Below are 131,532 nucleotides of genomic sequence, written 5' to 3' on the forward strand. Positions count from 1 at the left end.
GCCCTCCCCGCAGAAGGGCTGATGGCAGGAATTTCATCTGGACCTAAGAGACAGGTCCCAGTGCCCAGGGCACTTGGGGCCTGGAGGGAGGCAGCCGCCCACACTTGGGGAGGGAGCTCCGCCTTGCATGCAGATCCCACCTGTGCACAGGGCGGGCCCTGCTCTCACCTGCTTCAAGACTCAGCTTTCCTGCCCCACTGGGTGCAGCCCCGACCTGTACCCCTTACGAGGGGGTGGGGCTGGTGAGAGGGGCTGCAGGTGGGCTGCCCTACCCCTGTCAGAGTTTCCTGCGTTCCTTGTGAATGAGCCGCTTGGTGACCAAGTAGCAGGACTGGCCTGGCTGGGCTCGGCCGGGGCTGCAGCTCCCTGGGCCCAGCGAGGAAGGGAAGGGACCCAGAGAGAGAATTGCTCCCTGCAGGTGGGGTAGGCCGGAGTTCGGGGAGACTGAGGCTGCTCCCTCTGTGAGTGGCTCATTTTTCTCCCTATATGCGAGGGTGAGTCTGGCCTCTGCACAGGGAGTCTGGGGTCCAGTGAATTCCGCAGAGGTGGTTTGGTGCCTGCCGGAGCCAAGCGGCGGGACAGCCGGAGGCCAGGTCTGAGCCGGGTGGGGCGGTCCATTCCCAGGGAGGCCAGCAGAGGTCAGGCCGGCCCCTGCGGGGAACAGAGGCCTGGCGGTGGGTTCTGATGGCTCCTCCCAGCCTCAGTTTCCCAACTTGTGAACGGGACGGGCAAACCGAGTGGTGTCCAGCGTCTGGGCTGCACAAAGAAGACGCATCCTAAACTGAGTGGCAGATCTGGGGGCCGCGCCTCCCCACCCCGTCCCAGCTCCTTCCTCACGGTGCGAGGAGAAGCAGTCCCGGGAAGAGGGGCAGAGCACAATCCCCAACCGCTCCACCCTGCAGCCTGAGGACACTTCCTTCTCCTCGGCCAGTACCGGGGCTAGGGCAGGGCAGGAAGTCACCGGCGGGCCTTTCCCACAAGCCACTGCCAAGGGGGTGGGCAGCTTCCTGCCTCCACCTGCTGCCCACCCCACCTGGGGCAGGGGCGAATGCGCTCCTGGGGCCCTGTCAGTACCACCCAGAGGCTCACCGTCAGCCTCCCCTCCCCCCGCACAGCCTGCCACAAGGGCTCCCTTGGCTGCAGCAGTAACCTTGGTGCCTCCTCGATGCCCATGCTGCCGCCAGCCACCAGTCAGAGAGAACCCCACGTCAAAAACCAGACCTCGTCACACCTCAGACACCCTGCAGCCTGAGAATGAAATCCCAAGGCCTTCGAGATGGGGCACCTTCCCCCGCCCCAGCCGCATTTCTGTCCTTGGCCTCTGCTCTCCGCCCCTAGGCCTTTGGGGAGTCAGGGAAGCCTCTCTGCTGCGGTGCCATTCAGTGTGGCTGAAGCAAGCTGGGAGGACAGAGGTCTGGGATGGAGAGGGCGGGATCCGGCCAGGACAAAGACCCGTGTGGCCAGGGTGGCAGCGGGAAGCAGACTCGACGCGTGCCATGCCATCCGTGTCCTTTGTTTCTTTATTGATTGGTGTCCCCTCCCCCGAGGGGACTGACTGCAGGCTGCCAAAAGCCCAAGAAGTTGGTTGGCTGTCTCGGGTCCGGGCCACCCAGGTCTGTACGCGGGGCTCCAGCCTGCACATCCCGGACGAGGGGACTGTGGCTACAGAGGTCGGGGGCCCAGGTTTTGCCCCCACAGACCTCAGGAGGACAGCCTTGACCGGCCCAAGGTATGATCAAGGTGGGGAGGGAGGGCCTCTGTAGCCTGTCATCTCTGATGGGCCCCAGCGACGTGCACCCCCATTGCTCCCTCCCTGCTCACACCTCTGCCCCCAAATAGTGGCTCCAGTGCCCACCCGCCTCCGCCTCCGGGCAGCCTGCCAAGGCTACCCCTGCTTCCTGGCCTCCATCCCCAGCACCCAAGTCAGCCTGTGGGTTGCCCTTGGGGGTTGGTCGGATGCCGGTGGGTTGGATTTCAACACCCAGGCCTCCGCCCACGCCTCCGGCTCCCAGCCACCTTCCCCTGCCTCCTCCAGCCGGCAGAGTTCAGGTCTGGAACCAGCCCTCGAGGTCCTGGTAGGCCTGGCCACGGGGCAGGTGGGGGTAGCGGGCGCAGATGGCACAGAAGCGTTCCCGCCAGTCGCCGAACAGCCGCACTCGGAGCCGGTCTCGCCAGGCGAAGTAGCGCCGATAGCGGCTCTCGTTCATGCCAGCGAGGAAGGCGGCCAGCTCGTGGGCCGAACCGAAGTCGTCCACGTGCACAAAGGCATCAGGTGGGGCGAAGGCCTCGTAGGTGCCCCTCGAGGGGCCCAGGACCACGGGCACCGTGCCGGCCAGCAGCGCATTGCGCCAGAACTTCTCGGTGATGTAGTCCCGGTGCTGGGAGTTCTCGAAGGACAGGTAGAAGAGGTACCGGGCCACGGTGGGCAGCAGGCAGTCGGCGCACAGGGGCTGCTTGGTGGCACGGCCGAACACGTCCACCTGCAGGTGGGGCGCCAGCTGCCGGTACAGCTGCACGCGCCGCTGTCGCTCCTGGAAGTTGCTGACCACCCAGGCGGCCACCCTGCTCTTGGCCGGCAGCGGCGGCGCAGGCCCCTCACGGGGCTCCAGGCGGCCGTAGGGCACGAAGATGTCTGAGTCACGCCGGTAGCTCAGCACCCAGTTGAAGACCCCACGGAGGCGGCCGAGGCCGCGGGTGTGGCTGGGCGACTCCATGGAGGCCCACACCCAGGGCTGCCCTCGCGGCCGCTCGGCCAGGGGCAGGCGGGCCTGCCGGGTCTGCAGCTCTCGGTGGTGGAAGACCACGGCATTGGCGCTGGCCAGCAGGCTGCGGTTGGTGGTCAGGCGGCAGTGGGCCACACCGTAGCTGGCGCAGGTATTGCTGGGCAGCTCTGGGGGCTGGCTGGTGAAGGGCCACTGCCAGATGAGGATGGTGATTGTGGGCTGGGGCGCCGGAGCTCCCCCAGGGGCCGATCTGAGCAGCCACAGGAGCCAGAGGGCCGAGAGAAGAGCCGCTACCGCCAGGCCCCCCAAAGCCCGAAGCCTTGGAGCGGGGCTTACCCCTGCACAGGACACAGGAAGAGAGTCTGTCTCCTCGGGCTCACCCCAGGCCCCATCCTCCCAGCCCAAGCTTCCCCGAAGACCAGACACTCACCGGCATTATGCATTGGCAGCTCCCAGATTAATTACTCGAGAAGCCGGAGGTTCTCAAATCACAGCCGCGGCTGCACGGGGATGCCCTGAAATCACAGCTGCACCCCTGCACCCAGCCCCACCTGGAAACGCCGTCCTTTCATCTGCTCAGGAGGAGGGCAACCAGGGTACCTTCCCGCTCCTGTCCCGCCCTCGCCCCCGCCCCGAGGTGACCTTTGGCATCACTGCCATCCTCACCCCGCCTCCCCCTCTAGTCCTCTGGCTGCTGAGGGGAGGCGGCCACAGGAAGGGCGCCCAGCCAGGGTCCAGGACCGTGTCCCCAACCCCGGCTGGCCTCTGGAAAGGCCTGGAGGTGACGCACGGGGCAGGCACGGGAGGCAGGAGGAGGAGAGGGCCCGCGGGACCTCAGGGAAAGGGAGGCCATCCTGCGTGGAGGTGGCCCCCGCCCCAGAAGGGTGGCCCAGCCACTGAGCACCCAGCTATTGCCTGCTGCCCAGGCCTGGGGTGCCCGTGGACAGCAGGCACGCTTCCCTCGGAGGCCAGCCGAGCCCCGGCCAGCACCACCTCCCCCAGTGCTGTGTCATCACCCACTTCCCCTGCTCACCGCCCGCTCAGCTCCGCCGTAGGCTCCCAGACCCTCTTGCCGCAGATGCGCTGCACTCAGCTGTTTGCCAGGAGGCTGAGGTCTGTCCTGTTCTTTGCTTCTAATTGGGCCACTCCACCCCACCCCACCCCTGCTGCCTCTAGGACACCTTTGTCCCAGAACCCAGATTCCCAGAGAGGGGTTCCATCCGGGGGTCCTAGGAGTGTCTGCCCACACAAGGCCCCAGCACGTGCCCACGGTGGGCAGGTGCCAGGCTGGGCCTGGCCCCGGGGTGGGCTGTGGGGCTGCCAAGGAACCATGTCTGTGGAAGCCCCGGCGGCGGGGCCCAGGTTCTGGCCGGGCCGGGAAGAGCTGCAGGAACCTGGGGTGGGAGGCCTGCCCTTGGGGTCTCCAGGTCTCTTCTTCCAGGTCCCACAGCCCAGGGTGGGAGTAGGGGCAGGGAGGGGGCTTTCCAGGCTGGAAAGGGAAGGAGTCGCTCTGTCCCTGACGTGGGCAGGGGGCTGGCACCCGCTCCAGGAAAAGGAAGGCTGAAGTCCAGAGTCCCTCTCCTCCCCCGCCGTCCGGCCAGCCCTGGAGGCCCAGGCATGGAGGTCCAGTTCCTTCCCCTTTTGCTCTGGTTCCTCGGAGCTGGACGGCCCTGGCTCTGGCCTGCACCCCGCGCTCAGCCATCAGCTTCCTTCAACCTGGCTGGACGTGGCTGGGCAAGGCCCAGCCCTCATGCTAGTGTCCTAAAGGCCTCAGGCCAGTCCAGTTTTTGGAGGCTGCGGGCTGGGTGTCGTGGAAGGAACAGCAACCAGGAACCAGTGGTTGGATCTGCCGCCCACGCCATCCTGGGCGCCTCCCATCGCCCCGAAGTCCCTGTCCTGATCCATGCGGGCTCCCGGGGCTGCTGGCCTCCCCCAGCTCCCGCCCTCCAGTGAGGACCAGCCTGCCCTCAGGGCAGGAACCGGGGAGCTGGCGGCAGAGCCATGGAGGGGGACAGAGGCAAGTCCAGGAGAAGGGGGGCAATGTGGCCCCTCTGAGGCTCCCCACCCCCTGCATAACCTCTGAGCTGCGGTGAGGCCTTGTGCAACATCGGCGGGGGGGGGGGGGGGGGCAGAGCGGGGCCTGCGGGATCTGTCGGAAACCATCTGGTGGCCCAAGGTGTGGATGCAGCCGCCAGGCCTGGCTCCCACGGGCCAGCGTCAGGCCCTGACCGGAGCAGACAGCTACTGCCACCCCTGCCCTTCCGGCACCCGTCATTTAGAGAGAGGACCACAGTGGCACTGGGCCTTTGGTCCCACCCAGGCGTCCCTTCCCTGGCACGGGGGCCCCGGAGGAGACCACCCCCTCTCCCTGTGGCAGGCGCCCCTCGGGCGGTGGGGGAGAGCAGGAAGGAGCTGATCCCGCCACAGCCTGCCAGTGACCTGGCTCCTGGCTGCCAGAGCCTCTGCCCTTCCTGTTTGCACTGCCAGGCTGGCTGGGGCCCTGCCACCGGCCTCACCCACACCCGCAGCCCACTCCCTTCCTGGGTGGACTTGAAGGAACCTCCCCCACCCTTACGTGAGGTCTGCTGCTCCTAGGGGCCCCTGGCATGCCTGCCAGTCACTGGGGCCCCCCCGTTCGTGAGAACCTGCTGGCTGGGAAATGGGGCTCCAAGGTTGGCCCAGAGGTGGGTCAGAACGAGAGGTTCTCAGAGGAAAATGAAAAAGGTGAGAGAGTCTGAGTCAAAGGGAAAGTGGGGCCTCCTCCTGCCAGCTCAGCCCTGGGCCTCGGAGTCACTGGGATGCAGGCGGGCACCCACCTCCAGCTTAGCAGCCCGTGAGCATCTGGGACCCAGGAACACAGGGTCACTCCTGCAGCTGAGCGCAGGGCTGCTCCAGGGCCAGCCTCCTGGCAGGCACCAATCAGACGGCCCCCAGCCTGTCCCCAGGGTCCCTGCTTCCCACTGCCCAGGGCCCAAGGGAAGAGGATTCCCCTTCCGGCGGCCTCCGCAACGAGTTAGGGGCCAGCAGACCGGGTCAGGGAAGGGAGGGCAGGGTCTTGGGGTCCCCCAGGGAGGAGGGCCTCCCTCAGCCCACTCACCGGGCGCAAGGCCCCGAGCAGCTCCATGTCCGTCCCCATCTGGCTTTTTTGGCCCCCACTGGCCCCAGGCGAGCTCAGACAGAGCCGGCCCCTGCTTGGTCAAATCCTCAACCACCCTTCCTTTCACAGGCCCTGGGGTGCAGGGGGCTGCCCTGGGGCTGGAGCTGCTGCTCCTGTCCCCAGCCCAGGTGCCCTGCCCACGAGCACTTTTCCTGGCCACCACACCAGGAACCCTGAGCCCACCTGGGACTCTCACAGGCCCCATCTCTGGCAGTCCTCACCCCACCTCCACCCGGTTCTCACTAGAGGGCATGGGGGGTAGCGGGGCCGGTGATGCATGTGTGCCTCCGCTCCTTAGGAAGCTCCCCTGGCCTGCTGTCCTCCCGAGTGTAGGTGCCAGAGGGTGACACTGCCACAGCCCAGCATAGACCCTGGGGCTAAGATGGTGCTTGGCACAGACCGCGGGGTGGGGTGGCCCCCTAGCCAAGAGCCTAGGCAGTGGGAGCCTCCCCAGCTGCAGACCCCACGAGGAGATGTCCTCCCGCCGCTGCGCAGGTTGGTCCTCCTGCCAGCCTGGGTGGCTGAGATGCTCCGGGGTTCCGAGTCCCCACCCTGCACCCCCCCAGGGCCCTGGAGGAGCCCCCAGCAGGTCCTGGAGCTCCCCCTGGACAGGATGTGGCCATGCTCCACAGCCTGGGCAGGAAGGGAAGGAGGGCTGGAGGGGCTGGTGGCTTCCAGGTGGTCCACGGTGAGGCTGGAGGCTGCTGCCTGCTGTGGCTGCCCTCCGGCACTGCCCTCGTGCTGCTCCCTCAGCTGCACCCCCAACCTGGGGCGCCCACCTTCCCAAAGGCACTCCCTGAGCCCCTGCCTCACCCTCTCTCTGGGAGTAAAGGGTGTGCGGGCTCCCTCTGCCGCCTTCAGCCCGCTCCTGCAAGAGCCGGGGGCTGGGAGCATGGCCACCAGGGGGCCTTCTGGGCACGTGTCTGGACTTGGCTGTGCTCAGGGCCACCCCTGGGGCAGACAGCTGGGTAGCCAGGCTCTGGCCCTCTCTCCCTGAGGCGCCCCTCGGGATGGGGCTGCGTGCTCCCCACTCCTGCTGCCTAGGTGCTGTCGTCTGGAAGGTGACAGTGGTCAGCACGTAGGGTGGCCGCTCTCTGCCCAGGTCAGGCCAGCACGAGGTGGGAAAGGCAAGTGCCAGGAGCTCGGGGACTGACCCCAGGGCTCCAGGGGAACCGCCGGCCCCGGGTCTGCAGGGTCCAGCTGGCGAGACGGACTGGCCTGGCCGGATCAGCCTGGGTACCTTGCTCTTGAGTGAGAATTTAATCTCTCTGCCCCCCAGTTTTCTTCGTGGCTATTTCCCCTCACGATACAGATTAGATGACAGTGGACAGCGGTCCTCGTCGCCCTGCCTGCATCCCACCCTACCCTCATTCCCAGCTCCCTGTACCCGGCCCATTTCATCTCCCACACCAGTGCCTCAAAGGAAAACTGAGGCTTCCTGCTGAGGGCCAGCCCAAGGCCACGGCCCAGGAGTCAGGGGTGGGCTCTAGCCCCAGAAACATACCGCTTTAGGACAAGCCATTAGCTCTAAGCAGAGCCAACCCCATTTCCCCGGCCCAGCCCCACCTCAGGGACCTGACTGTCCCAAACTGGCTTTGTGCCCCCCATTCACGGCTGCCCCCATCCATCTAGGAGCCAGAGGTCCAGCATTCTCTAGACGCCCCACCCCTAGGAATCACTAAGGGGCTTCTGAACCCAACCCATCCCTCATTCCCAGCCTTGGTGAGGCAGACAGGTCTGATACCCACACCCTGTGTGCGCCAGGCCCCCGCTGCCCCTGGACCCCAGAAATCCCTCTGCCAGGCCCAGTCTTGGCACTTCTGACCACGAAGTTCGGCCACCACTCTGGGCCTTCAGCTGGAGGTCCCCTCCCCCTCCACTGGCCTCCTTGCTCCTTGGCGGGGGATTGGGGTGCACCAAGACCCAGCTCCTGACACTCAGGGCCCCTGCCACCTCTGTCCCCTAACCTGGCCCACCCACCTGTGTGCAGCCTGGGTCGCTCTGCCTGGCGTGCCCCCCGCACAGGCTGCAGGGGCCCACAGTCAATCCTGCATGCCGTCCCTCCCCGCCCTCCAGCCCATGTGGACACAGGGCAGGAACGGAGGCCTGGGGTGCCCGCTCCCAGCCCTTTTTATCACACAAGAGGATGGCGTCTTGAGGGAGGGGCACCAACTTCAGACTGGCCTGGCCCTGCGCCGCACTCCTCCCCTCCCCAGCTCTGGGGCACGAGTGTTGGTGGGGGGAGGCCTGGAGGAGAAAGAGGTTAGGGTGGTCCTCTGCCTAGGAAAAATAAAGCCTCCCTTCCCCAGCGGGCGGTGACAGGGTCTTCCCACGAAGGGCACAGAGATCCCATCTCTCTAGGGGAGTGGAAGGAAGCCTGAGGCCCCGTTCCAGGGTCCCTCCGCGGTGGCTCCCAGTGGCGGGGATGGGGGAGGTCAGTCTCCAGCACACCCAGCCAAAGTTTTGAAATGTACTTTAATTGGCTTGTCTCCCAGACTCCCAATCCATGCCTTGTCTCTCGGGTTGTCTTCCTCCCCTCGACTGGGGGTGTCCAGATGTGAGGGGGCAGGTGCAAGGAGCAGGGAAGGTCCCTGGCAGCAGGGGGAGTCTCCCTGGCAAGGGGTTCCCAGCCGCCCCGGGGCCCCAGCCGCAAGCACAGTGTCAGGACACAGTCTCTTTAATGGGAAAGGCTGGGGCCTGCCCCTCCCCACCCGTGGGCAGCGCATCCACGAGAGGGTGGGCATCAGCCTTCGGGTCACTGCAGCGGGGGCGCGGACAGCGAGGCGTGGTCGAACAGTGGGTTCCGCACCTCCATCTCTCCAGTCTGCGAACGCTGGCGTTAGGTGGGTCCAGGGCTGGGGCGGGACACCCACCGCCCACCCCCGCACTCACCGGGGCCAGGCCGGGGCACTCGTACACCGTGAAGTCGCCGTCTTCGTTCTCCTCGTCAGAGGAGGCGGAGTCCAACTCCTTGGGGGGCTCCTTATGCCTGGGTGGGGGCAGGATCGTCGGGTCCTCCCTCACCCTCCAGGTGCCAATGGCCCGGGATAGGGGCGGGAGCAGCGGGCCGGGGTAGGGGTGGCTGGCCCAGGGGTGGGGCGGGGTGGGTGGGGCTTCTCACCGCTCCAGGCACCGCATCTGCTGCCTCTGGTGCTGGTAGTGGTACATCTCCGCGCTGTGCGCCAGCCGCTGGTCCCCGGGCTGCTGCGGGAGTGGGGAGACAGGGTCAGGTCGAGGCGGGGCGGCGGGGCGGGGCGGGACGGGGCGGGGCGGGGCCGGGCGCGGCCACACACCGAGATCCTGGGCGTGGCTGGGGAGCTGGGCGCCTGCGGGGCCGCATAGTCGGCCTTTTGGGTCAGGCGAACGTCTCGCTGCAGCCTGCGAGGAGTGGAGACACCACACCTGTGACCCGCGGGGTCACCGCCCAGCCGCCCGGCCGCCCGCCCCCAGCCCGGCCCCAGGCTCACCGACACCAGCAGAGAACGGCCACGGCAAGGGCGGCCGCGCCGGCCACGGAGCACGCCACGATCAGCACTGCAGGGAGGGGGCGCAGTGAGGGCAGCCTTTCGGGCAGGACCCTGCCTCCCCGCCCGGCCAGACTTACGGAGGGCAAGGCCATCACCGCGCCCGCCCCGCGGCTCCAGCGGGGACATGTGCACAGGCCCAGATGACACAGTGGAGCGCAGGGAGGTGGTGCGGGGCGTGGGCGCTCCCCGCGTGGAGGGGAGGCCCAGGTTGGGGCCCCGGCCACGCTCTGAGAGCCCCAGGGTGGATGCTGCAGAGGGAGAGCAAGTTAAACGGCAAGACCAGGCCGGGGTCAAGGGCGGTGGGGAGTTGGACAGGGGAAGGGGGCGGGGTCTCACCAGCCTCCAGGAGCCGCAGTCGCCCTTCAGGCTGGGGTGGGGCCGTGAGCCTGGAGTGCCCCGCCTCCTGCCGGGCTAGCTCCTGGGCCAGGAAGTCGATCTCATCTTCCAGTCTGGGCTGGGGCAAGCCCTCCCCTGGGGAGGGTGAAGGGCCATCAGGTGGAGAGGCCCCCAGCCCCTCCCTGGCAACACCAGCTACCCGGAGCCTTCCGAGAGGGAGAGAGGGAGACGCCCATCTGGGAGCCAGCCCCAGGCCGAGGCCTCCTTCTCCCTGCAGGCTCCTCCCAGGCACCTGTGGCCAGAGGACCAGGTACCAGCCTACCTGCTCCTGGCCATCCCGGTTGCCATGGTGACAACTGAGGGAGCTCTGTGTGAGCACCAGCGTTCCCAGGAAAGCGGGCAGGGGGTGGAGGTGCTATGGGAACGTGCAGAGGCCAGGAGAAGGGCAGGGGTGCTGCCCCACACCCCACGCATTACCCACAAAGTGGTGGGAGGAGCACGGGGACAATGCGTCACCTGGCCCACTGCCTCCGCTGCCAAGACGAGCAGGACCCCCCAAGGAATGCGGAGAAGCCCCATTCTGTACCCCCGCCCCCACCAGGTCATCAGGAGGAAGGGAGGGCCGCTGCTGGGGCGGGGCCGTGGCTGGCTCCCCCTCGGCCCTGCCGTGGGCACCACAGTCCGGACAGAGGCTCCAAGTAGACGCCCCCGCTCAGCACCCAGAGCGCAGAGCATGCGCCTTCTGCAGCAGGCCCCCGCCCCGCTCGCTGCCAGGGACATGCTCCTCCAGAAAGCCCCTCCCAGCCCACCCGACTCTTCAGCCCCCAGAGCACCTTCTGCAATGCCCCATCACACCTGGAGTCACTCTGGCTGGCACCATCCCGACAGACTCTGGGCTCAGGCCGGCGGGCAGGGCACCGCCAGCGCAATCAAGCAGACAGGACAGGTGAGCAATGGAGAGAGAGGGGTCGCTGGGCAAGGAGCAGGGGTGGCCCAGCGGGTGGAGAAGTGGGTGCCTGAGGGGTTTGGGACCAACTCTGCGGAAACCCAAGCCTGGGGAACTCTGACCCCGCCTCTCCCAGAATCACCCCAGCACTTCACACTGGATACCTCTTGCCCTGGGAGGGGCTAACTGCCCCAGGCCTCAGCCCACCACCCAGCTCTGGGCTGGTGCTATCTGGAAAGGATCGCCAGGCCACTTGGAGGGTGACTTGAGAGTCCCTGGCACCCCACAAAGCGCAGGAGACCTGAGAGCTAAGGCTGGGGTCAAATGTACCAGATGGGGGAGGGAGGAAGCCATACCCTGGGGCTGGCGCAACCTGGGCACACACAGCCCCTGCGGGTCCTCCTGGAAGGGCTGAAGGCAGGGCCCACAGACACGTGCACCCGGGGGGCACCGCGCCCGCCTCTTCAGGGCACAGTCCAGGCTCCCAGGACAGACGGCTGCATCTGAGAAGAAAGCGGAGGCAGAACAGGGTCACGGCCAGCCTGACTCAGCCCCTGCACAGTAAGTAGGACTGTCCTGGCCACCCCAACCCCTCCCTACAGAGCCGGCCAAGCCTGGCTCCGGCCATTGTTCTGGGCAGGCCCTTCCTCCCCTGCACCAGGAATCAGAACCAGGAAGACAAACAGTCCTAACACTTATCGGAACTCTTGCCTCACTCCCTCCCCAGAGTCCACTTCCCTGACCTGAGCCAGCTCTCCGCACAGGAACTGTCCCCTACCATCCAGAGAACGTTAGGGCCTTGCAGCGCTCCAAGTCCCACCTCCAGTCTCAACCCGTCCTAGAGCGAGTCTCTCACCCCTGCCCAACCTGGGAGGCCCAGAGGGCGGGGCCCAGGTCACTCCCTCCCACCACCTCGGGGCTGTCTCCTATTTCAGGGCTGCCTCCCCACCCCACCCCACCGCAAACCTCATCATGACATCCTACAGCCCTAGAGGGCCAAGCTGGGAGACAGCACAGGTCGAATCACTGCCCCCACATCTAACCTCTGGCTTGTCCCCAGGGCACAGCCGAGCCGCTGGGGCTGGGGATACTTGCGATGGAGTCTGCCAGTCTCACTTGCTTCGGAAACACAAACCAGGCCGGGGTCACTCCTGCAGCCACCACTGCCAGGGACTGGGGAAGGCCTGGGACTACAGGCCAGGCCATTTCTAATTTGGGGCCCAGACCTCAGTGTCCTGTACACGTGACCAAGGCTCCCATTCTGATGCTGGGGGGTGGAGGGTGGTGGCCCTCTCTGCCTCAGTTTCCTCTCTGGATGCAGAAGGTGAGTTGCCTCAAAGCTGGGGAATGTCTCGGGCTCCCCTGGTGGCGCAGTGGTTGAGAGTCCGCCTGCCGATGCAGGGGACGCGGGTTCGTGCCCCGGTCCGGGAGGATCCCACATGCCGCGGAGCGGCTGGGCCTGTGAGCCATGGCCGCTGAGCCTGCGCATCCGGAGCCTGTGCTCCGCAACGGGAGAGGCCACAACAGTGAGAGGCCCGCATACCGCAAAAAAAAAAAAAAAAAAAAAGGTGGGGAATGTCTCAAGACCTGGGACACTAGCCCCATTCACGGGACAGCAGAGCCAGTGGAGCCAGGGGGAGACCCAGCAGAACCGTCAGTGGTGTTGGGGAGGTCGGGGTGGGCACATCTCGGAGAACCAGGACAGTCCCTGCTGCAGGAGGGTGACATGGGGCACCCGGGAATGCCCGCTCTGTCCTCCTCCAGACTTTGGCTGGCCTGGCTTGGTTTCCTTGATAACCTGACACCCACAGCCTCTTGGCTGTAGGCATCCCTTCAAGGAAGTTCCAGCAGCTCCTACAGCAGGTGGGCAAGCGGGCTGAGGTTGCCATCCCAGGGATCCCCGCTCCAGCACAACCTGAGTCGGCAGGCGCCCATATCAGTGAGTTGGGCCCAGGGCCTGGGCTAGTTAAACATTAAGCCTGTGCCATCTGGTCTGTCTGGACCCCACCCACCAGCTGGGCACCTGGGGAGCCAGGCAGCCGCGGGCCCTAGTGCAGAGAACCCAGAGTGCGCCAGAGCAAGGGTAGAGGCCTGAGTTCCAGAGCTGGCTCTGGGTTCCAGGTTCCGGGGCCTCCCTCCACTCCCAGTCCCCCAACCCGGGACGATGTGGCTGCTGCCCATTTAGCCCTGGGAAGGCCCCTGCTCCAGACTCAGGGTGAGGGACGAGGTCCCAGGAACAGCAGCAGCTGGAGAGTGCCTGGCACCCTGCCCCGCGGCACCTGCCCAGCCCAGAGGCTCAGTACTGGGACTATAATCCGTTTCCTCAGGAGGCCCCACCCTGTATGCCCTGGAGCCAGGCCGTCAGCAGGCAGCCTCCACCATCCGTGGCCAGCCATGATCTGGCCCTCAGGCCTCCTTGGGAGCCTACCCTGGTGGTGCCAGGCCTCTGTCCAGGGGTGCTGTGGCCAGGAGGAAGCCTGCCCTGCTCTGGCCTCTTGAGGCCACACATGCAGACCACACGCACTGCCCGGGTTAGCATCCCAGCGGCATCATACAGTGGTCACTTCTCTGTGCCTCAGTTTCCTCACCTGTAAAATGGGCTGAGAACAGCACTTCTCCTATGGGGCTGCCAGGAAAAATGAGTGAAGTCATGGGTACGAAGCCTCCCAATTCTGCCACCTGGCAGAGTGCATTTTGGGTTCTGCGTTCCTGCAGACCTTTGGAACCTCAGTGCCCACCTGGGGAGCCAGGAGCGTCTCCCAGGACCCTGGGCTCATCCCTCTCTGCCTCAGTCTACCTTGGGGGGTGCCCTCCAACCCCAAGCACAGAAGACAGAATGGAGGGGCCCTGCAGAGCAGAGGGTGAGTGTGGAAGCAGAGACTGTAAGCTCCTCCTGTCCCCACTGAGGCCAGAGCAAAACCCTAAGCCTGGGACAAGCTGTCAGATGCCCAAGGAAACTTCAGACCCCACCATGGCAGCAAAGCAAGGCGCATGTCCACCACCCGAGGCACAGGGACCGACCAGCACTGCGACTCCGACTCCAGGACGGACACCGGCAGTAAGGACGGCAGGCACCCAGGGCCGGGCCCGCATCCGCGATGCCCGAGACGCGCGCACACACAGAAACGCCCACGGGACAGACTCCAGGCTGCGGGGCCACGCAGAGAGAGCCCTCCTGAGACACCGACCCACCAGGCTCACGGACCCAGACAAAGACATGAAGCGAATCAACACCAGAAGCCGGCACAAGCGCCATCCAGAGGAGCCCCTCGGCAGCCCGGTGCCGCGCCCTCCCCGCCGGGCCTGTTTTCCCGACCCGCGAGAGGCGGGGCCGGCGCGGTGGCTCGCAGGCTGGGCCTGCGGAGCCCGCGGGGCCTGCGAGGCCTGCGGGCCCTGGCGAGGGCGGCGGCGGGGAGGATGACGGCGGCGCCGCGCGGCCGGACCCCCGCCCGGCGATCCCCGGCCCCGGGGCGCCCCGCGCGCGGCCTGCGCCCAGTGCACTCGCTCACCCGGGCGGCGGGCGGCCGCACCGCGCAAGGCCGCGCCGAGGACGAGGCCAGAGAGCAGCAGCCGCAGCAGCCGCAGGTGCCGCGGGGAGGGCGGAGGGACAGGCGTCGCCATCCTTCAGCGCCGCCGCCGGGGCAGCATGGCACCGCGCGGCCGGGGGCTGGGCACGGGCTCCGGGCGCCGCGTCGGGGGAGGCGGCGGAGGCGGAGGAGGAGGGGGCGGAGGAGGAAGACGAGGCAGAGGCCGAGGAGGCGGAGGATGAGGAAAAGAGGCGGCGGCGGCGCTGACGCTGCGGCAAACGATCCGGGACGGAGGCTAGGCAGCGAGAGGCGCGCGTGCCGGGAGTGCGCCTGCGCGCTCCACCTGCGGGGGCGGGACGACGCCGTGAGGCTGCGCCCCCTCTCCCTCCCTCCAATTCTGCTCCCCCTTCCACCCACCCATCCAGCCAGTCCTCCGGGTGCCTCAACCACTGCCGCCTGTGCTGCCGGGGATGTTCTCTAGGCTAGGGACTGGTTGGGGATGGGTTTCCCCGGGATGCGCTTCCCCCGGGCCCCGTCCCTCTCGGGCTGCTAACTCCCACCCCACCCCCACCCTCCTGGAGCGGAGGACCTGCCTGGACCTGGAAGGACACCAGGCACACACAGCTGGACAGGTGCACAGAGATGCCCAGGTGTGCGCAAAGGCCCACCAGGCATTCAGACACACTGTGAAGGCAAACACACACGCACAGAACGAGGTCGGTGCCGGTGGCCACGGTGGTTGCAGTGGGACGGCCGCTCTCAGTGAGGCCACCAGGGGGCAAGAGTGACCTGGAGCTACTGATGACAGCCAGCTGAGAGCTGTCCACGGTGCCCAGGTGACAGCCTTTTAGCTCCGGGGTGCCCCACGGCAGCAAGCACTGTGATGCCCCCTCTTACCCCCCACCGGCTGCCTCCTGAGAGTACCCGCACCCCATCCCACCTGGAAACCTCCCAGGCTCACGTTACTGAGAGAACAAGTGCGGGGGGGGGGCGGGGGGGGAGGGGGGCCCCAGCACGGTGCTTCCTTTCAGCCCTTTGTGTTTCAAAACTTCGAAGATGGGGCTGGCTGCCCTCAGGTTTGTGAAATGGCTCAGAAACCAGCAGAAGTGTACGTGGTACGTGCGTTGGGCAGGGGGGTGATGAGCGAACAAGGACTGCCATCCTCCCACACAAGGCATGACCAGACAGAAATAGTGTCTGAGCTCACTTCCCAGAAAGGGGGAGGTGGCGGGGAGATGCAGCCAAGACCACGCATTCCCACGCTGGAGAAAACAGTGCTTAGGGAAGGGGGGTTGCAGGAGCGGCAGGTGGGGGTGGCTGATGTCTCTTGAGGACGCGGAAAACAGCACCCAGGCAGCAGGGACGCGACGTCTGGTGTGACTGCACGGCTTGGCGCCAGATCCAGGCTCCTGGCAAGGGTCATCCTTCTGAGCAATGGGCCCTTCGTCCGTCTTGGCCCCCGATCTCCACATCCCCCGACACCACCTCCTGTTTAGGGTTTGCCCCTCACCCCCCCAAGGTCTTGAGCATTGCCTGCACCCTAGGCAGCTGCCTTGCCCACTCACTCTCCTGCCTGCCATTCGCACCTGCACCCCAGGCCAGCTCGAGGCCGGGGCCCAGACTCCAGTCTGGCCTAGGTCACTGCTGCAGATCTGCCATTGCTGCAGGGGCTCTGCTGGCCAGAGAAGACTCAAGGGACTCAGTGACTCTTTTAGGCCAACCAACTAGCAGCTACTCCAGGCCACAACCGTGGAGCAAGAGACCAGGGTCAGTCAACACCACCCCAGGTCTGGGCCCAGAGAGGAAGGAAGTAGAAACAACCGGGGTCCTCCCTCGGGACCAGGAGGGGGCCTGTGCACCCAACACAACTGCGGGGAGGGCTTCCCTGGTGGCTCAGTGGTTAAGAATCCGCCTGCCAATGCAGGGGACACGGGTTTGAGCCCTGGTCTGGGAAGATCCCACATGCCCTGGAGCAACTAGGCCCGTGAGCCACAACTACTGAAGCCCGCGCACCGCAACGAAGAGTAGCCCCCGCTCGCTGCAACTAGAGAAAGCCTGTGCGCAGCAACGAAGACCCAACGCAGCCAAAAAAAATTTTTTTTAACTGTGGCGAGGGAGGGCCGGCAACAGCAGAGACGCCCCACCCCACGGACATTCTCTCCACTGCTCTATGAAAAACTTTTTACTACAAAATTTTTACAAGTAGGCGCTGGGCTGGCTCCCAGCTTGTGGGCTCTGACCCTCCCCCTAAAACCCAAGACTGGGGGTGGGAGGGGACTCTCAGGACTCCATTCCCTGCGGACCCAACCCCGCATTCACAGGCTGAGGGCTGCGGGGTGTCTGAATCCCCACCCACAGTAAGAGGAGGAGGCACACTAGGCCCTGCGATGAAGCCAAGGCAGGAGTGGGCAGGAGGGCGCTGGAGCCGGTTGCCTTCGCCGATCCGGCCAAATGTGGGCGTGGTCGCCAGAGCCTTGCTCCCGGGCTTCATTAGGGACAGAGATGTTGAGAGTGGGGTGGGGTGAGGCATGGGGGACTTGGGGCTGGGGCAGCTGCCCCCAACCTGCCCCTAGATGGCGCTCGGCGACTTGGCAGAGCACGCCCGGTGCAGCAGAAGGACGAACGCAGCCAGGGGCATGGCGGCGAATAGCAGAAGGAGGACGACCCAAGAGCTGAAGTCCGTGCCCTTGCGCAGCTCAGGCGGGTCGGCGGGGATCAGGTTGGTCAGGTTCAGCATGTAGCCGAGCGCCCAGCCGACAGCGGTGTCCCCGGCCTACGGGCGGGAGGCGTGGCCTCAGCCTAGGCGCAGCCCGGGAGGCCCCGCCCCCCGCGCTCGGCCCCGCCCCCCTGCGCGCGGGCCCACCGGCTCCCACCTTCTTCTGGAAGGTCACGCCTCCGAAGGTGCGCTCGTCGAAGCCGTAGCCGCGGCACAGCAGCTGCTGCACGAACGTGGCCCCAGCGCAGTAGTCGGGCAGGCGGGCCCGCTCCCCTGGCGCCCGAGCCTGCAGCTGGAATGCAGGTGGGAGACCGTAGGGCCAGCGGCCACCGGGAGATCCCTGCCCCACCAGGCACAGAAAGGCAATGCAGGGCTGGAGACCTCCCCGCAGGTCCCAGAAAGAACGAGGCTGAGGGGGCCTCCCCCAGGCAGAGCTCTTTCCTCAGGGCAGAACAGCGCGACTTCCGGATGGCAGCAAGAACCCGTGCCTGGGAGGGGGACCTCCAGGGGACAGCAGGGGTGGCCACGCAGCGGGCAGAGCACTGCAGCAAACTTGGCAATGGTCGGGCTAACAGGAGAGGCTCTAGGCCCCCTGGGCTTGCCTCCCGATCCCCACTTTTCCAGCATCCCCAAGTCTGTCTGAGACTAGCCACGAAGAGGACAGGATGGGGCCTCCGTCACCACCGAGCCCCACTCCAGAGACACTCCAGTGCCTCTCCCGGAGTCACCTCTTCCTCTGCATGCCCGAACCCCTCCATCCTTCACCTGAGCCAGTGTCCAGTCCGTGGTGGCAGCCAGAAACCTGGGGGTTTCTCACTCCCCCACCCCCAATTCTATCTGCTAAGTCTCCCCTGAGTCCTCTGCTTCTCCCCTGCTTGGCTGTTCTCCCCCACACTCTCCCAGCTACACTCCTCCCCACCCTGTCCACTCCATGCTCCCTGCTGCCCCAGGGCCTTTGCACTGGCTGTTCCCTCTACCCTCCTGATCTTGGTTCTAGGGTCAGGCCTCAGGGAGGCTTCTGCAATCTCATCTGGCTCCCGGCCTCCTTGCCGTAGCCTGGCCACTTTTCAAGTCTGATTAACAGTGTATCCCCCACTGCAGTGGGCATTCCGAGAGGCCTAAGACCCCCTCTACTCGTAGAGCAAACGAATGATCAGGACGCGTGACACTGGCTGGCTGAGCCCCCTGAGCAGCCCTGGAGGAGGGGGGTGCAGGCCTCACCTCACTCCACGTCTGGTTGCAGATGGTGACCACGGCCGCCTCTAGTTGCTGCAGGGTTGCCACGGGCAGCCCCATCACAGTTCTCAGGAAGTCCACCGTGTAGAAGAAAGCAGAGAAGGCCTGTGAGGGGGGTACAGTCACACCGTGACCAGACCCCAAGCACTTCAGGGCACGCCCCCGGCCCCCCACCCCCAGTCCTCTGGACTCACAATGAACTTTCCAGCCAGAGGGGGCTGGAAGATGCCGTTGAAGGAGCATCTAGAGAAGCGGCAGGAGGAGAAGTTAAAGAGCTCAGAGATGAGGCCACGGCACAGGGCAGGGTCGCTGCTTCCCGACAGGCTGACCTTGGCGCTTCTGTTGAAGGTCTGGGGCCGCTGGGCTGCAGTGCATGGCGACTCATACACATCCTGGAGCAGCACATGAGTGGAATAGCCCTTCGGCCAGCAAGGGTGGAAGCCGTGAGTCTGGGCAGATGACAAGGGTGTGTGTGGCAACACCACCACTCCAAGCACTGCCCACCATCCCCACCCTAAGACCCTAGGAGGGCCTCCCCAGAGGACCAGCTGATAAATCTCCCACAAGTTCCACTTTGGCAACATCACCTCTGAGCTCAGGAGCAATCCATGGCTCCCCCTTCTTGCTGGACAAAAAGCAACCCCCTTAGGCAGGCAGTCCAGGTCCTCTGAGATGTGGCCCTGGCCCTCCTTCCTCCCCAGCCAGCCACTCACCAGGCTCACCTCCAGCCCCTGGGCCTTTGCCCATGCTGGATCCCTGCCCACCTGTCCTTACAGCTGATGAAAGCCCGACTTTGGTTCCTGGAGAAGCCCCCCTCAGTATGGCTGCTGTTCGGGCTCTGCTCTGGGCCCTTGGCCCCCACTCCCCCTGGCTCCCTACCTCCAGAAGGACTCAGTGGAAGGTACCTGGAGTGCACTGGCCAGCAGCCTCCAGAGGACCTGGTCACGGCCATAGCAGAGGAAGCTGTGGGTGTAGACGCGGTAGTGCTGGCCGTAGAGCTGCAGCTGGACCTCATTGGCCGGATCCTCAGCTGGGCTGGCTGTCTCGAAGGTGATCTGTGTGGAGGCGCCCCCCAGGTCCATGGCCCCCAGCGTCCCCTTCCTTGGCCGGAACCACTGGCCCACCCAGCCATACTGTGGGAAGTGGAGGTTGAGGTCAGCCAGTGGGTGGGTGCCCACACCCCTGGCTCATCGGGCTGGCCACCGGGCCCACCTTGATAAAGTTCTCCAGCAGGTAGTTGGCGGTCACCCAGCCAAACACCCCCTCATCCTGGGCTGAGAGGATGCGGGCACCACGGAAGTCAAAGGGATACTGGGTCAGCGTCTGCGTCGCGGCCGCGAGCACGTTGGCCGCAGCCTCTGGATTGGTTAGGCTATGACACAGGGAGGATTCTGAGGGGCATCTTCCCCAGATGGCCGTGATCCTGCTGCTGGGGTGCACAGCCAGCCGAGGGGGCCCCAGCCCGGGGTTGCTGCGGGGGACATGCAGGGCCCGCCCTGTGCTGAGGCCGTCGTGGTCCCCGGGGCCAGGAGGTCAGGGGATGGCACACTCACTTGAGCAGGCGCATGCCCGCTGTGGCTCCCAGGTAGAGGGGCGTGCCCGCGTGTCTCTCCTTGGGCACATCCCGAAGCGCCTGGTTCAGGCATTCCACAAGACTCTGCCCAGCCCCAGAAGGGTTGTCAGCGTAGCTAGAGATGCCCCCACCTAGAGGGAGGCAGCAAGATGGGCCTAAGCCTGGTGGGCAGCCTCTAGGTGGACCATAGGCCAGCAGGGCGGGGGCGGTGGGGGAGGGGCTTGTGCTCCTAAACCAGGTGGCAGCTGAGACCAGTTCAGAGACAAAAGGGCCCGTCCGTGTGCCACCCACAGTCTCTGAGCTGCCACCTGCCCAGTGGATGAGCACACAGGTGGCAGGACAAAGCGCTGGCTATTGTCAATCCAGCCTAGCCTGCCCAGGGGCCTGCCTGGGTGTGCCCACTGGCTCCTCGGAACCCCTCCTGCCCCACCTGGGATGTAGAGGCCAGTCTTGGGCCAGGGAGGGCCCAAACCTTCCAACTGTTTCCTGGGGCTTCTCTTCTAGGAAAAGAAGGGATGCAGCCTGTCTTTGGGGGAGCTCCTGCAGCTCCTGCCTGGATTGGGCCCCACCTGGCATCAAGCAGCGGGTTCTGATGGCTGGTGTCTGCACAGGCTAAAGCCGGAGAGAGCTCCTGAGGCCCTACAGTGAGTGGGTGTCCAGGCCAGGGGGCGCCTAGTGCACAGGGGACCCTTACCACGCACATCACAGGAGCTGTGCTGGCCAACGATGCCTGTGTCGTTCTCTTTGTCCGCTGGCCACTTGTAGATGAACATGGATGTGTGGGAAGAGCCGGCGTCCAGAACGATGCCATACTGGGGGTGGGGGGAAGGTCAGCCTCAGGGGGGGCGGGGGCCTGAAGCCATGCCCTTTGACTCTCTCAGCTCTCCAGCCCACCCCACCCCACCCTGTGTCGAGGGTGGAAGCTTCAGAATGAAGCTCTGAGGCTCAGAGAAGGCCAGGGACAGTCACTGTGCCACAGCTTGCTTGGGGGAAGAGTGGGAGTGGAGGTGGATGGCCCTCTGACTGCGGAAGCCTTCCTGGCAAGGGCAAACTGAGGGGCAGGATCAGAGTCAGGGGTCCCGGGACCACGCTTGGAACCTTGCCCGGGGGGGCATGAGGTCCCCAGGCTGCAGGAGAAAAGCTATAGCTTCAGGAAGCGCCCCTTCGGGCCTGCTCTTCCTTCCTCCCCTCTGTCCTTATCTCTCTGACCTCAGCCCAACCTGAGGATGTGGAAGCGAGGGGGAAAGCTGGGCTGAGGCTGCGCGTGGGCCTGCGATAAGCAGACACCCCCTCCCTGGGCCTCAAAGGCAGGGCCAGAGAGAGTTGCCCTGGCGCCACACGGGCCTTCCAGGCAGGTCGGGCGGGTGACGGTCAGCACCCAGGTTGCAAGGGCCACTTTCCAGCACCTGCCCCCAGGGGCCTGAATTCCAATAGGAGGACCCGGTCTGGAGAGCATGCCCTCCTAAGCCGGGAAGGGGGCCGCTCTGGTCCTCTCCCTGACACAGGGAACTCCAGCAGCAGCAGGCCAAGTGGCCCGCCCCACCGCACCCCTACCGGGTGGTCGCCCTTGGCTACAGGGCACCCACCCCAGCGATCTCCATCCTGGGCTCCTGGGCCTTAGAGCACCCACCATCCACCCACGCATCAAGCCGGCCCACAAGCCCAATAGAGGGTTAGGGAGGGCGGGCTCCTGGAGGCTGAGTCTGGCGGGGATGCGTGGGGGGATCAGGCCTAGCCCGCTCCGACCCCTTCAGGACCAGCCAGGGCTGCCCCCGCACTGTGGGAGCCACCGGAGAGGCTGGGGAGGAGTCCCTGGGCCCCAGCGCCTGTCGCACCCCATCTGGGCCAAACCCCGAGGCGATGCCTCCCTGGAGGCCGAACGTGTTGGGGGCGCGGGCCGGGCCGCGGCCTGGGGCGCCGCGGGGGTGCGGAGAGACACCCGTCGGCCGCGTCGCGAAAGGCTCCGCGGCGGGCGCGGCGAGCGGAGAGCTCCCGGGACTTCGGCCTCCCGCACCGCGTCCCCCGGAAGCGCCGCTGCCGCGCCCTGGACCGGGACCCGGAGCGCTGGTGAGGGGCCTGGGACCTCATCCCGCCGGGCCGGGAGCGGAGCGCGCGGGGTCCCGGCTGCCACGCGGGCGCAGCCTGGCCCTGCTCGGTCCGAGCCTCTCCGCCCGGCGCCCCGGCCCAGCCAGCAGCTCCCGGACTGCGCCGGGTTGCCAGGGCGCTCCAGCGTGCACCTTGAGGGCGGGCGGCTCCCGGATGTCGCGGGTGGGGACACACAGCAGCAAGAGGCCGGCGAGGCCCGCCGCGGCCAGCAGCAGCGGCGGCAGCAGCGACAGCGCCTTCCCGGCCATGGGGGCGCGGGGCGGACCAGGCGTTGACGGCGCGACGGCGGGGAGCCGGGAGGCCGAGGTCCCGGGACCGCGGGGTAGGCGCCTGGGGCGGGGCGCGGACCGGTCCACGGCTTCCACGCCCACTGACGGGCCGCCCCGCCCACCTCCCGCTTGGCTCCGGAGCACAGGTGAGAGACGCGGCGGCTGAGTCACCCGCGCTGCCCCTCCCGGCGCCCTGGTCTCAGCCCAGGCGCCCTGAGGCTATGTCCCACCTTCTTCCTGTCCGCTCAGCCCCAAAGACTCACCCCTTCTGACCTGTCCCCCTGACCTGTAAGTGCCTGCCGACCACGCTCTGCCTCTGGGCACTCCGCTCCAGCAGGACCTAGAGAACCCCCAGCCCCTCGGGCCTTAGGGCACGGCGGCAGAAGGCCTGGCCTGGGGGTGGGCTGGGCTGCCTCCCAGGCAGGCTTGTTCCAAGGGTCATGCCGCTGCAGAGCCGGCTTTCCCCTGGCCTGGTCGTGAAGGAAGGAGGCAACGCCAGCTACAGGAACCACGTGGGCTCCCGGCTGGGCCCCTGCCATGCCCTCCCGGCAAGAAAGGGCTGGCCAGCCTGCGATGCTGACCCAGTCCTGGGCTGCATGGCAGGGCATCGCCCTGGTCACCCCCCAGGACACTGAGCTGACCCAGGCTGAGCCTGCTCTGGAGGTGCTGAGACCTCAAAGCTGAATGCCAAGCAGGGTGAAGCCAGACCTACTTCACATAGTTCCAAGGTGACAGATGAGGGCACAGGCAGAGAGAGGGACAGGATGGCCACAGCCGCACCATGCCCAGAAACAAAAGAACCCACGCTCAGGCTGGCCCATCCCCCATCCCGGTGGCCCCCTTTTCCTGGGGGACCCAGAAGCCTGGGCTGGGGAGGCCAGAGGCTTCCCAAGGAGGGAGGAGGAGCCTCTGCGGATGAGGGAGAGGGTCCCCCAGGCCGGGCTTGTCAGCACCCAGGTCCCTGCACACTGGGCTAAGCGCTCAGCTGGCCGCAGGACCCAGCTCAGCTCTTCCACCCCATGAAATGCCTGGCCGCTATGCTTGGAATCCCCATGGGCCCTGTGTGCCACCCTGGCCAAGCATCACCCCTTTCTCTGGCCAGGGGCCACCCCCATTTTGTGCAAAATAGGAATTCCAGCAGCAGGGAGCCATGTGGCAAGACCACCCAGGAGAGCCAGCAGATGGGGGTGGGGTTAGGGGACCAAAAGGACAGCCTTTGATGGGCACAGGGTCTGGGCAATGGCCCGGCCGGGTGGAACCGGCAGGGACAATTGGAATCGCTGGGACGGCTGCCCAGGCTGAGGGTCTGTTGTCTCAGGCCCAGCAAAGGAGCCTTTCTTCCAGCTCAGGACCCCAGTGGGAAGGGTGGGAGACTCGGGACATTGCTGGGCCTCCCCAGCCCCGCCGGGCTGGGTCCCAGCAGAGGGACACTGGGTGCGGCAGGCCAGCACAGGGCTCCAGGCCCCGTTTTCCTGCCAGCTCTCCTCCCCCTCCCCCAGGCCCTTTCTTCCACCCCAGAAAGTTCAGAGGAGCCAGAGGCCTGCAGTTTAGGCTGAAATGTAAGAGACAAAGGCGGCCCAGAGAGAGGCCAGCACATGAAAGGGCTGGAGACACTGGTGCTGCCGGCCGGCCCCTGCCCCCTCCTCACCCCTCTAGGCCCAAGGGAGCCCCGCCAGACCTGAGAGGAGGGGTCCTGGAGAACAGAGAACTGGACCCTGCCCTGGTGCTCGTGGCAGGGGCCCAGACTAGCCTGGGGAGAGAAGAAGGGAAGAAGCCAGGGGACATGGAACAGCCACGGCGGAGACTGGGAGCGAGTTCTCTCCCAGGGAGACCAGGGCGGGAATCCCCTCTTGGCCCAGAGACTTCCTTCGATGGGACCCTGGAAACTGGGCTGGGGGACAGGCGGCAGAGAGGCCCTGGCAGGAGCCCACCGGCAGGAGGGGGCTCTGGCGGGGCAGCCCCAGGCCTTGGGCCTCCGGGAACCTCAGCAGGGGTGGGGCTCCAGATGTGCTGCACATGGCTTGGCCCTGGCTCCAAGCAGAGGCATGCGGCTGCAGAGAGGTGCCGGGAGAGGCCCTCAGCAGAGGGGTCCTCAGAACCGTCCTCCCCCCCGACAGGATCCAGACCTCCCAGAGGGGCCGGTTAAGGTCTTGGCTGTCCCTGGCTCAGTCTCTCCATCGGAAGCCACAGTGTCTTGTGGCTGAAACATCTCCTTCACTCACTGCGCCCTTTCTACATGTGCTCATCAAGTCATTCAACAGACGTTTGCCAAGCACCTCCTATGGGGCCAGAGGCATACCAGGCTCTGTGCATGCACAGTGAGCGAGGGATGCTCACGGACTCCATGGCATGTGGGGGGACCCACCACCGGTCGGTCCAGGGGAGAGCAGGCTTGTCAAAGGCTCCCTGGGTCAGGGGAGGCCCGTGCTGCCTCGTGAGATGCAGCAGACAGACAGGAGAGCAAGTGCGGCACACATGCCCTGTGGAAAGAATCACAGTGCAGGAACAGGCATATCAGAGAGCCTTCGGTTGTCCTGACCAGAGGTGTCTACTCTCTTGACTTTTGTACTTGCTACTCTCTTGCTTTTCTTTATAGTTTTCCATCTCTCTAAATAATATATTGTGCTGTTTCTCCTGGTTGTTTCTTTTTTTAGAATTTTATCTTTTATTTATTTTTGGCTGCGTTGGGTCTTTGTTGCTGCGTGAGGGCTTCCTCTAGTTGTGGTGAGCGGGGGCTACTCTTGGTTGTGGTGCGTGGGCTTCTCATTGCGGTGGCTTCTCTTGTTGCGGAGCATGGGCTCTAGGCGCGTAGGCTTCAGTAGTTGTGGCACACAGGCTCAGTAGTTGTGGCGTGCAGGCTCAGTAGCTTTGCGGTATGTGGGATCCTCCTGGACCAGGGCTCGAACCTGTGTCCCCTGCATTGGCAGGGGGATTCTTAACCACTGTGCCACCAGGGAAGTCCCTTTCTTTCTTTCTTTTTTTTTTTGTACTGGAATACTGTTCTGGAATTTGCTTCTTTCACTCCCATTGTATTTTTGAGATTCAGCACGCTGACTTGGGAAGCTGTAGATGGTCCGCCCTGTTGCTGCATTGTCTCTGCTGTGAGTGTTGCAAAGCTCACATTTCAGCAGTGAGTGTGTCGGGGGTCCTGGCTTCAGGCTGTTTTCACTAAGATTGCTCCTGTGCACATTTGCACACGGGCAAGCCTTTCCCTGGGGAATAGCCTAGGAGCTGGTGACCAGAGCGCACCTGTGTGTTCAGGTTCACCTGCAAATAACTGTACTGTTTTCAGGATGGTGGCGCCACCTGGCGATCTCAAGAGCACACACCACCATTTTGGTTGGTATTGTGCAACTCTTGGCTTTCTCTCGTTGCGGTGGGCAGGGGCTACTCTTCGCTGTAGTGCCCTGGCTTCTCATTGCAGTGGCTTCTCTTTTTGCAGAGCACGGGCTCTAGGGCATGGGGGCTTCAGTAGTTGTGGTTCGCGGGCTTCAGTAGTTGTGGCTCACGGGCTCTAGAGCGCAGGCTCAGTAGTTGTGGCGCACGGGCTTAGTTGCTCCGCGGCATGTGGGATCTTCCCGGACCAGGGCTCGAACTCATGTCCCCTGCATTGGCAGGCGGATTCTTAACCACTGCGCCACCAGGGACGTCCTCTCTTTGAGCTTTTAATGTCATTTCCTTGATTACTGAAGAAATAGAGTCTTTCCTGTCTTCCATGAGGCATCTTTTCAAATCTTTGTTCATTCTCTAGGGATTGTTTATCTTTTCCTTATAGATCTGCAGGAATTCTTTATGTATACTGGGGACATGAGTCCTTTGCAGTGAAATCATAGAAGTGCTTGATTAGTCCAGATGTATCCGTTTTCTGCTCTATCATTTGCTCCTTTTGGGTCCTGTACGCGTAATCTACCGTGAGGTATTTATCCACCGCTAATGGATTGGCATAATCTTGTTTAAAATATCCTGTTAGTGGGAATTCCCCAGTGGTCCAGTGGTTAGGACTCCACGCTTCCACTGCAGGGGGCACGGGTTCAGTCTCTGGTCGGGGAACTAAGATACTGCATACCGTGCAGCAGGGCAAAAAAAAAAAAAAAAATCCTGTTGACATCTGCTTAATTTTTGCAGCATATGTTGTTATTTTTTTTAATTGCTCACATCATTTTATTTCTGCCTTTTATCTCTTTTACTCTTCACTAATCCAGGCAGATGCTTCTGCACTTCGTTAGTTTCCTCAATCAAGTCTTTGCCTTCATGGATGTTTTCTATAAAGCGTGTTTGTTTTCTATTTCACTAATTTCTGCTCTAACCTTTATTATTCTTACTCAAATATAACTTTATGTGAGCAGGAGTTTTCGTGTCTCTTTTGTTTGGATGTTCCCCAGCATCAAGAAAAGTGTCAGGGAATTCCCTGGTGGTCCAGTGGTTAGGACTCCACGCTTTCACTGCCAAGGGCCAGCATTCAATCCCTGGTGGGGAAACTAGGATCCCACAAGCCACGCAGCGTGGCCAAAAAAAAAAATTTTTTTTAAAGTGTCAGGTACATATATATAGTCAATAAAAATATTTTAATATAATGTGTTATAATTTCTTTCTTCTATATTCTTTGTATTTATTTCTGTTATTTCTTTTTCCAACTTCTGAAGTTCAATGCTTAATTCACTTCTTACAAGGCTTTCTTCTTTCCTAATGTATCTAAGTGTCTATATAAATTTCCCTCTGGTCTCTGCTTTTGATGCACACTCTTTTTATTTTCATTTAGATAATTTGTTTTCATTTTCATTGTGATTTCTTATTTGATGTATGAATTGTTTAGATGTGGGTGTGGGTTTTTTCCTTTTTTTAATTTATTTTTTTCCTGTTTTTTGTTTTTTATTTTTTGTGTGTTTTTTCTTCCCCCCCCCTTTTTTTTTTGTTGTTTCTTTTGGTTTTGTTTTTTGTTTTTTGGGGGGAGGTGTGTGTGCTTTAATATCCAAAAGTCTGGGCTGTTTTCTAAGGTACCTGCGTCGTGGTTGCATCATGTAGTCTGCATGAGAGCAATCTTCCGATATTTGTTGCATTGCCTTTTGGGCCCAGCATGTGGTCATGAATAGTTATAGATGCTCTCCGTGTGCTTGAGAAGAATTCTCCAATTAGTGAGTGTCTCGGTCTGGATTTGTCCATTAGATCAACATTACCAATAATGTTCAAATCTACTATATCCTATCAATTATCAAGAAATATATGTTAAAATTTCTCACTGTGATGGTGAGTCTGTCAATTTTTCTTTATAGTTCTGATAAGTCTTGCCGTATATATAGATAGATAGATAGATTTTTTTAAACATATCGTACAACAGCAAAATCAAGAAATTGACATTGGTACAACCTAAGGAGCTTACTTCTCTTTCACTGGTTTTACTTGCACTCATTTGTGTGTGTAGCTCTCTGCAATTTTACCACACGTGTAGCCTTTTGGGACCACCACGACAACCAAGAAATTCAAATGAACCATCCCCACGAGACCCCTCACACCGCCCTTTAGCCAACCCACACCCTCCATCTCCATAATCATGTCATCTCCCAGTTGGTACATGAATGGGTCACACATAATGTATCCTTTTGAGATTGGCTCTCACCACCCAGCATAATTTCCCTGAGGTGCATCCATGTTGTTGTGTTATCGATAGTTCCTTCCTTTTCATTGCTGATTTGTATCCCGTGGTGTGGATGGACCATAGTTTGTTCAAACAGTCACCCATAGAAGGAAGGACATTTGAGCAGTGTCTAGTTGGGAGCTACTACCAGTGAAGTTGCTCTGAACAATCATGTACGTGTTCCTGCGTGAAAATAAGTCTTCGTTTCTCTGGGATAAATGCCCAAGGATGCAATCGCTGTGTGTATGATGTGTTAGGGTGCTCCAGAGAAAGGAAAGAGAACCGACAGGAATATATACATGGGGGTGGCAGGGAGGAGAGAGGGAGAGAAACAGATTTATTTTAAGGAATTGGCTCACGCGGTTGTAGGAGCTGGCAAGTCTGAAGTCTGCAAAGCAGGTCAGCAGGTTGGAACCCAGGGAAGACTGGATGTAGCAGCCTTGAGCGCAAAAGCAGTCTGCAAGCCGACTTCCATCCTTTCGGGGTATCTTAGTCTTTTCTCTTAAGGCCTTCAACTGAGTGGATGAGGCCTACCCACACTATGGGGAACAATCTACTTTACTCAAAGCCCACTGGTGTAAACGTCAATCATATCTAAAACATACCTTCACGGCAACTTCTGTGTTTGACCAAAGGACTGGGCACCATATCCTAGCCAAGCTGACACATGAAATTAACCATCATATGTGGTAAGTCAATTTTATTTTATTGGTTTTTAAAAAAAATTTATTTTTGGCTGCGTTGGGTCTTCATTACTGCTTGCGGGCTTTCTCTAGTTGCGGCGCGCGGGGGTTACTCTTCCTTGCGGTGCGCGGGCTTCTCATTGGGTGGCTTCTCTTATTGTGGAGCACGGGCTCTAGGCGCGCAGGCCTCAGTAGTTGTGACACTCGGGCTCAGTAGTTGTGGCACGCGGGCCCAGCTGCTCCGCGGCATGTGGGATATTCCCGGACCGGGGCACGAACCCGTGTCCCCTGCATCGGCAGGCGGACTCTCAACCACTGCGCCACCAGGGAAGCCCTCACTGTAGTTTTAATTTACATTTTTCTAATGGCTAATGACATTTAACATTTTTTCACATGCTTATACGCCATCTGTATGTCCTCCTTGGTGAAATGTCTGCATATCTTTGTGATTTATATTTTGGTATTGGGTGATTACAACTTTAGGGTTGCTATACCTTCCTGGTAAATTAAACATTTTATTATTAGCTAGTTACTCTCTTCAACACTACTAATGTTTCTTGCCTTAAAATCTATTTTGTTTTATATTAATGCAACTACTTGAGCTTTTCTTTTTTGTTTTTTGGTGTCATACTTCAGGCGTGTCTCTTAAAACAGCTTATATCTGAATTTCTAAAAATCCAATCTGATGACTCTTTCACTAGAGAGTTTAATCCATTCACATATATTGTGATTACTAACATATCCAATCTTATTATGTGTTTTCTTTTTTTAAAAATTTATTTATATTTATTTATTTTTGGCTGCGTTGGTTCCTCATTGCTGCGCACGGGCTTTCTCTAGTTGCGGCCAGCGGGGGCTACTCTTCCTTGCAGTGCACGGGCTTCTCATTGTGGTGGCTTCCCTTGTTGCAGAGCACAGGCTCTAGGAGGGTGGGCTTCAGTAGTTGCAGCACGCAGGCTCAGTAGTTGTGGCTCGTGGGCTCTACAGCTCAGGCTCAGCAGTTGTGGGGCACAGGCTTAGTTGTTCCGCGGCATGTGGGATCTTCCCGGACCAGGGCTCAAACCTGTGTCCCCTGCATTGGCAGGTGGATTCTTAACCACTGTGCCACCAGGGAAGTCCCTTATTATGTGTTTTCTGAGTTTTTAATTTTTTCTTGTAGAGTTGAACTTCTTTTCCCTTTTCTCCCCCATTTCGCTGTCCCTCCCTTCTTTGGAAGGTATACACCGAATAGCAGTTATTTTATCTGGTTCTCCCAGTTATTGTAACATACATATTTAATAAAATAAAATATAAAGTTAATATCTTTTCCCTCCTTATGATCAATTATACTTTATTATTTTAACACTTGATGAATTTTTAAAATTTACTATTAATTAATTAGGTTGCGCTGGGTCTTAGTTGTGGCAGGTGGGCTCCTTAGTTGCGGCATGCATGTGGGATCTAGCTCCCTGATCAGGAATCAAACCTGGGCGCCCTGCATTGGGAGCACAGGGTCTTAGCCACTAGACCACCAGGCAAGTCCCTGAACAATTATACTTTAGAATTGTTTATCTCCAATCACTCCTCCCCATTTTTATGACATTATTGACATTATTTAGGTCCTGTCCTGCTCTCCCACAAATCATCACCATCATCGTAATTATTGTTACAACGGAGACAAGAAACGGCGATGTTTTGCCGACAGCCGTGTGGATGTGCTGTCTTGGAAGTGGGTCCTGCCTGTCAGTCAGCATCAGGGGAGACTGCAGCCCCGGCAGATCATCTTCACCGCACCCTCACACGATTCCAGGCCAGAGCCACCCAGCTCGTAACCCACAGAAACGGCGAGAAAATGTGTTGCCTTAAGCCACTAAGTTTTAAGTGGCCTCGTTCTGCAGCCACAGATAACTAACTCACCCCGGTCTACGATTCCTTCTTGAATTTTACCTTCTCTCTGAAATCCTTCTCTGGAATTTCCTTTAGTCAAGTGCTGTTGGTGGTAAACTCTCAACTTTGTATGAACATGTTTTTATTTTGCCCTCACCCTCAAAAGACAGTTTCTCGGGACGTGGGCTTCTAGGTTAATAATTATGTATATAATCTCAGCCACTGAAGGCATTTCACTCTCTCTGGCCTCTGATGTCACTGTGGCAGCTCTTTTGTAGGAAATTGTTTTTCTGTTTCTGGATTCTTTAACAATTTTTTTAATGTTTATTTTTATTTTCTATTTTTTTCTATAACAAACATCTATAAGCTACATAAAACACACATATGCAACCCCCAGCTAAAATCCTTCCATAGCTCTCTAACAGAGCTCAGGAAAAAGTACAAACTCCATCCATAGCCCATCATGCCCTGGCTCTACGCCTCCTGAACTCTTCCTCTTCTAAACCTCTCCATTCCTGGAATGACCCATGTGCTCCCTTGCCTCTATCTTACTCATCAGAGGCTTGGTTCAGGTATCCATTCACTTTTCAACTTGTCCAGGAGAGGTTTTCCCTGAACTGTCTCTTCACCCCTCCCCCAATAACCACACCTGCCCCCAACCCCACAGTAAAGGTTAGAGATGTCTCCCTCAATGTCTTTAGCAATCTTTTAAGAGAAAATGTCATTTCTTTTTATTCATCCTGGCTGGGATCCACTGGGATTCCTGGATCTGAGAATCGATATTTTTAGCCAATTCTGGAAAAATTTAAGCCAGTTTAACTTCATATATTGTCCCTCCTTCCCTAGCCTCTCTTTCAGGAAATCCAATCAGACAAGCAGCCCTCTCCCTCTTATCTTTCAAGATCCTCCTCTCATCCATATTTCTCACCTCTGTCTCTCTGGGCCGTGTTCCGGACCATTTCCTAAGCTCTGTATTTCAATTCACCAAGTCTCCCTTCAGCTATGCTGAAATTTTCCATCTGAAGTCCATTTGAGTTTTAAATCTTTATATATATTTTAAATTCCTGGTTCTATTAGATTCTTTTTCATGTTATCGGTCACCTTTATAGAATAAAAGATTACACTTTTTTTTTAACAGAATAAGAAACTATAAAGACTATTCCTTGTTCGTATTTTCTAGGATCTCTTTTATTTCTTCAGGCATACAAAACATAGCCATTTTATGTTCTCCGATTATTGAATATCTGAATCGGTTGTTTCTGCTGGCTCTCGTGGTAGATTCTTTCCTTGTGGTGTTTATGAAAATTTTTTTAAGCTGGAGATGCTCATTTTCCTTGGAACTTGGTCTGTAGGAAATCCTTGAGGCCTGGTGGAGTTGCATTGCTCTAGAGCAGAGATGCTCAGCTAAGGGCAACTTTGCCCCCTGGGCACTGGCAATGTCCAGACATTTTGGTCATCACAACTGAGTGTGTGTGTGTGTTGCTGGCATCTAGTGGATAGAGGCCAGGGATGGTGCTAAACATCCTACGGTGCACAGACAGCTCCCCCAAGACTTAACGCGGCCCCAGACCTCCCCCCTGCATGGCTGAGAAACACTCGCTGTTCTAGCGAGGACGTTTGGCTTCCACCAGCCGCCTGGGCCCCGCCAACCTGGGGCCACTTACAATTCTCCCCTTGGGGTCTCTAGGGCCACACAGGCAGCCTGATTTCAGACTGCAAATGAATAGGACGCATTTTCCACCCTGCGTGGAAAGCCAGCGCCACGAGGCCTCTCCCTGAGTCACGGGTTTCTTCCACACTCACCCTGCGGCTGAAGGGTCCGCCTTCTGTGGGCAGTACCCCTGGGGCAGACACTGGCTTCTGGTCCTGCCTCCCAAGTTCCGTGAAGACCTCAGGGGGAAAGCAGATACCCTCAGGGCAAAGGCTACCCCCTTTGCCGTTTCAGCCTCTGCCGGTTCGTTCCCTCTATATCCGAGGTGCAGGGTTGGGCAGGAGCCAGTCAGGTGAAGCAGGAAGTGGGTGTTCCCAGGGACGGAACAGCATTTGCAAAGCCCAGAAACGGGAGAGCCCGGGCCGGCAGGGCTGGGGGCCGGGGATGTGGAGGCCAAACCCTGCTTGGGGCCTGGGTCTGCCCGTTTGTTTAGCATCTAAGGTCCGTGGGGAGGACCAAGCAGGCCAGCTTTGGCCCAGGCATGAATCCAGTGAATCCCCAACACCATGCCCTCGGGGCTCCCCTGGAACTGGACACAAGCAGAACCCCCTTCTTAGAGGCCACCCTCCATCTGCTCCTGACTGAGGGACAGCCGCCTAGTCTTGAGCGGGGCAAGACGCCCTTGGACCCCCGGGGCCAATCACCCGCTGGACCTGCAGGTGTCCCAGCCCGCCCCAGGTTCCCCTACTCCGGGCCCCATCTGAGACGCCACAGCGGGGCCTCCAAGGCCGCAGTCACCAGTGCATGTGGCGCCCTCTGCTGGCCACTCTTGGGAACGCAGCCTAGTGTGATCAGCGCCTTCCACCGGAGACCGCAGGTGGGAGGGGAGACACACCAGCTGCCAGGGCGGCCCAGATCTGGTGAACACGAGGGGGTGTCCCCCACTGTCCACTGACAGTGGCAGGAGCAGCTTCGGGCTGTGTGTTGGCATGATGGAGTCCCACCCCAGGTCAGGCCCCCAAGACCAAGATGGAGTCAACGTCTGGGGTCTCAGAACATCCTGGGGTTAGGGGAGCCCGGACTGGAAGGGAGGAAGGAGGGCAGTGCTCGGGCCCGCCAGGGCGCCTGCAGCCTCAGGGCTGAGTGCCAGGCCGCGAGGCCCCTCGTCCGTGCCTGGGGCCGGCTAGATGAAGGTGGAGTCCAGGGGCCCAGCGTCCTGCTGGCTGAGGGCACGGGCCTCAAACAGCTGCTTGATGAGGGCGGACTTCTCCTGCTCCAGCTGTGTGATACGCTCGCTCTTGTCGGTCACCTCCTGGGCGGGCAGGAGGGCAGTCAGGGCCTGCCCAGCCTCCGGCCCCGGGCGACGCATCCCGCCCGCAGCTCACCTGGGTGAGGAGCCGGTTCTGCTCCTTCAGCATGAGGACGGTCTGCTGCTGCCAGCTAGGGACCGCGGGCGAGGCGGGCGCCAGGGCGGGGCCCAGGGGCCCCGAGGAGGACGAGGGCAGAGCCTACAGGAGGGCACGGTCAGGCAGGCCTGGCAGCCCTGGCACAGCCCCTAGGACAAGGGTGAGGGCGGCACCGAGCTGGTCCGGCGAGCACTCACCCTTCCGGCACAGGCCGCGGCCAGCAGCTCCCCCAGGCATCGGGCCACCTCCTGCACCTTGGGCAGCAGCTGCCCCAGCAGGCGGGGGCTCCCCTCAGCCCCGAAGCCCTGGGAGGGGAGCGGGGGAGGGGTGGTCAGAGCGCAGGCCGGCCAGGGTCAGCCCCAATGCCTCGAGGGGGGGTCCCCACGGGCGGGGGGAAGTCACTGCTCTGAGCTGAGGGAGCCCAGGGGTGTCGCAGCAGGTGGGGAATATCACGGGGGGGGCGTGGCCCAGCATTCTGGGTGGAGGGACAGCCACTGTGCCCAGCTGGGGGTGCCCGGGTTTGGGTGGGCGATCACTGTGTGTGTTGGGCGAGGGCCACTCTGCCTGGGGCTGGGGGGCAGCCTAGCCCCGACAGCGGCACTCACGGCACTGGCCCTGCTTTGGCCCAGGCGGCGCTGGCGCTCCTGCACGCGCTGCAGCTGCTGCTGGTACCACTCGCGGCCCCGCGCCATCATCTCCAGGCCCTGCAGTAGCACCTCCTGCTCCTGTTCCAGCTCCTTCATCTGCTTCAGCTGCGACACACGGGCACGCGCCATGCCAACGGGCTAATAGCGGGTGCCGCCTGCACCGGTCTATGTCCGCAACTCACCCAGCCCGCACAGGAACGGGCCCGCCGGCCCGCGTGCGCACACCCGTACTCGCGTGAGCCCTCCTGCGCTGGGAAGCACAGCCCGCCTCCTCCTCCGGGGGGCCCTGGCCTTCCTCAGGCCCTCCACGCAGCCCTCCCCAGGGGAACCTTCCCCTCTCTTTACGGCGAGTGGTAGCCCCCGGCTGCTGGGCCGGCCTACCATAGCAGGGAAGCAGGCAGGGGCCAGCGCAGTGCTGAGGAGGGGGCCAAACGTTCCCCCTAAAGGACTTCCTGACCTGGCCGCGGGCCGGCCCGCAAGGGGATTCAAAGCAGGATGGGGAGAGAGGTTTAGAACTGCCGACGTTCCTGCCACAGAATCCCCCAGAGCCCGAAACCAGCTGTCCCCTCCCGGGCAGAGGGGTGGTCCAGCAGGCCACGTCTGGGGGCCAAGGCCAAACCCAGGCAAGATGGAGAGCCCCCCAGAGCCCCCCGGGCCCTTACTCACCAGGTCGCAGTCCACACCGTTGGTGATGGTGTGTCTCCGACGTTCCCCTCGGGCACGGGGGCCCCACCGGGCGTCCCCCACGCCCAGCTCCCGGGCCCTGCAGGCCACTGCATCTGCAGGAGAGGCGAGGGCCTGGCTCGCTTCCAGGCCTGCCAAGTCAAGCTTGCCTCCCCCAGCCCCGCAAAGACCCATCCCGGAGCCCCTGCCAACCAACCCCAGCCACGCAGAGCCAGGTGTGCCGGCCTGCGTGCCTCGGGATTCCTCAGCAATTCAGAACCTCCGCACCCTGCCGGTGCCAGGCTGGGGTCTGGGCCCCACTCGACCTACACAAGCTCCCCTCACACCTGCCTTGGGGACAGCCGTGTGGCCGCTGAGGCTGCATGTTTGCACACACACCCCCCACACGCCTCAGGCGTGAGCTCCCTGAGGGCAGGGGTTTCATCTGGCTCATCTGTGCACACCCAGGGCCCGCACCTCAGGGGCTCAAAGGCTGCTAGGTACGGAGCCAGCGAGGCGGCCTCTGGAGTCCACTCCTGTCTCCTTGTCCACCCAGGCCCTTTAAGGGTGACTGGAGTTCACGCAGGAGAAACGTGGGGCATGGGTGGCAGAGACCTGACTTCTCCCGGGAAGGTGACTGCAGCATAAAGGTAGTTCCCTGCGTGTGTGCACCAGCCGTGCCCTCAGCAGGCAACTCCTACAGCAAATGTGGCCAGCTGCAGTCGGCTGGGGGCCGGAAAGCCAGGTACTTCCCTGGGAGAGCCTCCTGGAGGGCCAGCAGGCTTTCCTGGGGGATGGGGGAGTATGTGCAGGGCTGCCCAGGAGGGCAGGAGTGGGGTGCAGGTGAGGAGGGCACCCTCCACTGGCTCCCTAGCCCTATGCCCCGCCCGGCACAGTGGTGGGCGGGTGGTGCAAGAAGGGGGCACAGGTATGCCTGCTAGGGACACGTCCAGAGGGCTGGCACCAGCTGGCCACGCAGGCCACCAGCCAGCCCTGGCAGACAGGCTCCAGGCAGGCCGAGTTCACGTTCCAACCTGCCGGGCTGCCCGGCAAGCAGAGAAGGCACAGCGGGGGAAGGGGGACAGGACAACCCGGAACACCTGGGCTAGTCTGCACTGTCAGCTCTGCAGGGCAGCCCCGGGACCCCCAGAGGACGGCACGCTGGACGCCCAGCGGCTGACCAGCAGGCAGGGGCATCAGCACCCGTGTCTGGGCCTGACAGAGCAGCTGGTACTTATGGAGCCCAGGCCGGCCTGGTGTGAGCTCTGAGCTCCGAGAGGGAACAGGAGGCAGGACCTGGACCTCTGAGAGGGCTTGGGAAGCTGTGCACATGGAGGCCTTTCTCTTCCTGGGGTGCTAGGGGGCTCTTGGAGCTCAAGGTTTGGCACCCAAAGAGTATGCCACACGCCCTGGCTGGGCCTCTGCCTGTAAAAGGTGACAGCGAGAGCCCTGGCCTGAAGCCTAGAGAGGGGCTGATGTGAACGCTGCCCCGTGGTGGGCAACAGCCATGTGCCCGACCCCGGACCTGGACCTCAGAGGGCTGCAGTGAGGGACCCCATGTCACACAGGGCACCAGGGCAAAGCTGGGCGGGACGACAGGACTGAGGCCTCCAAACCCCAAACCCATGGCTGATTTCCAACTGTGTGCAGCCACGTGGATTGCACCAGCCCTGAACTCAGGCCAAGCACACCCAGAAGCCCACTCCCCCTACACACATCTTGGGGACAGGGAGGTTGGGCAGCGAGGCGCCTGCGTGCGGGAACCCTCAGCCTCGGGTGGGCTGCTGGATTAGCTCACCAGGGAGGCTAGGGGGTCACCGCAGCTCCAACTGGCAGTCTTGGGCTGGGGAATATGTCCAAGCCTGGGCGGGGGGGTCCAGCGAAGCTGGCAGAGCGGTGGGCAGCACAGAAAGGGCTGGCAGCTGCCCGGGTGGAAGGCCTGCACCTGCACAGGCTGAATGGGCCGAGGGGCCCAGCCCCCGCCCACAGCCATAAAGCAGGTCTTGTTCCCAGGGCAGACTCTGGGGGACAAACAGGGGACCATTCAGCCATCTCCTGTCCCTGCCAAGTGGACCGGACGCCAGGCCATCCCCAGGGGCTGTGGTCGGTCCCTCCCAGGTGTCAGAGGTGCCACGGCTCCAGGCCTGGAAAACTGGGCTGGAGACCACCCACCCCTCTGCCTTTTCCTGGCAGCTACGCCAGGTCCTCCTGCACCACCTCTGGCAGCTCCTGCCTGCCCTGGCCTCAGAGCGGGGCAGCGGGCCCAGGCCCCTTGGCGGAGCTGTCAGACTGAGAGGGACTCAAGAAGGCAGCAAGGGCCCTTCACAGTCTGGGGGTCCTCGCTCTACACCAGCGAGAACTGCCTCTGCCTCAGTCACCAGGTGAGCCCAAGGGCCCAGGTGTCCCCAGGTGTGGGCAGTTACTGGAGGTGGAGAGCCCCCTCATACTGGACAGGTTCCCCGGTGCCCCGCTAGGATTTGGTACAGAGTGGGTTCCTGGTGGGGTTTGCTGAGTCACCCGCCAGCCCCTTGGCCCGGGTCCCTGAGCACACCGGCATGGGGACGAGGTCTCTTCCCCTCCGGGCCGCCAGGTGTGTACCAGGCTCAGAAGCCAACGAAGAGCTGTCCGCTCTTGTCCCCCCGCTGGGAGATGCTCGGGCAGCACCTCTTCGGTGCGCCGGCGAGGGGAGCTACGAGGCGGGGCCGGGGTCCGCCCCGCACTCACCAGCGTCCGTGTTCGGGCTCCGCTCCAGCGCCGCGCCCTGGGGCCGTTCGGGCTCCTCCGGGCCGGGCGCCGCCTCCGCCGGGCTGCACAGCCTCTCTAGGCTCCGGGCCGCGCCACCCGGGCCGGCCGGCGGGGGGCGCGCGCCCAGGGGCAGGGGCTTCCTCTCCAGGACCGTCCGCGGCTCGTCGGCCGGCGCGAACACCAGGCGCTGCGGCGGCGGCGGCTGCCCCCCGGGCCGCGCCGGGCAGCCTCCTCGGGCCGGGGCGCGCGCCGGGGCCCGCGTGCCGCCGTCGGCGCTCAGCAGTGAGGTGCGCAGGCCGGCCACGAAGCGCTCGAAGGTCAGGTAGCCGCTGGCCGGGGCCACCTGGCGCAGGCCCTCGAGCACGCCGCGTGGCAGCTCGCGAGCGTCGGCGCCCTGCCAGCGGGACTCGATCTCGCGCAGGTGCACGATGCCGCGCCTCCGGTCGTCCAGGATGTCGAAGAGGGTGCGCAGGCTCTGCAAGAAGGCGCGCGGCAGACCCTCCGTGCCGGGCGCGGGCGCGGAAGGCGGCCCGCGGCCGGGCTCGGCCATTGCGGCTCCGGCCATGGGCGCCCGCCGGCACGCCTCGGTCCTCGGCCTGCCCCGGGCTGGTCCCCGCGTGGCCCAGAGTCCGTCCCCGCGCGCCCCGACGGCGGGGACGGCGGCACGCAACCCGCCGTGACAATAGCTGCGACTTTTTGAATGGGCTTCCTCGCGTTGTCAGCGCTCATTAGCATTCGCGGCGGCCATTGGCCGAGGCTGACCCATCTCCTCTCCGATTGGCTGAGAGGCCGGCAGCCCGGTTTGATTTTCGAGCGGAGGGGTCGGAGCCTCGCGCGGAGGCCCCCGGCCAGTAGAGGGCTGGGTCCCCCAACTCTGCCTCCCTCCCGACCTCGCGGGTGGGGGAGGGGCCCCTGAGCGGCCCCCTTATACTTCCCAACCCCCACCACACCAGCCCTCCCGCCGCGGTTCCGCCCTTGCGGGGTTTGGCCGCCCAACCCACCTCCCAAGGGCGGGGCCAGGCGCCCTGCAGAAAACCTGTCCCCAGGTGGCCTCCTGGGATATGGATGGGGAGCACAGCCCTCCTGACACCCACCTCCCCCCTCTAGCTCCCCTGGGCGCTCTTCGCCGAGGGTCCCCCGGCGCAACCCTGGGGCTCCTTTCTCTTGCGCCAGGCGGGCCCCAAGAGGATTGTGGGCTCCAGCCAGCTGGGCGCTTCCCCTCACAGAGGCCTCTCTGTCCCCACGGCTGCTAGCTTCTCCTCTGGCCCCTGGGGATAGCCTGGCCTTTCCTGTCGGCTGCAGGACAAAGCCACGTTTCCCGTGTCCCCAGATTCCCGTCTGCTCGCAAGATCCTCTGCTCCAGCCCCTTACTCTGGCTGGTCACTTCCTCCAGCTGCTCCTAGGGCTCTCATGGCCTCCTCAGGCCAGCTAGGCAGCCGTGTGTACCGCCGCCACCACTGCCTCTGCTTCATTTCTAGCCAGGATGTGGTCACTCCATCTGGTCAGTCTGGGAGGGGACAGGGCTTAGCCGGCAGTCCAGCTCTGGGAGGCCATCTCAGGACCAACCGGTGGAACCCCTCCCCCAAACCAGGGAAGTACCCCCTGGGACCCCTGCCTTCACCACAGCCTGTCCTCAGACCCTGCCCTGCTCCCTCCCCTCCCCTGACAGTTTTCTACATGCAGCTGGCACCTTGCCACTGAACACTGCACATGTGTTACTGCTGCTTTAGAAGCAGACTGTCCACCTTCAGGGGTAAAACAGCAAAGAGTCGCCAAACACCTCCTCCAGACAGGCTGCTGGCACAGGGCTCGGCTCCACCCTCTGGCTGGCCTGCCTACCTGGGTCTCTGTGTCCTTGGGCCCCAGGCACTGGTCTGTGTCTCAGGCTGTAAGGGCAGCTGCCCTGGCCAGGGAGTGTCCTGGGTCCATTTCTCCCCTGGGGTTACCCCTCAAAGTGAGGACTCTTTTGTGGTAAGGAATCTGGGGGTTACCTAGAAAGCTGTGAGCCTGGAGTCACCCCATGGAAACTGGTCCGTCCCTGTCTTCCCAAAGTGTCAGGACCAGCCAAAGTCCCAGGGGGCATTCAAGCCATTTGTCCTACAGTTCATCTCCCCCCTCCTTCTCTGCTTCCAGCAACACCCCCCCCCCACTCCCCTATCCTTAGGGTACCGGCATTCCCTCACCTCTGGGCCTTGGCACTTGGTGGCTTTCCTACCAGGAACACCCTTCGTGTTTGCTCCTGGCTGAGCCCTGTGCTCTCTGGAAGCAGGGCCTGGTCCTCAGTGGTGCTCCGTGGAAACCACCCTGGAGGTCGCAGCAGAAAGAGCATCTTTGTGTGGGATGCCAAGCCAGGGCGAGGCCTGTGCGAGGGGGAGGCCTGGGGACAGCTCTATGGGGGTCAGTGTGGGTGTGGAGGCCGGCGGCCGGCGGCCAGAGGCCAGCGAGTGGTACTGCTGCCTCTCAGGGCCACGTGACCAGCGGGACCCAGGCGAGACTAGGGCCCTTGTGAGCCTGCGCCCACTGTGTTGAGGAAGCAAAGGCCTCTCAGGGCATCTAGGGCTGTGGGGAAGGTGGCCCCCGCTGGCCCTTGGTCTGTGGGCTTTCTGTGGCCCCGGGCTAGGCACTGGAGGAAGCCATGGAGGCAATTGGAATCAGTGGCAGCTCTGGGCGTGGGACTAAGGCATGGCCCCCGTGTCCTTCTTATCCTGAAGTCTGATCATTTCCTCCTTCCAAGCTGCTTTCCAGCCTGGCCCACTTTCCCAGCGGCAGCTTTCAGATTTGCTGTCACCTGGGGCAGTTTCCCAGAGCCCCAGGCAAGGCAGGTGCTCTGCGGCCCTTAAACTTTTTGAGGTAGCCACCTCAGTTGTACCTTTCACTGTGCCAGCCTGGAGCTCCCTGGAGTGGGCAGGGGCCCTGGGCCCCTCTGTCCCCACCCAGCACAGGGTGTGGGAGGAGGGACAGGCACCTGCCTCCAGTCCGGAGCGGACCCCAGGGCTCTCTGGCCTCCACTCCCACAGTGACAACCAGGAACCCTTGTTGGCCTTGGGGTCCTGCTCCCCCGAACCCTTTGGACTAGGCCCTAGTCCAAAGGAAAGGTGGCTTCACGGCCACAAGCGTGCCCTTGGCAGGGGTCCGGGAAGCTGTCGCCCGCCCCTGCCTCCTTGCTTCTCCCACGTGTTTGCGCCCCGGCTGCCCAGGTGGGTCAGCTCCCGCGCTCTTGGCCCTGCAGCGACCTCTGGCTCCCCAGCCCCGATCGCCCCAACCCTGCTGGTATCACTTTCACCCATCCCTTGAGGTGGGATTTAGGGGTTACCCTGACCAAGATGGACCCCAAGTTGAGGTTCTGACACCTGCCTTCCAGGGCACGTGTGCAGAGGCAGTAAGAGCTGGGTGGACTCTGGCCTGGGGTGTGGAGCCTGCTCTGCTCCCTGCTTCCCTGCCTTTCACGTCCAGCTCCAGCATCTGCCCCGGGCCGCCCTTCTCTGCCACAGGCTACAGGAGCAGGCCATCCACTCATTCAGCACGCGCTCTCGACCAGTTGTGTGGCCCAGTCACTGTGCTAGGCTCGGGGTCCAACACGTTCGTTCCGTTAACAAACACTGACTGAGTGTCCACTGTGTGCTGGGCGTGGATCTAAAGTGAGGGACAGGGCTTCCCTGGTGGCTCAGTGGTTGAGAGTCCGCCTGCCGATGCAGGGGACGCGGGTTCATGCCCCGGTCCAGGAGGATCCCACATGCCACGGAGCGGCTGGGCCCGTGAGCCATGGCCGCTGAACCTGCGCATCCGGAGCCTGTGCTCCACGATGGGAGAGGACACAACGGTGAGAGGCCCGCGTACCGCAAAAAAAAAAAATTAAAGTGAGGGACAGAGCAGTGAACCAGACAGCATCCAGCTCTCATGGGGTTTACTTCTCATGGGGAAGTCAGGCAGGGGAGAATGTAGAAAGGCACGAAGGAACAGAAGAGGATGGGAAGGTCTCTCCTACTGTGACTTGTGAGACGAGATCTGGCAAAGTGGGGCAGAAAGTCACGTGACTTTCTGAGGAAGAGCCATTCAGGTGCAAAGGCCCTGAGGCAGGCTGACTTCTTTCAGGTCCAGGAGAAGGTACAGTGGGCCCCCAGGAGGCTGTGAAGCGCCACCTCCTAACCCAGAAAGGGTAGTGGAAGGGGTGGGGCTCTATGGACAGAACCTGCCTGCCAGGAGAGGCAAGGGCCTTAACAGAGGTTCCCTGGGACAGGCTGGGGGAGATCTTACTTTTCATTTTGGGTCCTAAAGCACCATTTGAACTTGTCTTAACCATGGGCATGTATTACTTTCAGATTTAATAAAACTCATTTCTAAAAGAAAGTTTTGTCTTCAAGTGGCTGAAGCTACTCTTTCATATTTTTCACAAGGGAGTTTGTAAACAGCAAGATGTTTAAAACCAGATAGCTAAGTAACAAGGCAGGGTGAGGGGCAGCTCCTGCGCGGTTCTGGTCACGTGGCAAGGGGAAGGAGGGAGGATGTGAAGAAGGGAGCCCCCAAGGAGGCAGGGTGGCCTTCTGGGGGACCTTGGTGACAACCAGACACCCAGCCCTGCTGGTGATCTGGCTCTGTCCTCCCCAGCCCAGCCGTGAGTCGGCTGGCCTCTTCACTGAGCTCCCGCGCCAGGCGTCTTGGTAAATGCAAACAGGTCCACGGGCAGGGACAGACCCTAGCCTCTCCCTCGGGTGCCCCGCCCCCCAGGGCTGTGGGCAGGTTGGTGAATTAAAACTGAGGTCAGTCCTCCAGCGCCTCAGTGGGCAGGGGCGGGGCTCGGCGTGGCCTCCGCGGCCGAAGAGAGGCGGGGCGGATCGGGGGCGGGACCGGGGCGGGATCGGGGCCGAAAAGAGGCGGGGCGGGCGGGGGTCCGCGACCCGGCCGGGCTGGGCCTGGGCGGGGTCAAGGCGGGGCGCCCCGGGCCCGCCCAGCTGGGGTCGGCACCGCCCGCCGAGTCCCGTGACGCTGGTCCGAGAGCGCGGGTCACGAGTGCCAGCGCGGCCGACGGCGGCGGCGGCGGCGACATGGCCTCGGAGCTGGACGTGCGCGCCCGGCTGCAGCGCGCCGGCCAGGAGCACCTCCTGCGCTTCTGCGCCGAGCTGGCGCCGGGCCCGCGTGCCGCGCTGCTGGCCCAGTTGGAGCCCCTGGAGCCCGAGGCGCTGCGCGAGCACTGCCGGCGCGCGGCCGCCGCCTGCGCGCGCCCTCCGGCCCCCGCGCCTGACCTGGCCGCGCGCCTGCGGCCCCTGCCTCCCGAGCGCGTAGGCAGCGCGAGCGGGGTCGCGCCCCAAACGCGGCGGCTCTGGGAGGAGGAAGGTAGGCGGGGCGGAGGTCCAGGCGGCGGGCGCCCCAGCCTCCGCAAGGCGGCCTCGCCCACAGAGCGGGGCGACAGGGGAGGGGGTACTTGGAGTTCAGTTTGCCTCCTTCGTGAAATCGACGCTCTCACACGCACCAGCTCGGGGCTGGGGTTTGGAGCCCCCGAACGCTGCCATGCTGGCAGCCGCCCCTAGGCCGCACTCCCTGGGGAGCGTGCTTTGTGCTGGGCACGCCTGGATGGCCAGCTGCCCAGCCCACGTATTGACAGCAGGGGACCCGTTAGACACTTGCACACGCTCCTTTTCACACCAGCGCCGGCGCAGCTGCGCCCTTTGCCTGTTGGCCTGGAGGTGAGGCAGTCGCTCCTGCAGGGGAGCCTGCACAAGACCCCTGCTGGACAACTCGGCCAGGCCCACCTGGTGTTTCCTCTGGAGGACCTAGGTTGGGAGTGAACCCAGGAGGATATGGTCAGTGCCTCGGCGGGGCCGGGGCAGGGTTAGGTTTGGGTGAGGCCCAGGCCCAAATCAGAATGTTATGTGGATCGTTCTGTTCTGCGGCTATCAGACGTCTCACCGTCCTAGGCACAAGTTTGGTTTGCTCTAAAACGAAAGGGTGGTTGTGTGACGGGTTCCAGGCATCCCCTCATGGCGCCCCATGCCCCCAGGTTTCCACCAGATCGCCCTGAACAAGGTGGCTGTGCTGCTGCTGGCTGGTGGGCAGGGCACTCGCCTGGGCGTGACCTACCCCAAGGGCATGTATCAGGTGGGGCTGCCCAGCCAGAAGACCCTGTATCAGCTGCAGGCAGAACGGATTCGGCGGGTGGAGCAGCTGGCTGGCGAGCGCTATGGGACCCACTGCACCGTGCCCTGGTGTGCCCTCCTGCGTTACCCTGGCCCCAGAGTGATCCGCCCCGTGTAGCCCTAGCCCTCTTCTACACCAAGACTTGAACCCCAACCCCAGCACAGCCCCGGACAGAGCCCAGCACCCACCCAGGCGGAGGCCTGACCGCTGCCCTAAGGCTGCACCCTGATGTCAGCCCGTCTACCGGAGGGGCCAGGCCCTCCGAAAGCCTGGCTCAGGCTTGCCTCCCCTTGCAGGTACATCATGACCAGTGAGTTCACTCTGGGGCCCACAGCCAAGTTCTTCAAGGAGCATGACTTCTTCCACTTGGACCCCAACAACGTGGTCATGTTTGAACAGCGCATGCTGCCTGCTGTGACCTTCGATGGCAGGGCCATCCTGGAGCAGAAAGACAAGGTTGCCATGGCGCCAGGTACACCCCCCCCATCCCTGAGGCAGGGAGGGTCCGCCAGGCCTACAATGTGGAGCTAGCTGGGGGTCAGGAGGCCTGGGACAGAGGCCGCATGGTCCTGAGCCAGTGGCCTTCCCTCTCTGGGCCTTGATTCCCACCTGTCACGTGGAACAGCCACAGGGCTACTTGGATGGCGACAGACAGCGGCCTCAGGCACAAGGCCCCGCCCTGGGGGCCCTCACCTGCCTCTAGCGCGCCCTCAACTAGCTGGCTGAGGCCGGCAGGAGCCCTTCCAAGACCCTTTGCTTTCTCCCTCTGCAGATGGCAACGGGGGCCTGTACTGCGCGCTGGCGGACCACCAGGTCTTAGAGGACATGGAGCGGCGCGGAGTAGAGTTTGTGCACGTGTACTGTGTGGACAACATCCTGGTGCGACTGGCCGACCCGGTCTTCATCGGCTTCTGCGTGCTGCGGGGTGCCGACTGTGGAGCCAAGGTGAGCCTGCCGCCCCCTCGCGTCGCCCTCGCCTCTCCTTTCGGCCCGCCCTCCACGCCCCGCCCTGCCCTCCACGCCCCGCCCTGCCCTCCACGCCCCGCCCTCCTCCCAGGCCCTGGCCCCGCCCCTTCCTCCCCGCATGCCGGGCCCGACCCAGTCAGCCGTCCCCGCCCGTCCGGTCGTGGCCGCAGGTGGTGGAAAAGGCGTCCCCCGAGGAGCCGGTGGGCGTGGTGTGCCAGGTAGACGGCGTCCCGCAGGTGGTGGAGTACAGCGAGATCAGCCCCGAGACGGCCCGGCTGCGTGCGCCCGGAGGGGGCCTGCTCTACAACGCGGGCAACATCTGCAACCATTTCTTCACGCGAGACTTCCTCCAGATGGCCACCAGGTGTGCAGGGCGGCCAGCCGGGCCACAGGGACTGGGGGCAGACCTGAGCTGGGTGGGGCTGTGGGGTGCGGTACGGAAAGGGTCTTGCGCTCAAACAAGCTGGAGGCAGCAGAGCGCTCCAGTATCTGGTACAAGGCTCTGTGGCCGAGTGGGCGTGGCCCTGCTGCCGGGTGGGGGCCGTTGCCCGTAGGCACCACGTCCACCCCGTGGCTTGCCAGTCACCACTGGGCTTGGGCAGGGATGTGGCCGATGGTGCCCAGCTCTCAGGCCGGGGTGCATGAGGATGCCTGGCCCTCCAGAGACAGGGCTCAGCCCCCACCGCCCTGTGCCTGCTGTGTCCATCTGTCCACCTGCCCCGGCTGGCCAGGCATGGGGGAGGTGGGCTGGGGCTCCAAGATGTCCTGTCTGAACTGTGTCTTTCCTCCCCTTGGCCTCCTGTCCCCCAGGGAGTTCGAGCCCTTGCTGAAGCCACACGTGGCTGTGAAGAAGGTCCCCTACGTGGATGAGCAGGGGAATCCAGTAAAGCCACTCGAGCCCAACGGGATAAAGATGGAGAAGTTCGTGTTTGATGTGCTCCCGTTTGCCAAGTTAGTGGAGAAGTCATTCATTTTTTCCTCCTTCCCTTCCCTGACTTGGTGGTGGTTCTGAGGCCCAGCCAGGCAGGGAAGTGGAGGCTGGGGGCTTCACAGTGGGAGTGCCCTTTTGCAGGGGGGAGCTGGGGGGCTGCAGGCGGGTCTCAGGGCAAGAAGGCCAGAAGAAGCAGCCCCTGGGGTGGGAGCACAGGGAGCGTCTGGGGCAGTTGGAGCCCTTGGGGTTGTGGACTTTGGGGGGCACCCATGTTCTCTCCTGAGCCCTCCACCTGCCCCTGGCCGGGAGCTAGGAAGCTGTTTCCAGGCGAGGTTGCTGGGGACTCCCAGGGTATGTGGCCCTCACCCTGGGGTCCCAGGTTCTGGGGTGGGGTTGGTGGGAAGGGGAGGGAAGGGAGGACTAAGGGCAGCTCCGGGATCTCAGGAACAAAGACTCACGCGGTGCCTGCGGGGCCCTCCCCAGCCTGCTGCCTGCAGACCAGACCCCCACGTAGTCCTTGTCGCCCGGCCTGGCCTTCGCCTGCCCAGGACCAGGGCGTCTGGGCTGGGAGGTTGGGTCCCTAGCTGTCGTCCCCGCCCCCCCAGGAACTTCGTGGCCTTCCAAGTGCTGCGGGGGGAGGAGTTCTCCCCTCTGAAGAACGCTGACTCGGCTGAGAGAGACAACCCCTCCACGGCGCGGCGGGCCCTGCTCGCTCAGCACCACCGGTGGGCCCTGCAGGCGGGAGCCCACTTCCTGGACGCACACGGGGCCCGGCTCCCCGAGCAGCCCAGGTGAGCGTGGGCTGCAGGGTGCGACCCGAAGGATGGGATGTCAGGGTGTCGCGGCCCAAGCCCCAGCCCCAGGGCCCTGCTGGCTGTGCTGTGGTCTGAGCTGGGGTGGGCACTTCCGCCCCGGCCCCACACGGAAGGCAGACGGCCGTGTGCCCGGCCCTCAAGCTCTGCTTATAGCCCCAGGGGACATGGGGGTCACGCCTTCCCTTCTCATCAGAAGCTCTGAAGCCAAGACCCAGGCGTGACATCCAGAAAGCGGCAGGCAGGTCATTTTTCAGGGTGCGGAAAGAATAAGACCTTAGGTGTCTCCTTCTGTGATTGTCAGTGGCCGCCCCCTAAGTCTGGTTGCCTGGGCTCTGTGTGAGATGCCTGCGAGGGGCGAGGAGGGTTTTCCAGCCTAAGTCAGAGCCTGCTGCTCGGGTGGGGTCGGTGCCCGGGGCCCAGCTGTCTGCGAGGAGGGCGGCAGGTGTGGTGGACAGCCCAGCTGTGGGGGGACTGGGCCAGCCAGCGTGGGAGGGCAGGGGAGGGCCCTGGGGTACGCACCCCTGAGTAGATGCTGACAAGTGCACCCCCCAGCCCACCCGGCAGTGGAGAGCCTCCGGCCATCTGCGAGATCTCGCCCTTGGTGTCATACTCCGGAGAGGTGAGAGCCGCCAGGCCCATCTGGGGCTCTTCTGGGGTCGGGCTTGTGTGGTCAGAGGACGGGGGCAAGTTGGGAGCTTGGTGGGAAGTCACAGCTCTGCCTCAGTCGACGAGCGGGGTAAGCGGCCCCTTAGTTGCAGAGGACTTTCCGAGACGTGGGCTGCGGTGAGGTGTCGAGAGGCCTCGGGGGGTCAGGGAGGACAAGCCAGGTTCATCGGAGCCTGGGGTTTGGGCCAGTGGGAACGTCGCTGGGGCAGGAGACCTGGCTCCCCTTTCTCTGGAAAGTTCTGGCCTGCACTGAGGTCTCAGGACATCCAAGCCTTGTTTCTAGAAGCCTCTTTCCCCTGCCCTTCGCTGACTCCAGGCTGACTTGGCATCTCACCCGGAGCCCAGGGACTGGATACCTGGGCTTCATGACCTGCTTGTTTCCAGGGACTGGAGGTGTACCTGCGAGGCCGGGAGTTCGGGTCCCCACTCATCCTGGACGTGGACACGGCCAGGACACTGCAGGCCTGACTCCCTCCTAGACCTGCCGGCCCCGGGGTCCCCAAGGCTGAGGAAGCAGCCCCGGCCTGGGCTCCAAGGAGGAAAGCAGGCTGCTCTGAGTTTCTGACTGAGAACATGGACCACAGAAGGAAGCATGCTGGCTCACTCCACGAGGGTGGGAACTGTCCCGCCACCCGCTCCCCTGGACCCAAGTGACCCCAGGCCCGCTGTGGGCCCACCCGGCCTCTCTGGCTTTGCTTCTGCTGTGGGGTCCAGGCCGCAGGCAGAGGGACTCAGGACCTTGCGCAGTGGGGCTCAGAGGAGGCTGATGGGGCCCGAGGGAGTGTGGCATCATCGGCTGAGAGCCGCTCGGGCCTGAGCTGAGACCTGATGGGACAGGACGGGGCAGGACGGCACGGTGGCTCCCCGGCCCCAGGCGAAGCCGCACGGTGAGAAGCAGCAACCGCCCCGCGCTTCTCTGCAGAGATGAGGACAGTGTCCTCCCCTCACAGGGTGACAAGTTGGAAGCGGCTGCCCCTCCCTCCCTGGCAGCTGACCTGGGGACCGCGGCCCAGCCCCCTTCCCCGCCCAGCTGAGACCGACAGCAGGTCGGGATGGCTCTGCGGAAGCTTGGCCTGCACGCCTGGCGCTGAGTTCTCTCGAGTTCCGCCCGAGGCCTCAGCCCGCAGGAACCGGTGGGACCGACGCCGGTGCTGGGGGCTCCCGTGGTGGCTGATGAGTCTGGAGTGTCACCAGGAGGGGACGCCGTCCCCGCCCAGCCTGCCGGCAGCTTCTGATGGATCCCGGGGTTCCCGCTCCGCCCCTGCTCTCTGGGGCCGCGGCCCCCTTGCTGCACCCCGGCAGCCTGGCCGAGGCAGGGAGAAACCAGCTGGCTCTGGTCTCTTGCCCCTGGTGTGGCTGCTCTGGGTCCCAGTGCCCGATTTCCCATCTGGAGAGCAACAGGCGGCACCGGCCTCTTCCTGCCGACGTGAAGCGCATCATGAAATGCAGCCTGCTGCTCAGCGGAGGCCGCCGCCCCCTCGCCGCTCTGCAGTCCACGTGCAGCCGTGCTTTTCCCGGGAAGGATGCTGTCCGGCGGTGGGTTCAGAGGCGGTGATCCCTCTAGCGACTTGGAGTGGACGGTGGCTGCGTCCACGCCTCCCGACCTGGGTGTGCCGGCGGGGTCAGGGCCACGCCCAAGGCCCACAGGACGACTTTGCATCCATCCAGGCTCTGTCACGCTTTTCAAGCCTCAGAATGGAACCTTGTGCCTTAGTTTCCTTCTCCCGCTGCTCCACAGGCGAGCAGAGGGCCTGGGGCAGCGGGGGGTCGCCAAGGGGGAGGCCGAGGTTGAGGCTCCCGCCGCGACCCAGGGGCTCCTGACTGCCACACCGGGACACCCGGCAACCTTTTTTCTACACAAGTACAGTTAGTGGGGTAAATTGTTGAAGCAGCTTGCTTTTGAAAAACCTTTTTATTTCCACGTGAAGTTTCACACATAGCACAGAGGGGTCCGGGGTACCCTGCACTGGGTTTCCTGCAATGTTTGCATCTTCCGTGATGCTAGGACACTGTGACCAGGAGACCCTGCTTGTGCTGAGCCCTTTCTCACAGGTGAGGCTCCCCTGTGCCCGCCTTGCACTCGGGGGCAGCACGGTCGGTGGGTCCCTTCGCCACAAGGGCCTCCCTCCTGCTCCCTTGAGGGCCACACGCCCCCACCATCTCTAACCCAGACGGCTGCTAGTGAAGCAATTGAGTTGAAAGACGGCAGACCCTCGATTTTCCACAGAATGTGGGGATTTCCAATAAACACGAGGCGCTGTGATGCCGCCCGGCCTGTTGACAGCAGTTTCTGACCAACACGTGTGGGAGCAACACTGACTGTTCCCAGGGCCGCGTCCATCCAGGGGCTGCAGCCGGCTGGGCCCTGAGGGGACAAGAGCCCACAGGCTGTGCTGACCCTGCTCTGGACCACCCAGGGATCTGCCCCATGCTCCATCTAGCTCTTTCCCAGGGTCTCAGGGGAGCCCGAGGTGACCTAGTGGGGCTGGCACCCTGGGGGCGGGCCCAGAACATGCCCTTTGAACCAGGTCTCGGGGGGGGGGGCTCCTGCGCCCTCAGGTTTGACAGCCTGTGACTCGCCCTCCTGCACATGCATCCTCCAGATGCTACCGTTTCCCTAGTAACTCACTGCAGGGAGGGGTGCGTGAGGACATCGCCGGAACTGCCAGCAGAGCTGTGTGTGGGAGAAGACCCGAGGAGACCCCAGGGATGACCCCTAGAAGGGAAGGGGCAGGAGGGGAGGAAGATCTTTCTGGAGCGGGTTCAGACAAGCCTAGTGCTGAGCAGTAGGTGCACGTGCTGGGGAGCCCTCCTGAGGCCCAGAAATGTCAGAGCTGAGACGGCAGGAAGCAGTGGGCTCCCCACGGAGGGAGTGGGCAGCCGGGCCTGGAAAACACTAGGGAGGGGCCCTGAGCTGAGGGGGGCCTGAAGGGGGAGCTTGCTTGCCCCTGGGCCCCCCACTCATCCCTGGACAAGAGGAAGGCGACAGCCCAGCCAAGGAGACTTGTCACCACCCTGAACTCTGTTTCCTCCCATGGACTTTCCCACAAGTGAAACGTCCCCTTTTCCTCCGCAAAGTAATGGTCCTGTGCTTTCTTCTCCGCACTTGCCTGTGGTTAGCCGTAGTTTGTACGTCCTGAATTCTAGTTCCTCTGCTATTCCCAGATAAACTCATCTTGCTGGTAAAATAGCTAATAGCTGCTTTACTTGTAAAGTGGACATGACTTGGTGTCCAGAAGTGGGGTCTGAAGGAGAAGCCTGGGGGCTGACGGCCCTGCCGCCCGATGCCCTTGGCCAGTCTCTGGTATTCAGGCCCTCCTGGTTGAGCTCTCTGGCTTTATCTGGGATCCATCTGTTCTGTTTTTTGGCTTTTGGGGAAGGCTCTGTCCTTTTGCCGAATACTTGTTTGTTCTCCTTATTGGAAAACAAGGAGACACGAGGTGTGTCCGCCCAGCCTGTGCTGGAATTTTCGTAACACTCCTTTGGGGTCACGTCATTTAGGATTTTCTCTTTTGCTCTCGGGAAATCCTCTGAGAGATGCGATCCCAGTCATCTCGATGCCCTAAGTGCGGCCCCTCTTCAGGAACCTCAGCTGGTTTCATGTTTAAAAACTATGGTCCCGGGCTTCCCTGGTGGCACAGTGGTTGAGAGTCCGCCTGCCCACACAGGGGACACGGGTTCGTGCCCCGGTCCGGGAAGATCCCACATGCCGCGGAGCGGCTGGGCCTGTGAGCCATGGCCGCTGAGCCTGTGCATCCGGAGCCTGTGCTCCGCAACGGGAGAGGCCACAACAGTGAGAGGCCCGCGTACCGCAAGAAAAAAAAAAACAACTATGGTCCCTTAACCAGAAATAATTCAGAACACTAGTGGCCATTGTGGGGAACTTTGGTTTTCCCCAAACTTGTTTGTCTCAGAATCAACTCAGAAAGCCATGGCTCTGAAACTAAACAGACTGAGTGGGATTTTTTTTTTTTTTTCCAGCCTGTGGGATCTTAGTTCCTCAGCCCAGGGATTGAACCCGTGACCCCTGCAGTGGAAGCACAGAGCCCTAACCACTGGATTGCCAGGGAATTTCTGGGATGCTTATTTTAATTTGTACCTTGAGGCTTCCAAACATATCCAGGACTCTAAAATTGCCTCTTTACAAAATACTACTTCTAAACTAACTAATGGAGGCGAGCAAACACTTGAAAGAACATGAAATGGCTTCTGAGGCCTTTCCCCTCCCCTCCCTGTGCCCCCATCCCCGCCTTCCCTTCACCCCCTGCCATCCCCACCTCCTCTGGGCCTCCCACCCCCTCCTCTTAACCCTCCTGCTGAGACTCCTCTTTTTCTCAAAACCTCTGCCCACTTCCCCCTCCCCTGAACTTAATAAAGTTAAACCTTCTGGGGGTCCAAACGCTAAATCCCTAGTGTTTTATGTTCCCCAAACTAAGTAAAGTTGAATTGTTAGCCATCCATAGATGGCTAACAATTGGATTCAGAAAATCCAAAGATTTTCTGAAAGTAACTGAGAAACCCATAGGTTTGCTGAAGAATTTAACATTAGTGATTCAAACTTGTCAGCCTGGCTTCTCAGATATGTATCAATTAGTCCACAGCCTTATTAGTGAAGGTCAGGCCCCATACTGAATGAAACCAAGTGGCAATCTGGAAGGGATTTGGAAAAACAGACCCTGACTGTTGACAGGCATGGGGACTTGCTGGAGATCTTTACTGAACATTTCAAAAGCTTTTCCTAAGCTTGTTGATGGGAACAAAATTCAGGCTGGCAGGCAACGATCTGACAAACGTGTTCACAGCTATTATAGTCGACTTCAGGTTGTCCTTAAAGAAAATTCTGGTCTTCCTCTGGAGACTGAATCTGTACACGAGCAGGACACTATGGAGCCTTCCCAGAACAGCCCCTCCCCCCCACCATGTCCTCCACCTGCCTCTTGTCTGTAGAAAACCTTTAGTCTCCCAGGCCTTCCCCGAGTTCCAAGAGTACATTTAATCAGGGAAGTGAGAAAATGCAGAAGAAAGAAAAACAAACAATACCAAAAAACAATAGTTTAGCCATTAAACAAAGCCAAGGACCTTTAGTTCCTCCTCAAGGGCTAAAGATAATATTCTGAGCCATGTTCTTGAGCTGTGTTGCAGATACTGAAAACCCCACCAGGTGGAAGAAGCTAACTGTGTTCTGTCGCTCCAGCATGGAGACCCCAGACCGGTTGGAACCAGAAGGTTGACGATGCTGACTCCCAATAACCTCACCACCAACCCATCAGAAGAGTGTGCAAACTTCCCTCATGGCGCAGTGGTTAAGAATCCTCCTGCTGATGCAGGGGACATGGGTTCGAGCCCTGGTCCGGGAAGATCCCACGTGCCACGGAGCATCTAAGCCCGTGTGCCACAACTACTGAGCCCGTGCGCCACAACTACTGAGCCCACGTGCCTACAGCCCATGCTCCGCAACAAAGATGAGCCACTGCAATGAGAAGCCCGAGCACTGCATCAAAGAGTAGCCCCCGCTCGCCGCAACTAGAAGGAAGACCGCACGCAGCAATGAAGACCCAACGTGGCCAAAAATAAATATTTTTTACAAAATCAGTAAAGTTATTAAAAGAAAAAAATGTCCACGAGCTGATCACACACCCCACAACCCTTCTCCCTCACCCTGTCTTTAAAAACCTTTACTTGGGGCTTCCCTGGTGGCGCAGTGCTTGAGAGTCCACCTGTCGATGCAGGGGACACGGGTTCATGCCCCGGTCTGGGAAGATCCCACGTGCCGCGGAGCGGCTGGGCCCATGAGCCGTGGCCGCTGAGCCTGTGCATCCGGAGCCTGTACTCTGCAACGGGAGAGGCCACAGCAGTGAGAGGCCCGTGTACCGCAAAAAACAAACAAACAAAAAAACAACAACAACCTTTACCTGGAAGAGTTAAGGTAGTTTGGGTCTTTTGAGCACTAGCTGCGTGGACTCCTTGCTTAGCGCCTGCAATGAACACTGCCCTTTCCTTCCTCACACACTGGTGTCAGGAGATTGGCTTTACTGCATGGACGATCAGACCCAAGTTTGCTTTGGTAACAAATCCACTCAGGTAGCCTTTAACTCTGTGTTCATTAACAGGCGTAACTGGGATCCTTCCCTTCTAGATAAAAGAACCAGGGTTGAACCGGAAACCGTGTCCACTCCGGATTTAGCTAATTTAGCCACCAACTCATCTGCACTCTAGACTATTCAACTGAAAGGAAGTCCACTCAAACCCTTAACCTTCAACTCCAGCAAATGAAGGTCCCTAGACAAAACCCAAACCCTCCTAGTTCCTGCTATTATCGCAAAAAGCCAGGACTTTGGGGAAAAGATTGTCACAAGTGTAAGTGCTTCAAGTGCCTTCAGCCCTCTAACCAGCCTTTCCAACGCCCTCCTGACCACCACCAACGGGCCTCTGAGGAACCACAGGGGTTCTTCCCAACCCTCCCTCTTCACCAGCTCAGAAAAACAACTCTCCAGATTGGGAATCAATCTCTTCTGGCACCAGAGCCACACTCTCAGTTCAACTGCGGTAAAGCAGCCCCTGCCTCGGAGCACGAAAGTGATCCAAATAGTGGGGGTCTCTGATGAACCTCAACAGGGTCCTGTCTCTGAACCTGTTCCTTTTCGTTTAGGCCCCTGAGAGATACCCACAATTCCCTCCTTAGTCTCTCCGCCCCTATTCATTTATTGGGCCAAGACAGCTCAGCAAATATGCTGGAATTTCTTTCTCCCAAAAGGGGAAATAATTCTAGAATTTCACAGTAACAGTCAAAATAGCCAACCAGGTGAATTAAGTGACCTTTCACTGGCTTGGCTTTGCTTTGTCTCTGACGGTCCTGGAGCTGATTCGGGAGACGCTGATCATTTGTCCCTACTGAGTCAGCTACCATCCTCCTTATGGGCAAAACGTCTCCAACTGATATTGGCAAAATCCCCAGTGCTCTTCCCATTGACACTCAAATAGGTCCCTCGAAACCTCTCCCCAGAACTAATCAATACCCTAGGAGGAAAGAAGCCCTTCAAGGTATAAAGCCCGTAAGAGGATTCCAAGGCTCAGAGCCTCACTACCCCTTGTGCTAGTAATACTATTAAATATAACCTGTGAGAAAGCCCAATGGCTGAGGATGGAGGTCTGTCCAGGACCTGCAGGCAATAATCAACGTTGCTGCCCCTCGACACCCTGTTGTTCTTAACCTCCATACTCTACTAGCATCCATTCCTACTGAAAGCACGTTTTTTCACTGTTATTAATCTGTGCCGCGCATGCTTTGGTACAGGCACACCTCAGAGATATTGCGGGTTTGGTTCTAGACCATTACAAAAAAGCGAGTATCACAATAAAGCAAGTCACGTGGATACTTTGGTCCCAGTGCATATAAAAATTATGTTCATACTCTAATGCAGTTTATTAAATGTGCAATAGCATTGTGTCTATAAAACGATATACGCACCTTAATGTAAAAATACTTTATTCCAAGAAATGCTAACCATCACGAGCCTTCAGCAAGTTCTAACATTTCGCAATCGTAACATCCAAGATCACTGACCACAGGTCACCATAACACATATAACAGTAATGAAAATGTTCGAAAAATTCCAAGAATTACCAAAATGTGGCACAGAGACAAGAAGTGAACAAATGCTGTTGGAAAAATGGCGCCCACAGACTTGCTGGATGTAGGGTTGCCACAAACCTTAAATTTGAAAAAAACACAAGATCTGCAAAGTGCAATAAACCAAAGTACAATAAAACGAGGTGTGCCTGAATTCCAGCTGATAAGGCTAGCTGAGACCTTCTCAGCCTTCACTTGGGAAGGACAATACATCTGGACATTAATGCCCCAAGGTTTCACTGAAATTCCTTCCTACTTTTCCCAGGCTTAAAGGCTGATGTGGATGCTGTTTCCTGCAGGCTCTACTTTATTACAGAATGTGGATGATTATCTGCTCTGCTCGCCTCCTCAAACCTCTTCACAGGAAGACATCATCCAACTGCTAAAACTTCTGGTTTCAAAGGAGCATTAAAGCCTCCAAGGAAAAACTGCAGTTGCTCAAACTCAGGATCGCTATTTAGGTCACCGGATCTCGGAACAAGGACGCATTCGGATCCAGGTAGGCTTCATGGCATTCTGAACTTCCCCAAACCTAACACTAAGCCCCACCTCCAATGGACTTTCATACAAACCAGCCCTCCCCAACTTCCCTTTTTTCTCTGTAAAGTACTATTGCTTTCCCTGGTCTCTGGACATGGCTATTACAGGCTATATTTGCACACCCTTAACGGCGATTCCTCTGCCATTCCTGAATAAACTCATTTTGCTGATGAAATAGCCAGCTATTTTTAAGGTTGATAGGTCCATGGATGAAAACTCCCAGAGCCTCTTACTGTGCAACGGGCCCCCCGTCCTCTCGCTGACCCCGGCCCCGCCAGGCCCCAGCCTCTCGAGGCTCTGGGGCAGGCACCCGGATCAAATCCACCTGGTGGGGGAGGGCGGGGTCGAGACCTGGGGTCTGGGGCGCAGAGGCACCCCGCCGACATGGCGGAGCGGTGTCACACCTGCCCGGTGTCAGCGCCAGCCCGAGAAGGCCCGGCCCATCCCACGGCCCACAGGCCCTGGGGAAGCCGCGCGGGGCCGCAATGACAGGGAAATCCCGGGAACCGGCTCGAGCGAAAACCCCGCCGGCTGCGCAGCCACACCAGCGAGATGTGCGCAGGAGCGAGCAGGGTGGGCGTGACGTCACCGCGCACGCACGGAGGCGCGCCGTGGGATGTAAGCCCGCACGCAGGGGCAGCGACGGCGGGCGCAGGCGCAATGGGACTCCGAGGGCGCGGCAAAGGCGCATTGGCTCAGAGCGATGGGCGGGGAGTCGAGGGCGCCGCGATGGCCGCCTACCGGCGTCGGACCTGCCGGCCTCCCTGCCCAGCTCGGAGCCGGGCCTCCTGACGACGCCGGAGGGCGAGGCTCCCCGGCCCGCTGCCGCTGTCATGTATCCGCCGCCGCCGCTGCCGCCGCGTAGGGACTTCATCTCGGTGACGCTGAGCCCCGGCCGGAGCTACGACGGCGGCCAGGGCCTGAGGCGGCGCTCGTTCTGGCGGGTGAGGGGCGGCCTGGGGGCCTCCCCGGGGCGAGCGCACGAACGCGGCTCCCGGGGTCTCGGGCTGCAGGGCCGAGGCGAGGCCGGCGGAGCCTGAGCCAGCACACGCGGGCTGCCGGTCTTTCCCCGCTGTCCCCGTGTCAGCCAGAAACGGCCTCCGCGTGGGTTTGCATTCTCCTCGAACGCGGGCCCGTGCGGTGTGTCGTCTGCAGCAGGATCATCCCAGCCTGCGGCCGCTGCCGAGAGGCAGCTTCCTCCGGTTCAAAAGCAGCAGAGCCCACGCTGGGCTCCGGAATTCCTCGTCGCCCCCACGGAGTGTGTCACAGTGGGAGCGATTTCCAGCTGTGCTCTTTTCAGTAAAAAGTGTCATTGTCTGTCTCTCCCTCTCAGAAATGGAAGCAGCTGTCGAGGTTACAGCGGAACGTGGTCCTCTTCCTGCTGGCGTTCCTGATGCTCTGCGGCCTCCTGTCCTACATCAGTGTGGCCGACGAGTGGAAAGGTACCAGCTCCACGATTCCGCTGTGATCCGTGGGGGTTCCTGAGGGCGGACGAAGCGGCAGCAGCGCGCTCTCGCAGCTGCAGGAGGCATAGACGTCGACACATTGGCAGGAAGTCGAAACACAGAGAAGCGTAGAGTGTTCCCAAGCCTCGGCTAGGAGGTGGCTGTTAATTTGAGGTTGTGTGACTGTTCCCCAAATGTCTGCTGTGAGGACCAGCATCTCACTCTCTCTGTCTCACAGTGAGATTCAGGTCCTGAGTCTGAACGCGTCGCGTGGATTCCTCACACGCGCCACCGGGAGCTGGGAAGGGCCGGGCAGGGTGCCAGTGAGGAGGTGCAGGGTCCCTTCTGAATTGCTCTAGGGTGGCTTCTTTGAGGAGGAAGGCTACAGAGCTGCTGTAGGTTTGCTCCAGTAAATGGCCCGTGTGCCACCTTGTGCCCTTCCCGAAACGGAAATCATAAAGGCAGAGCAACGGGGATGTGGGTGGGGATAAGGACAGAAACGGCCAGGGGCTTTGGAAAAGGTTTGATTCCCTTTGGCCATTCTTGAATTGCTTGAACTGCCCTCTTCGGAGGTCCCACCGCGTCCTTTTACACGGAGTCATAGCTGTGTGGATGCTGTCTCGAGTGCACGTTGAATGTTCTCCAGGCTTTGTGGCGAATTTGAGATAAAGTAGATTCTCTCGTTTAGCCGTGGGCAGCAGGTCGGCAGAAGGGCCGAAGATGAGACCCGCAAATCCACCCGTCTTGCCAGCTCCTCAGAGAGCAGCTGAGAACCTGGAAACCTTCGCGGGGGTGTCACCTCAGGTACTTTGAATAAACTGTACGTGGAGTTGTAACCCGGGCCCGTGCCAGAAGCATTTCGAAACAGTACATGCTGTTTCAGACAGTCTGGGAAGGGTTCTGTTTCTTACCATTTGTTTGAGGTTTTAACATCACACTTCTTGCTCTGGGCTGGTTGGATGAAGGAGACAGGGGGAAAGGAAGAGGGCCATTCTGTCCCTCGTCTTCTTTGTGCATCTGCTGTGCCGGATCCTTGGTAGGTGCGAGACCCACCTACCCAGAGCTCTCTGGGAGCTACTGGCGGGGGACACTCAGGTGGGCACTCCGCTCTGGACCTGCCCAGACCGAGTTGCTGGGGGCCCGAGCGTCAGTCGGGGCCTGGGAGAGAGGTTTGGGAGTACGCAGGTGCGTGGTGCCTGCTGTCCAGAAAGGGGGAGGTAGGGGCGAGGCCTAGCCCTGGGGCGCCTTCCGGTGGGGGGGAGGTGGGGCGGGGGGAGGACGTGGAGACTAGAGGGCAGTCTGGGCAGCCAGAGAGCCAGGGAAAGTCCCCTGCAAAGGGCAGTGGCTCCGGGGGGGGATGGCCTTGGAGAACCCGGGGCGCTCTGCACCTGGGGACACCCTCCACTGCGGGTGTGCCGAGGGCCCCCTAGGGAGAGGATCCTGGGACGGGTGCTGGCCTCACACCCCTGCAGGGCTGCCCCGGGGAGACACAGGCGGCCGTTCTCCCCGTGTCTCACTGGAGGGTCTGTGGGTAGAAAAGAGAATTTCTCCTCTGGAGCCACGACCATTCTTTCTGCCGCTTCTGTGGCTGCTCTTCTGCCTACTGACCTTCACAGTCCTGTGAAAGCAAAATGCGGCACATTTCCCCACTTCAGCGTCCACGACCCCGTCTCTGGTGTCTAGGAGGGGCTGGACGTGAGGGGCTGAACACCCGTGTCTCCCCTGGCACAAGTCCTGGGGCCGCTCGGACCTTCTCTCCCGCTCAGACGCCAGCCCTCGTCCCCAGGACCTGTTTGAGCAACGATGCATCCTTGTTTCGGCCACACCCGTGCTCTTGACCAGGGGGGCCCAGCTTGGTGGGGTTTGAATCCTTGGAAGGAGAATGCTTTCCGGGATCCACCAGCAAGATTTCCAGAGACTTTTCCATTCACAACTCAGCGTCTTCACGTCCTGGAGGAGTTGCCATCACGCGCACTGGTCAGGGCTGGCTGGGAGCCAGGAGGGGCGCTGCCCTCCCCGCAGCGCTCTGTCACTGACCGGCCACCTCTGCCACGCCTTTCCGAGGATGAAGCTGGGGAGTCCGGGCGCGGGCCTGCGACGGTGTCTGCAGCTCCATCCATGGGGCCGTGCTGGCTCTCACCCTGCCGGCCCTGCTAGCCTCAGGGTCTGACACCCGGAAACGTCCCTGCCAGGGGCTTAACCCGCTGTCCAGGGTGGCACTCGCCCGTTGGCAGAGCCTCCAGCCGGGTAGTCAGGGCCAGGAGCTGGCGAGTAAGGGGCTCCTCCCAGAGCTGCCCGTCGTATGAAAAATGAAAACAGTTTCCTCTGGGAAACTGCAGCTGCTCTGCCAGTCCACAGTGCTCCCTGCACGGGGCCGGGTCAGTCGGGGGCAGCGTCCCAGATGGACGATTGAATCATTTCACGAGTGACTCTTGTCTCTGCTCGTGTCTGTCCAGAAGCCTCCAAGGCATTTCCGACGGAGACCACCCAACCTGCAGATTAGAGCCCCCGATGGAGCCGCCAAGGACAGGAGGCAGGATGAGGCCCAGAGGAGGGCAGAGGCAGCCGGCGAGGCTCGCTGGGAAGACGACGCGCAGGGAAGCCGCGTCAGGTACAGCAGAGATGGACTGAATGAGGACGCACAGGCCGTCAGGCGGTCTCTGTGGTGTTTCTTTTCCTGGAAAACAAGAGAACCAGCCTGACGCATAATGCACCTTCTGGTTCCTTTTCCTCGAAGACAGTGTGTGCCCCGTGGGGGGTGGGAGGGCGTGGAGGCCCAGTCTGAGCCCAGCTCGGCTGCGACCTCGACCTCGGGGCCTCAGCACCTCTGCCCCTGCCCTGAGTGCTCTCTCTACTCCCGCTGCAGCTGGAGGGGCACAGGGACCGAACCGGAGCAGGGCCCCCAGCTCCCTCCGAGAAAGGCAGAGGCCGCCCCCAGGCCTTCCCCGCAGGCCCTCAGGATGAGGAACAGTCCAGGTAAGGTCCCACCTGCGCCCTCTCGGGCCTCCCCCGGGCACTCTGAGGGAGGGGGCGTGCGGACACGCACAAGAGGGGTGGGGCGGCGGGGGGCTCCTGCCGTCCCAACAAGCGCTTCTCAGCCTTGGACACCCAGGTGCAAGGACGCACGGGTCTCAGCGTCTGGCACCCCTTAGAGCTTTGCTGACTACGTGGGGCTCCTTGGCGGCTGTTGTCCCGTGTCTGGCGCTGCAGCCGCACAGGAACATGTGTGTGCGGGCAGCCAGGGGCCTTGGGTGCTGCGGTCCTCATGTCGCCCCTTGAGGGGTCAGTCTGTCCTGTTCCCATTCCACGGACAGGAGAACTGAGTCCGGGTCCCCGCCGGGACCCTCTGCTCTCAGTGCTGGAGCCCCCAGGGAGGACAGGAGAGCCCGGAGTGGGGACTCGTGGCCACGCACGTGGGGACACGGGGCGACCGTGTGGGGTCAGAAATGGATGGCAGAGCCGTGGGTGTCGACACTGACGGGACGTGTGGTGAAGCTGTGGACACACGTGTTCCCCTGCACGGTAGCCCCGTGTGTGCACGTGGTCCCCCCGCGTGTGGCGGGAAGCAGCCTCTGGACGCGCCCCGAGGGCGCCCTGGGGAGTGTCGGAGCGGCCTTGGTGGTGTCTGCTCCCCGTTTTGTCCCCGTTGGAAGTGCCCGCAGCTGATCGGGCAGGACGTGGCACCGCCAGATGAGGTATTTTTGTCCGGGTCACCAGCACCTGTCACGTTTGATGTCCCCAAACCAGACTGCACATCGCAGCCGTAGTGGTCCCGTGGCCTCCGATCCTTTGCTCTGCAAGTGTTCACTGCCCCCCGGAGGGTGGTCCCCGCCGGGCTCTGGTGGAGGCGGATGGGCCCGGGCCAGGCAGCGGGTCCTGCTCAGACCTTCACTGCAGCCCACGGTGCCCCCCGTCTGCCTCCCTCGCCGAGGGGCTGCAGGACAGCTCTGTCCGGGTGCCCATGCCCCGCTTCCCTCCTCGCAGCCTCGCAGAACGAGCGCCAGAAGGCTGTGGTCGCCGCTTTCCGCCACGCGTGGGCCGGATACCGCAAGTTCGCCTGGGGCCACGACGAGCTGAAGCCCGTGTCCAAGTCCTTCAGCGAGTGGTTCGGCCTCGGCCTCACGCTGATCGACGCCCTGGACACCATGTGGATTTTGGGTCTGAAGAAAGGTATCTGCTCATCCCTAGCATGGGGGGCCGAGCTCTCGTGCGTGACCCTCGGGCCCGAGCGAGCCTGACCTGGAAGGTGTCCACGCGCCGTGTCCCACTGGGCTGCGCCTCCCCTTGTCCTGGGTGCCAGGGTGGCCGTGCCGGCCGTGGGCAGTTCCTTTGTCCCCTCACGTCCAGGCGGCCTGGGGATGCTCAGGACAAGCGTCCCCTGCGCCCCCTGCCCAGAGCTGAGTGAGGCTGTAGGTGGGCTTCCAGGGGCGTTCCCAGCCCGTGTTTCTGTTGCAGTCAGGCGGGGCCCGGTGGTGGGAGGTGACACGTGATCTGATGGAGCCGCCAGCGCCCCGAATCTCTCCCTAATGTCCTCGTGTGCCGCGCAGATGGGGCTAAGTTGGGATGGTGTGTCTCTAGGTGTTTCTAAACTGGCATTTTAAACACCTGCTTTAAGTTTTCTGATTGGGTTGAAGACTGCCTGCCACTCACTCACCCTCGTGGTCCTTTGTAGCGTGGCTGTGATTGTCGAGCGCTTGACCTCGTGCTGCATGGCCTTCCCCCAGCTGCACACTGGCTCGATTTTTTTTGCGGGATTGGAAGCCTTCAGGGTCCCCTCTTGCACTAGGAAGTGATGTTGAAACCCTGCAGGGGATGCATGTGGCCCCAGAGGGAGCAGTCAGGGAAACGCTTGGACTGTTAATTTGTTCCTGTATCTCTGCTGTTTCATGTGATAGAATTTGAAGAAGCCAGGAAGTGGGTGTCCCAGAAGTTATTATTTCAGAAAAATGTGGACGTCAACCTGTTTGAGAGTACCATCCGTATCCTGGGGGGTCTCCTGAGCGCCTTCCACTTGTCCGGGGATGTCCTCTTTCTGGAAAAGGCCGTGAGTGTCCCGGCACCAGGTCGGCTCATGTCCTGGGGGCCCTGGGGTCTCGAGTGCTGCACAGTCGGTCCTTTTCTCGTGAGATCAGGGCGGGGAGGCATTGTTTGCAGTCTGCGCTCCCCTCCACGTGCTCGAGTCTGTTTCCGTGCACGTGCGTGGCTGAAGTGGCCCCGCTGCCCGCAGGCGTGGTCATTCAGAGCTGGTTGAGTCCAGCTCGGTTTCTGCAGCTCTTCAGGGGTGGGGCCACATGAAGCCAGCAAACTCATCTCTCCACTGGATTAGATGGAAACGGGTGACAGGTTAGCGTCATGCCATGGAGGCAGGCCGCTCTGGGACAGGAATCACTGACTCGTCGCTGTGTTGCGTATCAGGAGGACTTTGGAGATCGGTTAATGCCTGCGTTCCAGACACCCTCGAAGATCCCGTACTCCGACGTAAACATCGGTACTGGAGTTGCCCACCCACCGCGTTGGACCTCTGACAGCACGGTGGCCGAAGTGACAAGCATTCAGCTGGAGTTCCGAGAGCTCTCCCGTCTCACGGGAGTTAAGAAATTTCAGGTACGGAGGGGCTGTGCTTCCAGCTGGAGCGGGTTTGCAGCGGGGCCGTCTCTGCTTCAGTGGGGCAGGTGCAGGTCTGTGTGGTCATTGATCCTGGGGCCAGAGACCAGTGAGTTTTTGGTTTTGTCCCACGTTTTTCCTGGTGAATCCCATTATCTCGTGATATCAGAGGTGCAGGCATGAAAGGCATTGACTGGAGGGTGAGTCCTCTGCCCGGCCCGACCCCCGTGCAGTCCTCTGTCCTGAGGGTCCTGGCAGTGGACGTCTTGTTGTGTGGTGCTCTGCGTGGCCCCGGGTCCACCTACTGTTGTCCGGGACTCTTCTGAGCCAGCGAGGGCGGCCGGCTCTGTCGTGGCTGCTGCCGTGGGATGTGTGGAGTCACCGGGTTTTGTAGCCAGTTCAGTGCAGATGACACCGTGGTTGTCCCAGCTGTGGCACCTGGACTGTGCCCACACACATGTCTGTCCTGGGCGGGCGGCTGGAGCGGTGTTGCTGGCATGGCTCCTGCTGTGTGGTGGGACCAGCAGGTGCACGTGGAACGGAGGGCTGACTTGTGGGTTTTGTTCTTGGCTCTCTGTGTGTTGTTGCCTCTAGCAGTGTCTGCTCGCCCGCCTTAGGCGGGGCCCCTCCTGTGGACGATGTCTCTGCCTGTGGGCCTTCCTCTAAGGTTGCCTCTATTCCTTCAGCTTTTTTCCTCCCCCTCCTTTTTTTTTTAAAAGATGGCATTTTATTTGTTTTATTTTTTTAAATTAATTAATTACTTATTTTTGGTTGCGTTGGGTCTTCGTAGCAGTGCATGGGCTTCTTATTGTGGTGGCTTCTCCTGTTGCAGAGCATGGGTTCTAGGCATGCAGGCTTCAGTAGTTGTGGCTGCAGGGCTCAGCAGTTGTGGCTGCAGGGCTCTAGAGCACAGACTCAGTAGGTGTGGCACACGGGCTTAGTTGCTCCGCCGCCATGTGGGATTTCCCAGACCAGGGCTCGAACCCGTGTCCCCTGCATTGGCAGGTGGATTCTTTTTTTCTTTTTTTTTTTCGTGGTACGCGGGCCTCTCACTGTTGTGGCCTCTCCCGTTGCAGAGCGCAGGCTCGGCAGCCATGGCTCACGGGCCCAGCCGCTCTGCTTCATGTGGGATCTTCCCGGACCGGGGCATGAACCCGTGTCCCCCGCATCGGCAGGTGGACTCTCAGCCACTGCGCCACCAGGGAAGCCCAGCAGGCGGATTCTTAACCACTGCACCACCAGGGATGCCTTCCCTTTTGCTTTTAATTGAGATTTAGTTTATATATCGAGAAATCCTGTTTTCTGTGTACATTGCGTGTACTCACATGTCTGTGACCGTCATCGTTATGTAATTCCAGAACAATTCCCTCACCCAGATTGAACCCAGCACTGTTTGCCGACCCCCCTTGGCAGCCGCACAGGGCTGGGCTCTGGCACGGGCCCCATTCTGGTCAGTTCGTGTCCCTCCTGCAGTGACTGCAGTCTGGGCGCTGAGTGAGCATGGTGTCCTCAAGGTTGCAGGACTGGTCAGAATCCTTCCTTTCCAACGCAGACAGGCTTCATCGTGTGGGTTGACCGCGTGTCTGGACGGTCACCTGCTGAGCTTTGGCCTGTGTCCCACTGGGGATCTGGACAACACGGCTCCTGCCGGGTCCCGTCCTGCACAGACGTCGTGTGCTGTCCAGCCATACTTGTACCTCTTAGCGGGTGTGTGATTGTGTCTCGCTGGGTCGACTTTTCTGACAGTCAGTGGTTCGTCTTCTGAGTTTGCGTGTTGGGCTGCTGCGTATCTTTGTGTATAAGTGCGTCATCAGGTCCCTTGCCTGTCGGTGGACTGAAGAGGTCGTGTGCACGTTGTCAGGACGCATACACGCGCTACGGTGGCCACTTGCTCCTAAGATGTCCCCCAAGGGTGGGGGCTGAGAACCGTGGCGAGGGCGGGTTCAGCCCTGTGGTCAGGCCCGTCGGGGCGACAGCATCCAGGGAGCGCAGCCCTCTGTGCAGCCCGCCCTGCTCACTGCGCTGCCCTCCTGTGCCCCAGGAGGCCGTGGAGGAGGTGACCAGGCGCGTGCACTCCCTGCGCGGGAAGAAGGATGGGCTGGTGCCCATGTTCATCAACACCAACAGCGGGCTCTTCACCCACCTGGGCGTGTTCACCCTGGGCGCCAGGGCCGACAGCTACTACGAGTACCTGCTGAAGCAGTGGATCCAGGGTGGGAAGAAGGAGACACAGTGAGGCCCGTTTCTCAGCTCTCAGGGTGGTGGGAACTGGCAGCCACGCCAGCCGGGGCCGGGCCCCTCTGCAGGGCGGGGTTCTCACAGCCTGTGTGCAGAGCCAGGGCCCGGCCGGCCGCTGGGGTCCATGGCTCGTCAGTGCCGGGCAGCCGGGGTCTTCCTCGGGCCTGTGGCCGCCCCTCTGGCGTCCGCTCCTGCGGCAGGCGACCGGGGCCACCTGGGCCTCCTCGAGCTTAGTGCCCTGACCCTGAAAATGCACGCTTTCCCGGGGAGCAGCCATAGCTCCTTGTCAAGGTTGGAAAATAGAGATTAACCCTCAAGTCTCAGGCCCAGGGGTGACAGTGACCCAGAATCAGGGGCAGGGGCAGCTCCAAGCCGTCACCCACGGGTGAGACGAGGGTGTCACCAACTGGGGAGCCCGCGGGCTGGTTCAGAGAACCGGGGTGAGCGCGTCGGGGCCAGGGGCTCGGCAGAGACTGGTCTCTGGTGGCCCCTTGGGGCTGGTTGGGAGGCACGGGCCCTGGTGAGGGGCAGGGGCAGAAGCCCACGGGGCTGACGCGGGCCTCCACGCGGAGACTGGCGGGGCACCACCCCAGACAGGGTAGCTGCGAGAATGGGGACGGGTGCTCAGGGTCGTGCCCTTTCCCGGAACACGGGGGCTGTGCGCCCGCCTGGCCTGCGCACACGGGCCCTGCTGGTCTGCACAGGCTACTGGAAGACTACCTCGAAGCCGTGGAGGGAATCAGAAAGCACCTGCTGCACAGATCTGAACCCGGCAAGCTGACCTTCGTGGGGGAACTCGCCCACGGCCGCTTCAGCGCCAAGATGGTGAGCCTGGTCTGACGCGGCCGAGTGGGGTCTTGGGGCTCCGCCCTTTGTCCTTGACATCGGATGGCTCTGAGACTCTGGACGTCGGAGGGAACCATGCGATTCTGGCCACGGAGTGTGAGCCGTCCCGAGTGGACGTGGGCTGCGCAGCCTGGGCTGTCCCGTGACGGGGAGCTGAGGTCTGTGTGGTGCCAGGGCCCCTCCCCTGCTCCAAGCCCCGCCTCCCATGCTCCGGGGGACCCCTGCCCCCAGCCCCCCTTCCCCCGCCCTCCTGCAGCTGGTGTTCCATCGGCCGTTTGGGGCAAGAGGTGAGGGAGACCCGGGTCAGCATCTGCTCCCCGGGAGGTGGTGGTCCTTCTAGCAGCTTCTGCCCTGTGCACGTGGGGCCCCGGTGTGTGGCCTGCAGTTCAGTCCCCTGTTGGAGCCCTGCCGGCACTCAGGCCTGTTGGCTCCTGGGAACACGGGAGGCCTGATAACGCTGGACCCGTGTGGAACCCGTGAGGCCGCAGGTCCATGGTGGTGAGGTGACTCTCTGATTCCAGGACCACCTGGTGTGCTTCCTGCCAGGGACGCTAGCTCTGGGCGCCCACCACGGCCTGCCCGCCGACCACATGGAGCTGGCCCAGGCGCTCATGGACACCTGCTACCAGATGAACCGTCAGATGGAGACGGGGCTGAGCCCCGAAATCGTGCATTTCAACCTGCATCCCCAGAAGTCCCATAAGGACGTGCAGGTCAAGGTGAGCCACGCTGGGGCCGGTGTGGCTCAGGGGCGCCAGGGCAGGGGTGTGGCGAGGCTAATCCTGAGCCCGCGTTCCTCCCCAGGCCGCCGACAGACACAACCTACTGCGGCCCGAGACGGTGGAGAGCCTGTTCTACCTGTACCGCCTCACGGGCCACCGCAAGTACCAGGACTGGGGCTGGGAGATCCTGCGCAGCTTCAACGCGTACGCGAGGGTGAGGGCCCGCCTGCCGCCTGGGTCTCATCCCCAGCTCCTCGCCGTCGCCTGCCGCGTGGACTGGGTGGGGGAGGCCCCGCCCCGGCCGCGAGGGCCCAGCTGCCCAGCACTGCCCTCAAGGTGTACATGACCAGGGGGCCAGGGCATCCCTCCTTCCTGTCTCGGGGCGGGTCCCTGCAGCGGCCCGAGGTGCACAGAGCGTGTCCCTCCTGGGTCGTCTGTGGCCTGGGCGGCACTTGCCCACCCGGAGGTGACTTCTCGGCCGCTGCTCCCCAGGACGGGTGCTGTGACCGCCACCACCCCCGCTGTGCTCAGGCCCAGCCACCCATCATACAGCCGGGGCCATGGCTCAGAGAAGGTCTCGCCCTGCACAGGGCCCAGTGCCCAGCCCAGCAGAGCTGAGACTTGGTCTTTGCCCCGTGGCACGTGAGGTGCTGGGTTGTACACCCCTCGGGTGACCTCCGGGCTTTTGCAAGACCTGTACAGGTTCTGGAGGTCGCACTTTCCATCTGGTCACTTGCAGGCTGCTGGCATCCCCCAGGGGGTCCCTGGAGGAACCACGGCTGACCTCCGGGGCGGCCAGTCCCCTTGTGGGCCTTGGTGTCCTCACCGCCCCAGACCCTGCCCTGGGGGGCCTCTAGCCCGCAGCCCTTGGAAGGGGCTGCGCCTGCGTCGTGACGCTGCGGCCTTGGCTCTCGTGCAGGTCCCCTCGGGTGGCTACTCTTCCATCAGCAACGTCCAGGACCCCCGCAATCCCCAGCCCAGGGACAAGATGGAGAGCTTCTTCCTGGGGGAGACGCTCAAGTACCTGTATCTGCTCTTCTCCGACGACCCAGACCTGCTCAGCCTGGACACTTACGTGTTCAACACGGAGGCTCACCCCCTGCCCATCTGGGCCCCCTCCTAGGGCGGGACGGCTCCCGAGTGGGCGCTGCCCGGGGGACTCATGAGTCCTGTCATGGAGGGTGCCTGTGGGCATGACCCTGGCCCTGACCTTGGCTGTGCAGTGTCCGCCCAGCCGGCTGGAAGTGCTCCAGGCCGGGCTGATGACAGAGGCCAGCGGCAGCTGGGCCAGGACGTTTCGGGGCCTCATAGCTGCTTGGGGTGGCCGCTGGGCTTCTGGTGCTCTGCCACGGGTTCTGGGCTCCTTGCCTGGTTCTCGTCGGGACACCGTTAGGAACGAGTAGGAATAAATCAGTGCTGTGATTTAGGGAGGTCCTGTCCACCCGGGGAGCCTCTTCCTTCTTCCTGAGAAAATCAAATCGTGACTACATTCCTGAAACCCGAATGCCCTCCTGCTGGCCGTGCAGGGCTTCCTAGGGGTCCTGGGCCCTCTGGTCACCCTGGGCCACACTGGGTCCCCAGAGCCCATGATGAGATCAGAGACAGGTGCTGCGGGGACAGCCTGGGTACAGCTCAGCCTCGGGGCCTCACAGCCTGTGAACACGCCCCAACCCGGGGGTCTCAGGGGGCATCCGTGACCTCATGGGGATCTGGGCCCCTGGCTGGCTGTGGTGTTTACACGTTGGACTCAGGGATCCTCCCCTTGCCCTTGCAGGGGCTGGGCGGGGCTGGGCCGGCAAGTTCACTGGCTCCCAGGCCAGCCCTGATTGATGGACTTTTCCGTGGAGATAAAAGTACATTTGTTCTAACTGGCACCTGCTGTGTCTTTGTTTCCGGAATCGCAACTGTGAAACGGGGAGGGGCGGCAGGGGCAGTGTTTGGGTCAGGTCTGACGTGTCCAGAGGTCAGCTTTGCCCCTGCCCCCGGGGGGGGGGGAGATTTGGGAGTGTCAGCTTCCCGGGGCAGGTGCTGGCCACAGTGGCACCCAGGGTGAGAATATGCCTGTTACGGTTGCCGGCGCCAGTGAGCATGGTGGGCCCTACCTGCTCTGCCCGCTTCCCTGGCGTGTGGGGTGTCTGCGCCTGGGGCTCCTTCTCAGGGTGCCTGGTCAACCTATTTCATTCCTTCTTTTAAAAAATAAATTTATTTTATTTAATTTTGGCTGCATTGGGTCTTCGTTGTGGTGCGCGGGCTTCTTCTCATTGCGGTGGCTTCTCTTGTTGCGGAGCATGGGCTCTAGGTGCGCGGGCTTCAGTAGTTGCGGCACGCAGGCTCTGTAGTTGTGGCTCACGGGCTCTAGAGTGCAGGCTCAGTAGTTGTGGTGCACGGGCTTAGTTGCTCTGCGGCATGTGGGATCTTCCCGGACCAGGGCTCGAACCCGTGTCCCCTGCATTGGCAGGCAAATTCCTAACCACCGCACCATCACGGAAGCCCTCACTCCTTTTCTTTAGCCGGCTGCACCCATGCCTTAGGACTGACCCCGGGGTAGCTTTCCAGAGAGAAGCCAGGATCCTGGGCCTCGAGTGGCCCTAGCTCCCAGGCCCTGGTGACCCTGTAGGACAGGCCAGCCCCTTCTCTGTGTTAAATGTGAGGAGACTTCGTTCTTACCCCTAGAAGCCTCTACACAGGTACCGGACCCGGGGTCAGGCAGGGCCTGGCCTGTTGCTGTGGCCCCTCCTCCGCTCGCACCTTGTGCGCTCACCCTCAGGCAGGGCTGCCGCCCTCCACTTGCCCACGGGCCCTGCAGGCTCCGTGCCCGGCAGGTGCCCGGCAGGTGTGCGGGGCCCGTGTCTCAGTCGGCCTCTTGCCCTGCCTCTCACGGCTGTGGCTGCCTGCCTGGCACGACCTCCCCAGCTGGGGGGCGCGTGATGCTCCCTGTCGCGACCCCCGCCCCCCATACCCCAGCGCAGGAGCCTCTTGGGCAGCAGTGGGTGTGGGACTCGGGACAGCAGGCTTCCCACACGGTGGGGCCTGAGTCCGCTGAGTGAGGCAGACTGCCCCCCGGCCCCGCCCAGGCCTGGCCCCAAGCAGGGGGACTTGGGGGCTGCAGGGCTCCCCAGACGGACACTGCAGTGGTTGGGGACGAAGAGGATGAAGAGGACAGCTGAGAAGGGAGGTGGACAATCACTGGGGTGGCCTCTCGTGGTGGTGTGGATTGGCCGCCGCAGGAAAGGCCGGCATCCCCCGTCACCCAAGACACAGATGGGAGCTGAGGACTCTTTTATTTATCAGCGGAGTTTAGGAGGTGGTGTAAGTGTGTTCACTGTGTCCAGGGCCTCAAGACAGGACAGGACGTGGGACAGGACATGCCTGACAGGCCACCAGTGTTTGTCCGGCCTCTCCCTCGGGCAAGACCCTGCCCACCCTGGCCGAGCTCCAGGTTCAGGAGGTTGGGCCGGGGCTCCTCCCCCGCTTACTCGCCTCAGGCTCCCAGCAAGTCCTCCCTGGTCCTGCTGGGGGAGCACCCCTCAGCCTCGGAGCCCCTGTGCTGTGCCAGCCGCAGCCACTGCTCATGCCTCGCTGCCTCGACCCACTTGCCGATGAGGGTGGCCTCTAGCCTGCGCGCCTCCACGACAGATGCGGGGTCTTCTGGGTGGGACGCTCTGAGGAGCAGGCGTGGGGGACACTCAGCAGGGCTGGCAGGCCCCGAGCCTCACACCACCCTAGCCCACGTCCACCCATCGGCCCAGGCCAGGTACTACACCCCCTCCCCAGGCAGGACCGCACCTGAGGTCCAGGTGATGCGCTCCCCCGTGGATGGTGACGGCGAGGACTGACATGCTCAGGTTGCTCTGAATCTGTATCATTGAAGGAGCCTCCGTGTCAGGGGTGCAGACTGTGCTCTGGGCCTCAGCCTCACAGCACAACCTGCTGGGAGGCTGCATGTCCCAGCCTGTGGGGTGCAGTTAAAGCAGTAGTTCGAGGTGACTGCATAGACCTGAACGGTCCCATTAGAAATGAAACGTGAAGATGAATGAGCCAGAAGTCAGGAAAAGAACCAACAAAGGGAGAGGAGGGAACAAGGGAGACTGGAACAAAAACCAAGGAGGTGCAGGGCCACGAGTGCTGGGACCCACACGGGGCGGGGACTTCCTGGCCTGACTCACCCCTCCCCCGGCCCAGGGGTCCAGGTCACCGTTGGAGAAGATGATGTTGCTGGCAGCTGTGAGGTCTGAAACGGACAGAGCAAGCAGTGGTGGGTACCGGGTGGGGCCCCCCCAGATCTGTGACCCAGGGGGACTAGGGAGTGTGGGAAACAGAGGCAGCTCAGTGCAGGGGGAAGGATGCCGCCCCCAACCCTGTCTTGAGCCTCACCGCCTCCCCCAAAGCTGGTCTGCAGCCAGTCCTGCCGGGGCCACACGCCCCACGTGTCCAGGCAGTACTGCTGGCGCAGGGCTTCAGTGAAGGGCAGGTCAGGGAAGATGTCCGACACATTGTTGCTGGAAAACGTCAGGTTGATCTCAGTGCAGGCCTGCGGGACACCCGCACCACCATCAGGCCAGGGAGCCAGGACACCACATGTAGCACCCCATACCTGGCAGTCCCAGGCCCCCAGCTCCCACATACCTGGTAGTCCCAGGCCTTGGCATCAGGGCCCAAGCCGCAGCCCGTGGGGTCGGCACAGACCTGGTACTGCAGGTAGATGTCATAGCAGGGCTCCGTGCCCGAGGAGTTGTACACCAGGCCTGGGGGAGAGGGGTACTGGGGCTGGGTGCCTGGACACCCACCCTGCCCCCTTAGATGGGTCCAGCAGGTGTCAGGGGCTCTGGGGTCCTATGGGCCCAGTGAGGAGTGGAGTGGCTGGGACCTGTACTATCAGCTCCTGGCCTGGCTGCTGAGGGCAGCTGGGCAGCCCACCTTGATGTTCTCCCTCCCAGCACGGTGGGCTGAGGTGGGGTGTGCTGCCCTTTGCACTGGGGACCTCCCAGAAGGCCCTTGGGTTCGCGCTCTCCAGGCTGGGCCGTGACGGGGATGGCCATTTCCTGCCCCAGGGACCAAGTGGAGGCTTCTGCGCTCCCCGGCCCCGTACGGCCCTCATTGCTGCCCGCCCACTCCTCAGCCCACCCGCTCCCCTGCCAACACTGGGCCCCTCACGCTTGACACCAGCCCAGGCAGGTGGGCAGACGCACCGGCCAATGATCGGAGCCCCTTGATCCTCTGGCTCTCACTCAGCAGCCGGTCGCAGCCAACCTGTGGGTGCCAGCAAAGCCCCTCAGCCGGCCACCCCCCTCGAGACCTTCCCTAGTCCCAGGTCCCAGAGTGGGTGCAAGGTCCTGGGGCTGGCCAGCTCTGACCACCCCAGGGCAGCCGGGCCCTTCCCTATCCACAGGACACTGCCCTCCCCGGGTTCCCGCCAGCCAGGGGTGGGTGCCTCGCCTTGACGGGGTTGGCAGGAAGGTGTCCCACGAAGTCGGTAGGGTACGGGTAGTCCATCATGGCCAGCAGGGTGAAGGCATTCCGGGCAAACCCGAAGAGTTGGGTCAGGTCCCCTGGGCCAGAGAGTGGCCAGCAGGTGCCGAACTCCTGGCTGACCGTGTCATAGGCTGCCAGGAGGAGCAGGACAAGGGCCTTTGGAGTCTTCAGGCACACGTGGGGGAGGGGGAATGGGGGGCAGGGAGGCAGGGGGCGGCCTCCTCACCTCCCTGTAGGAACAAGTCCTTGATCTGCCGGAAGGCGTCCCGCACGGCCTGGGCACACTTGGGACTCTGGCCCTCAAAATCCTGGAGGAAGGAAGGGTGTGGCTGCACCCGCAGCCTGGGCTGCTTGGGGGAGGGGTCGGGGGCCGGAGGCTTCACTTACTGCTGAGACGTCCCGAAAGAACTGGTAGGGGTCACCGAGGCCTGCCACCGAGACGACAGGTGCGCTGGCTGCCAGCGCCCCCGCCACGAGGTGGGGGTACTTTATCCTCATGTAGGCGCTGAGCATCCCCCCATAGCTGGGCAGGGGGGCAGGGTTAGCCGGATGGCTCCCCACGCCACCCCTGCAGCACCCCGCTCCCGCCGGCCCCAGTGCGCCTCCGCGACGACACCTGCCTCCTCTCTCCTTTCTCAGAGACCCCCACCCCATGCCTCCAAAGGACCCCAAACTTCTAGGACCCACAGAAATTCTGGCCGGGGCCAGGCTTGCATTTGTTCCGGGAGAGAAAGGAGACAAGGACGCACCTCCCGCCAAAGGCGATGGCGGGGGCGTCCTGGGCCCCAAGTTCCTGCCGAAGCGCCCGGAGCAGCCCCGCGTAGTCGGCCAGGGCCTGCTCCACCGTCAGCAGCTCCGTGTACCCGCGGCACCTGGACCGCTCACCGAACGGGAGAGACTTTCCGTAGTACCGCTGTGGGCAGGAGACCAGGGGTCACTGACCCCGCGCCCCGGTCTGGCCCCCAGTCCCACCCCCAGCCCCAGCCGGTACCCACGTGCTCGGCAAAGACGACCAGGGCCCCCTGCTGCGCCGCCAGCTCCAGGATGAACCCCGAGTTGTTGGCGAAGGACCACACGTCCCCCTCGTTGCCCGTGTAGAAGAATATTGGCCCCTCGCCCCTCTTCCAGAACTTCTCTGTCGGATGGAGGCAAGGGGGCGGGTGAGGCGTGGGGTGCCGGTCCTCATCCGACAGCAGGAACTGTCCCCAGGGCGACCTCACCTGACAGCAGGAACCGCTGGCGGAAGGTCTTGTTCCCAAACCTCTCGAAGTTGAAATGGTCCAGGAGCTGCTCGAAGTAGGCCTCCTGAAACTCAGGGTCCGTGGCTCTGTGGGCTGGAGGGCACAGAGCTCAGCGGGGGGGACCTGGGGGTGCCGGGTGGGGGGCCCGCGGGCCGGCACTCACCCCCGGCCTCCAGGCTGCGCAGCTGCAGGGCCAGCACCAGGGCCAGGGCCCACGTCGGGGCCGCCTGGGGCGGGGAGCTCATGTTCACTTTGCCCGCCAGCTTCGGGTCAGGTGGGCGGGGTCACGTGACCGGCAGGAAGCCCTCACGTGACGGCCTGGGCGGGGCTGTGAGCAGCTCTGCCGTGTCCTGCCGGCGGCCAGCTTCCGGGTCCTCAAGCTTCTGGCGCTCCTGTGTCACCATGAAGATGGTCGCTATGGGGGCACAGGAAGTGGGCTGAGGGCTCGAGGGCCCGGTGCTGGGGCGGGGGACGTGCCTGGCCAGTCACCCGTCCTCTAGCGGCCACTGCTGAGGGCCGGGCGCCGTGCCACACACGCACCGGGCGGGAAGTGCCTGCCCCGCTGCCCAGCCGCCTCCTGGCCGCACGGCGTTGTCCTGGGTCGGGCCCCCCAGTGGGCAGCCCCAGGGGAGGGTCACTGTCAAGGGCAGGGTTGGGGAAGGCCGCCTCCTGAGCAGCTGCTCAGAACGAGCCCTGAGAGGGAGGGAGGGAGCCTTAGGAGGATGGGGGTGGGGGCTCCGTCGAAGAGGGTCGGCCGCCGTGGAAGAAGAGCCTGTCCTGTCCGAGCAACAGTGAGGGCCCGTGTGGCTGGGCAGGGTCCGGGCGAGCGGGGGCCTCGGAGCCCAGGCAGGAGTTTGGGCAGCTGGTGGGGGTGGAGAAGGCTAGGAGGCCAAGCCTGGGATCTGGGACCCCCTCCCCTCCCCATCAGGCCAGCCCCCTCACTGGCTCCGCAGTACCCAGAGGACGGAAGGGCCACCTCTCCCCCGGTGCCAGTCCAGGGCCCGGTGAGGGGCCAGACAGGCCAAGCTGGGCGGCCCGCTCAGCACAGGTGGGGCCGTGCTGACCACAGTCCTGCTGGGGACGTGGGCAGTGAGCCAGGCCCAGAGCAGGTGGGGAAGGTGGCCCCGCCCCAGGCAGCAGAGGGAAGGGGAGCCACCCGTTCAGACTCCCAAGACTGTCCCCGGCCAGCTCGACCCCCAGACTCTGCCCAGGCCTGGACTGTCTGGTGCTGGGACGGCCCAGGCTGGGCTGGGGTCCTGGGCTCTGGCCACAGCCGGGAAACCGGGCCAGCTGGCCCATTGGCTTCCCCTCACACAGTCCCAGGACTGTTGCTGTGGCAGTCAGCATGGTGACAATGACTGTCCATCACATGACACCACCCTATGGGTGTAGTCACCCTGAGGTCACCCAGTGCCACACCACAATCATCCCACAGCCCCTGTCCCCATCCCCATGTCCCTATCCCTGTGTCCCTGTGTTCCTCACTTTCCCATGTCCCCACCCCCGTGTCTCCGTCCCCGTGTTCCCATGTCCCTATGTCCCCGTCCCTGTGGCACCATCCCTGTGACTCCATGTCCCCCATGGCCCCGTATCCCCATCCCTGTGTGCCCACCCCCATGCCCCCTTTTCCGTGTCCCTGTGTGCCCAGATTCCCATGTTCCCGTGTCCCTGTTCCTGGGTCCCCATCCCCGCACCTAGGGATTCCTGTCCTGTGTTGAGAGAGCTACACTTGAAGGCCCCCAACGGCCTCTTCAGGGTGGGGGCCAGGACAAGGACTCACAGCCCCTTCCCCTGGATGGCAGCCCCTCCCCAGGCTGCTCCCACTTGCATCTCTTCCTCTATCAGCTCAGGGGCCTGATCCCAACACCCCCACCACAGACCCACCACGTTCCCCACTCCCAACCCTCCAGGCAGCTCCTCCATGCCTGGGGTGGAACTGAAAAGGCCCAGAGAGGTGCATTCTGATTCCCTCTGAGACTGTCCTGCCACACCTGGTGACCCTGAACACTCGGGTATGTCTGGGGGTCCAGGGCCCTTCCCCCAACTGCCCGGGGCCACTGACTTTGGGGACAAAGCTGGGGCCTGATGCCCCCTCCACAGCCCACAGATTTGGGGAGCCAGGCCCAGTCCCTCATCACAACCTACTCTGCCCTTTTCAGACCTCAAAGCTGCCAGGAACCAAGGGTGGGGAGGGGGGATGGATGGGAGGTACCAAAGTAGGTCCCAGGGCTCTCAGCTCTGGCCCATGCAGCACCTGCAGTTATGGCCATATTCGTGTGTGTGTGTATGTGTGTGTGTGTGTTAAATTATACACTTTCAACCACGTTTAAATGCATTGGCTTTCCCCCCCCCCAAACACAAATATTCTTTTATTTACTTACTTATTTATTTATTTGGCTGCGCTGGGTCTTAGTTGCAGCCTATGGGATCTTTAGTTGCGGCATGTGGGATCTAGTTCTCTGACTAGGGATAGAATCTGGGCCCCCTGCATTGGGAGCGCAGAGTCTTAACCACTGAACCACTAGGGAAAGTCCCTAAATGCATTGGCTTTAATGCATCATCATTATTTCTAAAACTAGTTCATTTTTCCAAACAGAAACCATTCACTCATTAAACAACAACTCCCAATTCCCCCTCCCCCAGCCTGGGGTGACCTCTATTGTCCAGTCCCTATGAATTTGCCTATTCTAGATACCTCATGTAAGTGGAATCATACAGAATTTATCTTTTTGTGTCTGGCTTATTTCACTGAGCATAACATCTTCAAGGCTTATCTATGTCACAGCTTGTGTCAGGATTTCCTTCCTTTTTAACGGTAAATAATATTTCATTGTATGGATGGACCACATTATGCATATCCATTCATCCATCAGTGGACACCTGGGTTGTTTCCAACTCTTGGCTATTGTTTAAAATGCTGCTGTGAACCTGGGTATACAAATATCTCTTCAAGACCTTGCTTTCAGTGTTTTGGGGGGTATACCCAGAAGTGGGATTGCAGGATCATATAGTAATTTTATGTTTCATTTCTTGAGGAACCTCCATATGTTTTCCATAGCATCTGCATCATTTTACATTTCAACCAGCAGCGCACAAAGGTTCCAATTTCTCCACATCCTTGCCAACACTTGTTTTCTGTTTCATAGTAGCATCCCATGAGTGTAAGTGGTCTGTCATTCAGATTTTGATTTGCATTTTCATGATTAGTGACATTGAGTATCTTTTCATGTACTTATTGAACATTTATAAATCTTCTTTGGAGAAATGTCTTGAATGGGCAAGGGGTGTCCCCAAGCAGGTCCCAGTGCTCTCAGCTCTGACCCACGCGGCACCTGCAGTTATGCCCACGTTCATGTGTGTGTGTGTGTGTGTGTTAAATTATACATAACATATAATGTACCCTTTTGACATTATAAAAGGTGTTTTCATTCTTCATTTTGTTGAGTTTTAGTTTTTTGTTAATTTGGGGTTTTTTTTGAGGTTTTGTTGTTGAGTTTCAAGAGTTTTTGGTTTTGTTGTTGAGTTTTAGAAGTTTTAAAAAGTATATTCTGGTTATTAAACCCTTATCAGATTTGTAGTTTGAAAATATTTTCTCCCATTCTGTGGGCTGCCTTTGTACTCTTGATAGTGTCCTTTGGTGCACAAAAATTTTTACTTTGATGACGTCCAACATGTGTCTGTTGTTGCTTGTGCTTTTGGAGTTTTATCTAAGAATCCATTGTCAAACCCAAGGTTATGAAGATTAACCTGTATGTTTTTTTCTAGGGGTTTTGTGGTTTTAGCTCTTATATTTAGGTCATTGATTCACTTTGAGTTAACTTTTTGCATATGGTGTGACGTAGGGGTCCAACTTCGTGTGGAAATCTAATTTTCTCAGAATCACTTGCTGAAGACAAATTATTTCCCGCATTAAATAGACTTACTGCCCTTGCAGAAATCAATTGGCCATAGATATGAGTTTATTTCTAGAGCCTTACTTGTGTTCCATTGGTCTATGTCTATCCTTATGACAACACCACACTGTTTTGAACACTGTGCGTTTGTAGGAAGTTTTGAAATTGGGAAATGTGCGTCATCTAACGTTGTCCTTTTCCAAGATTATTTTGGCTATTCAGAGCCCCCCTTGCAATTCCATATGAATTTGAGGATTGACATAAAATTTCTGCAAAAAAAAAAAAAGAAAAAAGAAACACTGTTGGAATTTTGATAGGGATTGCACTGAACCTGTACATCACTTTGCGTAGTACTGACATCTTAGAATTAAGTCTTCCTGGGACTTTTCTGGTGGTCCAGTGGTTAGGACTCGGTGCTTTCACTGCTGGGGCTGTAGTTCAATCCCTGGTCAGGGAACTAAGTATAAGCCGCATGGTGCAGCCAGAAAAAAAAAAAAAATCTTTCTACCCATGAACAAAGGACATCTTTCCAATTATTTAGGTTTTCTTTAATTTATGTCAACAATGTTTTATGGTTTTCAGTGTACAATTAAATCACCCCCTTGGTTAAATTTATTTCTAATTATTTTATTCTTTTAGATGCTATTTTAAATGGAATTGCTTTCTTAATTTCCTTTTGAATTGTTCATTGCAGGTGCGTAGAAACATAACTGATTTTGTTTGTTGATCTAGTACCCTGCAACTTTCCTGAATTTATTATCTCTAGTAGCTTCCTTGTGGATTTTTTTGTGTATATCTTCTAGATATTTTCTTTGCTTACCAGGGAGATTGCACTTAACATCCTAAATTTATAACAGCGTACTTGAGGTGGACAACTTCACTCAATCACATAAACTATGCTTCTAAACAGTTCCATCTGCTTTATGTTGTCATTGCAAATTACATGTTTGTACACTGTGTGCACAATTACATGAATTTGTAATTGTTGTTTATGCATTTGTTTTCCAAATCATGTAGTAAATAAAAAGTGGAGTCATAACCCAAAATACAGTAATACTGGTTCTTATACTTGCCCATGGTTTTGCTTTTACCACAGATCTTTATTTCTCCCTATGGCTTTGAGGTACTAACATCCTTTCATTTAAATCTGAAGGGCTACCTTGAGCATTTCCCGTAGGCCAGGTCTGGTGGCGATGAACTCCCTCAGCTATTGTTTATCTGTGAATGCCTTAAATTCTCCCACATTTTTGAAGGTCAGTTTTGCTGGATATAGAATTCTTGGTTGACAATTTTTCCATCACTTTATTTTTTAAATTATTTATTTATTTTTGGCCGTGTTGGGTCTTTGTTGCTGCGCGTGGGCTTTCTCTAGTTGCGGCGAGCGGGAGCTACTCTTCGTTGCGGTCCGCAGGCTTCTCTTGTTGTGGAGCACGGGCTCTAGGCGCACAGGTTTCAGTAGTTGTGGCTCGCAGGCTCTACAGCACAGACTCAGTAGTTGGGGTGCATGGGCTTAGTTGCTCCGCGGCATGTGGGATCTTCCTGGACCAGGGCTTGAACCCGTGTCCCCTGCAGTGGCAGGCAGATTCTTAACCACTGAGCCACCAGGGAAACCCCCAGCAGGCACATTTATTGAAGTGAGGTCAAGTTCAATGTTCACAACTTAAGCTCGGGAGCAGAGATGTGAAAGAAACTTAAGAACCAGAAGGGACCTCTTGCAGGGTCTGTCTGGGGAAAACGTGTAAGAGTTTTGTTTTTCCTTAATTTTTATGAGACCATGAGAGAAATTACAGAATGAAGGTAAGGAAGATCATATTAATTGTTTTGTTTTGTTTTTTCCTCCTTTGGTCTCCTATCAGTGGCTGGACAAAAACCTCCTGATTCTAGGCAGAAGTAAGACAAAAGCAGCATTTGGGACACATACACCCGAATCAGAGGAAGAAGTCCTTATAAAGTTTTAAATGGTGACGGGGCAGTTTATCCAAAGGAAATGGGTTTGAGAAGGAACCTTCTGAATGTCTTAGCTCAAGAGGTCGGCTTGAGGAAGGACAGACGACTGAAGACATGAGAAAGCAGACAGGCAGACAAAGCATTAGGAAGCAGATGTCAGCGGCCAGGAGAAAAAATTCCACCTAATTAAAATACAAATCTAATCAGATAACCAAAACCCCACTGACGGAGTTATTCCTAGAAACACACACACACACTCAATGCTGAGGGTGTCAATGAAATACCAGAGTTCAGCGTGAACTTACTTCCCATTCAAGGACAGGTGGCTCCTCGGACAGACAGAGGCACAGGGGCCTCAGATGGGCCCACCGTTACCGAGCCCAGGCTCCCAGTCCGGGGTCCTTGTGCCAAAGGCCACCACAGACAACTGTGGTTAACAAGGTGCGGTCATTACTCCAGGCACCGCGGGGACTTGGGGGCGGGGGGTCTCGGGAGGAGGATGCCAGGAAGAAACCGTTCGGGGAGCGGAGCTCTGGTCCGGGGTCTGGGGAGGGGCTTGCTCTAGACCAGACGCCGGCGGAGGGCGGCGGCGAGCCTGACTGGGGTCCTGCGCGGGGCCAGAGCGGCCTCTGCGCTCAGCGGGAGTGGGAGCGCCCCGCCTCGTCTCTCCTCACGGTCTCAGATGCCCGTGTCCGAGGCTGGGTCCCGGGCGTCCCGTCCCGGGGAGGCTGTCGCGGCCCGGCTGTCCCACGCCAAGACTCGGGCCCGGCGCCGCCGGACGCTCACCCGCCAGCACCTGCGGTGCCGCCAGCAGCCGCCGTCCGGGCTCCGGCCCGGGCTCAGAGTCAGCGCCCAGGCGCCCCCAGGCGGGGCGGGCCGCGGACACGTGAAAGCGAGCGGGCGCTGGCGGCGTCAGGAGGCCGGGCTCCCGGAGACGCAGAGCGCTCGGCGGGCCTGACGCCCCCACGCGTCTTTCGCGCGGCAGTCAACGACCAGCCTTCGCGGGCGCAGCGCGCGTGCGCAGAAACGGGACCTGCAGCGGTTGGCGGCGGCGCCATTCTGCGCATGCGCCGACCGCTTCCTAGCTGTGCGGTGGCCAAGGTAACAGGAGGAGCTGGCTTCCGGTCGAGCCTGTCTCCCCGGGATCCGCGGTTTTGCGTCCTGTTGCGACCCGGTCCGGCTCTCCCAAGGCCTGTGAGCAAGCAGTGGGGATCGCCCAGGCCTTCTCGGTTGGCTCTAACCCTGAGCAGGTGTCCCACCTCTCCGCCACGTCGGCGGGGAGCTCCTGTGCCCCGAACCCCAGGTCTCGACCCAGGGGCCTGCCCGGGGGCCTGGAGGGGCTGGGGCCTGGGGGGCCCGCCGTAGGGTCAGCGGCAGGCGGGCTCTTGGGGTCTTCATCCATTGGACCTGTGAAAAGTAATAAAGGGAACCCTCACTAAACTGCAGCCAGGAGGCCAGAAGGGGGAGCTCTCACACCCCATCGCGCAGCCTTAATTGCAGACCCAACAGGAAGGTTACTACTTACTCCCAGCAGGAGGAAGGAAGATTTTGCTCCCAGCAACAGCCCAGCCAATGAGAGACCATCACAGTGCAGCCAATGAAAAGCCACCACACTTCCAACTCCCAGTTTCTGCCAATGGATTCTTTGATTAGAACAGCCCCTCGCAACTCCCCCTTCTCCTCTATAAAAGAGTCTCCTCACCTTTGTTCTCTGCACGTGCTTGTGCTTCACCTAGATTGCTTGTTCTGGTTTCCAGTTCTTTACTGTTCCTGAATAAACCCATGTTGCTGCTAAAATAATTGGCTGTTATCTTGCTTCAGGTCAACAGTCAATTACGAACTACAACAGAAGAATCATAACAGGGAAGAATCGTCTATCACAGGCCCCAACAGGAAAAGATGTACATTGCATCTTGTACAAGAAATCAACTACCTCACAACTTAGCCAATGAGAAACCATCCTCACCCTGAACTCTCACTTTTTTCCAAAGGGCTTTCATAAAAAACAAACAAACCAAAAAACAACAACAGCAACAAAAAGCAAAACCCACACAAACCTCTCAACTTCCTCATTTTTCTCTGTAAAATAACCATTCCTCTCCTTTGTTTGTTGGACTTACCTATGGCTTTTGCTATAGCTTGCTTGTCCCAAATCGCAATTCCTCTGATGTTCCCAAATAAATCCACTTTTGCTCATTCTTAAGGTCAACAGACTTGATAGTCTTCAGGATGTACTAGAGATCACTGCACTGGGACTTCCCTGGGGGTCCAGTGGTTAAGACTCCTCGCTCCCAACGCAGGGGACCGGGTTCAATCCCTGGTCAGGGAACTAGATCCTCCACGCATGCTGCAACTAACAGCCCACGTGCCACAACTAAAAGATCCTGAAAGCTGCTAAGAAGATCCCATGTGCAGCAACTAAGACCTGGCACAGCCAAATAAATAAATAAGAAGAAAAGACTTTAAGAAAATAAAGATCACTGCACGTTGCTGCGAGCATACTTCCCCTCAATAAACAAGGCAAAGCAGTTCTGTGCTGCCCAGGATTGCTCAGCTCACGGCCCTACCCAGCGGTCTCTGCTGGTGAACCTCAAACTTGGCCCCTCCCTGGTGCTTTCCAGGCCCCGGCTGCCCACTCCCTCCGCGGGGAGCCCACTGCTTCCTGCCGTCTCAGCTCTGACATTTCTGGGCCTCAGGAGGGCTCCCCAGCACGTGCACCTACTGCTCAGCACCTAGGCTTGTCTGAACCCGCTCCAGAAAGATCTTCCTCCCCTCCTGCCCCTTCCCTTCTAGGGGTCGTCCCTGGGGTCTCCTCGGGTCTTCTCCCACACACAGCTCTGCTGGCAGTTCCGGCGATGTCCTCACGCACCCCTCCCTGCAGTGAGTTACCAGGGAAACGGTGGCATCTGGAGGATGCATGTGCAGGAGGGCGAGTCACAGGCTGTCAAACCTGAGGGCGCAGGAGCCCCCCCCCCGAGACCTGGTTCAAAGGGCATGTTCTGGGCCCGCCCCAAGGGTGCCAGCCCCACTAGGTCACCTCGGGCTCCCCTGAGACCCTGGGAAAGAGCTAGATGGAGCATGGGGCAGATCCCTGGGTGGTCCAGAGCGGGCTCAGCACAGCCTGTGGGCTCTTGTCCCCTCAGGGCCCAGCCGGCTGCAGCTCCTGGATGGACGTGGCCCTGGGAACAGTCGGTGTTGCTCCCACACGTGTTGGTCAGAAACTGCAGTCAACAGGCCGGGCGGCATCACAGCGCCTCGTGTTTATTGGGAATCCCCACATTCTGTGGAAAATCGAGGGTCTGCCGTCTTTCAACTCAATTGCTTTACTAGCGGCCGTCTGGGTTAGAGATGGTGGGGGCGTGTGGCCCTCAAGGGAGCAGGAAGGAGGCCCTTGTGGCGAAGGGACCCACCGACCGTGCTGCCCCCGAGTGCAAAGCGGGCACAGGGGAGCCTCACCTGTGATAAAGGACTCAGCACGACTAGGGTCTCCTGGTCACAGCGTCCTAGCATCACAGAAGATGCAAACATTGCGGGGAAACTCAGTGAAGATGAGGCAAGAGACAGATGGGCCCCCAGGGCAAATGATTTGAGTTCATTCCTTGTGGACCGATACTCCAAGATGGGAATAACAGGACAATTGAGGGAGGAGGCTGGGCCCTGCCCAGATAGAAGATAAGAAACAATATATTCCTCGTTCTTGAAGTCAGGAGAGTTCCCCAACGACACAGTGCAGAAAGCCTTCTTGGAAATGAAAAGGGGAGCGATGCCAAGTGGCCAAACCTACCCATAGGCTTCTTCGGTAGAATCCATCTTGGCTAAGAGATGCGCGCAGACACAGGGGAGGACCCTGAGATATACCAAATACAGACTCAGAACCAGGAAAATCAAAATGGTTTGCCAAAGGAAACCCGGAAGAATTGCCCCATAAAAGTGATTCAGACTGTCATGAGGGTGCTCTCTCTGAGCCTACCTGTGTGTCTCTCCACACGTACTGTACTTCCTTTTTCTCCTAATAAATACTTTCCTTGTTTCTCTGCTTTCCGTCTTTGTGGGAATTCTTTTTCTGCACAGCCTTAGGGTCAGGGCCTTTCACTGACCGCTGGTCTAGTGGCTAGGATTCGGTGCTCTCACCGCCGCAACCCGACCTCAGTCACTGGCCAGGAACTGAAACCCACTGCAGGCCGAGGCCACCTGAGATCAAAGAGTACCCCAGACCTCTCTGTGCTATATGTGAAACTTCATGTGAAGGTATAATTATTTGAAAATAAAGAGTTCCCTGGTGACCTAGTGGTTAGGATTCTGGGGTTTCACTGCCGTGGTCCCGGGTTCGATCCCTGGTCGGGGAACTGAGATCCCGCAAGCCGTGTGGCCAAAACAAACAAAAAAAAATTACATCTGGGAATTCCCTATTGCTCCAGTGATTAGGACTCTGCGCTTTCACTACCGAAGGCCTGTGTTCAGTTCCTAGTCAGGGAGCTAAGATCCCACAAGCCACATGGCGTGGCCGAAAAAGAAAACAAGAAAAGAAAAAGTGAGCTGCTTCAACAGTTTACCCCACTAACTGTACTTGTGTAGAAAAAAGGTTGCCGGGTGTCCCGGTGTGGCAGTCAGGAGCCCCTGGGCCGCGGCAGGAGCCTCAACCTCGGCCTCCCCCTTGGCGACCCCCCACTGCCCCAGGCCCTCTGCTCGCCTGTGGAGCAGCGGGAGAAGGAAACTAAGGCACAAGGTTCCATTCTGAGGCTTGAAAAGCGTGGCAGAGCCTGGATGGATGCAAAGTCGTCCTGTGGGCCTCGGGCGTGGCCCTGACCCCGCCGGCACACCCAGGTCGGGAGGCGTGGACGCAGCCACCGTCCACTCCAAGTCGCTAGAGGGATCACCGCCTCTGAACCCACCGCCGGACAGCATCCTTCCCGGGAAAAGCACGGCTGCACGTGGACTGCGGAGCGGCGAGGGGGCGGCGGCCTCGGCTGAGCAGCAGGCTGCATTTCATGATGCGCTTCACGTCGGCAGGAAGAGGCCGGTGCCGCCTGTTGCTCTCCAGATGGGAAATCGGGCACTGGGACCCAGAGCAGCCACGCCAGGGGCAAGAGACCAGAGCCAGCTGGTTTCTCCCTGCCTCGGCCAGGCTGCCGGGGTGCAGCAAGGGGGCCGCGGCCCCAGAGAGCAGGGGCGGAGCGGGAACCCCGGGATCCATCAGAAGCTGCCGGCAGGCTGGGCGGGGACGGCGTCCCCTCCTGGTGACACTCCAGACTCATCAGCCACCACGGGAGCCCCCAGCACCGGCGTCGGTCCCACCGGTTCCTGCGGGCTGAGGCCTCGGGCGGAACTCGAGAGAACTCAGCGCCAGGCATGCAGGCCAAGCTTCCGCAGAGCCATCCCGACCTGCTGTCGGTCTCAGCTGGGCGGGGAAGGGGGCTGGGCCGCGGTCCCCAGGTCAGCTGCCAGGGAGGGAGGGGCAGCCGCTTCCAACTTGTCACCCTGTGAGGGGAGGACACTGTCCTCATCTCTGCAGAGAAGCGCGGGGCGGTTGCTGCTTCTCACCGTGCGGCTTCGCCTGGGGCCGGGGAGCCACCGTGCCGTCCTGCCCCGTCCTGTCCCATCAGGTCTCAGCTCAGGCCCGAGCGGCTCTCAGCCGATGATGCCACACTCCCTCGGGCCCCATCAGCCTCCTCTGAGCCCCACTGCGCAAGGTCCTGAGTCCCTCTGCCTGCGGCCTGGACCCCACAGCAGAAGCAAAGCCAGAGAGGCCGGGTGGGCCCACAGCGGGCCTGGGGTCACTTGGGTCCAGGGGAGCGGGTGGCGGGACAGTTCCCACCCTCGTGGAGTGAGCCAGCATGCTTCCTTCTGTGGTCCATGTTCTCAGTCAGAAACTCAGAGCAGCCTGCTTTCCTCCTTGGAGCCCAGGCCGGGGCTGCTTCCTCAGCCTTGGGGACCCCGGGGCCGGCAGGTCTAGGAGGGAGTCAGGCCTGCAGTGTCCTGGCCGTGTCCACGTCCAGGATGAGCGGGGGCCTGAACCCTTGCCGTCTGGTGGCAGCCACACCAGTGCCCATGGAGTAGTGTGACCTGGTGGACAGTCATTGTTACTATGCTGCTTGCCACAGTGACAGTCCTGGGACAGTGTGAGGGCCTCCGGAAGGCTTCCCAAATGGTTAGCCTTCCCCACTCCACCCTAGCCTGGCCTGGGACCTTGGGTTTCCGGTCTGCAGCCAGAGTCCAGGACGCTCATCCAGCCTGGGCCATCCCAGCACCAGAGAGGCCAGGCCTGGGCAGACACTGGGGGTCTTGCTCACAAGGGACAGTCTTTTTCTTTTTTTAAAGCCAGGACTAGGTTTTGGTTTTTTGTTGTTTTTTAAATAAATTTGTTTGTTTATTTTTTCTGTGTTGGGTCGTCGTTGGTGTGCGCAGGCTTTCTCTAGGTGCAGTGAGTGGGGGCTACTCTTCACTGCGGTGTGCAAGGCTTCTCATTGCGGTGGCTTCTCTTGTTGTAGAGCACGGGCTCTAGGTGCGCGGGCTCATTAGCTGTGGCTCACGGGCTCAGTAGTTGTGGCGCACGGGCTTAGTTGCTCTGTGGCATGTGGGATCTCCCCGGACCAGAGATCACACCCGCGTCCCCTGTGTTGACAGGCGGATTCTTAGCCACTGCGCCACCAGGACAGTCCCAAGACTGCAGTTGTCTTAATAATTGATCTATGAATTCATTGCAATCTCTATCAAATCTTAGCAGAAATTGACAAGTTGATCCTAAGATGTATATGTAATTACAAAGGACCCAGAAGAGCCAAAACAATATTGAAAAAGGACGAAGTTGGAGGAGTCACACTAGTTGATTTCAAAACTTAATGCAAAGCTACAGTAACCAGGACAGTGTGGTCCTGGCATAACAACAGACATACAGATCAATGGAACAGAATCCAGATTCTATAAACAAACCCTTACGCTTATGGTCAACTGATGTTCTACAAAGGTAGCAAGAAAATTCAATGGGAAAGGAAAGCTCTTTTTCAAAAAATGGCGCTGGGTCAATTGGATACCTAGATACAAATGAATGAATTTACGCCTTGCCTCATACCATATAAAAAATTAACTCAGAATGGATCATAGACCTAAATGCGAGAACCAAAACTACAAAACTCTTGGAAGAAAACATAAAATAAAACCTTTGCGGCTTTGGGTTAGGCAAAGATGTTTTAGATATGCCAGAGCACGATCAACAACAAAAAATCTGATAATTGGACTTCATCAAAATTTAAAACTCCTGCACTTTAAAAACAACCTTAAGAAAATGAAAAAACATGTCACAGACTTGGAGAAAATATTTGCAAAACATATATCTGATAATATGGTTAATATGGGCAACAGATTTGAATAGACATTTCTCCAAAGAAAGTATACAAAAGGCCAATAAGCACATGAAAAGATGTTAAACCTAATCATTCGTTCAGGGAAATGCTCATTAAAACCACAATGAGAGGGGCTTCTCTGGTGGCTCAGTGGTTAAGAATCCGCAGGGGACACAGGTTCCAGCCCTGGTCCGGGAAGATCCCACATACCGCGAAGCAACTAAGCCCGTGCGCCGCAACTACTGAGCCTGCGCTCTAGAGCCCGCGAGCCACAACTACCGAAGCCTACACACCTAGAGCCCGTGCTCCACAACAAGAGAAGCCACAGCAATGAGAGGCCTGCGCACCACAACGAAGAGTAGCCCTCGCTCGCCACAACCAGAGAAAGCCCGCGTGCAGCAACGAAGACCCAACACAGCCAAAAATATATAAAATAATTAATTAATTTTAAAAAACCACAATGAGAAACATTTACATTTATTAAAACACTGCATCCAAAACAGAAAAATACACAATTTCCTCTAGTGCTCATAGAATACTCACCAAGAAAAACCGTATTATGGACCATAAAATAAGTCTCAGTGTATTTAAGATCATACAACATATGTTCTCTGGCCATATTGAAGTTAAAGTAAAAATCGATAGCAGAAATACATGCAGAAAATCTCCAAATATTTGAAAATTAAACAACAGGCTTCTAAATAACCCATAAATCAGAGAAGAAATTACAAGGAAAATTAGAAAAAATATGTAACTGAACAAAAACAAAAACACAACGTATCAAAATTTGCAGGATTAAAAGCTTAGTGGGAGCTTTATAAGAAAATAAAAGTTTTGATTCCTTGACTCCTCCTGGACCCCACCTTTCCATTCTCAGTGGAAGTACTACCATTCTCTCAGTTGCTCTGGGGTTATTTGTGACCCCTCACTTTCTTGTCCCACGTCTTGTCACCTCTACACCTCCTGCCTGGCACACGAATTATCCCAGTAACCTCCTGGCTGGTCACACCGCTCCTCCCTTGTTACCCACATAGCAGTTGGGTGGTCCTTTCTAAAAGGTCAATTGAGCAGTGTCACTCTCCTGGTCTCATCCCTCCAATCCCATTAGAATAAAGCTGGGGCCCTCTACACAGCCAGCCCCATCCCACAGGACCTGGCCCACGGCCCCTCTGGCCTCCTTCCTGTCTCCCCCACCTCCCTCTGCTCCATGCCCTTGCACCCCCCTCCCTGGAACACCCTTTCCTCAGATATTTGCAGGGCTTGCTCTCTCATTTCATTCAGAAAAAAAGCAACCTGAATTGATTACTTAGTTATCTATTGATTCACACAGCCGTAAACATTCATTATCTCTCACAGTTTCCACGTCAGGAGTTTGGAGCAGCTTGACAGGGTGGCTCAGGCTTGGGGTCTCTCATGAGGTGACAGTCAGGACATCAGCCAGGGCTGTCATCCCTTGAAGGCTTGAAGGGGGCTGGAGGGCCCCTGGAGTTTCCAAGGTGGTTCACTCCCATAGCTGGCAAGTTGATGCTGGCCACCGGCATGGGGCCATTGACGGAGAGTTCCTCTCCACACTGGCCTCCCCCAGAGCAGGTGACTCAGGAAGGACAGTGCCAGAGGGAAGCCGTTCCTTCTAGACCTCACCTCAGAAGTCACACACTGCCACGTTCCACTCAGTAGGAGAGTCATTCGGTCCATTCACATTCAAGGAGAGAGGAACCGGGCTCCCCTTTGAAGGGATGCATGTCAAAGAACGTGCAGACATGTGGAAGCCACCACACGGTCCCATCGAGCTCTATCCTTGTATTTTGCTTTCCTTTTCCTTGGGGTACATAACGCGGCATGAAATGGTCTAAGGTGCTTATCTGTCTTCCACATGTTCAGTCGACGATCTAACTTTTCCACTGCTGTACCCCAATAATTTAGAGGAGTGCCTGCCACACAGTGGGAGCTCAGTAAATGTCTATGAGTGAATTAAATGTCAAAGTCCAGCCTTGCATATGGTGGGATCTGTGGGGAGTTTGTGACGTTGGGAAGATGGGCTTCCAGGAAAGGTGGGATTTGGAAAGTCAGAGAATGTGGGGACAGGGAGAGGAGGGATCGTGTGGAGAGGCAGGTAGTAGAACCATGTGGATGATGGTGTGCGAGTGCAAATCAACTTGAGGGCAAGCAAGACGGCACCACAGGTGTCTGCAGCTGTGGTCTGTGAGGGTCCTTGGGCTCCCCCAGATCAAGGATAGAGTCCTGGTGGCCAGGCCTGCTGACAGCCAGCCCCATCTCCCCAGTCCTGGTCTGGAGGCGGGCCCTTGCAGTGGGTGGACACCAGGCAAAGGCCCATCCTCTGCCCACTTGGCCGGCCACAGGCAAGATGTCTGCACAGAGAGTTTGCATAATGGCTCCTCCCTGCCTGTCGGCTTCCTCCTGAGAGAAATGTGTCCACAGGTGGCTCAATTCTCAGAGATTCACCTCCAGAGAAGATGCAGAGATGGGTTCTTGTCACAGTTTCTGATCTAGCCAAAATCTTAGGGAAAAACCCTGAGTGGTCTGCTTGGGTCATGTGACTACCTCTCGGCCAATAGACCAAGGCCAAGGAGGGGCTGTAGCTATGATTGACAGCCCTTGCTAGAGCCCCTGGGTTGGAGTCGGGGAGGAGGTGAAGCAGTTCCCTCCACATGGGGCTGCAGTTCCCAGAGGAAGGAACGGGTTGGGAAGAATGAGTGAGCACTGAAGCAGCCCCTCCACATGGGGCAGACAGGGCCTCGCTCCCACCGAGGCCAGACGCAGCAACACAGGTCTCCTTGGTCCTCACCACAGAGTGTGATACACCAGGATTCAGAGGGGTCCAAGTCCCGGCGATATCTTTGTGTGTGTGTGTGTCTCACAGGTACGTTTATTCATGCATGCATTTATTCACTGCTGCAAGTCAACACGATGTCCCACGTTCCCACAACACAGCCAGACTGACGTCCCATCTGGTTAATGAAGACCATGAGAAGGTGCAGGACTGGAAGCTTTCAAGGCTTTATTTCTTTGATCGGCACTCCTGATTTTATAAACGATGAAGCCCATCACCCCCATTCCTACCCAAATCTCCTGGTATTCTTGGCTTAGGGCTTCACGGGGATCCAAACGTTCTTAATAAGGTTTCAAGAATCTCAGCGCAGGACCGGAGCCTCAGGCAGCTGCGACCCACAGCGTGTCTTTCACAGCAAGACAAAGCAAGGTCGAGGCCTTCTGCAACCGCACCCCCCCTTGCTGGGGGCGTGGAGGAAGCCTACAAGGTGAAAGGGAGTGCAGAGCCCAGGAGAGATTCAAGCACGGGAGGGGCTGAGGCCTGGGACACTCAAGGGCCTCAGGACAGAAACTTGAGCGCCTCCAGCCTGGGGGAGGCGGTGGTGTGCTGGTAAACTGGCCTCTAAAGGGAGAAAAGGGGCCTGATTCGCAGAGCTTGGCAATTTCCGTGGCCTAAGTACCCCGACCGTGACCAAGTTCAAGCTCCCAGCTGTGGAACAGCCAGCCCTCAGGTTTCTGGCTATTTCGAAGTTCTTTTTCCAGGACCAGTAGGAGCTTCTCCAGCACCCCCGACTGGGGGATTGGGGTGGGTGGAAGGGGCCTGAACCTCTGGCGGCAGCCCCCTGCTGAATCCCTCCCTCCCCGCAATGTGCTGGAGCTGTCTGGGCCACACCAGAGCCAGCAGCTGGTGGCTGCCCATTCCCAGGCACGCAGGCAGCCTCCAAGCTCTGAGCTACCAGAGGCCACAGACCCTGTGGAGATAGGGCCCACTCTGGGCCCCTGAGCACACCCCACATGCTCTCCTGAGACTCCACAGGAGGAGTTGTGTCCCCAGGGCTGGTGTTGCTTCCACTATAGACCTCGATCCCACAACAGAGAGAGTTGTGGGGCTGCAGCCGGATGCAGGGAGACTCGCCTCCAAGCAATGATTTTCTTGCATCGGGAGAGAAGGGGACAAGAAAGGGAGCAGGCCAAGCACTGCAGCCCCTGCCTCAGAGCCAGGGAGTCCCGCGGGGTCTGCTTTGGGCTGGGTGTGGGGAGGTAAGCCTAGTGGTGAGAGCTGCAGGGGGTGTGACCCTGTTGGGAGGGACATGGCTCCTCCCCTCTCCACTGCTTCGGACATCGCTTAGGTGTGGGGACAACCCTGCTTTGTCCCCATTGGGGGCTTTTGCTGTCGGGTCTGCAGAATCCTCAGTTGCTATTGGAAACGGTGATGTCACTGGCAGCAGGCGGAGCTTCAGCCATCCTTTGAATTAGGGAGAAGGAAGCACACTGGGTGGGGGGGACGGTGAGGACAAAGAATTGGGATCACAAGCACCAGAGGACAGGGAGCTTCTGGAAAGGGGCAGGAGGGGGTGCTGGGAGTGAGTTAGGAGAGGGGCTGCCAAGGGGAGGAGCGTGGAAACGGGGGTATGTATGGGATGTCTATCCCGGCATCAGCAAGCGCTTCCTGACGTCTTACCTTAGTCCTGTCTGCTGCAGAGACGACTCCCTCTGGCCGTGGTCTCTCCACAGCCGGTTTGGTTCAGACCCTCAGACTCTCCTGGAAGATCCAGCTCAACAAGGGGCGGCCACTGTCACCCCTTCTATTCTTTTTAACCCTCTGCGGGGAGTCCAAGTCACATGGCCAGGCAGATGAGGCCTCTCCCCTATTTTTGAGCCTTCTGGAGAAGAGGTCGCCCCCGTCCCTCTCCCAGAGGCACGGTTTAGGGCCTCTCCACACGCCTTGGTTTCCAGCCGGCAGAGTCAGGCCCCGAAGTATCACTGACTGTGGGTGAGGACTCGTGCACGCGCGTGTGCGCACACACACAAACTGGCACGACACATTCGGTCATGTTAAAGGACACGCAAGGCTGCACGCAGTGACGCGAACCCCTCTAACCTCTCCAAACTCGGCTCCTTGCAGGTTCGAGACAGCCCAGGGCACTGTCTCAGCGACCCCTGCACACACGCGCGCACACACAGGCGTCCCCCGCTCGCGCGCGCTCTGAAAAATGCTGGCACGAACGCAGGCGCACACTCTGGCGCGGGAGGCGCCCCCGCTCCGGCTCCGTGTTGGGAAGCGGGGGCGGCGGGAGGGGTAGGAGACGTTGGTCCCGCTCGGCGCTCCGCAGTCGCCGCAGCCGCCGCAGCGTCGGGACCGGGACAAGCGAAGCCCGCAGAGGAACTGCCGCCGCCGGGTCCTTTCCGCGCGGGGCACCCGGAGCGGCGCCGAGACCCGCTTCAGCACCGCGGACAGCGCCAGCCGCCTGGAACAGAGCGCCCGGAACCCACGCGCACCCGGGTCCGCCCGGCCGGCCGAAGGCTCGGTGCCACCTGCTCGGTGCAGACGTCCCAGGACTAAGGCTCCGGGGGAAGACGTGGCGCCCTCAGCCCGCGGGATCGGGCGCGCGCAGGACGGCCGGGGCGTCCCTCTGGGGATGCGCCGAGGGCCCCGCGTTCGCGCTGCCCAGAGCCAGGGCGCCGCCCGGAGCCCATGAGCACCATGCGCCTGCTGACACTCGCCCTGCTTTTCTCCTGCTCCTTCGCCCGTGCCGCCTGCGACCCCAAGATCGTCAACATCGGCGCGGTGCTGAGCACGCGGAAGCACGAGCAGATGTTCCGCGAGGCTGTGAACCAGGCCAACAAGCGGCATGGCTCCTGGAAGATCCAGCTCAACGCTACCTCCGTCACCCACAAGCCCAACGCCATCCAGATGGCCTTGTCGGTGTGCGAAGACCTCATCTCCAGCCAGGTGCCAGCACCCCCAGGGCTCACGCTGTACCAGCTCCTGCCCCTCCCCCACCGCCTCGCCACCATCCTCCCTCCTTCACTCGCCATCCCTCCCCCTGTCCCGGTTTCATTCCATCCTTTCCTAGCCCTCTCCCTCCCCTTGAGAGGACCCAGGGGGCTGGTCTCACTAAGAGCTAAACACCAGTGCTGGCCGGTTCCCCATCTTAGCCCCAGGTCAATCCCCGGCCAGCGGGGCTTGTCCTCACAGGGTTTCCAGGTGTCGAGGTCCAGGCTGGTGTGTGCAGACATGTGGCCGTTTGCTTGGTCACTGTGTGTCAGGGTCGGGGCGGGCATTCCGGGCCTGCCTGAGAGGTGCCTGTCCCAGCCACATGCAGGACTGCAGGGCTTTAAACTGGATGGGGTCTGGGGCCATCTTTGTTCCTGCTTGGAGATCTCCTTCCCTTCCTCCCTCCCCTTCCCCCATCCACAGGTCTGCCTGAGATGGGAAATGGCCCAGGTGTTGAAGCCGGGTGTTCTCCAGGGTGGGAACGGGGAGAGGTATCAGGCCAGAGCGTGGCAGCCACTGGCAGCCAGCGCTGCGGGGGAGGACACGACTCAAGGATTTTGCCTGTCAGAGCTGTCCGCCCCCGGGCTGCGCTGCCTGCTGAATCCCAATGAGGCCTCGGGATCACTGCAATGCAGCCTTTTATGTAACAGGCGGGACCGACACCGGTCCAAGTGCTGCTTACACACTCACCGGACAGGCACGCCACATCCATGTACACACACGCTCACATGCGCACACACATTCATCCACGTTTGTGCACAGAGATACGTAGACTTAAACTAGCACCCCTTCATGCACATCAGAATTGCACACGCTTATTCACACACAGACGGACCCCCATGCCTATCCATGAGCACACACATTCCTGTACCACACATGCAAACACGCGTGCTCACACAAGCTCAATCATACATACACATGCACATACACATATGTTGGGGCATGCAGTATACACACACATGCCCAGCACACACTTGTGAGCACCTGCGTGGTCACACGCATGCACACATACGCTCAGGCCAACACTGACCAGGCCCCTCTGGGTGCAGACTGTGCGGGGCAAAGGAGGGAGAACAAGTATGGCCCTTTCTGGGAATCCCTCCTCCAACTTAGTTTTGCTGTCTGTGGGCACTGTTCTCCCAGGGAATAGCCAGTGCTAGGAGCAAAGGTGACAGCTGCAGCTGTCACTCACTGTCACACGCTGTGAGCCAGGTGCCGGCACGGCAGCCATCGTCCCCACCACGTGGGCCAGCGCACCCCCCGCCCCGTTTGCAAAAGCAGGTGGTCCTGTAGCTCAGAGATGGGAAGGCAGAATTGGGACTGACAGGTCTTTCTAATGTGAGGGCGGCACGGAACTGCCAAGCCATCTGCCCCATCTCCCTGCCTCGGGGGCTGAGCCACTGGTCCAGGCAGGAAGGCCAGGTTTCCTTGAGGATGTGGTCAGTGCCCAAGTCAGCACTGGGTCTTGTTCAAACCGAGCGGGTCTCAGCCTGCCCCTGGAAGACACCAGCAGGGGGGCCCGGGCCTCTAGGCGGCTCCTTGCCCAGCTTCTCCCACTAATAGTCTGCGATGTTCGACGCACCTTCCGGAGCTGCCCTCCGTCTCTGGAGTGCTGGCCTCCGTCCACCTCTGACCCAGGATGCGGGTCAGCGTGGGGCTTGGTGTGGTTCTCCCCAGCCCACGCTGGGGCAGCATGTGCGGCCCCAGGACATGCCAAGGACTGGCCTTCGTCCTCCCTCTCAGGGTCTCACCACACAGCTCAGGGCAGCCCCCCAGGGTGAGGGGCGAGAGGGGAGGCCCTGGACAGGGGTGGGGGGAGGGGTCTGTCATCTCCCTGTGTGTCTTCTTGGTCCCAGGAGTCTTGTCTGCCTCTGCCTCACCCCTATGATTCACTTACACACAGAAGGTGGGACTGGGGTCTGGTCCCCCTGCTGGGTGGCCTGCACTCCTGGGGCTGTGTGAGCACAGGTGGTGTCCCCCCGCCACTACCCACCCCCCGCTTCTGTGTTCAGCCTCTGCTGTTGCTGGACAGCCAGCTCCAGGGCAGTGTCCCCCACTCCCCACTAGAGCTGACCCTGTCCCCTGTGTCCACAGGTCTACGCCATCCTAGTTAGCCACCCACCTACCCCCAACGACCACTTCACTCCCACCCCCGTCTCCTACACAGCTGGCTTCTACCGCATCCCCGTCCTGGGGCTGACCACCCGCATGTCCATCTACTCAGACAAGGTAAGCCTGACCGCTGCACGGGGACCCAGACAGCTCTGCTCCCGTGTTCAGACCCGGTGGCTCGCTCCTGCAGCCCGGAGCCGCCAGCAGCTCCTGGGGGAGAGAGTGGGGGGCAGGTGCTTTGCCAGGATGGGGGGGCACAGGCAGAGGGGCTCAAACCATGGGCTCTGGGCTCCAGGTGCAACAGGGTGATACACTGAGGCACGCTCACAACTCATACCGGTACACACGGTCTCACAGAGACATGCAAACTCACCCACACACAGGCACACCAGTACACACTCACAGCACACAAACTCACAGTCACACAGACTCACAGATACTAACAAATCCATACACTCACACCTACACACACACAGTCACACACATTCACAGGGACACTCACGTGCTCTTACGCACACGCTGACGTTCACACGCATACTCACACCATCACCCACTCAAACATTCATGCTCACGTGCACACTCCCATAAGTAACGTGTTCACTCCCCCACACTCACGCTCCATCATACACTCAGACAGGCCCACGCTCACACGCTGACACACATGCCCACGCACAGTCGGGCACACGGCCCACTGACAGGTGACAGGCGCCAATAGCAAGCCCTGGGAAGCAGCAGAGGCCGTCGTGGGCCAGAAGAAGGGACAGACAGGGCAGCTTCCTGGACAGCGGGACGGGGCACTTTGGAGGAAGGGGCGCCAGGAGGAGGAAAATCCTAGAAGTGGCTGGGACACCAGGTGGCAGTGAGGGTGTAGTTACCGGCACCTCCCGCTAGAGGGCACAGCTGGAAGAGGATTCCAGGTGAACAGAGGAGGCAGCCTGTGGCTGGGGGCGCTGGCCTGGGGGTTTCGGGCCTCGGGGCTGTATCGTGGCCCATGGGCTGGGGGTCTGGCTGGAGTCGCCCAGTCGTGGAGCAGCAGCTGGGAGAGTCTAGAGGTCACCAAGTCGGTTTGGCAGGAAACTCACCCCCATAGCAGCCGGCACCTTGCACTAGTTTGCCCAGCCCTCCCGCAGTGTCTGCCCACGGCTCTGGGAGGACTGGTCAGCTGGGGAGGCAAACTGGCCACTGAGAGGCTGGGGGGTGGGCAGCCTCCTCCACATCTCCCTCCAGGCCTGGTGTCACCTGCAGACAGGCCCGGAGGGGCTGCTCGGCAGGGGACTCCAGCTTGGTGCCTTAGCTGAGGGGCCAGAGGGCTGGGCTGTTGGGGGCTTCCCTGCTCTCCCCATCTTCTCCAAATCCATCCTGCCGGGAGCCCAGGGTCCTGGATAACGCTGCCTAAGGCACGGAAGTCACCTCAGCTGGGGAGGTCAGGGAGGGGTCCTCCTGGAGGCGATAGGAAAGCGAGGCCAGAGTGAGGGGTCCTCTGGCATGGCCCACAAGGGAGGAGGCCAGTGGAGGCCAGGACGACCACCCGTTCCTGAGGCTCTGGAAACCCCAGCACACAGCAGAGGCACCCAAGCTGCTCAGAGGCACTTAACCCTCAACTGTGAGAAGTGGAGGGCTCCCCCTAGGCCTTCCATCCTCCTTCACCTCTCTGGGCACCAGGCCCCTCACATGCAAATGGGAGAACAATGCCTCTACAGAGGAGAGCAGGCGGTGGGGCACAGGAGAGGCTGGGCTGGGGGGAGCCCTCTCCCAGAACAGGACACCAGCCCATCACGTGCCCCCGCCCCAGATCCAGACTGAGGCCCAGCATGAGGGCAAACCTGAGACCAAATCTTAGAGCTCCACCTTGACCCCACTCCTGGTACAACCCACAGACCGTCTGTGCCCAACACGTGGACCAGAAGGGCCTGGGTCAGAGCCAGTCCAGGACCCCAACCACAGCCCCCTTGCCGCCATGTCACCTGCTGGATGACAGACAGAGGCAAAAGGGCATTCTTGCACCCTGATTCCAAGGCACAAAGAGGGAGCCGGTGAAAGAAGGATCTGGAGGGCTCAGAGGGCCCCAGGATCAGTGTGGGTCCCCAGGAACACTGCTCCCTGGGCAGACTCAAAGGCCCTGTGCTGAGGCGGGAGGGTCCTGCTCCGTCCCCTGCCTGGCAGCCAGTGCACTCAGAGAAGCAAGGCGGGGTCAGCAGGCAGCAATCCCTGGGCTTGGTGAAGGGATGAAGTATTTCGCCCCAAGAGTGAAGACTTGCTCTAAATACCAGTTATGTGAATTTGGGAAGGACCCAGGGGGGATCTTTGAGATGCTGCACGCGCCAGCAAGAAGTTTCTGATCTCAAGTAGCTCAGCCAGCGGGTGGCTGCAGGGGAGGAGGGGAACGACCCCAGGAACAATTCCACAGACCCCCACCCCCACCCGTCTCAGTCAGGGTGCTGCTGGACAAACCGAGCCTCCGGTTCTCAGATTAGATGATGTGGGGTGGGGAGAGAAGCCAGCGGTGGGAAGGGAGAAGTGAGGGAAGCGGGGTCCCCGGGCTCCGGGGTCTGGAAGCAGCGAGGGGGAGCGTCTGGCCCGCGCGCGCGCGCGCGTGCGCTCCCTGGCCCGCGTCCTCAGCCACCCCGTGTCCCGCAGAGCATCCACCTTAGCTTCCTGCGCACCGTGCCGCCCTACTCCCACCAGTCGAGCGTCTGGTTCGAGATGATGCGCGTCTATAGCTGGAACCACATCATCCTCCTGGTCAGCGACGACCACGAGGGCCGGGCGGCGCAGAAGCGCCTGGAGACACTGCTGGAGGAGCGCGAGTCCAAGGTGAGGCCCGGGCGGGGGTGTCCCGAGCAGGAGTCGGAGCCGGCGAGCCGCCGCTGTGTCTGTGGCCCGTGTGAACACCCTTCTCTTTCCATCGTGCATGGTCAGCACCACTGCGTCTGGCGAGCGCCCGCCCCAGCCTGTCCTCGGCTCATTTCACTCGCTTTTGCCATTAGTCGAAATCTCCTTCGTGTCAGTCCCTGCGGGGCGAGGGCAGGACCACCTGGAGCTCCGCAAACACCCCGCCCCGCCCCGCTCCCCTCCCCCGTCCCCTCCCCCACCTCCCCGCAGCGCGCTTCCCAACCCACACAGGCCCTAGGCTCAAAATTCCCTAGGGGCGCCGCCTCTGCCCCCCACACCGCTCCCTCCCAGCGGCCTCCCCTAGGGTGCCCCCTCAGTGCGGTGGCACCACTCACCGTGTCCCCTCCACAAAGGACCCGGTTCCTTCTCTGCTGTGACCCGTGCCCTGTCCTCGTGCCGGCCTCACCCCCGCCGTAGCCCCTCACCTCACAGCTGCCCATCACCCTCCCCAAAGCCCCACCCACGGACATCTGCCGCCCCCAAGCCCGGTCTGGGCCCTGCCCCACTTCGTCCCCCGCCGCTCTCCCCACGGAACCCCACGCCCTTCCTCTCCTCACCTCCCCACCGTGGGGACTGGGGCTCTGGACTCCTGGGGATCCAGTAGACACCTGGCTCCAACTGCCCGTTCTACCCCAGCCCGGCGCCCACGTGTGGGCTGTGGAGAGACCAGAGTGGCGTTTCTGGGGGTCCAGGCGACCCCCACCCCACCCATCCCCACTGCCAGACTGAGGAGAAGCTGGTGCTCACCAGAGGAGGCCCGGGGTCCCGCCTTCACCCAGCCTGGAGCCCTGGGCGCTCAGCACCTGGGCCAAGGCCCCCCGGGGTTGGGTGGAGGCCAAGCTGGGCAGAGAGGGAGGGACGCCCAGGCTGGGGAGGGCCCCGGGAGGCCAGACCAAGGGGCGGCGGGGAGCATGTGCTGTCTGCGAAGTCAGAGTTGGCTTCAGTAAGCTGAGTGCCAACCCGGGTCCCCCAGGGTGCCATAGGCCCCGAAGGGAAGAGAGGGCACCAGCTGGGGGTGAACCAGAGGGCAGACCCAGAGGGTCCTGGGGGTGCTGCTGGGGGGGACTGGCTGAGTCTGGGAGGGAGGGCTGGCTACCAGGACCGCAGGCCCCACCCCCCTGAGACAGCACGCAGCACCAGGCAGGCAGGTCAGCTCCTGGCGTGCCCACCTGTGGCTGCACGCAGGCCCGGTGCACACTCACGCATCCCCTGCACGCCCAGCCACACGTGTTCGCTCTCACAGGCACACGCGGCCTTTCCCGAGACAATTCACTCACGCTCTACTACACCTGCCACAGGCCCTGCCATGGCCCGGGGGCTCGCACGCGCGCGCACACACGTACGCTCAGACGGCACCGGCCCTCACCCCCACCCACCGCAGACTAACGCAGGCTGATGCTGCCACGCAGACGCCCACAGACGCACACGTGCTCACGAACTCCTGTCACAGCTGCTCTCCAGCGCACACGTGGGCTGACAGGCACGCGCATCACACACCAGTCAGTGAGGGCAGAGCAGCTGGACCTCTAAGAGAGGCAGAAGGGAGTGCTGGGAGGGGTGGGGAATAGGGGCCGGGGCTGGGGGAGGGGACATCACCCATTCAGGACTGACGGGGCTGGGGTGGGCGCTGCTGGCACCACATAGCAGGTGCCTGGCGGGGGGCGGGCGGATGGGACCCCAAAGGGAGGCGTTTGGCTTGGACGCAGACAGGGCCTCCCTTTCTCCCGAACGTGAGCGTTTCCAAGAGCGCAGCTCCGTGGCAGGGAGCCTCGGTGGCCCCCACGCCCCCTCATCCCCCAGCACCTCCCCGGCCCCCAGCCCCACCCCGGGCCTAGGTGTTTGCGAGCTCCAGGTACGTGCCCCTCTGCAGACGTGCCGAGGAGGTGGTGTGATTGCTTTAGCGCCGTCATTTTCAACCGTTTATAATCTTCTTCTGTGTCTGCATATTTTCTCTGTGCACATTATTCATCAGAGTAAAAAAAGGAACTATGAAAACCTCGACCAACTGTCCTATGACAACAAGCGCGGACCCAAGGTATATATGCATGGACGTGCACGCCACCCACCGACTAGGGAGCCCCGGCCTCCGGCGCCTCGGCCGCTAGGGCTACCGTGGGCCCAGCCGCGCCGCGCCGCAGGCCCGAGCAATGAAGAGAGAGCGAGGTCGAGAGCAGGCAGCGTAGGCAGGAGAGGGCAGGTGCTGGCCGCCCAGGGCCCCGCAGCCCACCGGCCGGGCCAAGGGGCAGGCACGGCCGCAGGAGGAGCTGCTCTCTGGGAAGTGCATGCGAATCTCCGGGCACCCCAGGGTTTCCTCGTGGAGCCCAGGAGGGAGCCCGCCTGCCCGCCTGACCTGCCTGCAGTCCGGGCTGCTCCTGCGGGGCCTGTGGACCAGGCCCCAGACGACCTCCCGTGGTTTTGGAAAAGGCGGCCTAGTCTCCGCTCCCGATTGCATTCCAAAACTCTTTTCTGTTTCCTGTCCGCTGCACGCCTCTTTCTGAGTCTCGGTCCACTTCAGCTTGCATGCTCAGTGCAAAAGTGAGGCCAGGAGTGAGAGGTGGAGAGAGACGCGCAGAGCAGAGAGCGAGGACAGGAGAGCCAGCAGGCTGAAGAAAGGACGAGCGAGGCCAGCCCGGCCGGCCGGCCGAGGAGCCTGGAAGGCAGGTGGCAGTGCAGGTGGCCGGCGCAGGCCGAGGCGGCCCTAGTGGAGCTGCCTCGGGGTTCCTAGCGGCTGCGGCTCGACTCTGGCCCCTGAGGCGCTGCATCCCCCGCCCCGGCCACCCGCTAACGCACCCGCTCACACCGCAGGCTGAGAAGGTGCTGCAGTTCGACCCGGGGACCAAGAACGTGACGGCCCTGCTGATGGAGGCGCGGGAGCTGGAGGCTCGGGTCATCGTCCTCTCCGCCAGGTGCGGCCAGGCTGGACTTGGGCTTTGGCGTCCTTGCCAAGGACGGTCCCCTCGCACGTGTACCCTGGGCCTCGGGGATGGGGGCGGGATAAGGCCCTGCCCTTAGGAAGGCAAATGCGGCCCAGGTGATAGACGGGGGGACACGGGGCTCTGGGAGCTGGGTCAGGGAGGGGGCCTGGGGCAGTGACGTGGGGTCTGCATGTGAGCCTGCGGGGGGAGGCCCACAGCAGGGACAGGGCCGGAGTCCCAGGGCTGAAGGGGTGGGGCAGTCGGACTAGGCAGCGTGAGAGGGGAACTGCGTAGGGGGAACCCAAAGCCAGGCTCTGCTGGACGGGCCTGGTCCCCACCGTAACCTTGCGGCTGAGCCCCCAGTAAAAATCTCCCTTTTTGCAAATGGCTGTGTCCTCCTGGGGAGGGAAAGGCAAGGCCACCAGGAATAGGAAAAGGAAGAGCCCTGCCTCATGGGACATACATGGGAGAGCCTGGGGAGACCGGCCCACTGTCTGCCTGTCCCAGAAGCTCTGCAGGCTCCAGCAGAGTGGAGAAAAACAGCAGGGGTCGCCCTGCAGGCGGCCAGCGGGAGCCAGCAGTGCCCTGAGTAGCAGGGCAGGTGTCCGTTTGCACATTCAGGCCACAAACCTTTGGCACAGAGCCAGGTGCACCCCGTCCTTGGGCAGAGGGCAGGATGGGACCAGCAGGGGCTCCTCGGGCTGGAAGGCAGTTAGCGGGCACTAACGCCCACCGCCCTCCGCTCACGCACACCAGCACAGGCACTCACACGCATACACACGAACACGCATCACCCGCATACTGTCTACACGTGCACACGCCGTACACACACGTGCACACAACATGCTTCCACGCCCTCCTGTACACATGCATGTGCCGTATACACACCACACACACGTGCGCGCAGGACACACATATGCGCGCACTCGGGCACGCTGCTACATGTAACACACACAGACATACGCTCACCCAGATACATGTGCAGGCACACCACACGTATACACGCTCCGCACCGACACACACAGGGCACGGTGCTCTCGTGCATAGGTGCATACGCCACAGACACACCACGTGCTACATACATGCACAAACCCCACACGTGTGGCAATACTTACTGTTCACAAAGGCACAGCACTTGTCAACCACATGCCCACCTCTTGAATCCACGCAAGGCCTGTGGATTGTCAGGCGGGAAGAGACCCCTCCCTTCACACCCGGGGCTCCTCGGACAAGAGAGGCCAGAGTCCCACCACAGAGGGGGACCCGCCTGCCCAGCGCACCCAGCTCCCAGAGCCCGGGGAAGCCGGTGGTCCCCTGGGCAGGGCAGACGCAGGTCTTCTTCACCCTGGCGCCCCAGCCTGACACATTCTGGCTCCCCTCACGAGGGCTGTTGAGAGCGTTTTGCGGAGAGACCCCATTAAGCCAATCTTAACTTTTGACCAGTTTTCTACAGAGTGCTTCAGAGTTTCTAATTGATTTCCAAAACTTTTGTTTTTTAAATAATCCTCCTGAAGTTATCTTTACTGGGATCAGTTATTTCCATAAAAGAGTTTGGCGGGTCGATCAGGCTTTTGTCTGCAACTGCTTTACTGAAGATATCAGTCTACACGGACACAAGCATAGGTGTGCGCTCATCCCACCAAGTCCAACGTCACAGACCTGGATGGTGTCAAGCAGACAGGCCTCTCCACCAGGCTTTGTGGGCACCGCTGACAGGGGCACACCGTGCCCTGACACGCACGAACTGGTGCTGCCAGCGATTTTGGCTGGATGTTGCCTGGAGCGCCTCTATTTTGTGTTGCTTTCATCCAACAGTAGCGTTCTCATTTAGAGCAAACACTGAAGATTTGCATTTCTTCCTCGAGAAAATTGGGGGCAGACCCCTTAGGGAACCTAGGGCCATCTTAGCTTCCAGGCTCAGCCATTGGGAAAATAACCCAGCACTCGGACAATCTCCCCAGCCTCTTTGTACCCCGATGCCTATGCATTGGAGAAGCAAAGTGCCTGTTGTGGTCCAGGCCCATCTGGGACCAAGTTCGGCCCAATAGGGGACAGAAGGTGGGAGCTCCACCAGGCCCAGGGCCCTTGCCCTGACCAGAGAGAGCCCAGCCCTAGGAGACCAGGTCCACAGAGGCTCACTTGTAAGGACACGCCAAGAACTCAGGACCACGTGTGCCTGCAAGGCGAGGCCTGTGCTGTGTCCTGCCAGTGGCCCCAGCCCTGGATGGCAGAGAGGACACAGCTGCTGGGGCAGACTCCAAAAGGGAGAGCAGGTGCCCTCATCTCTCTCCGGTGGCTTCTGCTGTGATGCTCAGGGCAGCTCCCTGGCTCTCGGCCCCAGAAGCATCTGACCAACCAGAAAGCCCCCAGCCCCTCAGTTCACAAGCTGAGGCATGCAGCACCAGAGGGGCATGGCTTGTCCAGGAAGTTGCAGGAGCACGGGCTCAGGGGTGGACAGTCCAGGCACAGACCCGACTCTGTCACTTACCACTTGTGTGCCCTGGGTGCCACAGTTTCCCCTCCTGACAGAGGGGTAGTACTTCTGCCCGTCTCACAGGGAGGTTGTGAGAATTAAATAAGATGGTCCATGAAAAGCATTCAGAATACTGCCTGGCACCTGGCGAGCGAGTTATCAACCAGTAAGGATCCATCGCCAACCCATGTCACCCAAACCCTGCCCACCAAGGGCAGCGGGCCAGCAAGAGATGTCTGGGAAGCTCAGGGGGTCTGGGCCCACCCGCTCGCTTCTGTGGGGGTCTCCTGGCCCAGGTGCGGTGTAGGTTTGGGGTGGCGGCCGCACCCCATCTCTGCAGTGTCTCCAGACCTCCCTTGTGGGGGGCAGGGTTGGGGAAGAGGCCACGTGGGTAGGCCACGCTGCGGAGGAGACCCTGGGAATGTGGAGCAGCCGCCGCCGGCCCCGGGTGGGAAGGGCTGGAATCCCGGCCCCTCACCCGCTCTGCCCCACAGCGAGGACGACGCTGCCACCGTGTACCGCGCAGCCGCGATGCTGAACATGACCGGCTCGGGGTACGTGTGGCTGGTGGGGGAGCGCGAGATCTCGGGGAACGCCCTGCGCTACGCCCCGGACGGTGAGTGCTGGGCTCCAGGGTCCCGGTGGGCAGGGGTCCCCCACGGGCTCTAAGCCGACGCTTGCCCCAGGCATCATCGGGCTGCAGCTCATCAACGGCAAGAACGAGTCGGCCCACATCAGCGATGCCGTGGGGGTGGTGGCCCAGGCCGTGCACGAGCTTCTCGAGAAGGAGAACATCACCGATCCGCCGCGGGGCTGCGTGGGCAACACCAACATCTGGAAGACCGGGCCGCTCTTCAAGAGGTGGGCGGGGCCGCTCGTCTGAGGTGGGCGGGCTGATCTCCTAAAGTGGGCGGGCCGCCGTTCCGGCGCTGGGAACAGTCGCTCTTCCCAGGGTGGTCCAGCCCAGCCTGCTGTATCCTATAGATACGGCCACCTTCCCCAGTTTTCTCCTCTATCCGCCCCCGCGCTCCACCCTCACCTCCATCTCCACCACGATAATCACCTGCCCCATTTCCAACACTCGGATGTCACTGAAATCACAGCTGCTTCCGTTTCTCCTGCCCCCACCTTTTCACACTGCTGCCCACCCTGAGGCCCCACCCCACTCCCCAGGGCGGCTAACAGCCCTGGGGAGGAGGGTCTTGCTTCCGGTCGGGACTGGGAGAGCCCAAGGGCCCAGGAGGTCAGACAAGGAATCCAGGTATGGCACCCAAGCCTGTAGAGAGCCAGGGTTGGCCAGAGACCCAAGTGGATGGCCACAGCAGGGCAGGAGTTAACTCAGAGAACCCTGGACACCATGGCACTAGTGTGGGGAGGCCCAGCCCAACACCAACGCCGCCACCCCCAAGTAGCACGTGCAGAGCCATGGTCCATGGGGCCCACGACAGGAGCACACACACAACTGCAGATACAGGCAGCATATGTGCGCACGTGCACATGCGTGTGTGCACAGACAGGCTCAGAGAGGCACATGGCACATCACACATGTGCCACAAGTACATGCACAGGGTTGCACCACACACAAAGATCTTGCGTGCACACATATATGGCCCAGTAGACACACCGCCCCCACACACACACACAGGCGTGCACACTCAGGAAGACAAGACCCCAGCCCTTCCTCCCCACTGGCTGGTGAGCAGCCCGCTGCTCCTGCCTGCGCTTCCACCTCCTCATCTGTAAAGCTAGGACAGCTGCCATGAGAATCGAATATCCCAACCCACAGAAAGCCCTCCAAACAGGGTCTAGAGGCCAGGAGTTGCTCGGCTGACATAGCTGCGCGGTCCACCTGACTCACAGTGGGCGGGGCTCACTGCATCCCTGATCATTCTAACCCACACCGCCCCCCTCCAGAGTGCTCATGTCTTCCAAGTACGCAGACGGCGTGACCGGCCGCGTGGAATTCAACGAGGATGGGGACCGGAAGTTCGCCAACTACAGCATCATGAACCTGCAAAACCGCAAGCTGGTGCAAGTGGGCGTCTACAACGGCACCCACGTAGGTGGGGGTCATGAGGGGGTGGGGGCTGGGGCCTTAGGGCCCTGGGGCCGAGACCCCTGCGCGGCCACCCTCCATCTCACACTCCCACCCCCAGGTTATTCCCAACGACAGGAAAATCATCTGGCCAGGCGGAGAGACAGAGAAGCCCCGAGGTTACCAGATGTCCACCAGGCTGAAGGTGGGGGACCCGCCACCCTGCCCTAGCCTCCACACCCGGTATACTCCATCCCGCCCCTCGGGTGCAGAGGAGGGGACAGCGAGGTCAACGAAAGTGACTGAAGGGAGTGGGGGCGGGGCCAGCGCCCGCTGCCATTGCACACACCTGGCACCGCAGAGGCAGCAGGGAGAGCGGGTGGAGGGAGGAGAGGAAGCCGCCGGCCCCCCGTTTCATGGGCTCTCCCCAGCACCCCTTCTGACCCAACTCCACTTAAATCTGGGGAAGTCATGTGGGCCAGGACTCCCCTGGGGATGAGCCGATCGGGGACAGGGGAGCAGATGGGCATACTTCAGCTTCAGTGCTCTCTGCCCTGAGTCCTGGAGATGATGCCCCCATGCTCTTCATCACACCTCCAAGTGGTCCTAGCCAACCCCCCACGTTTAGCCTTCCTGGCCTCCTGCCGTGACTCGGTCTCACTGCCCTCTGAGCCCGGTCTCCCTACAGCATTCCCTATGGCCGGCCATCCCCTCCGTGATTCCCTGGGCCTCTGGGAGCTCCCTTCCCTGGTTGGCCTCATCCCTCACAGCTTCTCTTCCTCGGCCTGACTCTTCCATGCTCCTTTGGACTCATCCCAGGGTGCCCTCCCCAGCGTCCCTCCCACACTGACCCACACCAGCACCGGGCTGGTACCTGAGCTCACAAAAGGCAAGGACCCTCAAGCACTGTGCTTCTCCCAGTGTCCCCGCCCCCAGGTCCTCAAATGTCTCTCAGCCTTGTCTGCTTTCTGAGCTAGCTCCCCCTTGGCCTCTCACCTGGACCCCTTTGTCAGCACCTGCCCACAGGTCACCACCCCCTCTCAAGGGGCAGAGTGGACTTTCCCAAAGCCAACGCTCAGGAAAGACACCTGGTATTGAAAAGTCTGAGTGTAAAACAGACAACAGTCAGCCAGATGGTCCCACGCAGTCTTCGAGAGCCAGATGGCGTTTTACAACTTTTTTTTGTCTCACTGATTTTTTTTTTTTTTTTTTTTCGGTACGCGGGCCTCTCACTCCTGTGGCCTCTCCCGTTGCGGAGCACAGGCTCCAGACGCACAGGTTCAGCAGCTATGGCTCACGGGCCCAGCCGCTCAGCGGCATGTGGGATCTTCCCGGACCGGGGCACGAACCCGCGTCCCCTGCATCGGCAGGCGGACTCCCAACCACTGCGCCACCAGGGAAGCCCTGTCTCACTGATTTTTTTGACACTAAATTGTTTACTTTTTAATTAATTCATATTGGAAGATAGTTGATTTACAATGTTGTGTTAGTTTCTTCTGTACAGCAAAGTGAATCAGTTATACATACACATATATCCACTCTTTTTTAGATTCTATTCCTATATACAGGTCACTACAGGTTATTGAGTAGATTTCCCTGTGCTATACAGTAGGTTCTTATTAGTTATCTATTTTATATAGAGTAGTGTGTATATGTCAATCCCAGTCTCCCGATTTATCCCTCCCATCTCACTGAATTTTTTAAAAATATTTATTTATTTATTTGGCTGCGTTGGGTCTTAGTTGCGGCACGAGGGATCTTCATTGCAGCATGTGGGATCTTTTAGTTGCAGCATGCGGAATCTTTAGTTGCAGCATGTGGGATTTTTTTTTTTTTTAATTGCAGCATGCAGGATCTTCGTTGTGGTGTGCGGGATCTTTAGTTGTGGCATGTGAACTCTTAGTTGCAGCATGTGGGATCTAGTTCCCTGACCAGGGATCGAACCCGGGCCCCCTGCATTGGGAGTGTGGACTCTTAGCCACTGGACCACCAGGGAAGTCCCCTCACTGATTTTTTAAAAGCACGAGCATGTTACTCGCACAATAGAAAACGATGAGGAAAGTTTTAAAGACAAATAAGCTCCTTCAGGGGCTCCCAATCTCCTGCCCTGCAGGCTGAGGCCGGGGGCTGCCCGCCCTGGAGGAGAAGGGGCCTCTCACACCGACCCCACGTCCCCTGGGACCCCTCATCACATGCCGTGCTCGGTTCAGCCCCCTTTGCCTGTATCTGTCCTCCACACCCCCAGGCTTCAGGCCCCTGAAGGACAGGGAGGAGAGAGCTCTCCAGCATGAGCCCCAAGGAGCCCCTGGATTGAAGAGGCCTCGGCAGAGAGGGCGGCATCAGCGGGGAAGAGGAAGGGAGGAAGGATAGATGATCAGACAAAGACCCGCTGCAGGGGAGGCTGAGGTCAGGAGAGGCCGGAGCACCAGACAAGGGCAATCCCTGCGGGTCCCCGGACCTGTGCAGGCTCTGAGTGCACATGCCGCTGTCCTCATGGCAGGGGTGGGGGCAGGGGGCAGGCTCTGGGCTGGGACAGGTGGATTCTCAGCCCTGAGACATCAGAGAAGGGGCCCAGGGCCGACTTTAGTGATGTGCAAGCCAAGACCCAAAGGAAAGTGGCCAAGAGCAGGCGCGGTGTTTCAGGAGGCCGGGCGCCTTCTGAATGCTGAGGTGGCCTGGGCACGACGGGGGAGTCTGGGGCCCCTCCTGCAGGCAGCAGGCCGACCAACTTCCTGAAGCTCCAGAGGGGGCAGTGTGGGGCATTTGCAGGGGGCGGGGTGGGGGGGCGGTCCAGGAGAGTCTGCATGCTGAGAAGAGGACAGCACCCCAGGGCAGCCCAGGGCTGGTGGTCCAGGCTGGGTGTCCCCCTCCCCTCCAGATCGTGACGATCCACCAGGAGCCCTTCGTGTATGTCAAGCCCACGCTGAGCGACGGCACGTGCAAGGAGGAGTTCACCGTGAACGGGGATCCGGTGAAGAAGGTGATCTGCACCGGGCCCAACGACACGTCGCCGGGCAGCCGTGAGTGCGGGGCTGGGGCGTGGGCCGCGGAGCGGGCGGGACGGCGCACCTGCGAGCCCCTCACTTACCGCCCCTCCCCTCCGCCCAGCACGCCACACCGTGCCTCAGTGCTGCTACGGCTTCTGCATCGACCTACTCATCAAACTGGCGCGCACCATGAACTTCACTTATGAGGTGCACCTAGTGGCGGACGGCAAGTTCGGCACGCAGGAGCGGGTACGCGTGGGTCTCTGGAAGCCGGCGCGGGACCCAGTCCAGGTGGACCCTGTCTGGCTAGGGTCAGGGTCTCGGGTGGGCGGGGTCTGCAGGCTGGGTGGAGCCTGGGTGGGCGGGGCCTTCGAGCCAGGCGGGGTCTGGAGTGGGAGATCCCGAGATGGGTCAAGGCGGGAGACTGTCCGGTCCGGGGAGCAAGGCCCGCCCGCGGTGGCCGTGTCCCCACCGGCTGTGTCTCCCCACAGGTGAACAACAGCAATAAGAAGGAGTGGAACGGGATGATGGGCGAGCTGCTCAGCGGGCAGGCAGACATGATCGTGGCGCCGCTGACCATCAACAACGAGCGCGCACAGTACATCGAGTTCTCCAAGCCCTTCAAGTACCAGGGCCTGACCATTCTGGTCAAGAAGGTGGGCAGGGGCCCAGCAGGGCGGGGTGGGGTCCTCGGAGGGCCTTGGCGGCGCTGACGGCCCGGCCTCCCGCAGGAGATCCCCCGGAGCACGCTGGACTCGTTCATGCAGCCCTTCCAGAGCACGCTCTGGCTGCTGGTGGGGCTGTCAGTGCATGTGGTGGCCGTGATGCTGTACCTGCTGGACCGCTTCAGGTGAGCGCGGCCCGGGGGCCGGACTCCTTCCCCTGCGGGGCGGGAGGGGCGGGCGGGGCGGGGCGGGCGAGGGGGCGGGGCAGGGCTGCCTCTCCCGCCCTCTCCCGCCCGCCCTCTGCGCCCCCGCAGCCCCTTTGGCCGGTTCAAAGTGAACAGCGAGGAGGAGGAGGAGGACGCGCTGACCCTGTCCTCGGCCATGTGGTTCTCCTGGGGCGTCCTGCTCAACTCGGGCATCGGGGAAGGTGAGGCCACGCCCGGCCCGGGCCCCACGCTGCTCCGCAACCCTCACGCCCCACGCCGCGAGCTGACCGTCCTCTGCCCGCAGGCGCCCCCAGAAGCTTCTCGGCGCGCATCCTGGGCATGGTGTGGGCCGGCTTCGCCATGATCATCGTGGCCTCCTACACTGCCAACCTGGCGGCCTTCCTGGTGCTGGACCGGCCCGAGGAGCGCATCACCGGCATCAACGATCCCCGGGTGAGGCCTGGCCCGGCTGGGGGGGCGGGGCGTGAGGTCAGCGGCTGCCTGGGGTGGGACCGGGGAGCAGCCGCGAGCCGGGCCCTCCGACCCTCTGACCCTGCAGCTGAGGAATCCTTCGGACAAGTTCATCTACGCGACGGTGAAGCAGAGCTCCGTGGACATCTACTTCCGGCGGCAGGTGGAGCTGAGCACCATGTACCGGCACATGGAGAAGCACAACTACGAGAGCGCGGCCGAGGCCATCCAGGCCGTGCGGGACAAGTGAGGGGGCGGGGCGGGGCGCTGGGCTGGGCGGGAGCAGTGGGGGCGTCCATCTTTCCAGTCAAAGTCAGAGTGTCCAGGCTGGATGCGAACCACGGGAACGGGATAGACAGGGGGTTTCCAGGCTGGCGGGCGGGACTGCAAGGGCGCCAGGGCGGCCCGAATGTGTGGGCCCCTGTGACCCTGCCCCTGTGACCCTGCCCCTGCCCGCAGCAAGCTGCATGCCTTCATCTGGGACTCGGCGGTGCTGGAGTTCGAGGCCTCGCAGAAGTGCGACCTGGTGACCACCGGCGAGCTGTTCTTCCGCTCAGGCTTTGGCATCGGCATGCGCAAAGATAGTCCTTGGAAGCAGAACGTCTCCCTGTCCATCCTCAAGTGAGTCGGCCCCACTCCGCCCCGCTCCAAGAGCCCCACCCAAGGCACACCGCCTCCCCCCACCAGCGTAGCCCCCAGATGCACGCCATCTGCCCCGCCCCGCCCCGCCAGTGCCGGCCCAGCCTCCTCCTCGGCTCACATGCCCCGCCCACCCAGGTCCCACGAGAACGGCTTCATGGAAGACCTGGACAAGACGTGGGTGCGGTACCAGGAGTGTGATTCGCGTAGCAACGCCCCTGCTACCCTCACGTTCGAGAACATGGCAGGTGGGCCCCAACGCCCCCTGACACCAGTGCTGACACCGGGTGGACTCCCCAGGGGCCGGCTGCCTGGCCCGCCCGCAGCTGAGGCGCTGGGTCTTGGCCCGCAGGGGTCTTCATGCTGGTGGCCGGGGGCATCGTGGCCGGGATCTTCCTGATCTTCATCGAGATCGCCTACAAGCGGCACAAGGATGCTCGCCGGAAGCAGATGCAGCTGGCCTTTGCAGCTGTGAACGTGTGGAGAAAGAACCTGCAGGTAGGGCAGGCCACCCTCCGAGGCCTGGTGCCCACGGCTCGGCCTGGCCCCGGCCCTCCTCCATCCCCGCAGGCCGAAGCGCTGGCTCTGGCTCCCAGGAGCCCCTGTGGCAAGGACTGGAGCTGGGAGCCACAGCCAAGGCCGCGCTGCTGGGGGCCACCCGCAGGTGGCCGCCTCTGCAAAGCCGGGCTTCAAGCGTCCGCCTGGCCCCTCTGTCTCCAGAGTCGCCCACCGGCGCCCATTCCATAGGAAGGCAAACTGAGGCAGGGTAAGACAGGGACCCACCTGGGTGTAGCATGTGAGTCCAAGACGCACTCTGCCCTCGCCGCCCCGCGCCCCTCCTTGGCACCCTCTGGGGACCCCCTTCCCCGCGGCCCTGGTGTGTCCTGTGCTCCATATAACTCCAGTCTTAACTGGCCGGCCGCTCCTGCCTGCAACCCCAGGCTGTGTCTGTGGGAAGTGGCCGCCAGCAGAGGACAGGCTGCACGTGGGGTGGCCACAGCCCACCTGGGACGGGCTCGTGCCCCATCGTCCAGCCCCAGTCTGCCCCATCTCTTCTCTTTCTCTGGGTACCTCCCCGGAGCCTGTGCCCTGGGAGGAAGCTGGTGCTGCAGGGAGGGAGGGCCGGGGCGACGGGGCTGCTGGAAGCCCACGCCTCTCATCTGCCCTCTCTTGCTCTTGGGACCTGGCCGCTGCTCTCGCTGGCGGGCACAGGGCCCGTCCTGACCATCAGACCTGAGGCCAGGGTCCCAGGAGCTGCCTCCGTCTCTCTGTCACTCCAGCACATCTCGCCACCTGCCTTTGGCCCCTCAGCCCCTTCCTGAATCTTGGTGCGCCTCCTTGGGGGTCAGAGTGGCCGGTGGGGCCGGTGGGGCAACTCCTCCCGTGCTCGGAGGGCTCCTCCTCCTCGGGACGCCCCTAAACCAGGGGCACCTCGGAGCCAGGGAGCCAGGCGGACCTCCCAGGAAGAGAGCCAGATGGGACCCCCCCGAGCCCAGCCCCAGCATGAGCGAGGTCAGGCCCGAGAGCCGGGCAGGAGCAGAGGCCGCCTGCGAGTGTCCGACCATCGGTCGGTCCATCCAGCACAGGGAGGCAGGCCGGAGTGAGGGCCCGAGTGGCCAGCCAGGCCGGGCAGCAGCCCCCAAGGAGCAGGCGAGGGCAGGTGTGGCCGCCACCCTTAGCCGTCTAATCACTTATACATATTCATTTTAGGATAGAAAGAGTGGTAGAGCAGAGCCTGACCCTAAAAAGAAAGCCACATTTAGGGCTATCACCTCCACCCTGGCTTCCAGCTTCAAGAGACGTAGGTCCTCCAAAGACACGGTAAGGGGAAGAGCGCCCAGTTCCACGTCTCCGACTCTGATCTCGCCCCTCCGTGTCTGTGTCCCGTGCATCAGGCCCCTCCCTCGCCATCCCACCCGCTCCCACCTCTGACTGCCGTGGCCTTTCTGCCCTCACCTCTACTCGCCAGCACACTAGGTCTTCTCTCTCTGACTCTCTAGATCTTTCTCTCTTGGTCCTTTCTCCCGCTGGCCCTCACCGGGTCCGCTTCCCCGTGTGTCTCCGCGTTAGTCTGCCCCCCACCCATGCCATGACGCCGTGCGCCATCCTGAAGCCGTGCCATGTTGTTGGTCAGTCAGCCAGCCTCACCGCGTCGGGGCTGTGCCCGGGGCCCCGGGAGCCTGGACCACCCTGTCCCAGGCTCCTCACCTGTCAGGAGGCCGCACCACCTCTCTGTTACGTCCGCTTCTCCAGCCTCTCCCAGAGAGGCCCACCGCCCTCCCTCCCTCCTTGCGACGTCCATGGAGGGATGGCTGTGATGTCCCATCCGCCCGTCTGTCTGGCCGCCAGCCCTGCCACCCAGACACCTGTCTCACGTGTCTCACCAGAGCCATGCCTGTTGCATTCCCTCCATGTGGTCTCTGTGTGGGCCGGGGCTGGGGGCCGGGCCTGGCTCCATCTGGGTGGACGGCTGGGGCCTGGAGTTGGTACAGGCCCCTGGCCACAGGGGACGTCAGGTGGGGAATGGGTGGGACCAAAGGAGGCGGCTCCCACCCCAGGCCGAGCAGGGGCCCTGCAGGAGGCGTGCCGGCAGCACCCAGGGATCTGAGAACGGATGGAGGTGGCCCTGAAAGCCGTGGCCTCCAAGCCGTGGGCACTGAGGCTCCTAGACAGAGGCTCAGGAAGGGGAGGCCTCTACGGAGATCAGTGCCTCAGCGCCTGACCCCCCGCCCCTTCAGAGCCAGGCCTTCCACCTGAGCCAAGAATTCCCTGCCTTTCTGCCTTGGGCAGCCTGTCACTGGCCCAGATGTGCGCGCTCGAACCAAAGGCCCCCCCAGACTGACCCAGCCTTGCTAGGAGCATCCCCAGGTGGGGAGGGGGCCGCCCAGAGCCAGCGCAGCCCTCAGTCCAGCGGCCTCCCTGCAGTCAGGGGTGGTCTGGCCTCCAGTCCGCAGGAAGCCCCTAATTCATGGGCAGCATCACCCATCACCCATCTGCTCCAAGGTGGAAGGAAGCAGGATTTGCAGCCGTCACCCCCAGTGCATGGGAAGAGGGGCAGACACAGGACACAGACAGGGCTCAGCACAGAGCCATCTGAGTCCCAGGGGAAGCCACCAGCGTGCCCCATGAGGGGCCTGTAAGGCCTGGGGGCTCCACTTCCCAGAGCTCAGCACAGACAGGGTGGGGGGACAGGGAGGGTCTGTGGGGCTGGGAGCACAGGCCTGGGGCTGTCCAGGCCCGGGAAGTGGGTGGAGCCTGAGCCAGGGGACCCAGCAGGGGGTGCAGGAAGAGGAGGATCCGACAGGAGCAGGGGTGGGCAGTCGGGGGGAGGGGTGAGAAGGTACCCAGCAGACAGCGCTTTGGGGGCCCGCAGAGTCTCACAGGCAGTGGGCCATTTTCTGGGGGCATCACTGAGTCCTTCCCCCGCATCCCGGCCTGGAGCAGAAATGCAGGCCCCTTAGCTGGGCCAGGTGCAGCTCAGAGACCCTCATGGTGCCTTTCCAGGGACACGCTCCCAGCAGACTCCTTGCCCGAGCCTCCCCAGGGGCCATCCTCCAGGCCAGCTTTGGTGCCACGTGGCATCTGGGGCTGGCCTGCCCTGCAGGGGTGACTGGGGACACTGCAAGCTGGGGGCTGGGCGGGGGAGGGCAGCCTAGCTCCCACCATTTCAGGCTGGGCGCCTGCTCGGAGGGAGGCCTGGGTGGGGGGCTCTGTCGGGAGGGGTGGGGTCAGTCCGGCTGCTGAGATCCTCTGCCCCTGTCCCGTGGCTGGTCTGGGCCAGGGCGGCACTGGGCGCTCAGGGCTGGGGTCCCTGGCGGCCGGCGGGGCCAGCGGGTATTGATTGTTGGTTCTTATTTATAGAGCACCGGGGGTGGACGCGGCGCTTTGCAAAACCAAAAAGACACAGTGCTGCCGCGACGCGCTATTGAGAGGGAGGAGGGCCAGCTGCAGATGTGTGCCCGTCATAGGGAGAGCTGAGACGCCCTGCCCGCCCTCCTCTGCCCCCCTCCCCCGCAGACAGACAGACAGACGGACGGGACAGCGGCCCGGCCCACGCAGAGTCCCGGAGCACGACGGGGTCAGGGGGAGGAGCACCCCCCAGCCTCCCCCAGGCCGCGCCCGCCTGCCTGCCGGTCGGCCGGCTGGCCGGTCCACCCGTCCCGGCCCCGCGCATGCCCCCTGAGCGTCGGGCTAACGGGCGCCTTGTCTGTGTATTTCTATTTTGCAGCAGTACCATCCCACTGATATCACGGGCCCGCTCAACCTCTCAGATCCCTCGGTCAGCACCGTGGTGTGAGGCCCCCGGAGGCGCCCACCTGCCCAGTTAGCCCTGCTGCTCGGGAAGGCCTGAGGGAAGCCCACCTGCCAGAGACTGCCCACCCTGGGCCTCCCGTCCGTCCGTCTGCCCTGCTGCCTGGCGGGCAGCCCCTGCTGGACTGAGGCTCGGGCCAGAGCTGCTGAGGACGGGTCAGAGCTGAGCTGGCTGGGCAGGGCCGCAGGGCGCTCCGGCAGAGGCAGGGCCCTGGGGTCTCTGAGCAGTGGGGAGAGGGGCTGACTTGGCCCCGGGCAGAGGGCCTTGGAGCAGAGACTGAAGCCCCATCCTTCCCCAGCCACCACCAGAGCCACCATGGGGGCCCTTGGCCCCGGCTGGCTGGGTCCCCCGCTCCCGCAGCGCCGGCACCTCACAGCCTTGTCCCCACCTCTCCCTTCTTGCCCACACCCCTTCTCCGCTTGACCCCATCCTCTGAGCTGGCCCTGCCCTTCCCGGACTGCAGACCCTGACCCCCCAGCTGGCAGCCGCCTCCCAGGGGCGCGCTCGGGCTCCCCACTGCCTCCCCCTTCTCCGGACTCCGTGAGGGCTGAGCCTTCTCTTCGCCTCCTCTGGCCCGCAGCCCAGGATGCGCTTCCCCGGACGCCGGCTCGGGACTGTCTTCAGCCCCGTGCGTCACCTTGTACAGGCCCAGCCCTTCCCGCGTCCAGGCGTGTGCCTTCCCCCGTTGCGGTCCGAGCGCCGCCGCGCACTGCCCCTCCGCCCCAGGGGCCCGGCGTGCACCGCCCTCCACCCCACCCCCTCCCCCCGGTGTGTGTAGTGGTGATGCCGAAAGGAATGTCAAGAAAACTTCTATCTGTGTCGCTTGTTGACGTCTGCAGGGAGTGCGAAGGAGGGCAGGGGATAGGGGGAAGGTTCGAGGGCGGCCGCGGCCCTCTCAGGCTTGGGCGGCGGAGACTGCCGCAGGCGAGGCCATGCCGGCACCGGGATCCGGCAGACTCCTCGGCGGGCGGCGGGCGGCGGCGCGGCGGCGGCGCGCGCGGCAGGCGGTAAGCATGGAGCCCAGCGCCAGGCAGGCGGCCAGGCTAGCGAGAAAGGAGACGGGCCCGAGCGCGTAGACCACGGCCAGTTCCCGCGCGGCAAGGGGCCGCGCGCAGTGGTTGAAGGCGGCGTCGGGGAAGGCGGTCAAGGGGCTGAGCGTCAGGCGTCCCGGCGACACGCAGATCAGCGTCTCGGCCTCTACGGGACACGGGAGCGGCGTCAGGCGACGGCGGCGGCAGTGACCCGCCCCGCCCCGCCCGCGCCCCCGAGGGCTCACCTGGCGCGGTCAGCGGGTGCCTGCGCAGCCAGGTGCAGAGTGGGCGCAGCGCGCAGCCGCAGGCCCAGGGGTTGCCGCGCAGCCGCAGCGTGTTGAGAGCGGGCAGGCCCGCCAGGAGCGCGGGCGCGAGGGCAAGCAGCTCGTTGTCCTGCAGGCTGAGCGTGCTCAGCAGCGGGAGCGTGCCCAGCGCCGCGGGCTCTAGACGCGCCAGCCGGTTCCCGGCCAGAGAGAGGACGCAAAGCGCGCGCAGTGGAGCGAAGGTGCCGGGCACCAGCGCCTCCAGCTGGTTGGCGCTGAGGTCGAGCTGCTTCAGCGCGCCCAAGCCCCAGAAGGCTCGCGCGTGCACCCAGCGCAGTCCGTTCTCGCGCAGGTCCAGGTGTAGCAGCGCGCCAGCGCCCACGAAGGCGCCGGGCGGCAACGCACGCACGCGGTTGTGGTCCAGCAGCAGCGCGCGCACGCGCTGGCTCAGGCCCCCTGGCACGGCGGGCAGCGCGCGCCCGGAGCAGTTGGCCTGGCCCTCTGGCGCGCACGCGCACGCCTCGGGGCAGTCCGGGGCGCCCGGGGTTGCCGCGGGGGCGGCTGCGGGGGGCGCCTGGATCCAGACTGGCCACGGCGACAGCAGCAGTAGGAACAGCGGCGGCGGCCGTCGCGAGAGAAAGGAGGGGCTCCGCATGGGGGCAACGGTAGGAGGCCAGCTGCCCAGGCGTCCCGGGAGCCCGTCCGTCCCACGGCTGGTCCCGTGCCTAGGGCGGAGGCTGGGCACATAGCCAGCGCCCGGCACTGCCAGCCACCTGTCCTGAAGCTCTGAGCTCCTCTTGGCTCCGCGCCAGCAGCAGCACTGACAAGGCGCCACCCCCTCCTCACCTGCGTGGTCCACCGCCCCGCACCCGGCTGAGGCCTGGGCAACTGGACCACACCGCCGCCCCCGCAGCCTCACCTCCACTGAACTCATGGCTGCGACACGCGGAAGAGGACCCAGTGCTACCCGCTCCTCCCCCGAGTCTCCACCGCCTCCTCTCAGCCGGGATTCTAGTGTGCATATCCAATAGCCCCCCCAGGGATGCTCCCATCCTCATGGGGCACAAGCACAGGATGGGGGCCTGAACCCAGGGGACAGGCAGTGAGGTAGAGGGAGGGCTGCACGCCTGAGGAAGGCGAGGCCATCACATCTGCCCCACCCTGCCCACCAAGGACTCTGCCGGAACTTCGAGGAGGCAGTGTGGTGGAGCAGGGGCACCCGCCCAAGTCCTCCTGCCGCATGCTGCTCCCTCTGGACTCACCAGAGTTGCAGGTCCTGTCCCGGCATTTTCCTGGGGTGGGGGTGGGGGTGGGATGGGCAGGGGCTCATGGGGGGCGGGGGGGGCGCTGTCTGCTTCATGGGACAAAGCAGCAGGAAGATGCAGGGAGGAGCTGGGCTGACGCCACGATGGCAGGAAGTGGAAACCCCAGGGGTGTGCTCCCTGCCCTGCAGGGTGGACAGCGGGAGCCCAGCATGGGCACTGGGCACCCCACTGAAGAGACAGGAGGCGACGCAGACCCCTCCCCCACCCCAATAGCATATGCAGAAGGGCTCGAGGGGGGCCAGCAGGGAGGACAACGCAGACCTGCTAACTACTGTTTAATTCCCCTTCCCCCAGCTACCCAAAGCCCTACTGAGGCGGCAGGGGTTGTGGGGGCAGCTCCTCTAGGGTCGAGTCCACGGTGATGGTCGTGAGGCCATGATCTTCCAGGGGCGGCATCATGGAGACCTCCATTTCAGGGGCCATGAGGTGGGACCCCATGTGCACCGCGTGCAGGTCCATGTGATCTTCCTGAGCCCCGCAGTGCCCCACCAACCTGCACAGCGTGCTCCAGGTCAGGCTAGCTGCAGGCGGCCATCAGCATGGGCTCATGAGGCCTCAACCACCCGGGGCTCCTGCCGTGTCTGTGAACCACACCTCCCGGGGGTGGGGGGTCAGGGAGCAGGGGCACAGCTCGCCCTGGGGGTCCTCCCCCGGGGTCACTCACCTGCTCTCCATGTGTCCGGGGCATGTTTCACTGAGGGGCGGGAAGGAACAAAGGTAAGGCGTGAGTCTGGGAACAGTGGGGTTGGCCTCCAGGAGCCCAGCGGTGCTCCCCACACCTCTCCCCATCCCATTCTGGGAGACTCCATTCCCAAGCCCCTGGTGACCTCGCCCATCGAGACCAAGGGCCCAGGGGGACGGCCCGGCCCCACAGCCCTCACACGCCCGCCCTGGCCCTGGGGCTCACGCACCCCTTGGCTCGAATGACGCCAACCGCCACGATGATGAGAGCGCAGAAGCAGCTGGCGCTGACACCCGCCAGCACCACCAGCAGGGCAATGAGGGCCTCGCGACTGAGGCCAAAGCTACACTCACAGTAGGTTCCAGCTGCAGAGACAGGGCCAAGGGGCTGTCGTCACCTCCCAGTGGGTCACCCCCAAGCCCGCCCTCCCACCCCCGGCAGCCACCAGAAGGACACGGGTGCGCCTGGCCTGCCTGAACCAGGGAGGGGCCCTGGCTGGGGACAGGGTTGGGGAACAGAAGGAGGCACCTGCAGCAGGGATGAGCAAAAGGGACAAACATATCAGGCCAAGGGAGCGGCCAACCAGGCAGGAGTCAGGCTGGGGACAGGGGGCCATCTCCACGCCTCTGGACAGAACTCATCGGAAGGCGCTGACCTCACAATGGAGCTGTGAGGCAGGGAGGGTGGGGGCAGGGCCTCGCCTTGGGCACCGCCCTCGGGTGCTGGGCTCCGAGAAGCCCTGGGCAGGCAGCCCCAAGGTAGGGCAGGTAGGGCGGCCGGGGCCTGGGAGTCACTCCAGAGTGCCCTGGTCAGATCTGAGGCAGGGGCAGTGGTGGGGCTGCCGTGGTCTTGGAAGGAGAGCGCTTCACAGCAAAGGGGCAGTGGCTGCACTTGGGACCCTGGGGTCGCAGAGGCAGCGGCCTGGAAACCCAGAGGGGTCCATAGTGGGCAAGCCTGGGCCTCAGTTTCCCTGTCAGGATAAGGGCTGCGGCAGCTTAGGTGGGGCCTGGGCTCCAGCTGACTGATGTCACCACCCTCCCCCCAAGACTGGAACAAGCAGGGACCAAGTGAGGCCCGGGGAGTGGACACGCACCCACCGCCCCATACGGGCCCCAGCAGTGTTTCGCAGAACACCCTCAAGGAGCAGGTGGCTGGGGCTCTGGCTTAAGTGTGTCATTACAGTTAGAGCTCACGACGACCGCTGCAGTCTGTCCCCCGTGCAGCCTCTCGCAGACCAGGCAAGCGCTGTCCACAGGAGGCTGGCATGGCTGGGGTTAAACTCAGCCTCCTCCCCTAAGGACCTGCCGAGCAAACCCAGGCAGCAGAAGCAAATACCTGCCCCCCCCACACGGCTAACCCCACAGGGCACTGGGGGGTGGGGGGTGCCCCGCTGGGCCGCAGCCAACCCCTGGTCACTGGGGACCTCCCTGACCCTCACACAGGTGCCCCCTCCTGGTGGCAGCTCCTGGCACACCTCTACACCTGTTGAGTGATCCTATGGCCTGAGACGCTGGGTTTTACCACACTCATCCACAAACTGAGTCCAAAGGGACTCAGGGCAGGTGTGTCCCGGCCCAGCGGCTGGCACTGCCACCCTGCCAGGCCAGTCCAGCAGGTCTGCATCCTGGTTAGGATGACGAAGGCATGCCCAGCCCAGTGCCAGGCAGGAAGTCCCTCTTCTTTTTTTTCTTTAAGTGTCTTTATTACTTTTTTATTTTATTTATTTTTGGCTGTGTCGGGTCTTCGCCGCTGCGCGCAGGCTTTCTCTGGTTCCAGTGAGCCGGGGCCACTCTTTGTGGCGGTGCGGGGCCTTCTCATTGCAGCGGCTTCTCCTGTTGAGGAACACAGGCTCCAGGCGCAAGGGCCTCAGCAGTTGTGGCTCCCAGGCTCTAGAGCGCAGGCTCAGTAGTTGTGGTGCACAGGCTTCAGTAGTTGTGGCACTCGGGCTCAGTAGTTGTGGCTCGCGGGCTCTAGAGCACAGGCTCAGTAGTTGTGGCACGCAGGCCCAGATGCTTCACGGCATGTGGGATCTTCCCGGACCAGGGCTCAAACCCGTGTCCCCTGCATTGGCAGGCGGATTCCTAACCACTGCGCCACCAGGGAAGTCCCAAGCCCCTCTTGTGACCACAGTGCAGCCCGCCTTGGAGGGGCCAAGCAGGTGGAGCCCAAGGCAGGGACCCACTGGCCTGTCAAGAGTCCTCAAACTGCTAAGGCTATGCAGCTAATCTCTCCAAATCCCACAGCAAACACCACCCTGTGGAGCAAGAAGGAAAAGCCCTAGAGGGAGCTCCCTGGCAGTTTAGGGGTTCGGATTGCGGGCTTCCACTACTGTGGCCTGGGTTCAATCCCTGGGTGGGGAACCGAGGTCCCAGAAACTGCACAGCACAGCCAAGAAGCAGAAGAAAGAAAAGCCCCAGAGCAGGACTGACACTAGGGCCCTCGAGCAGAACAGGCCAAAGAGCGGAGTGGGGGCACCGGGGCACAGACTGGTGGGGAGCCGCAGCGTGTCTGCGGGGCAGCGGGCATGGCTCCAGGCCTGGGAATGCACCACAGGGAGGAGCAGGGCAGTGGAGACATTCGTTCCAAAGGGCCTTTGTTGCCGTGGGGACAGCGCCACCGGGCTCGAGCAGTTCCCGCTGGACAAGTGAAGGTCTGGGCCACGGAGGCTGTGGCACCGAGCACAGCTTTGAAGGCCTTGGGCCTGGCAGAGCTAACAGCCTCCCCGCCTCCTGGGACCTGGGAGTAAGGGCAGTGCGGGGCCCCCAGTGCCGGCCTTGGACAGGACCCTGTGCTCCGGACACAACAGCCCTGTGCTGCAGCTCTGGGGATGGCTGGACTCACTGGGCCCGGCATCTTGTGCTAGGAACATTGAGGCCCCTGGGCGCTCCTGACCACATGCCTCCGGGCACAGAAAGAACTGGCCTTTCTGAAAGCACTCTTCCTTGGAAGCCCCCAGCACTGCAGCTGCCCGAGCCTAGGCGTATCCCAGGCAGCACGCCATGCTGGACACGCAAGAAGTTCCTGGCTTCACACGGGCTGCCTGGCCACCCGCCCACCTCATGCATTCTGATGGAGCCCCCCACCCCGGGCCGCAGCAGCAGCCCTGGGGCTCTCAGCCCAGCACTTGGGCGCCAGACCCTCGTGCCAGGCAGAGAGAGGGGGACCCGAGGGCTTCTTTCAAAGTCCAGAGGGGTGAGGCTGGAGCTGGATGTCCCTCAGGGGGCGGCCCAGGAGGGCCCATCTCCCAGACAGCCCACCCCCCGTGAGCTCCTGCCCAAGCCACGAGAGTGACGGGGGCCTCTGTCAGCCATGGAGGCCCAGAGATACCACGTGCCAGGACTCCCGGCCTGGAGCCCAAACACAGGTGTGCAGCTCCCCACCGACTCCTGGGGCCCGGGCTCTGCCAGGCTCTGTCAGAGGCTGGTCTGGAGGGAGAACCTGACCGCATGCCCACGAAGCCCACAGAGCCAGCAGGACAGGGAGGGAGGAAGAACCGTCTGCTTTACTGTCGTCCTGGGGGCTGGGTGGGGACTGGCGGCGGCTCAGCCGCAGCTCTTGGGCAGGCGGTAGACGCCGGCGGAGTAGACGAGCTGCTGGTCGCGCACCTTCCTCTGCAGGAAGCCCTGGAGCTCCTGCAGGTCGATCTCGGCCAGCGCGGGGCCGGTGACCACGAACATGCGCAGCATGCTGTAGATGCGCTCCAGCGACAGGCTCTCCAGGTTGGTCAGCATGGCCTGGATGTACGTCCAGAAGAGCTGCGGGCACGGCGGCCGGGGCCGGCGGTCAGGCCGCGCTGGGCGGCACACACCCCCCCCCCGCCCCCGCCCGGCCTGGGCCCCGTGCGCACCAGCAGCTCCTCCTCCCTCTGGTCGGCCTGCGAGGCCATGCCCGAGTCGCTCTCGTCGTCGCTGTCGACAAGCACCATGCTGTCCCGGTCCTGGGGCCGCTCCTCCTCCACCACCGAGAAGGTGCCGGCCGGCTCCTCTCGCAGCACGCCCTGCTGTAGCCACACTGATGCGCGCCGCCGCAGCAGTGCCACGGGCATCTTCACCACCTTGCTCAGCTCCTCCAGCGCCCAGCTGGCTGTGGGCGGGGCAGGACCGGCAAGACCCTCAGGGCACAGCCAGGCCCCAGCGGCGGGGGTGGGGGGTGGGGGGGGACGGGGCGGGGCGCGGGGGGCTGCTGCCCGCATGGCTCGGGCTGCCTGGGTCCCACCCACCCTCCACCCTCCACCCTCCACCGGACACAGAACGGTGCCCTCCCGGGAGGCGCGGCCAGAGCAGGGCGGCTGGGGGCTCACCTTGGTCCTGGAAGTACAGCAGGACCACCGCCTGCACAGGGGTCACCGCCACGGACAGGGTACGGTCAGCCAGCTCCACATCCATGGTCACTAGGCCCAAGGTGTGCTTCCAGCTGAGCGTCCGCATGGCCTGGGGAGGGCTGGGGTCAGCACGGGCCACCCAGCGGGTCCAGCTGGACAAGGCTTTGCTACCTGGGACCGGGTGAGGAAGGGCTCCCTGACCTGCCCCCACCCTGGCGGGCAGCGACGGGACCAGCACACGGCGGGACTCCAGTCCCCTCCCCCTCCCCCGGCACCCCTAACAGCGAGGGCCCCTGCGCCTCTGAGAGAAACGTCCACGTCCTGGCCCCAGGACCCCAGAAAGTGGCCTGACTTGGACACTAGGCCTTTGCAAATGTCGTTAGGGAAGAAGAGGTCGTGCTGGAGTACCGCAAACCCTAATCTAACTCGGTAAGTGTCCTCGCGGGAGGGCAGACGGCGTGCGAGGCTGGAGCGACACAGGTGCCCCTGGAGGCCGGAAGAGGCAGGGAGGACTCGCCCGCAGCCTCCAGAAGGCCCTCACCTCCATCTCACACCCTGGCCTCCAGAGCCGAGAGAAGTTCCTGTTTTAGCACCTGGCGTGGGTACTTTGTTACAGCCACCACGGGACAGCGATACAGACTTCAGCTGGAGGGGAAGGTGCTGCTGTAGCAAATACCTTTTTAGAACACGTGGACGTGGCTGTGGTGTTGGGGGATGGGGAAGGCTGGGAAAGTTTTGAGCTGCAGGCTCATAAAATCCTGGGTTGCCCTGGAGAGGCTACTGGTAGAAACACAGACAGGAAAGGCCATTCCAATGAGGCCTGTTGAAGCAAGGAACACATCACCGGAGATGGGAGGAAAGGCGACCCGTCACACGGCGGCAGAGACGTGCTCTGCTGGGTGGAAAGCAGAACTCGCGAGGGAGGAACCTGGACGTTAGGTTGAGATTTCCAAGCAAAGTATGGAAGGTGCAGCCTGCTTTCTCCTCACCGCTCGTAGTGAATTGAGAGGGAAAACCGAGGGAGGACCTGGTGAGCAGAAAGGAGCCAGCAGCACTGGGGGATTTGCACATCTTGCTGTGTGCTCTGCAGACAGAGCCTGTATGGCCCTAGAGGTGACCTGTGTCAAGATGGCACCAACCAGCAGTGCCCAGGAGCCAGGACAGAGAGGGGCCAGTAGAGGTGTGAGAGCCCCCAGGCCCACGGACTGGACGCCGAGAACTGTACGGAGGCCAACAAGGCTCCTGAGAATTTAATAGCAGTGGAAACGATGCCAGCCTGGGTGGAAAGGGAGGGATGGCCAAAGGGAGAGCATGACTCCGAGGGCAGGGCCGTGCTGCAGAGGCCTGGCCTGGCAGGGTGGGGCTGCCCCCGAGGGCAGAGAAGACTGGCACCCAGCCAGATGGAGTGGAATTTCCTCCAGTGGAATTCAGATTTGCTTAGGGCCTGGGAACCCTCCCTTCCTTCCAGTATCTCCCTTTTGGAGGGCAGGTGTCTGCCCAACACCTGTCCCACCACTGGACTTCGGAAGCAGAGAGAGATTTATTCATAGGTTTACAGCTGAAGGAGAATTGTGCCCCAGCTCTCACCCTGACCTGACTTAGAGATCTGGGACTTTGAGTTGGTAGCAGAATGGTTAAAATTTGGGGACGCTGGACGTGGCTAAATGTATCTTGCACGTGAGAAGAACGTGAATTTGGGGGGCCAGAGAGTAGACTCTCACAGGCTGAACTGTGACCTCCACAAATGAAGTTAAAGTCCTCAGCCCCGGTGCCTCGGAAGGTAACCCTATTCGCCAGTCGGGTCACTACAGATGCAGCTAGTAAAGGTGAGGTCACACTGGCGTGGGGGGCCCTTAATCCAGTGTGACTGGTGTCCCCGTAAGAAGAGGAGAACGTGGACACAGAGACACCAGGAGAGGCCATGGGGCACGATGCAGGGGTGAGTGACGCCTCTACAAGCCGACAACACCTGGAGCCCCAGCAGCTGGAAGAGGCAAGAGGATCCTCCCCTGGAGCCTTTGGAGGGAGCGCGGCCCTGCCCACACCTTGGCTTTGAACTGCTGGCTGCCAGAACTGAGACAATAAATTTCCGATGCACCGACGGCGCCTGTCTGGGGCACTTCGTCAGGGCCGGCCTGGCGGACACTGGCTGCTCTGAGCCCTTCTTCACGCCCCCAGCTCTGAAGGGGGGCGACAGCTAACCTCTCTACAGCTGGCAGCTGGCAAAGCTCGTAACCACGCTCTCTGGCTCCAAGGCCACGACCTTTACAACCACTCCGGCCTGCAGCGGGCACACGCGAGGCCCAGCGGCAGACGGCACAGGCGCGGCCACCGCACGTGTCCAGTGCAGCCCTCGGACCAGGAGCCCGGCTGGCGGGAAGCAGAGGCACCGTGGCCACAGGCTTGACCTCTTGGCACAGACTGGGGGCCTGCCCGGCCGCTCCAGCGCTGGCATGCCGGGTCCACGGCCTGAGATGGAGGGCACGCCTGAGACACCCCCAGGCCCCAGGGGGAATTGCGGAGGAAGCCGGCGGGGCCTCTCCAGGCAGGCGAGCTGCGGCGCAGAGGCCAGCAGGGCAGCCAGAGCAGCAGGGGAGGGTGCCGAGCACACGGGTGGGCCACGTGGACGTCCTCAACTGGGGGGTGGGGGCGGGGCAGCGCCGAGGCCCCACAGAGCAAGCACCACCTCCCACGCAGGGGCAGGAAGGGTCCCGGCCCAGCCCCACCTGCCGCCCTCCTGGGGCTCTGTCCTGAGGGCTCCCACCTCCAGGGGTGTCCCAGGTCCCTCGAGGGCTCAGGGTCTGCACCCTGGACACCTGCGGCCCTGTCCTCTGCTTGGGTGCCTGGCGTCTCCTCCGGCCGGTGGCCTCTCAGGGCCCCACACCCCACTCATCAGACTGAACGCCCCAGAACCCACTTCTCCACCTGTCCCCTGAAACCTGGGACAGGTGTCCCAAACTCCCTCCTCTTTCCCAACACGGCTCCTCTGAACCATCACCTGGAAGGAGGGTCCTCCGTGCCACGGACCCTTGCCCACACCAGGCTCCACCTGCCCACACCTCTCACCTGGACTCCCAACGCCAGGACTGGAGGGGACGAGCGATGAACTCTGCCAATCGGCCACTCCTGGCCCCTGGCCTCCTGACCCCCGGCCTCCTGACCAGCCCACACACCCCCTTCTCCTCGCCGAGCCCTGTGGCCCCAGGGACCTAACAGCAGACAGCATGGTCTGGGTCCCCAAGTGCCCTGGCACTCCAGAAAGCAGCTGCCAGGGAAACAAGCCAAGGAGGGGCAAGATGGCGGAGGATCATAGAGGTCAAACACCTCAAAAGCAACCTGGAGACGCCCACGGGAGAGACAGAGCCCCCGACTCCCCCTGGGGCGATCCCTGCAGCCCAGCTCCTGGTTCTGAGGCCAAGAGGGCGGACGGTGGAAGAGGCAGCCCAGGGACACGCCCACTCCCAGCGCCTTGGGGGCACAGGAGGGTGTGCAGAGAGTGCACACCTGCACAGACAGGCTCCCAGGAGGGGAGGGGAGGGACTCGTCCGAGGTGCCGGTGCCCCAGCGGCGCGGCCATACCTTCAGCTTCTCGTACTTTCTGCAGTACACCTCCAGGGCCTCCCTGATGTCCTCGGGAACCTCCAGCTTCTCATCCTTGAAGGGCGGCCAGAACTCGCTGGAGAGGATAACGGCGTAGACCCCGAACGGCGGCTGCTCCTCTGCGGGCCGCTTCTCATCCTCCTCACGGATGTTGGCATTGATGCGGCGCGAATCTGCCATATCCTGTGGGGGAGACGGGGCCTCCTGAAGGTCCGGGACTGACAGGGGTAGGGGCCAGGCGGTGGCGGGGAGCCCCAGGCACCTACCTTGAGCATGACCTCGCAGAAATGCATTGGGGCCTCGCCAAAGCGCAGCTTCAGCAGCTCCACGTTGCGGATCTCTCTGGAAGGACGCAACTCTGAGGGCTGCGGTGTGCCCCCACCCCAACTGGCACCTACAGAGCGACACTGCCCCCCCATCCCCCCATCCCCGGAGCAGGGACACCCCCAGCCCAGGAGGAGAGGTGGGAGCCCTGTGCCCACTCCACCCCAGGAGGGCCGGAAGCCCTGGGACCTACCGCCCCAGGCTCCTCGGCTGCCCCCAGGCCCCCCCTCCCCCGGGGGGCAGAGGCCAAGCACAGGTCAGTCCCCGCCCAGTTTCGGGGACCCAGCGCATCCCCGATGTGCACCAGGGCTAACAGAGAGCAGCCACTGCGAGTGAAGGCCACCCCTCCCTGGGGACCCGGAGTGGCACCTCACAGGCCTCACCGCTCGGGGCTGAAACTGAACTGGTGCAGCAGGCGGTCGGCCAGCAGCGAGCGGTACTCGTTGATGAAGAGGTCCTTGCTGCCGTAGATGCTGACCAGCAGGCTGATGACGTCCGAGGAGCGCCGCTTAGAGCTGGACTTCCCTGCACGGCACGGGCACCACCGGCGCCTCTCAGACACGGAGGCGGCACAGATGGTGCCAGGCAGCTCGTGCCCGGCCAAGCCCATGAGGTGGGGATGCCGAAAACCCACTCCTTCTCCAGCTGAAGCGGCAGAAGCAGGTGAGGCAGGCAGGGCACCCTCCCACGGGTCTGGGCGGGGACACCACCCAAGCCAGGTGGAGAACCCTGGGGAACCAGGCGGGGTTACACTCTGACCATGGATCCCCTGGAGCTCCAGAGCCCACGTGGCAACAGACTGGAGACCAGAGCACCTGCCCGACTGGACTACCCCCCGAAATCCAGAGCCTGGCAGCAGGGCCGGCAGGCGCTGACCTGGATCCGCGTCCACAGGGTCGGGAACCCAGTCCTCTGGCTCGCCGGAGTCATCCTCGCTGTCCTGGCCGGTCTCCAGGCTGGCCGGGTCCGTCTTGGACAGCTCAACAGCCAAGTCCCCCGTCCCATCCGAGTCCCCGGTCAGCCCTGCCACGATCTGCCGCACCGTGTCCTCCCGCGTCCTGTCAGGCACGAGCCCCTCACCGCCTGTCCCACCTGAACACGGGACCCCGCCTGACCCCTGCAGCCAGGGCCGTCAGTCACGTGCTAAAGGCAAGCCCGTGACACTCCCTCCCCCGCCCCGCCACCCCTAAAGCTAAATCATTTCCTAGGAGGAGGAGCTGAGACAACAGACACAAGGCCAGGCCATGCCCGGCCAGGAGGCAGCAGGCCTGAGTCAGGGCAGCTCCAGACGCTGCCCGGCCCCATCCCCGAGCCTCCACTGTGCGCTTAGGGGTTTCTGGGTGGCTGTGCGTGGCGCCTGCTCAAACACATCCCCCGGCAGACAGCCCGAGAGGCTCTGCTCCTCTCGGTAGAAGGCCAGCAACGCAAGGCCCCACCCTTCCCGTCAGTCCTGGAGCCAGGCTGGCGCGAGGCAAAGCGAGCAGGGCCACCTGTCTGTGCTGGTGTGGGCCCCGCGGCCTGCACACGGGCCTGGTGACCCTGGGCCACAGGCGTGGGAACCAGCGCTGGCAGGAGGAAGGAGCCCAGCCTGAGCTGCCCGGCCCAGGAGGGGACATGGAGCGTCCCTGGCTCCCCAAGGACCACACCCCTCTGGCTGCAGCAAGACCCACGGGGAGTGCAGCTGCACGAGTGGGGCCCTGGAGCTCACCTCAGGTAGCGGCGAATGGGCTCACAGGCCACCTCCAAGACAACCATGGAGGGATCCAGCACACGCAGCGCCTTGATGGCGGAAATGTACAGGGTGATGATGTCACACGTATTCACGCCTACGGCCGGGACGGGAAAGCTCCATCACAGAAGGGCCCAGGCAACACAGGGACACGGAGGCAGCCACCCTGGTCAGGCGACCTGCAAGTCCCACCTCACCCCCAGGAGACCCGCGTGATCTGCAGGGAGCTGTCCCCGTCGCTACCCCTGCACTCACTCGCTTTCTGCCCTTGCAAAGTGGGGTCTGTTCTAAAGGGACCTGGCACTGCCCCTGTCCCCGAAGGACCACACAAAACTGCCTCTAAACCCACTCCCTCCACAGGCCCCAGGCCTGGGCTTCCAGATCCGGGCCCTGAGGGTGAATGGCGGGTGGGCCTCGCCCCGGCGGCACCTGGGTGGAGGAGTCGCGTCTCCAGGGCAGCCTTGAGGGACACAAGAAGCTGCGGCCTCTGGTCGGTCCTCTCCAGGCAGTACTTGAGGTCTTCCACGGCCGGCCGGGAGTCCGGGAAGTCTGCGGGGAGAGGCTGGTCCTGGCACGTGCACATGTGGCGAGCACGCACTGTGAGCAAAGGGCCCAGATGTGCCCGCCGCCCCACCCTCAATGAGCTGAAGGGCAGAGGCGCAGGAAGGCGGCTCCCTGGCAGGTGGGGCTGACCTCGGATGATGCTGAAGAGCTCCTCGATGCGCAGGCTGGCGTAGGTGCGATAGAAGAACCTCTGCACGTGGCAGCGCCACCGGCGCAGGGAGCTCCCAGCCTCTGGGGACGCAGGCCTGCTGGGGCCGTCCTGCAGGAACACCTTGCCCAGCCAGCCAACCACCCTCTCAATCCACTGTCGGGAGAACACAAGTGTGGGACTCTGGGGGCCAAGCCCAGAACAGGACGAGGAGAAGCCACACAGCTACCCGCCCCTCTGGCTGGGCCCTGGGAGCCCCCGAGGCCACCTACTCTGAAGACCAGGAGCACGTTAAAATCAGCAGGACAAGGGGCCCAAAGGAGGCCTCGCAGGGCCTCCACCAACACACACCCAGGCCCCTTCCACAAACACCAGCACCCGTGCTCATCCCCAGCAACAGTGGCTCTGACACAGGATGCTACATCTGAGCGGATGGACACACCCTGGGGGTCCCATGCACAACGAGACCCCCCCACGCACAACCCACGGCACCTAGCGGGAACGCTTCTGAGCCCGTGCACATGAAATCTACAGGACACCCTACCACACGGACCTGAGCGTGTACATGTCTTCCCACGGCCGCCCAGCCACCGGAAAGAGCACCCGGACGATGTGCCGCCTAGGCACGGCACAGCTACCCGCCAGACCTCCAGCTGCACACACCGCCCCCCCGCCCCGTAGCAGGGACACTTGATTCGAACACCACCCCTCATCCCCACAGCTTACCTGCACCCTCAGGAAACAGAGAGCAAGAGCAAGAGCAGGGGAGGGGAGCAGCTGGGAAGTGGGAGCGGGCTGAGGCCCCCCCGTGGTTGGGTGCAGCTCTTCCTCGACTCTGTGCAGCCCAGAGCAGATCCCAGACCATGTCCCAACAGCGTGGATGCCCCCGAGGCCCCCCACTGGGATACCCCAGACCTTGGCACGGCCTCCAGCCAACGTGGCCCCGCGAAGACCTCACTAAACACGTCACAGGCTCTTGCTTCCACCAGGACGGGCCCAGAATAACTGGCCTCCACCCAGCACCAAGACGACTTCCAGCACCAGCAACGTCCTGACGCACCCGGCTCTCCACGCTCTGGCCATTTCTAAAACCGAGGTGTCAGTTTTGCCAGAAACCTCTAATCCACGAGGACACAGCCCGCGGGGGGTCCTCACCTTGTGGAACTCACGCAGGAAGGAGCGCTCATACTCGCCCCGGCAGCGGTCCTCCATCCTCTCTCGGGTCACTTGGTGCAGCGTGGTAGTCACAGCCTCGGCGCTGACCCGCTCCAGCAGACTGAGCCTGTGTCTGGAGGAGAGCCCTGCCCGTGGAGAACGCAGAGCGCGCGCACACGCGCCCAACCCCACCCCAGCACGCGCCGCGCACAGCTCTCCCGCCGGGGGCACAGCTGCACCAGAGGCTTTGAGGAAAAGCTGCTGTGAAGACAAGCACTGGCCAGCGACCGCCCGCCCCCCCAGCCGGCCTCCCTGCTCAGGCCGGGACACTAGCCTTCCCCACGTGGTCAGCACGTCTGGCTACTGGGGCCAAGGCTCACCTCCCAGAAACAGCCCTGAGACAACGGCTAAATACGTCACTACCCTGACCCCACAGACACAGATGCAGCTGTCTGTGCCTTTGGTGCAGATGCCGATCTGTGAGGACAAAGGCTTCTGAGAGAACGAAGCTTCTGTGGATCCGGTCACACCCTCAGTCCAGCCAAGAAACTATCTAACAGCTGCACTGCTGCCACTTCACTCAAAGTGACAAAATCATCATAAGTGACCACAGAGAGCTGAAGGACCACATGACAGGACCTGGCTCTGACAACAAAATCTTTTCCTCCTCGACGGGCCAGAAGGGCAATTAGTTTGCCCAGCACGTTGATTTAATCTCTCACTTGTTCTAGAGACAAAAAAGAACAGTCACGCCTTTTGCAACCATAGGATAAACATCATTCCTCTCCTGAGAGCCTACAAACAGCACAGCAAAACTCTGCACAGCCCAGGAAATTTAGAATCACGTGGAATCTTAGCATAAGCAAAGCGTGAAACCCTGAGCTAGGGCGAGTGACAGGTGCACCTGTGTCCAGGGTGAAAGGTAAAAACTCACAACACACGGATCCTGGGGACCCTCTCTTTGGCTACCAGGACAGGTGGCAGAGACCCCCAGCCAGCTCAGCAGCTCTCTGCAGGGGCCAGCTGGACCCAGAGGGGCAAGCAGGAGCCAGGAGGAACGGGGCACGGCCACGCAGGCACAAGTACTCACAGGACTTGGCTGAGCTGGTGGAACTGCTCCAGCGCCTGGCGGCACCAGCACTGCTGCTTGTCACTGCCACATCCCGCACAGAGTGGGCTCTGCAGAAGGCGGTAGTACCGGCGGCGGGCGTATCTGCTGTCCAATTCCCCCTCCAGTTCGGGGTCGGTTCCTCCTTCTCCTCTTCTCTTACTCTGCATGTAAACTCTCAAAAAGCGCCCATAGAGGCGCTGGATCATCTCCTGAAAAGTTTTGGGAGTGGAAAAGAACAAGACGCCCCGCAACGTGGTATGAACCTTTTCCCGAAGCCCCTGAGCACCGGTGCCCATAAGCAAGCCCAGGCGAGTCCATTTCTCCAGGAGCTCTAGACTACGCAGGTAAGGATCCAAGCGGCTCTCCAGGAGCCCAAAAGCATCGAGGAGCAGCAGAAGGCACTGGGGCTCGTCTGCACAGTTCTCACGTTGGGAGACGGCATTCCAGAACTCGAGAGATATGTTAGCCTGCAGGTCGTTCTGCAGCACCTCTGCGAACCACTCCTCCAGGACCGAGTGCAGACCGTGGCCCCTGAGAACCTCCACCGCCGCCCGAAGCTCCTCCTCCTTTGGAGGGACCGCACCGCTGGTCCGGGAGGATGCCTGGAGTACAGAAAACTGTAAGAAGAGAACACAGCGCAGAGGTGGAGAAAGCAGGGACAGACGAAGATAGACAGGAAAGGGACAAAGCACAGGGGAGGCTACGGAAACCCCGCCGCCCTTCGTCGCACGGATGCAGGGCCCACGCTTAGGGACAGGCTGTGGAACAACAAAGGACTCTGGGGGAAACAAGCTGGACAGAAGCGGGCGGAGGGATCCGAATGAACCCGAGAGTGGACGCGCAGGGTCCCGGGAACCCCGCACGGGCCCGCTGCCCTCTTCTCGGGCCTCACCAGTCCCAGAGCGGCCGGCGGCACCAGTCCGGTGCTCACGGTATTCCAGGCCACCAGCAGCTCTTGGGCAGGTCCGGGGTCATTGTGCGCCGCCGCTTCCGCCGCCGCCATCTGCTCCCACCAGCTCCTAGAGCCGCCGGCGCGGCGCGCGGCGATGACGCAAACGAGAGGCGCGCGGCGGTGACGTACACCGTGGACTCGCCGTCTGTAGGCAGTGCGCAGGCGCGGGCCCGGATGCGGTAACGGCGGTTGGAGCGGCCGGGACCCCGGACGGCGACCATGACCCAGCAGGGCGCGGCGCTGCAGAACTACAACAACGAGCTGGTCAAGTGTGAGCGGCCGAGCGGTGGGGCCCGCCGGGCAGGCTGGGAGGGCGTGGGGCTCGCCGGCCTGCGGTCCCGGGCAGTAGCTGGCCCGCAGCGCGCGGCCGAGCGTGTTGTACGGTCCGTGCGCGGCTTTGCGGGCCGGGGCGGCGCGGACGCCGTGCGGACCTGCCCAGTGCACAGCCGCGTTGTGGCCCGCCCCGAGGGCTAGGTATCTGTGGAGTGAGCAGAGGACGATGGGCTTGAGTACGCACGGCCTCCCGGCCTCGCGCCTCGAGCCTCGCGCGGTGCTTTCCTTAACTCTGAGACTTCTCGGACGCAGGACATTGGCCTGGCTCGGGCGAAAGGTGGCCCATCCGGCACCCGGGTCCTCCACTATCCACTAGCCTTCTCTCCTCCAGAGCAGGGGGCTCCAGAGCTGGAGGGGCGGTGCTCCCCATTCTGCTCTGGGCCCACCGCGCCTGTCTCTCTCGGCCCACCCTAGGCATCGAAGAGCTGTGTCAGAAGCGGGAGGAGTTGTGCCGGCAGATCCAGCAGGAAGAGGAGGAGAAGCAGCGGCTGCAGAATGAGGTGAGGCAGCTGACGGAGAAGCTGGCCCGAGTCAACGAGAACCTGGCTCGCAAGATAGCCTCTCGGAACGAGTTCGATCGGACCATTGCGGAGACGGAGGCTGCCTACCTCAAGGTGGGGCTCGGGGGCCCGCGTGCTGGGCCGAGCCCGTCAAGGGTTTCT

At 61.6% G+C, this 131,532-nt stretch overlaps 12 protein-coding genes across 28 annotated transcripts in view; 4 read left to right on the top strand and 8 right to left on the bottom strand.

Moving 5' to 3' along the window:
* Positions 1-1,502: 1,502 nt before the first annotated feature.
* On the bottom strand, positions 1,503-3,159 carry FUT7 (fucosyltransferase 7). The gene is given in 3 exon segments (XM_089914042.1): positions 1,503-3,065; positions 3,068-3,105; positions 3,108-3,159. Coding segments are annotated over 3 exon segments (1,110 nt in total). The 3' UTR covers positions 1,503-2,045.
* Positions 3,160-8,336: 5,177 nt separating this feature from the next.
* On the bottom strand, positions 8,337-14,789 carry NPDC1 (neural proliferation, differentiation and control 1). Of its 7 annotated transcripts, none has more exons than XM_022578114.3 (9): positions 14,199-14,779; positions 11,046-11,192; positions 9,744-9,878; positions 9,485-9,655; positions 9,348-9,414; positions 9,174-9,258; positions 9,002-9,081; positions 8,773-8,869; positions 8,337-8,704 (listed from the first exon to the last, which is right to left on the bottom strand). In XM_022578114.3, the coding sequence occupies exons 1-9, from the start codon at positions 14,308-14,310 to the stop codon at positions 8,636-8,638; spliced, it is 963 nt and encodes a 320-aa protein (XP_022433822.1). In that variant the 5' UTR covers positions 14,311-14,779; the 3' UTR covers positions 8,337-8,635. The 7 variants fall into 7 exon arrangements, with proteins under 7 accessions (XP_022433822.1, XP_089770167.1, XP_022433820.2 ...); XM_089914041.1 differs by having other exon boundaries at positions 9,002-9,084; positions 14,199-14,645; XM_022578112.3 differs by having other exon boundaries at positions 8,337-8,869; positions 14,199-14,786.
* Positions 14,790-14,795: 6 nt separating this feature from the next.
* ENTPD2 (ectonucleoside triphosphate diphosphohydrolase 2) lies at positions 14,796-22,189 on the bottom strand. Of its 5 annotated transcripts, none has more exons than XM_089914037.1 (9): positions 21,979-22,189; positions 20,436-20,553; positions 19,722-19,872; positions 19,074-19,223; positions 18,498-18,617; positions 18,363-18,411; positions 18,154-18,273; positions 17,090-17,272; positions 14,796-16,989 (listed from the first exon to the last, which is right to left on the bottom strand). In XM_089914037.1, exons 1-9 carry the CDS (start codon positions 22,093-22,095, stop codon positions 16,786-16,788), a joined length of 1,212 nt encoding a protein of 403 aa, XP_089770163.1. In that variant the 5' UTR covers positions 22,096-22,189; the 3' UTR covers positions 14,796-16,785. The 5 variants fall into 5 exon arrangements, with proteins under 5 accessions (XP_089770163.1, XP_089770162.1, XP_022433808.1 ...); XM_089914036.1 differs by adding an exon at positions 19,381-19,540 and having other exon boundaries at positions 17,090-17,224; positions 18,154-18,411; positions 19,074-19,301; XM_022578100.3 differs by adding an exon at positions 19,381-19,540 and having other exon boundaries at positions 18,154-18,411; positions 19,074-19,301.
* Positions 22,190-24,258: 2,069 nt separating this feature from the next.
* On the bottom strand, positions 24,259-38,215 carry SAPCD2 (suppressor APC domain containing 2). The gene is made up of 7 exons (XM_089914050.1): positions 38,032-38,215; positions 37,389-37,999; positions 34,668-34,780; positions 33,960-34,106; positions 33,552-33,659; positions 33,334-33,456; positions 24,259-33,260 (listed from the first exon to the last, which is right to left on the bottom strand). Exons 1-7 carry the CDS (start codon positions 38,142-38,144, stop codon positions 33,132-33,134), a joined length of 1,344 nt encoding a protein of 447 aa, XP_089770176.1. The 5' UTR covers positions 38,145-38,215; the 3' UTR covers positions 24,259-33,131.
* Positions 38,216-42,413: 4,198 nt separating this feature from the next.
* UAP1L1 (UDP-N-acetylglucosamine pyrophosphorylase 1 like 1) lies at positions 42,414-52,640 on the top strand. Of its 2 annotated transcripts, XM_022578094.3 has the most exons (9): positions 42,414-42,740; positions 43,405-43,609; positions 43,838-44,013; positions 44,314-44,486; positions 44,678-44,871; positions 45,318-45,458; positions 46,044-46,229; positions 46,806-46,872; positions 47,304-52,640. In XM_022578094.3, exons 1-9 carry the CDS (start codon positions 42,452-42,454, stop codon positions 47,385-47,387), a joined length of 1,515 nt encoding a protein of 504 aa, XP_022433802.1. In that variant the 5' UTR covers positions 42,414-42,451; the 3' UTR covers positions 47,388-52,640. The 2 variants fall into 2 exon arrangements, with proteins under 2 accessions (XP_022433802.1, XP_022433801.1); XM_022578093.2 differs by lacking the exon at positions 46,806-46,872.
* Positions 52,641-55,821: 3,181 nt separating this feature from the next.
* Positions 55,822-68,159, top strand: MAN1B1 (mannosidase alpha class 1B member 1). Of its 2 annotated transcripts, none has more exons than XM_022578092.3 (13): positions 55,822-56,033; positions 56,423-56,531; positions 57,223-57,338; positions 58,991-59,145; positions 59,401-59,510; positions 60,519-60,704; positions 61,430-61,578; positions 61,950-62,138; positions 64,180-64,370; positions 65,081-65,201; positions 65,744-65,941; positions 66,027-66,158; positions 66,864-68,159. In XM_022578092.3, exons 1-13 carry the CDS (start codon positions 55,923-55,925, stop codon positions 67,065-67,067), a joined length of 1,971 nt encoding a protein of 656 aa, XP_022433800.1. In that variant the 5' UTR covers positions 55,822-55,922; the 3' UTR covers positions 67,068-68,159. The 2 variants fall into 2 exon arrangements, with proteins under 2 accessions (XP_022433800.1, XP_022433799.1); XM_022578091.3 differs by having other exon boundaries at positions 66,027-66,148.
* Positions 68,160-69,208: 1,049 nt separating this feature from the next.
* Positions 69,209-72,953, bottom strand: DPP7 (dipeptidyl peptidase 7). 2 transcript variants are annotated; one of them, XM_022578090.3, is made up of 13 exons: positions 72,821-72,953; positions 72,637-72,750; positions 72,412-72,551; positions 72,166-72,329; positions 71,804-71,939; positions 71,643-71,724; positions 71,381-71,547; positions 71,134-71,194; positions 70,571-70,689; positions 70,319-70,475; positions 70,111-70,175; positions 69,731-69,801; positions 69,209-69,606 (listed from the first exon to the last, which is right to left on the bottom strand). In XM_022578090.3, the coding sequence occupies exons 1-13, from the start codon at positions 72,900-72,902 to the stop codon at positions 69,426-69,428; spliced, it is 1,539 nt and encodes a 512-aa protein (XP_022433798.1). In that variant the 5' UTR covers positions 72,903-72,953; the 3' UTR covers positions 69,209-69,425. The 2 variants fall into 2 exon arrangements, with proteins under 2 accessions (XP_022433798.1, XP_022433797.1); XM_022578089.3 differs by having other exon boundaries at positions 70,571-70,719.
* An 18,191-nt stretch (positions 72,954-91,144) lies between these two features.
* Positions 91,145-113,475, top strand: GRIN1 (glutamate ionotropic receptor NMDA type subunit 1). 2 transcript variants are annotated; one of them, XM_022578081.2, is made up of 21 exons: positions 91,145-91,580; positions 93,720-93,854; positions 96,375-96,551; positions 98,602-98,664; positions 99,435-99,535; positions 102,512-102,633; positions 102,704-102,878; positions 103,932-104,076; positions 104,174-104,257; positions 106,931-107,072; positions 107,161-107,288; positions 107,531-107,695; positions 107,771-107,889; positions 108,019-108,131; positions 108,215-108,363; positions 108,470-108,627; positions 108,841-109,002; positions 109,159-109,268; positions 109,373-109,518; positions 110,731-110,841; positions 113,249-113,475. In XM_022578081.2, exons 1-21 carry the CDS (start codon positions 91,323-91,325, stop codon positions 113,315-113,317), a joined length of 2,832 nt encoding a protein of 943 aa, XP_022433789.1. In that variant the 5' UTR covers positions 91,145-91,322; the 3' UTR covers positions 113,318-113,475. The 2 variants fall into 2 exon arrangements, with proteins under 2 accessions (XP_022433789.1, XP_022433790.1); XM_022578082.3 differs by lacking the exons at positions 98,602-98,664; positions 113,249-113,475 and adding an exon at positions 112,882-113,114.
* A 665-nt stretch (positions 113,476-114,140) lies between these two features.
* LRRC26 (leucine rich repeat containing 26) lies at positions 114,141-115,675 on the bottom strand. The gene is made up of 2 exons (XM_022578088.3): positions 114,609-115,675; positions 114,141-114,529 (listed from the first exon to the last, which is right to left on the bottom strand). The coding sequence occupies exons 1-2, from the start codon at positions 115,558-115,560 to the stop codon at positions 114,228-114,230; spliced, it is 1,254 nt and encodes a 417-aa protein (XP_022433796.1). The 5' UTR covers positions 115,561-115,675; the 3' UTR covers positions 114,141-114,227.
* Positions 115,676-115,972: 297 nt separating this feature from the next.
* Positions 115,973-119,939, bottom strand: TMEM210 (transmembrane protein 210). Its single transcript, XM_022577951.3, has 4 exons — positions 117,162-119,939; positions 116,863-116,998; positions 116,616-116,645; positions 115,973-116,444 (listed from the first exon to the last, which is right to left on the bottom strand). The coding sequence occupies exons 1-4, from the start codon at positions 117,247-117,249 to the stop codon at positions 116,258-116,260; spliced, it is 441 nt and encodes a 146-aa protein (XP_022433659.1). The 5' UTR covers positions 117,250-119,939; the 3' UTR covers positions 115,973-116,257.
* Positions 119,940-120,117: 178 nt separating this feature from the next.
* Positions 120,118-130,656, bottom strand: ANAPC2 (anaphase promoting complex subunit 2). 3 transcript variants are annotated; one of them, XM_089914052.1, is made up of 13 exons: positions 130,478-130,656; positions 129,565-130,202; positions 128,475-128,607; positions 127,301-127,475; positions 127,037-127,156; positions 126,587-126,704; positions 125,755-125,936; positions 125,262-125,403; positions 124,821-124,896; positions 124,534-124,737; positions 120,934-121,063; positions 120,481-120,716; positions 120,118-120,388 (listed from the first exon to the last, which is right to left on the bottom strand). In XM_089914052.1, the coding sequence occupies exons 1-13, from the start codon at positions 130,586-130,588 to the stop codon at positions 120,176-120,178; spliced, it is 2,478 nt and encodes an 825-aa protein (XP_089770178.1). In that variant the 5' UTR covers positions 130,589-130,656; the 3' UTR covers positions 120,118-120,175. The 3 variants fall into 3 exon arrangements, with proteins under 3 accessions (XP_089770178.1, XP_022433785.1, XP_089770179.1); XM_022578077.3 differs by having other exon boundaries at positions 129,565-130,187; positions 130,478-130,654; XM_089914053.1 differs by having other exon boundaries at positions 125,283-125,403; positions 130,478-130,647.
* The window catches only part of SSNA1 (SS nuclear autoantigen 1), a 1,986-nt gene continuing 525 nt past the window's right edge, over positions 130,072-131,532 (top strand). The window contains exons 1-2 of the mRNA XM_022578079.3: positions 130,072-130,808; positions 131,285-131,484. Coding sequence (XP_022433787.1) covers positions 130,757-130,808; positions 131,285-131,484 — 252 coding nt within the window. The 5' untranslated portion in view covers positions 130,072-130,756. The remainder of the gene's footprint in view (positions 130,809-131,284; positions 131,485-131,532) is intronic.

Source organism: Delphinapterus leucas, chromosome 6 (assembly GCF_059928025.1).
Source record: "Delphinapterus leucas isolate spDelLeu-1000000601 "Yukka" chromosome 6, BTC_Dleu_Yukka2, whole genome shotgun sequence".
Classification (NCBI taxonomy): domain Eukaryota; kingdom Metazoa; phylum Chordata; class Mammalia; order Artiodactyla; family Monodontidae; genus Delphinapterus; species Delphinapterus leucas.

Bases quoted from the DNA above. Each gene is read 5' to 3' on its own strand.
- DPP7 (XM_022578089.3), bottom strand. From the start codon at position 72,902: ATGAGCTCCCCGCCCCAGGCGGCCCCGACGTGGGCCCTGGCCCTGGTG. The intron at 72,751-72,820 runs GTGAGTGCCGGC...TGTGCCCTCCAG, and splicing joins GCGCAGCCTGGAGGCCGGGG to CCCACAGAGCCACGGACCCT. The intron at 71,548-71,642 runs GTGAGGAGGCCG...TCCTCCTGGCAG, and splicing joins GGACTTGTTCCTACAGGGAG to CCTATGACACGGTCAGCCAG.
- ANAPC2 (XM_089914052.1), bottom strand. From the start codon at position 130,588: ATGGCGGCGGCGGAAGCGGCGGCGCACAATGACCCCGGACCTGCCCAA. The intron at 127,157-127,300 runs GTCAGCCCCACC...CTCTCCCCGCAG, and splicing joins GCTCTTCAGCATCATCCGAG to ACTTCCCGGACTCCCGGCCG. The intron at 120,717-120,933 runs GTGAGCCCCCAG...CCCCGCCCACAG, and splicing joins GCTGTACTTCCAGGACCAAG to CCAGCTGGGCGCTGGAGGAG.
- LRRC26 (XM_022578088.3), bottom strand. From the start codon at position 115,560: ATGAGTTCAGTGGAGGTGAGGCTGCGGGGGCGGCGGTGTGGTCCAGTT. The intron at 114,530-114,608 runs GTGAGCCCTCGG...CGTGTCCCGTAG, and splicing joins GCACCCGCTGACCGCGCCAG to AGGCCGAGACGCTGATCTGC.
- ENTPD2 (XM_022578100.3), bottom strand. From the start codon at position 22,095: ATGGCCGGGAAGGCGCTGTCGCTGCTGCCGCCGCTGCTGCTGGCCGCG. The intron at 20,554-21,978 runs GTGCACGCTGGA...CCCCACCCCCAG, and splicing joins GGGAGCCGCCCGCCCTCAAG to TATGGCATCGTTCTGGACGC. The intron at 17,273-18,153 runs GTGAGGCCTGCA...CTGGTGGGGCAG, and splicing joins GCAACCAGACGTGGAGTGAG to GGATCTCCCGGTGGCCGCTG.
- SAPCD2 (XM_089914050.1), bottom strand. From the start codon at position 38,144: ATGCTAATGAGCGCTGACAACGCGAGGAAGCCCATTCAAAAAGTCGCA. The intron at 34,781-37,388 runs GTGAGTGCGGGG...CCTCTCCTGCAG, and splicing joins GAGCCCGAACACGGACGCTG to ATGCAGTGGCCTGCAGGGCC. The intron at 34,107-34,667 runs GTGAGTAAGGGC...CGTGTGTCGCAG, and splicing joins ACGGTGTGGACTGCGACCTG to CTGAAGCAGATGAAGGAGCT.
- TMEM210 (XM_022577951.3), bottom strand. From the start codon at position 117,249: ATGGCCCCCTGTCCCCAGCCTGACTCCTGCCTGGTTGGCCGCTCCCTT. The intron at 116,646-116,862 runs GTGCGTGAGCCC...CCCGCCCCTCAG, and splicing joins GGCGTCATTCGAGCCAAGGG to TGAAACATGCCCCGGACACA. The intron at 116,445-116,615 runs GTGAGTGACCCC...CACGCTGTGCAG, and splicing joins CCCGGACACATGGAGAGCAG to GTTGGTGGGGCACTGCGGGG.
- UAP1L1 (XM_022578093.2), top strand. From the start codon at position 42,452: ATGGCCTCGGAGCTGGACGTGCGCGCCCGGCTGCAGCGCGCCGGCCAG. The intron at 44,014-44,313 runs GTACACCCCCCC...CTCCCTCTGCAG, and splicing joins CAAGGTTGCCATGGCGCCAG to ATGGCAACGGGGGCCTGTAC. The intron at 44,872-45,317 runs GTGTGCAGGGCG...CCTGTCCCCCAG, and splicing joins TTCCTCCAGATGGCCACCAG to GGAGTTCGAGCCCTTGCTGA.
- NPDC1 (XM_022578110.3), bottom strand. From the start codon at position 14,310: ATGGCGACGCCTGTCCCTCCGCCCTCCCCGCGGCACCTGCGGCTGCTG. The intron at 11,193-14,198 runs GTGAGCGAGTGC...CTTTCTTCTCAG, and splicing joins TGCGGCCGCCCGCCGCCCGG to ATGCAGCCGTCTGTCCTGGG. The intron at 9,879-11,045 runs GTATGGCTTCCT...CACCCTCCCCAG, and splicing joins CAGGTTGCGCCAGCCCCAGG to GGGAGGGCTTGCCCCAGCCC.
- GRIN1 (XM_022578081.2), top strand. From the start codon at position 91,323: ATGAGCACCATGCGCCTGCTGACACTCGCCCTGCTTTTCTCCTGCTCC. The intron at 107,696-107,770 runs GTGGGCAGGGGC...GGCCTCCCGCAG, and splicing joins TGACCATTCTGGTCAAGAAG to GAGATCCCCCGGAGCACGCT. The intron at 108,364-108,469 runs GTGAGGCCTGGC...CTGACCCTGCAG, and splicing joins CCGGCATCAACGATCCCCGG to CTGAGGAATCCTTCGGACAA.
- MAN1B1 (XM_022578091.3), top strand. From the start codon at position 55,923: ATGTATCCGCCGCCGCCGCTGCCGCCGCGTAGGGACTTCATCTCGGTG. The intron at 62,139-64,179 runs GTACGGAGGGGC...CCTGTGCCCCAG, and splicing joins CGGGAGTTAAGAAATTTCAG to GAGGCCGTGGAGGAGGTGAC. The intron at 65,202-65,743 runs GTGAGCCTGGTC...CTCTGATTCCAG, and splicing joins GCCGCTTCAGCGCCAAGATG to GACCACCTGGTGTGCTTCCT.